Genomic DNA, 139,567 nt, shown 5'->3' on the forward strand with positions numbered 1-139,567 from the left:
ACAAACAGGTCTAAAGATCCCGGCGTTTAATAACAATCTAGATTGACAGCAATCATATATGCAACACAGCCACTTATCTGCACGACTAAAACTCATGCCACGGGAGTTCTGGAGAGGATCTCCTTTTTAAACCCTAGTAGCAAGAGTAACACTTTTAGAGTGAGAAAAGGCATTTTAGTGGCAAAGGTTCCCCTGAAATGTTATTTTTTTTTTTCCTAGTGTTACAAATGCTGATCAAAAAAAAAAAAAAAAAAATATATATATATATATATATATATATATATATATATATATATATATATATATATATATATATGCCGTCTCTGACTGCAAATGACATACATAGCTACCTCTGTAGTATCTGTAACTGCATGACAAAAAATATAGCAGTATGCACTTGAAAATACAGTTCATTACATAGGTTTTTTTTATATCATATGTACACAAAGAGCATTAAATTAAAATATGAGTGAAATGTGAGGATTTGCGGCACAAGCAACTAAACTATTGCATAAGGGGAGAGTAACTGCTTGATAAATGTCATCTTTTTATATCCCCGCTGCATTTTATAACTGAGCTGAGCACGTGCTTTATTAGCAAAGACTCTTTTAATATTAGTTATGCACAAACACATTTAACACACGTGCACTTGTGTTTGTCAAGACTCCCTTTACCATTGTATTGACAGTTGAGAAAGACTAGGAATGCCACCAAAATAAGACTGTGGTGTTTTGGAAAGGAAAAAACAAACAAAAAAAGACAAAGAGCCTCACAATCCATGCCTGCTACCGCATTTCCCAAAAAAATAAAAACAGCTACAGAAATCCCAGTAAATCCTGAAATCCCGTGATCCCTCGTGACTGCACAGAAAACGAGCCTGGTCACATGCAGGGGTCATAGATCGTCTCAGAGTAACAGTCTTAATTTGCTTTGGAAGCTCTAGCAAACACCCAAAATACAAAAATGGATCCAACACCTTATTGACTTCACATGTCCAAATAGACCTTAAGCAGAGCCAAAAGGAAGGTCAGCACCATTAGGTGATTTGCTTCGTGTGCACAAACACAATCAGAATGCAGATTTGCACTGGGTAAGAGGTGGTCTTTAAAGTGATTAGCTTTTAAGAAGGCAGGAATGTGTCATACAGTGAGGAAAGTCCAGTGTTCTCCACTCTGCTGCCTGGGAATGACTGGTGATCCCAAGTGGCTGGAAGTGCCTCACACAGTGAGAAGAGGAGCTTATACACAGCTAAACAGCAGTTCAACTGATTCAGGAAAAACAAAGAGATGTTTTTGTTTGTTTTGTATAGCAGGGCACACACGCGCACACGCGCGCGCACACACACACGCACGCACGCACACACACACACACACACACACACCTATTACTCCATGTTTTAAATTGTATTTAAATAACTCACGCTTGTTGGAAAAGACTTCCTTACTTTTGCCACTTCAGTCGCTAAGTTTAATACAATTTTTCACTGTGAGAGAAAATTTAATCTCAACTTCAAAAAAGTACACTTGTACCCACTCCCAATTTTACTGAATCCCATCCTCGATGTGGTTGCCTCTCCTAAGAGCATTTATAGCTGCAAGGCTGCCCTCTAGTGAAAAAAAAAAAAACTCAAAATGAAATACAAAGACTTGAGAGGCTGAAATGTGTGGCATGTGCATCAGGAGTTTACATCCTCTGCTGCACATTATTACAAGAGAACTTGAGTGAAAACGCATAAACTGCAAGAATTCCGGCACCTTATTAAGATTACCGAACACTTGAAACACTCTGCCCTCAGTAAAGCAGTAACTTGTCTCCCTTCCAAAAACAATACTAAGACTTATGGTCTGACTAAGAGAATCAAGCATTAAGAGGAAGCATCCGTCAGCTCTGTAGTGACAAATGGCAAAAGCATTTAAGTAGTTTTATACATGGCAAAGGTGCTTTAGTGTATGCTGTTAATATCAAAGGCAAACTTGTGTGGAAAATGAGCAAATGCATACAAAGTAGTCTGATATTAGAAAAAATAGGTTATGCTGGCCACTCAGAGATTTCAGCAAGGCTGGCTGGCTGTTGACGGAAGAGTGCTGGTGCTTTGTCCACACCCACTCACCCCCCCCCACACACACACTTTCAGAGCTACAAGTATGTGTCCTGCTCTGTGCTGCTAAGGCTTTGTGTAGATCGCTGAAGAGTAGATTCTTTGGCAGAGGGGAGGTCTGTAGGAGGCGTTTTCTGCTCTCCAACTGAGTCCGTTTCAGTCTGCGCCGCGGCCTCTGGCATCACACTGTTGCCTGGAGGCGGGGCAGGCAGTTCTGAGGATGACGATTGAGGGTCACTGGGAAGAGGGTAAGGATTGGGGATCTCCTCTGTGGGCTGGGATTTCTTCATGCTCTTCTTTTTCTTACTCTTCTTCTCCTCCTTGCCCTTCTGCAGCTGTGGGGTAGTCTGAGGCACTTCAAGTACAATGGTGGGGTTCTGCTGCAGGTCTTGGCGCCTGGGTGGCTCAGCCAGCATGATGATCCGAGCGCCGTGCATTCTCGGAGGTGGTTTGAAATTGAGCTCTCCGCGGTTCTTCTTCCAGCGCTTGAGCTGGATGTGATGCTCTCGTTCCACGTCTCGTGCCGTCACCGGCACCTCGAGAATCTGCAAAAGGAAAAATCAAGTCACCCGGTCACTGCTGTGCTCACATGTTCCTTCCATGACTGGCATTTGTACTGAGACTGAACTTTGTCTGCAAATGCCAAATGACCGCCACAAACAGTCAAGACGGCGCTACATATAACAGGGGGTATTGTTTGGGAAGACAGACCCTCACACAAAGCTCGATACAAGGAACCAGACACCAGGCAGCCAGCACTCTGGTCAATTTGTCTGTGTGTCACTTTAATTCACTCTCTCAGACTCGCTGGTGTTCTCTTGACTACTTGTAGGAACATTTATTGTTCCCTCTAACTCCTCCCTCACAATATGACACAATGCTGTTTACATCACTGCAGGATAATCAAAAGCGACTTATCAATAACAAAGTCAGGTCACATGTTTAGAAAACATTGATATCAGCAAAGTAAAATAAACTCTGTTTTTAAATCATGTTTTCCTTGATTCTTATCGTCTCATTAAAGTAAATAGGTAACTACGACTCACTGCTAGTGCAATACCTTCAGTTTTTGGAGACAGTTACCACATTCAACTCTAGGCCTGGATTACACTTCTACTAGCTGCAGATCAAAGATCAGAATCACTGCCAGGACACTGAGGACTTTGCTCATGGACATTCCAGCAGCCTTAAGGTCAAGCGATCTGGGAAAAACCCCTTACCTCTCGAACGAGGAAACCCTCCTGCATGTATCGAGGCTCTATCGCCCTGAGAAGCTCCATGGTCTCATACTGGCCTTGGCAGGCCTTAAGCTTCTCACGAGTTCCCAACATGCACTTGAGTAGCACCAAGCCCACGCGGAAAATTATTTTCACTCCTAAAAGCAGGAAGAAGGAGCCGATGAGTCAATTTCAGAGTAAAGCGGCTCTATGAGGCACCACTGCAGATACATACCATCGCAGAGGAACATGTCCCAGACGCGCAGCACTGATGCCCAGGGTAAGGTTCTGGAGAAGGCACACATAAACCATTCAGTCATGTAGAGGATGGGGTCGATCTTATGTTTCTCCAGATGCCGGAAGGCTAGAGGGGAGACGCGTCGCAGCAGGGCGAAGAGTATCTCTCCATCTAACTGTATAGCTTCCTGAAAGAGGGAGCGGTAGGACAGTCTAAACAAAAAAAACGTATTGTACTCTGCATTGTTGCTGCTGAAATGAGATATGCACATAGACGCTCATCTATTAAATTAAACCAGTCCTTATTATTACACATTGTTTTCCCATTATGCACGACTACCCAGATTTTGCACTTATGAAGAAACATTTAATTAGCAAACCTTCTTTCATAACATGGAATTCATAACTGCAACAGAAACCAAGAGGAGGCAATTATTACGCAAGAAAGTTTACTCATACAGCTTACTGAGAAAATAAGTCTGTAAACAGCCCACTGGTTTCATCAGAAAACCATAACCACAGTGCCACTGCGTCACACACACTGTGGGCAACAAAATACACATTCTAGTTTTGCTGAGCGAAAGGCTTACAAGTAGGTGTGCACAGCTCTGGTAGCAGTGAAGTTAACTGAGGCTATATTCTCTTTGCATTTCCAACACTGAGCCATGTCATCATGAATGCTTTCAAGTGTTTCACTCTCACCAGGCCGGGACTGTAGTAACCAGGAAGATACTTCTCACAGATCTGGACCAGCCCCCAGAAAGCATCCTGTAGAATCACACACACACACACACACACACACACACACACACACACACACACACACACACACACACACACACACACACACACACACACACACACACACACACACACACACACACACACACACACACACACACACACACACACACACACACACACACACACACACACACACACACACACACACAAAAAGGGTAGTTCTTTGTTATACTTAGAGAGGCATTCCAGGGGTCACAGAGAATCTGGAAAACATTAGAAATGTTCTCTTAAATACAAGATTTTCTATCCATTCTACCCTTATGAAGCACTCGGGCCCCCTTAGGACACTGGCCAAGTTGGTGTGTATAGTGCTATTGTGTCACACAGTGTGGTGTCGAACCAAAATCCTTTCCCAAGCAACTATCCACACTAAAAAGCCATCTTTGCAACACCCCGGACACTTATTTAGCTGGTTATTTTTGATGCTTTACCTAATTTACTTAATTGAAATGCTCACCAGGACATAAAAACTGCATGTATATAACCACAACACACATCTGATAAATCCACTTCAAAGTCTGCTCTTTCTCTTACGTCTTAAGTTCATACTTTAGGTTGTGACAATGCAGTGCCTTACACGTGGAGAATTTTCCTTCAGCACATTAATTGGTTGGTGCTTTTAATGACCACAAGACTTTCCTCAAACTGACAGAGTGTGTCTAAAATCACGCACGTAAATGTCTAACATGTGCCCGAAACAGCTGCGCTTTCAAAAATACCCGTGTAGGGGCGGACGGGCGTAAAAGTTGGAAACTGAATGTGAAATAAACCGCAATGGAGCAAAATATGGTGTGTGTGGTTGAAGGATGTGTTTATGTGGAATTCATGGTTCCATTAGGTGATACTCTGACATACATGCAGAGACTTAATCTGTGGAATGATAGGATTTTTCCAGCGATGCTATCCGCTTAGTTTTTTAGTTCAAAATTTCCAAACCCTTTTACAGTCACCTTGGCTGCTATCATAATCTCAAATTTGATGTATTATTTATACTATGGAGCAGCTCTGGAAATCATCTACAGATTACATCATCCGTACACTCAGTCTCTCTGCAGTTCAGCTCAAAAATACTTTCCCGAGGTCACAAACTAAAACTGAGCCTTACAAAATAAGAGAAACAGCACTATTTCTATTTTTAGTGTGGATTTTAGTTTTAAAGACCATAACAAGTCTTCAAGTGTTCAGATCATCCACACCAAGGGACACATTTACATGGTGAGCGATGGTGTGTGTGTGTGTGTGTGTGTATCAAAGGCAATTCGTACCTCAGCAGGCATGTGCATTAGCAGCACTGCAGCAATAGGAGCCTGGGCCTGGCAGTATCCCTCCTCTGGTCTGTAGAGAGTATAAGCCTTAAGAACACGGAACAGGTCCTGCTGCCTGCGCACACACACAAACATGCAACATTTTAGCATATTCAAACAAGATGCAGTAAACAACTCCCGTGTGGTACGTCACATTGTGGTAGACTGCTCACCCGTGTCCTCCCCGTGACACAAACATCTCGTGAAAAGGAAACTGTCGATGGAGGTCTTTCTCAATTACATCAACCCATTTGGGGTCTCCCGGCTGGCTATCCAGCTCCTGACAAAAAGAGCATGGGGGGCATGAGAGCGAGATCTCTTTGTGATACGGTATAAGCGATTACATTGTCTTTAAGTAGGAGGACTACAAACCCCTGATTCTTTTTTATAGGATTTAGTGATCTCAGCAATAAATTAAGTTAGTCATTCACTATAAAGGTCACCAAATTGTCTAACCACTGCATGAGCAGAGGCTAGTTTTAAACTTTAAAAGATTCAAGATCTGCATCATTCATTTGATGTTAGTATGCATTTTGAACACTTAAACTGAATAGAAAACAAAACAAAAAATAAATAACTAATAAAAACTGCAATTGCTCCAGTTCTTTGGTAAAAATATCTAGGTTCTCACTTAAATGAGTAATACTCGTGAATGACCACACTTTCAGTACCAATTTCAGATGAAATTTAAAAATGAAATGAGCTCAAAGTAGAGTTTAAGCAGAGCTGTGAGGAGGAAGTGAAAGAGGAAGCCGTCGAACCTGAAACTTTCCTTGGTTCTGCTCTCTCTTCACCTTCCCACCAGACAGGTAGAGCCATGCACGGCCTCTGAGGGCAGGAGGAATTCCTTTCTGGCACCGCAGCCTCACCTGAGTCACAGAAGGAAAGGGTTTTCCAAATAAAGCAATATACCAAAGGACCATGGGAGAATGTAGCTTGAGAAAAGCTAAGAGATGCAATCTGGTATGCAGATACAGCAAATGGTTTTCATCAGAGAGCTGCTACTGGTATTTGTTCCCTTTTTTGAATAAGTGTAGTTTTGTACTTAGAAACTAACAACTTACACTGCTGTTGCGTTGATGCGTTGACTTGCAGCACTGCATGCACTCTAAAAACTCTTACAACCCAGTGACTTGACTTCCTTCTTTTCAGCAATGAAAATGGCCAGTTACTACTTATCTAGATCACCAATGTTTTTGGCAGATGCAAGATCAGAATTTGATCAAAGACGAGCCAAAATTTGAGGATATTCTAACATCTTAGTCTCTTATTAGAGCTTCAGTTATATATGTAACATTAAAAACATGCCACGTGATTTATCTCTTTAGGATGCAGAAAACAAAACTTTATCTCCAAGGGGGCAATTACTTAAGGTGCATAGAAACATAAACAGAAGTCATACACACACTCTACCACCTGTGACTCGGGGAGTAGAGCGGGTCATCTTCTTATTGGAACGTCAGATACCGAACCCCAAAATGATCTAAAGGCCTCCAGCAGTGTGCGAGTGTGTGGAAAGGATAGGCATAGAAAAAAGCTTGTTGCTGCAACTGTAGGAAGAACATTATGACCTTCAAAAGGCCCAAAATGTACTAAAATGAATGCTGCAAAACATCACGTTGATAAAATTTGATCTCAACTTGTGCCACGTCTCCAAGTTGAGGCTTTGCAATCTTTCAGGATTGCAGGAATCGCAAACAGGTGTTGTCGCAACAGATTAGCTGACCTGACCTTCACATTTGACTCCTCTTAAGACTTTTGACTTGACTTGCATTACCCTTTCTGAGCACATTTGTTTGCTCTAAAGCAAAGCTGGCACACTTCCTCAAGGACAGTACAGTTCTTACTGTACAAATATTATCAATCATGGGGGCACAATAAAGGATTAGAAACCCTGACCTTTAATAGTACATACACAGTGAGAAAAGGAACACTTCTTGCTGCTAAATTAGCTGTTTCTGTCATGTACTGAGCCACTTTTTGTATTCCTTTTGAAACAGAATCATTTTATATGAAGCCAGTACAATCACACCCTGAATCTGAAACCGTCAATTTGTCATACGGTATATGGGGTGATACAGGGACGGGGTTGTGTCCTGGCTTGCTGCCGATTCATGGGTGTGAGGTTGCAGCTTTACGTCGATTCGCTGAGAGCATTTCACACAGAACCAGCTAGACGAGCGAAGCTGCAAAACAAAGTGTATACAAAGTCTGGTCCTTGTGCAATCATTTGAGCGTTACCATTTGCTTTGTTTGATCATGTGTAAGAGTACCTGTGACTGGGGGGAATGAAGAAAAAAAAAACCCTCCTAGAAACGACAATACAATTCAGCAAACAACCTTCAGAAACTCTTTTAAAGAAACTGATTTGGTGAACTTCACATGGCTAACAGCATGGGAGGCGTACAACCAAGCCACATGTTTTATGTAACTGATTTAACACCTGGTGCTGACCTTATTGAATCGCTTGATCATCCACTTGTCCCAGTGGCTCAGCATGTCCAGCCACTTCACCTCTCTTTGCCTGAGCACCGCTGTAGGTATATCCTGAGCTCTGGTTACACAACAGAAGGAAAAAAAATTAGAAAGCTCAAATCATTTTTGCACTTTTCACTTTAAATGGAAATGACAGCAAACGAGATATATCTTCTCTTAGCACAGAAATAATTAGACAGGTGACAAAAGTTTTTTCAATAAGGTAAGTCTGAAATAAGCCTCCAAATTGGCCTAAGCTCTAAAAAGAAAACAATCTCACAAAGACAGTTTATCGTTCTGCATCTCCCATCAGATCTGTGTGTGTGGCCATCACTCATTTGCAGTCAGCGAACTATAAAAGATACAAACTCAAGACTTATTTAATGTCAAAGCCTCTCTGATCTGAAAGAGCTGCAGTCAGGATAATTTAACAGTAAAATATTTACAGGCAAGGAGGGAGGGGGGGAGTCAAGGACTTTACATTATATTTTCAAGCAGAAAAAGAAAACGTAAGCAAGTATAACCTACATTATGAATGCGGTCTGATGCTTTACTATGGTATGTAATTATCTCATCGGCACAAGCCTGTAATTGTAGGGCTGAAACGTCTTCAAAGAGCTCTTCTTATTTAAGACAGACCTCTTCTGGTAACAAAGTGCAGCCTATGTGTTGTAGATCAGTGCAAGACTATACTGCAGCTTCAGCTCCCAGAGCCTTTAAACAATAAAGAGATACTTTTGTTGCCAAACAGTACAAGCTAAACACTGACTATCTATAGAGCTGAGCCAAAAGAGGCCCTCTGCTAAAGAGGCACCAAGAGCTGCGGCTCCAAGCCTGCCAAAACTCCACAAGACAGGAAACTCCCAGCCAGCCGGTGCTTGCCATAACTTTTACCCACTCCTTCCACTGTTTCACTGCTGTCATGTAGGCTTTAGACCCAGCACAAAAAGAAAAGCGAAATAGATTTCTTACAAAAGAACGAAAAGAAAAGAAACTGGTCTAAACTGTACTGCCAAAAGGCCAGAGATAAATTAAATCCAAGCATGACACAGACAGCCAGAAGTGCTCAGTCAGCACCCCCCGCCCCCCTACCACCGCAAAAAACTGTGTGACAGATTAAAAGAAAAACAGTTTAACATTACATGGCAGAAATAAGAAGATTAATAGGACTCATTCAATCTTCATCTACGCGTTTACTGCTTGTGTTGACTGTGGCAAACAGAAGGTAATTAAAAAACAAAGAAAGAAAGGAAAAAATAGAAACAACACGGTGCCACGCAGCTGGTTGGGAGCTCCGTTTGTCTGAGGCACATAACAACACCTGCACAATTTGTCATCACAACTAATGCACAACAGCAGGCTGCAAATTTACTACCTATTATTATCATCATCATTATGCATGGCAAAACAACACAGATGGCCTCAGAGTTAGAGGAAACTTACGTGTCCTCCGAGTACTTCTGCGCCCCACCAATAAATCCATATTTATCCGTCTGCCTTTCGCTGGCGAAGCCGTTGATCTCCGAGTCGGATCCCAAGGAGCTTTCGTCGTCAATGTGACTGCTGCTAAGAGTCCTGATGCTCCCCGTGTCCACAGATCGAAGGCCGTTTTCCATTTTGTCCATGGTAGCATAAGAAGAAGAAAAAAAAAATAGCCTTCTAGCCGGGACAGCTAACGTCAGCGAGCTTGTGGACAACCCAGAGTCAAATCTGCTCCTGTGCATATGCTGTCGAGTCAAACTGCACCGACGCCATGATTTCTGGGCGCGAGTTAAACTTTCCAACCGCTGTTTTGTCCGTAAATCTTTTCTAACGGTGCGTTCCAACCGCTGGGTCACATTAAACTGGTTATGCTTGAGTTAACTTGAATGGGTTTTCCCCCAGTTTTAACATTAGCCAGCTAACTCTGGGTTGCTAACGTACTAAAAGTTAGCCTTAACTGCTTGTGACAACAATCCCAAACTATTTCTACATTGACCCCACCTTCAACGAACCGCCGCTACATTATTGTCTAGTTTTACATAGTTAGCCGATTACTTACTAAACCACCTGGTTAACGAACTAGTACATTTTGTCCTCGGCTAGCTGCGGCTTGGTTTTGCCGTCCTGTCATCCCACCCGAGAATACTAGACAGATTTCTACCTCCCCTAGTATCCCAAGCCTACCGCCCTCGCCTGGGCTTTAACATCCTAATGTTATGTCTGCCTCTAGCGGCTGCAGAAGAAAGAGGAAGCGAATCCCATGTCTGCTCTTTTCTGTGGGCACATGTGACCTGTCCTAATCCATGTCATGTTGCTAGATTTGCAAACAAAGCAGCAACAAAAACCGACTTTTTAAAACTCCTTTATTTCAATTAATGAATCTCGTGGGCTCTACATGTTCTTACAAATTACCACTTAATGTGCATCACAGGGAAGAAAAAGACTGAAGCAAGTGTGAAATCATGACTGCTATCCAGAGTATTATTCTTTTAACCTTTAAAGAGGACATGTTGTTTGCACACAATTGTATGAAAAATGCCATATAATGCAAACAAAAAATTACAATTTTATGACACAACAAACAACAACAAAAAAAAGCAACAAAAAAATCATGTCTTCTTTCTGCAAGGATGGCTCACTTCTTTCTTCCACCTCTCTCCTTCAGTGCCAGGTGAATGATCGAACCGTTGCTCATGTTGTAGTAAGCCAGCGAGTTGGAATCCTTGATGAAAATACCCTGAAAAGCAACCAAACAAAAAAAAAAAAAAAAACCCCAACAACAACAAATTAATAAATCAGCCATTTATATTAATTAATGCAGATGAGATCAGACATTCCAACAAAGCCATGAGCAAATTTTTACCTCATACTGCAACTTCTGTTTTCCTGCCGGCATGCCTGTAGCTTCATGGATTTTGACTTTAATGACAGACACCTGCGGAGACATTACATTTGCACATCAATAAGAATGCGGTTTGTGAACCCACTTAACCGTAAAGAGAGAAAACAAACCAACATGTTGCATACCTGGTCTGTGACTGGGACAGTGAAATTCAGCACCTGGCCATTCAGCTTCCATTCACTCTTGTCCTGCATGTTAGGAACCTGTACTTTAACAGCCACTGGACCCTAGAGACAGGAAAAAGATTCAGACACAAAAACAGATGAAACTACATATCCATGTTCTACTAAGTAGGTTAGCTGTGTTTATTTTCAACTACCACAGCTGGAAACAAAGCCCTATATTACTACCATGTGCACAAAAACAACTGTTTTCTTTTTTGCATATCTGAGAATCTTTAAATGAATCTGATGGTCACACAAAGTCCCAATCCAGTCTACTGAACCATGAGAGTGATGTGGTAGCACTGGTAAATTATAAATGTAACGTAACACCTTTTCCACAATTTACTGATCCTACAAACCTTGTTTCTACGAAGGAACTCCTCCTCCGGAATCAGGTTATCCTCAGTCTTCATCTTCTTACTGACAGGCTCATCCTCATGAGGTGGGGGTGGGTGGACAGGTGGTGCTGGAGCAGCACTTGGTGGCTGTGGCACAGGTGGAGCAGGAACAAATGCTAGAGGAAGGGGAAAAAATAAGGTTATTTGAATTTAAATATAAAAATAAGGAAGGCTGTGTACAAAAGGTTTGGTTACCAAATTACTCCAAGACAAGTACTATTTTCCCTAACAATGGTCATCTAGTTATTTCTCATAAGCACTTTAACCTTCTAGAGTTGACGGATGCACAGGCATGTCCAGAACACATGATTGATATAAGATACTATAGCAACTATAGTATCTTACATCTATAGCTACAGTAGCTTACATGAGTCATGTGATTATGTGCAGACTTTAAACTATGTTCCAGTTTTTAAATTGTCTTGATAAGTATGGTTTTATTTGACCTACGATCAATAATTCATGGCATGCTTTTGCTTGAAAATGTGATATCCTAAGGAAAGTGCTTCCAAAAATAAAAAATTACAATTACAATGCAAAAAAAAAATAAAAATAAAAAACCAACATAAAATGACACCCTACTGGTGGAAAAATATAACATCAACCAATCAGAAAATTATATGGAACACGTGGCATTTGGTTGCTGAGGAGAAGTTGTGGGAGCAACGACAAAAGAAAGAACAGCGACACCATTAGCAAGATTTGAGAATCGCAAGCCTGTCTGGAGTGTAAAGGTAGTGTGTAGTCTAGTCGCCTTATTGTTGTGTGTGCTAAAACATTGAACCAACTGCTGAATGTCACAATGCTGGTTAAAAAAAAAAAAAAAAAAAAAAGGCCACCATAAGCAGAATGGTGGAAAACAGGAGAAATGACACACGCTGGAAGTGTCAGGCCTGTGATGTGCCCCTGTGTCCTGTGGGCAGGAACTTTAGTGGCAATTAGTTGTTCAAAAACAACGCCTGAGCCATTACCTGTATTTTATCTAACTCAAGAGCAAAATCAAAAGTAGTAAAAGACAGCCAACTATACCCTTGACCCTAGGGGGTTAACTTACGGGCTGGAACAACCATGGGAGGTGGTCTGGGAGCCATGATGTGAGGCGCAGAAGGTGGCATGGGAACCACGTTAATGCGGGGAGCAGGAATCATGGGCGGCATTGAGGTAATAACTTGTCCTGGTGCAAGACGCACCACAGGAGCCACAGGGGGTCTCGGAATTACAGGTACAGCAGACAAGAGAGTGGTGCGTACTGGTGGTGCCACCTGTTCAATAACCACATTACATGTTAAAAAGGTACATATGTACAACAAAAAGCATTCAAATGTATACAATTACAATTTTAACTTACAGAGGAGGGTGGGCGAGGCACCGCTGTGACAGGGGGACTAGGTTTAGGCAAACTGGGTGCAGAGGAGGGGATGGGTGGCTGGTGATGAATTTCACTTGGCTTGCTAGGACCAATTTTCTCTTTAGTGTCATCCTCTCCCACCAGTCCTTTGGCCTTGTGAATGGCTTCTATCTGCTCTTGCAGGGTGATGTTGGCCTGTGCTGCCTGCTGTGTACGAGCCATGCTTCCAGAGTGGCCATCCCAGGTAACCTGAAATGCAAAAGAATACAATTAGTATTATTATTATTACTACTATCGTTGTTATTGTTAAACACAGTTTTATAAAAACTGCAGTTACTCAGTGTTTTTACCTTCTCCTCTGGCTTTTGGATTTCTTCTTCTCCAATCTTTTTACCGATGGCCGTCTCTTCCACACCGAAGATATCAGTACGCCTCTCAGCCAGCTGTTTCAAGCTGCTCTCGATATCCAAACCAGGAGCATAAACTTCATCCTCAGTCTGTCTGTCTCTGATGCTGCGGTCTCTTTGCTCCAGCCAGCGTGGATCCAGCAGACCGATACGCATGTGCTCTTGCATCTTACTGGCCGGGATCTTCTCACCGGTAATGGGAGAGATGAGGTACTCGTCTGGAACTGCAACTGAGGGCTGAGGCTTGGATGCTGTTATGAAAAGGTAACATTAGTTAAAAAACAAAAACAAACACGTTGTACAAAGTAAAAACTTGCTCACATAACGAACAGTGTTACCTTTGGGGTCGTAGTCTTTGCGAATGATAACCTGATCTGGAGTTGGAGGCAGTGGAGGTGGCATGGGGGTGTCTGGTGGCAGTGGAGCCTTCATGCCATCATCATCATCATCAGATCCCTAAAGAAAGCAGCAGGGGATGAATCGATTTTGTTACAAGATCTTAAAGTTTTCTTCTTCTTTTTCTTTCTCCAAGCAGTGGGTTAGAAAAGATGTCATTTAATTAAAAGAAAAACATATAGTATCAAATCTATAACTGGTCAGACACGAACAGCTTACAATCCGCAGTAATTAATTACTCCATCCATTCTAACCTCATCCATGTCCTGCACTTGTGTGTCTTGATCAGGCTGTGAAGGCTGGCCTTCACCCCTATCCTCCCGCTCATCATCTTCACCCTCGCTCTCCACTTCCATCTCAACCTCCTCACTCTCTCCAAACTTCTCATAGCGCTCCTGGATCAGGATGCGAGCGCCGAGCTCCTCTGGTGTGGTAGGTGGTGGGAAGTGGCCTAAGGAAGTTGAGATGCCAATAAAGATTAAATGATTGTACCAATATTTAAAGGTGGGGGTTACTATTCAAAGATATAGTTACTGTGGTTATAATTACCTTGTTCATTAGGTTGGAAGTCCACCGTTTCGACCACTACAAAGTCATGCCAGTCGATTTGGGCATATGCTACTCGTTCCTTCTCCCTTTCCTCCTCCTCCTTCTTCCTCTCGCGCTCCTGGTACTTTGCCCATTCAACACGGTACCTTACCTGATGGTTGGACAACAGGACATATTACAAACATGGGAAAGAGCAAATGTAAACGGTTATTTTGAGAAGCAGTCACTGTTAAAACGGAATACCTGGTCCATAACCTCTTTTGGGTTCTCGGCTTCCTTCTTGAGTTTGGTCAGTAAGCCTTTGGGAGGGATCAGAATCTAAAGGATTAAAGGTAAGAATCAAGATAATGCTTAGAAAGTTTAGAATCACCACTTGAATAAATACACACCCAGAGAAGCCCAATCTGTTAAGTCACCTTAGTATACTGCTCCACCAGCTTGGTGAAGTAATTGAAAAGGCTGTGCTGTGGTCGCAAAAAGTCAAACTGGTAGTTCCTCTGTTCCTTCTGCATGAGCTGAGTGAGAAACTGGCGGCCATTGCGAGCAACAAACTGGGCAGTGAGCTTCACAACATCCAGGTCAAATGCTGAGATTGATGGAGGATCTGCAATGAACTCAAACTCGGGGGGAGGTTCTTTGGGGACCACTGTCTCCTGAATTACCTGTGACTGAACCTAAAGAAAAATGTAAAATATTAGTCAGGGTCAAAGACTACCAGTTTTATTTTGTAATTAAAAAAATAAAATAAAGTGCAAAGTGAAGTTCAATGACTTACTTTCTGAGGAAGCTGCTGGGACTGTTGCATAGCCTGCTGCATAACTTTGGGCACTGCTGCAGATGGCTCTTGAGCTTTCCCCTCCTTAAATTCATTGACTTTGTGGCGATAGTAGGCATGGTAGGGGTCATTCGGGTTGAGAAAGTTAAACTTTGGATTGTTGATCTCGTTCTGACGAATTCTTGCTTCAAATTCAGGCCCGTTCCTGTGAATTGGCAAGAATTAGTTATGCCATATACATGAAATCCGGTTACCTTTACATATTTAAAATGCTGCCACATATAAAATAACCAACCTTGCAACAAAGCTGGCTGTCTTGTCAACAATGTTTCGGACCTCGGGAGGTGGATAAATGATACCAACAATAGGTTTTGTGGCTGGGGTTTCTTCTGCTGTTGAATCATTCTGTTTCACAAAAGCACATTTGTTAGTTAGAATAAACCAAAGAAGGGTTAGATGGATAAATAAAAGAATAAGGTTCAAAAAAGAGAGTGGACCACTTAACATCCACCCGATTTTAAATCTTTTCCAACTACACCAAGTAATATTTCCCCTGCTCTACTACAATTTATAACACTCAAAGCATAGACAACATTTTGAAAAACTTTATATTTCGCTGTACTAGTCCACACAGGAGACTAATGAAATATACGGTAAAAACTACCAAGTGCTCTGATGAAAGTAGGTCGGTGAATTTTCTGCGTGAAAAAGTGTGGTTCTGTACAAAACACATTGATTCAAAGATCTGTTTTCAATTTAGCAAGTAACTTGCCGTTGTACTGAAGTGACAGCAAAGTCTCAGCTATTACCTTCAGGTTCAAACTGAGATTTTAGACGCTGTGTGTAGATTTACCATCAAAGGTAACTACGGGCTAGCAAGGTTTAATGCTGCGACCTCAAACGTTTAGCGAAAGAAAAAAAAGATAGACGCTACCTGTTCGCTAAATTCAAAAATCACAGAGACAGTTCAAAGTGTAGAAAGACAAAAATTAACCCAGTTCACAAGTTAGCCGAAAAAAAGCAAGCAGTATGTAGGCTGCACTGCTGGCATTAGCTAACTAGCAGCGGTACCCTTACCTTGTTGTTAGCCTCCGGCTGAACGATTTGAACAGGCCCAGGCGGCATGGCTGCGACTTATTGTAAAACTGGAAGTTACCTGCAAACACAAAACCAACAAGAAAAAAAATATGTATTTTAAACAATCCTTTTTAGCAAATGCTATGTCAACAATAAAGGCTACAGGAGCTAAAAGCTTAAAATTTACCGTGGTTAAACACACTTACTACGTCGCGCTTTCGTTGACCCAATGGAGATGAATTACTTCCGGAAATAACCCGCACAGCATTGTGGAACTTGGAGTACTTTTTTTGGATGTTGCCAAGGAGATGCGGTATCAACAGACTGCACAGTGTTTTTCAGAGCTGTGTCATTTATAAAATAGTTTGTCAGACATGAGTCAGTTGCTGGGTAGTCAGGACTGTATCGAAAGCCTCCGAAAAGACCTGGTTGACCTTCAGGGAGCGATTCTGGACGTGTTTTCTCGAACCGGACCGCTCCGCTTTTCTTCCTGGAAGTTCCCGGACAAGCACTCCTGTAATCTAGACATGGTAGCTCTGCTAGAGCAGTATGACTTTGTGGATGGGGAAGATGCGTTCAATCAGCACTCCCACATTGTTTTACTGGAGTTGGTGGTTGACAGGTAATACATAACAATGACAATTTTATTGTATAGCACATTTACATGAAAACTCAATGTGCCTAACACAGAAAATTAAGAAACATAAAAATGTTAGATGTTTTAATATTGTTATTTTTATTATATGCACAGTGAAAGAAAATCGCGGTTTACACTGTACAATGAAATTCTTATTTTGCCAGTTTCCCTGTTGTGCCCATGCCTTGTGGATGTTTGCAAACAGACCTGTACAAATTAGTGCAGTAGCAGATACTGATAGTACAGTAACAGCCAACAGTAGTGATGGTGTGGGAGAGGGGCAGTGCTGATTGTCTCATTCAGGAGTCCGATGGCCAACAGCTAGAAGCTATTTGAGAGAGTATTAGTGCTTGATTTCAGTCGCCTGTAGAATCTACCTGAGGGCAAAAGTGTGGAGAGGTGGTGGGTGTGTATTGTCTCTAAAAATGTTGTGAGCCCTTGTGACGAACCTGGTCGTGCAAATGCCGTGTAGTGATGTGAAGGCTGCTCCTGTGATGTACTGTGCAGTTTTTATCCCACGTTGGAGATCCTTCCTGTCAGTGCAGCTTCCAATACCACTCTGTAACTGAGGTGATGATGATGCTCTCAACTGTATGTTGAGTTGTAAAAAAAAAAATGCTGAGGATTTTAGTCGACATGCCAGACTTCCTCAGCCATCTTAGGAAGTACAGTCTTTACTGTGATTTCTTGAGAAACTTCTGGATGTTGTGAGATCTTCCCTAATGTGTGTCCCTTGGAATTTAAAGGTTTTCACCCTCTCTACCTGTCTCACGGATGTCTATTGTGTGTATGCTGCTTTATCCTCCTCTTCACATAAAAAAATCAAGAGTTGTCGGTCTTATCTGCACTTAGGAAGAGATTATTTTGCTGACACCAAGCCACCAGTCCTGCCATTTTGTTTTCTATATGCCATCAGTGATCAGCCTAATGATTGCGGTATCATCTGTGAACTTTATAATGCTGCTGTGGGATGAATAGACATGAACAAAATCATTGGTACCCTTCTGTTGAAGGAGGAAAAACTGACACTAATCACTGAAATAACTTGAAACTGACAAAAGAAATAATCAGCAAAAATTGACATTACATTACATAAACACATAATAAGCGTTACAAAATTTTCTTTCCCTCCCTCTCTGGCTGAACAAGACTGCTGCTTCTTGTGCAAAGCTCCAGTGCTTACATTGACCGACTGAGGGGCAGCCACAGGAGAGAACAAACGCCACAGAAAGGATGCCTGTCAGTTGGTCTGGTAGTCACAAACTACTGGAGTAATTTAGTTCAATTTGCCACCATAAAGGTAGGCAGACTGCTTCATTTTAGTGAAGACATAATTAAAAATAATGGCATAATGTTGCCAGTTAACTGATAGATCTCAGTGCTTTATGCTGTCTTTCCTTTTTTAGGAGACTGAACTCAGTAAAAGGCAGATGAAAAGAAACAGTGATGAGACAAACACTGCATCACCTGTCTCACCTCAAATGAGCTCAAGGACCGACTTTTGCAGGCGTTGCTTGTCTGCTTGGTCTTCAACGAGCACATTTGAAATTTCCCCACAGAATCTCGCATCCTCCAGTCCCACCCACAGCAGTCCATGCTCTCCCGTGGTTAGCAGTCAAAACAAAAGCTGCCAGACTGTCGAATCATCGCTCATTCCATGTGATGCGTGTCATCAAGTGCAAACTCTTTTGAGAAAGACAGGAGACGCTTTGGCAGACCTGCTTCAGAGCGAGGGCCTGCCCTCATCTCTGCAGCCTCTCTTAGCAGCTGTGGATGACTCTCTGGAGGTGGGACGCATGACAGCAGGCGATGTTTCCCAGTGGGCCAATGAACAGCGCAGGGACACGCGCAGGCTGGAAAAACACCTTCAAGATGTGCGCTGTACAGTGCAGCCTCTTAAAGACAGACTAGCAGCGGCAGAAGAGGAACAGAAAAGACTCAGGTCCCAGCTGGAAAGAGCACAAAAAGAGTTCAACCAAGAGAAAGAAAAGCTTCAAATAAATTCAGTCCAGCTTGAGTTTTCGCTGCAGAAAGCACAGAGAGTCAATAAAGAAACAGAGAAAAGGCTACATGAGGAGCAACAGCAACATAAGAGGGGTGAGTGAAATTGTTAATAAACATGATGAGAATTCACTGAGATCACTTTTAGTACTTTCACATTTTTGAACACAGACACTATGTCCTTGGAAGAGATGAATTTCAAACTAAAGGAGGAAATAGCATTGCAGCAAAATACCTTACAAGCACTTGGTAAGACATGCACCTAAGATTAATCTACAACCTTTCTTTCATTTTAAAAAAAGAAATAATGTTTTGCAGAGCAAAATAAATATTTATGCTGGCTAAGAAATTTGTTTTTGTGTTAGAACATGAAAAGAAAGGACTGCAGGAGAGTCTGAACACCTTACAAATAGAGGAAGAGGCCTGTTCTAAACTACAGCACAGGATCCAGCAGTTAGAGAGTCAGATCTCCGACACTCAGCTCCTTCTTGATAAGGAGAAAGCCAAGTACCAGAGTGCCTGCCGTCAGCAAGAGGTCAGCATCACAGCAAGCACCTGATTATTTGTTGTTTTCCACTGGGCACTGTGACAGACTCGCTTATGTGTGAGTCACACAGCAGTACTCAAATAGATTCATACAGGTGTTGTTTGGTTGTGTAATCCAGTCAGTGCAGGCAAAGCAGAAGTCTTTGTTAGAGAGAGTCGACGCTCTCGACGAAGAGTGTGAAGAGCTACAGAGGCAGCTGGGGGAGAGAGAGGAGAGGCAGATCGGCCTACAGAGTCAGCTGCAACAGATGTCAGAGGAGAAGGAAGAACTGCGAGCTCAGCTCACTCAACAGCAGGTAGATCAGAGCTCTAAAATGCACTTTACCCATAATAATACCCAAAGAAGACATGTTTTAATGTAGTAGTATATTCTGCTATATTTTTTCCCCATCAGGACCTGTGTTCGAAGCTCCAAAATGAGAAACAGACCCTACAAACACACACAGATGAGCTAAAAAACTTCGTGGATGAGTTGAAGGAATATGTGCAAGCTTTGAGAGAGAGGGAGAGGCTGTTGGTGGCTTTCCCAGAGCTCAGCCCACTGGCTCAACCACAGAGTAGGCCGTTATGAACTACCTACTAACATTACCTGCGTGTATGCAAATAGATGTGGCTTTGCACCTGTCAAGCACTAGTCGACTGCAGCTATTAATACTTTGGAAAGCACAGAGTGCTAGTTTGACAAACTTGGAATTATAAGATCACAAGAATGACCCTGTGCACTTACAGATGGAAGAGACAGTAAATCAGAAAAATCCGTGCACATTAAAGTATTACTCTTGTCTTCAATCTTGTCATTTTTTTCTTAGTTTCTTGGGGGTTTTTTGAGTATGATAATCATGTAGAGTTAATGACTATTTCTAATTTTATTCCATGTAAAAAGGTACAGGAAATGTGCTTCTGGATATGCAGCAGCAACTGCAAGCAAATAGCATTCGTATAAAGGTTTTGGAGCAGGAAAATTCCACCCTTCTTAGAAGTCTGGAGAAACTGGGAGAAAGAGCACAACATAATGCAAGCAGGGTAAGTCATTAGGTAGGATTCTTGTGATGCTGCATAAATAAAAAATGCATGAATAGACGTATATCATGGATGAATAAACAACTTCAAACAGGGTTTTGTGGTTGTTATTTGCTGAACATTATATATATGCATTTTTAACAGGAAGCCTCCACTCAGCAGACATGGACTGCTTCTCTGCCCAACACACCAACAGAAAAACATCCAGCGTAAGTATTCTGCTCTTTAGATTAGTCTGAGTAATACTGTGCATCCATTGTTGCCTTCTTCTTTACTCCACAGGCAGAGCAGTGATGCAGCAAGGCTGGGGTACGTTAACAGAGGAAAGGAAGCAGGAGGAGGAGAGAGAGGTGTGGAGTCAGAGGATCGTGTGTCCGCCTCCCCTCGTCCGTACAAATCCACCTTCAAACACTCCACCTGAACACAGCGTCCACTGCTGCTAAAAGCCACGCAAAAGTACACAGCCCTTCTCAGCTTTCTCACTCCCGGGCCTGGAATCAGAGGAAAAAATGAAACAGTGGAGGTGTGAGCAGAAGCTGCTTTTGCAAGCAATACACCTCTGTTGAGAATTACTGGCAAAAACTACAAGTGCCCAATTTTTTTTCTAAGTAAATGCTGTTTTTTTGAGTTTGTGTGATTACATATTGTCATTATGTACAGTTATAGCAGTTAATATTACAGTTAAGATGGATTGCTCCATAATAAACACATTATTAATAAAGACTGTTTTTTACCGCTGTTAAAATAGGGCAGTTATGGCCCCTGCATATTAGGTTTCATGAAATGTGATATGCTTTCTCAAACAAGCCTGGATGTATCTGAATGGGCAGCCTTCCCTGCGGATTGATCACATGGTTCTAAGTAAATAGGTAAAGTACCTTGAACGTCACGGAGACAGATGTCAGCGTCATTGTTTGTGTGCTAGCTGACAAGGATGAGGGAGTTTCCATGGAAACGCAAGTGCTTGCTGGTTTCGCTGAATCCCTTCTGACCTTCAGGTCAGTCCCTGCAGTGTAAATTTTCAGTAAAATTGAATTGAATAAACAATCGTGTTAGTATAAACACTGACCTTTTACCAGTTTTACCTGAATGGACACATGACCTGTCATTTCAATCACTTCACAGACAGCATGTGACCTGAAGGTTAATCCCTAATTGGCTTAATTATAGCTGTGTAATCAAGCATACAATTCAAGGTAATTTTAAGCACTTTCAACCAGTGCCATAGATGTCACTGAAAATCCTCTCTAATGCTATGCTTGACTAAACATTTCATTCGTATGAAGGAAGATATTTCATCATTTTAATGAGCAGTTTACCATGAATAAATATAAACTATTGTTTATTTAGCTAGTATATACATATGTAAAAAAAACAAAACAAAAACTTAAATGTACCTCTATGATCTAATGGAAAATTTGTGCTTCACCTCATTTAACCTCAGTGTACTGTTGGTGTGTAGCTGTGACTTTCTTGAATAAAGAATGAGTTTGTAGTTTTGAAAACAAACTAAATGTGAATTGTGTTCAATGTCACGATGCAGTCTGTCTTCATTATCAGGCTGGTGCCCACATGACTGCGGGAACTGAGCTCCCTACGGCTGAACAGCCAAAGATTATATCAACACGATGGCAATAAAGGAGCTGCTATTATTTATTGATGCTACTACGAACCCTGTTTATGCTGTATTGATCCCTCTGCAAAGGTTTAAACTTTCTTTCAATAAATCTCAGAAAATCAGTTTCAAATTATTTCCACAACAATTTTGGCAGCAATGGTGGAATTGCTCAAGTGATTTCTTCTCTGCTTTCATGTTGATTTAGGAAAACCTGCAGGTAGACTCAATGAGTCTGAAAGAGTGCTTACCTCAGAGCAAATTGTTGAAGAGATGAGTGCATGACAGCTGAGAGCAGACAGAGTCACTGCTGAAATCTCAATTGATAAAGAAACCAAAGTGGAGAGCGATTGAGACCAACATGAATTTCTGATTTTCAAGGACAATTTTCGTGTTGTGTTATATGTAGTGCCGACGTAGGACAGTTTTCCAATTTCATTGTACTATTGTACTATGTATGACTGTGCAATGACAATAAAGAGTTATCTTATCTTATCTTATCTTACATGGGTTATTTAATTTAAGGAATTTGAAATTTCTCTGTGTTTGGTAAGACGGTCCACCATTCAGGGAAAAGTTGGTAAACACATTTGGCTTGAGCTGATCGCCACAGGCAGACTCCGGTTATTGTTGGTTCCATAAGTGACGACTTCCTGGGGCTGAATTAACAATAGACATTGGCTGTCATTGAGAATCTAGCGATTGGGTCTCTGAGATTCAAAGTGAGCCTCCAGGAACTAATATGGGAAGCTCAAAGTCCAAAACAGAAAACTGGCTCAAGTTAAGTATAACCTAAAATAATCCAAATGTGCAATTTATGAAAAACAAACATGGTGAAATATTGCACCAATAAAATTTGTGGATACACTGCATTTCCAAAAACTCTGTATTTCAATCTAAGATAAAATAATCCAAAAAAAGTGGGAAGATGGTGAAAAGGAAGAAATGACTTAAAAGAAAAGTAGTATATGTCATTTAATGCAGATTGAGGAGATTATTTTATTTTGACAGGACCAAGCAAGAATCAGAGAGAGAAGGTGTTAACAAGCAGGGATGAAAAATTATATTAATTAAAGGTAAACCTTGACCTGGTGCTACCAATTAGTCACCAGTCAATGAACTTAGTGGTTAGTACAGTATATAAAAACTGTAAGATGCTTTCTAATGATTGAACAACACAAGATATTTACAATATGAAGACACTGATCTTTTATATGGATCTTTTAAACACGCATTTGTGTTGTCATCATGTTGTCCTGTCAACTTGTTAGGTTAAGATTTGACATTAAAACTAGTTGACTGCCATTATGTCTGGGAAAGATGGCTTGATTATAACACAAGTGAACAGAATGTTGCAGATGGTTAAATATGACGCAGATTTGCACACACACATTTGTCTTTCAAAAGCTGAACAAAACAATTGGCAAGATTTAGGGCCATGGCTAAAATGAGTGCACGAGTCCCTACATTAGGAAGCGATTCAATTCATTTGCACCTACTTTAGGATTTCCCTGTCCTGATAACCAATTCAGCCAGACAGTGGACAAAAAGGGTACATGTTTTGTTGCAGGAATGTGGAGAATGACAAAAACCAGCAGGTCTTCATCTACCTCCAAGCTTGTGAGGCATTCATTTACTAGCTGTTGTTGGTTCCGATATGACTTTGTATTATTGAAAAATGCCAAATGTCACAGTTAAAAGATACTACTGTTTTGAACCCAGCATCACTTCTCCCCACAGCAGCAGATGGTGAACCACATGATTTTATTGCAGCCATTTCTGGAATCTGTTAACCCAGACCTGACCCACAGGATGCACTCCTGGCAACTCTAATCTGAAGATCTTTGTGAGTAATTCGGCATCGCACAACCCAGACACCAATTAAAATCAAGTAGGCTATGCAGTGATCACAGAACATCTTAGTATTAGGCTTATTGTCATGTCACTATTCAGCTCAAGTTGCTTAGCTTGTAGCATTAAAGCAAGCAAGTGAAATCACTTAAAATGACTTAAGATCAGCCATCCTTTACACCATTTCTGCATAAACACATGGGGTGATACATGATTTTGGCATATTATGGAAACAATGGTTTCTGATTCAGAGAAATCCATCACATATCACAATTTTGTGGTTGTGATGTGGATGTCCTGTCTGCTTCCCCTCCCCTTCAACTGTTTGTGACAGATGGCTGCCTCTCCCTGAGTCTGGTTCTGCAGGAGGTTTCTTCCTGCCAAAAGGCAGCTTTGCTTTCCCACTGTTGCCAAGGGATTGTCTGGTGGGGTTTTGTATGTATTATAGTAAGGTTTTTACCTTACAATATAAATATCCATGAGGTGACTGTTGTGATTTAGCACAATATAAATAAAATTCAATTGAACTGAATGTTACTTTGACATTTATTCCCCACCGTAGCATAGTTAGAAACCATTTGTAGGCTTAGGTTCTTCCCAAAATTGTTTGTGTGTTCATTTTTCCTCCATTTCATGAACAATCATGTCAGTATTGCTTATATATGTAATTCTAGTTCTTATCTTGTGCTTTTGGCTGGACACAAGCATCCATTGGCATTAGTCATACCCCACTTGCCTGGTTCACCTCAGATCTCTCAGCGCACACTCAGTTCATTCAACCTAAATCTCACTCTTCAAGTTAATTTCCTGTTTCTGCTGGCGTGCCCCAGGGTTCGGTATTGGGGCCTCTTTTATTGATTATTTACATGCTTCCACTCTGTCACATATTTCGGAAATACAATATTAACTTTCACTGCTGCGCAGATGACACTCAACTGTATATTTCTTCCAAACCCAATTTCACCCTTCCACCCATCTCACTTTGTGACTGCCTCATGGAGGTTAAATCATGATTCTCCATCAATTTTCTCAAACTCAATAGTAATAAAACTGAAGATCCACTCATCAGCACAGCTTCCACTCTAACCAAATCCCACAAGTTTTCCATTAATATTGACAACTCTTCCACAAGTACCTTGACAGCACTTTGTCCTTTCAGTCTCTTATTAATCACATCACCCGGTCCACTTACTTCCACTTACGCAACATCAATCGTCTCCGTCCTTTCCTCACCCCACATGCTGCTGCTGTCCTTGTCCATGGCCTTGTCACTTCTCGAGTTGATTACTGGAATTCTCTTCTCTTTGGTGTCCCTAACAAATCTCTTCACAAACTCCAACTCCTCCAGAATTCTGCAGCCCGGATTATAACTCGCACACCATCCAGAGAGCACATCAACCCTGTTCTTCGACAGCTTCACTGGCTGCCTGTAGATTCTCTTTCTAAATATTGCTTCTCACTTTCAAATGTATCCATAACCTGGCCCCTCTCGTTCCCTTAGGTCTCCATCCGCCATTCACCTTATTGTTCCCTCTGCCTGTTTCACCACTATGGGGAACAGAGATTTCAGCCACTCTGCTTCCCGACTTTGGAATTCACATCCTCTTGATATCAGGAATACTGGCTCTCTTCTCTTATTCAAGTCAAAACTCAAAACCCTGAATAGATGTTTATGTTTAGACCATCTGTTGAAACTAGCCTACTCTTTTTTAACATTGACTCCAATTGTTGTCTAATACCTGTTATTTTATCCTTTTACTGTTTATCTTTTATGCTCTGTATTGTGACCTTGGGTTTTAGAAAGGCAGGCACAAATAAAATGTATTATTATGATTATTATAAACAACAAAAGGATGTGAATACTACATGGATGTGATTCTCTAAGAGACAGCGCCTGAAATCAAACTCTGCACAGTATTTTTTTTTGTAAATGCTGCTTCAAAACATTTATTTTTTAGTCTTTTGCATTTTACATAGACATTCACCACAACAGACTTGATAAGAAGAAGATTTGAGACTTGTGCAGAGAACAGAGTACAATACTACTCAGAAGTAAGAAAAGATTTGGACCATTTATAACTGTGCTTGCTGGCACAAAAAAGACAGAGAAAAGGGTGTGAGAACGTTCAGCTTAAAAAAGCACCACAGTATGAATATCTATTACCGGCTTGACATTAAAAGCAGAACTGTGACACAAAATTACAAGACAGTAGATTGCAAACTGTGCAAAGTTGTACAAAATTCTCTTGAACCTGACTCCTTTTTTAAAACTATGCCAAATGCCTAATAGTGTACATTCTTTCCTATGTTTGTGTTTTGGTTTAATAATTCAAAGCATGGTGTGCAGTATAACAGTTTCTCTCCATCAGACAAATAAATAACTGAACCATTCAGACTGAGTGTTTTCGCTTTGGACATCAGTACACATTGACTACAACATGTTTAAGGCCATTGGTTTCTTGTGTAACACATGCAAACATAAACTGAGAAGAATAAAATCAGAATAAACTTGTTTTTAATACACAGAGTAACATATGTGATTGAGAAATAAAAGCTCATTTAAATTCAGTTATTGACACAAGTGTAAACTGTGGGAATGCTATCCATCTGATATGAGCGCTCTCACAGATGCGCCTTTCCCTAATCTAGGTCAAGCTGCAGACTGGCGACAGGGACCGCAGTAAATCTGCTGGGATTATGGAGGCCCTCAGGGGAGCGGTGCAGATCCCAGTTTAACGTAACGACCAGTGACTGCAGTATTTGTGTGTGAAGACTCCCGTTTGATAGGTTTCCACTGATATTCATTTATCAACATTTTCCCAGCTTGTCTCAACAATCGCCGTGCTTTGTTACATAATCTCATGCTGACAGGGGGAGAAGTGAAAGGGGCTGCTGACTACAAGGTGGATGAGAAAAAGACTGAGAGTGCAAGATCGGTGACATGAAAGAAAGAAGTGGGTCATGGGATGAGATTTAGGAGATTTAACAGAACAACTGAAGTGTTCAACCACCTAATTACTGATTATAGACCAATAGAAGTACATGCAAAATTTATGAGTGACACACAAATATAACAGAGACAAGAATGGCTAAGCTAATGTGTAAAAGAAGAGTATAACTAGTAAAAATTGAAAAATAAATACATAGAGTATTACTTATATTATAGGATTAAATACTTTGTCCTAAAGAAAAATACTTGGGGAATATATATTACCAAATAGCAAAAGCCAGCTCTGGGGAGAAGAATCTCAATCTGATAAAGGAAAAAACTGAACTCTGTGCTTTTCTCTGTTCAAATTACAACAAACAGGAAACAATGCATTAACTGAATTAAATGATATTCCACTTCGTTAGCAAAAAGAGGAGATATTGGTTTTGCAGCTCCACAGCTGTGGTAACATTAAAAAAAAAAAAAAAACTTTCACTGTTTGTCACAAAGAAAGCACCATATATAACGTACAACCATGTGGAATCTGACAAACTGGCAAGGTTGCAAGAAAAGAGCTGGTCTTAGGGCATGTAACACAACTTTGATGCTTAATGTTTACAGGACAGTAATAAAGCTCTCTACTGTACATTTGAATATTACAAGATATACAAATAGGCTTCACAATAAGACAGAAGGAGTGCATCCCCCAGACTGTGGTGTGCATACATTTGCAGCGCAACGAGTATAGCCTGTCACGTGCTAAAGGGAGTGAGATGCAGATAGTACACTAGTTATAGTACAGCATATGACTGGGCGACAACACACCGGGCAGTTTTAATGATTACGACTGGTCACACATTATCTCTTTCTGTTGCACTCCTCGGCTGCTGAGGCAGCGGGGCCGTCGATGTGGTGCGCTGAGGTGTCCAGCTCACTATCGGGCTGAACGGACTGCACTGTCTCTACCAGGCTGCCGCTGGGTAGCACCACATAGCGTGCGGCCATGTCTTTGGGCTGCAGCTCCCGTATTCCCTCCTTGCTGTGCCAGATCCCGTAACCGAAATACACAAAAAGACCTGCGCGAGAGACAAGATGGAAAACTGGCTAGAGCAAGAATTTGACTCTACATAACAGCACACGGCTACAAAATGCTTCTTTTTTTGTGCGTGTGTTTGATGCAGAAGATGAAGGTGTATGTATGATGGAAATTTATTATTTAATCTACTTAAGTGTAGCTAATATATTAGAAGTGACGTTACAATTTTCAAATGAACTGATATTGTAGTTATCGTCCATCTTAGATGGCATTTTAAGACGAATACTACAGTCAGCATGCTAATGTACGCTCAAATGCAAAGCCTGCAGGTTGTTACATTCAATGTCGTCACATCAGTGACTGTATAAAAGATCTGAAAGTTTACTGTATAGCTGTATAAAAGTTTACAATCATTCGGTCACATAGAAGGGTTAGCATTGCTAACAATCGCTAATGAGCGGTTAACACCACACAGAGTTAAAGTTAATGCAACTATTATTAGTTTTGAGGGGCAGCTTTCACTTAGTTTTTAATGCACTTGCAACTTCTGAGTGTGAAAAATGAGGCCAGTTCAGAAATGTCAAGAACTGCAGTTTCTCAAATGGCCACTTGAGGCTAGCTCCAAAAGTAAGCCAATCTCCTTAGAGACCTATGATTAACAGCCAAAAAGATCGTGTTTACAGCCTGGGACAGTCTCTGTAGCTAAATCTTTCTTTTAGACAACTGCACAGGGTTGAATTTTTGTCTAACTTTGTATAACACGCAATGACACACAAATCAATTTATAAGTTTTGTGTAATGTGCTTTTTTTTTTTCTGGATTTCTGGTTGATATTCTTACCCTCTCCATTAAAATCAAAGCATAAAAATGGGATACTGTTTAAGTGATCAAACTTAGAAATTCTGCAGGGGTTCAAATAAGTATTTCCCCCACTGTAAGCAAAGGGAGCAGAATGGAAAGTTGATTTCTGCCAGTCTGCTTTTCCTCTGATGTAATAGTTCAAACAGTGAACCAGTATTGATCTACATAGCCTAATATTATTAATATTACTTTAGCAAAAGAGTACTTTTGAGTTAAATTTAAAAAAAAAAAAATCACACTCCATTATTACACTATGGGAGATAAGTATCCATTCCTTCCTCAAGGGAGTGAGAATTTAGCCAGAAGCCCTGTCAACAGTAATATTCCACAAGTGTGTATCTTGTTAACTTGCAACAGTGTGACAGGGAAGTTTAAACAGTTTAGTGGCCCAGAGAAGCCTTAAGCTAATACAGCTAATTACGCTTCCCAAGTGATTCCCACTGACAGACGGGACATTAAAAAGCTGTTTGACCAGTACCTACATCCGCAGAGGACTGATAATAAAAGGTTTTTCTGCTTTTTCTTTTATTACCAGCCTTTTATTGTAACACTTATGTAGGTTGCATTAAGTTCACGTGAAACAAAAGGCAGATGTTTTATGGTAGCGTATTCAAACTACTTCCTGAGATAACACAGACGGCCAGTGTTTGTGCGGATAGATAGTTGCATGAGCAGGCTGTGTAAAAGTAAATCTATCTGCCCATCAATTAAGTTGGGCAAAAATATATATTTTTGGAGGAATATACTGAAATCTTTTAGTGGCCCCAATATTTTCTGCATAAGTTCTGATTTCCTCTTACCTATGGCAATCCACACAGTGAATCGAATCCAGGTTAGAAGGCTGAGCTTCATCATGAGGAATACATTAAAGAGGATACTGGCACCTGGAGTCAATGGAACCAGAGGTACCTTTATAAAAATAAACATTCTGTCAGTCTCTAAGTAGTACAGTTTTTCCTTCTTTTTAATATAGACTTGAAAATGTCTGTAAAAGCTCACCTGGAATGTTTTGTTGTTTCTTTGTGGCTCATGGACCCATATAATAGCAAGGCTGAGAATGTAGGCTAAGCTAAAAATCACCAGAAGCATTGTGAAGCTCCACAACGGCAGCTGCAGCTGTTTCCTTCCAAATTCTAGCACAGCACAGAGGGACACCGAGCTCACTATCAAAGTCAGCACACAGAAGGCCACCACCTCACCCGGCTCACAGTCCCCCAGCAGCCTGTCCAGGTACGGCTCCCAGCACGCCTTCAGCTGCCCCACGCCACGCCTCTCTTTTTGCTTCTGCCTTTCTACCAACTGGAGTTTGTCTGAGAAGGACTCGTACTGCTTTGGCTCCTCGCTGTCCTCAGATATGGTCTGAGATTCCAAGGGGACAGGGGAAGGCTCGTTGTTGGGGTTGGGAGATGTAGAAGGCGTTCCCTTTGAGCTGGTTTTCTCAGGCTGGAAGCGCAGCACGATAACACTCGCTGCCACGAAGGTGTAAGCCAGGAGAGTCCCGATGGACAAGAACTGAACCAAGGCCTCCAGGTCAAAGCTGAGAGCCATGGTGGCCATGAGGATTCCAAACACCAGAATAGCATTAACAGGAACCTTGGTGATGGGATTGACTCTTGCAAAAATGGAGAAGAACAATCCGTCCTCTGCCATGGCATACACAATCCGAGGGAGGGAGAAGAGATTACAGAGCAGCACAGTGTTCATGGCTAGAAAGTGGAACAAAGAGGACACAAGTCAAAATATGGCACTGATAAATCAATACAGCTGATAAACATAATGCATTTAAATCAAACTCACCACATATGGAACCGACTGCCACAACAATTCCAGCCCAACTATAACCACGGCGGAAAAAGGCATCTGCCAGAGCCGAGTTGGGGTCCAGTGTATGCCAGGGTACCATCAGCGTAAGCACTGTGGAGACCAGGATGTAGGCTGTTGCTGCCAATCCAAGGGAGATAGCAGTGGCGATAGGGACAGCCTTCTGTGGATTCTTTGCCTCCTCACTTGAGGAAGCAATTACATCAAAGCCCACAAATGCATAGAAACATGTGGCCGAACCTGCCAGTATTCCCGACATGCCGTAAGGTGCAAAGCCCCCTTGCTCCTGGCTCCAATTGGCTGGCTCAGCCAGCACAAAGCCAAAGACCAGGATGAAAACAATAACCCCCATACTAACGGTGGAGAAGATGTGGTTGAGGTAAGAGGACACTTGGACGCCAAAGGAAATGAAAAATGAGGCAACCACCAGAATTCCTGCTGCGAGCAGGTCAGGGTAATGCGCGAGGAAGGGAACGTTCCACTGCATAATGTGCGTCTCTGTGAAATTCTGGATGGCGTGGTTAAAAATGGAGTCTAGATAGCCGCTCCAGGCACGAGCCACCGCAGCCCCACCGATCATGTTCTCCAGAATCACATTCCAGCCGATGAGAAAGGCCCACACCTCCCCCACAGAGACGTAAGTAAACATGTAGGCAGATCCCGTTTTGGGAATGCGCGCTCCGAACTCAGCATAGCAAAAGGCAGCCAATAAAGAAGCAATACCTGCGAAGACGAAAGATATGATGACAGCGGGCCCGGCTGTGTCTTTGGCCACCGTTCCTGTCAGAACATACAAGCCAGAGCCCACCATTCCCCCGACACCCATCAGCGTCAGGTCCAGGGTGGAGAGGCAGCGTTTGAGGGACGTGGCCATCATGTCATCTTCTAGTGTCTTGAGGCGGTTCAGTTTCTGACAAAGGCGCACCACTGGTGCACAGCCTCTCGGACAGGTTGCCATAGCTAAAGAGTTAGGCAGGCCAGCTGGGCAGGTTGGTGGTGCAGCAGTCACACTGGATCCATTACCTGCTTATGAAGAGGACCTGCAAGAAAGCAATTTGCATTTCGTGACTAAATATGTATTTTTCACAAAGCAGCTGATGCATACTATGTGTGCAATGCCACTTTGGACACAAAGTTCTCTTTCAAGCTGTACATTTAAAGAAATGATGTCCATGTCCATCTATAGAGATTTTTAAGGTCCTGCATTTACATTTGACAATATCTTCATTCATACAGCATAAATCATAACATATCTGAATATAGGTCCTACTCCCAATCACAGAAGGGTCATAGAGGCAATAACACAAGAACGATCGCGATACTGGACAAAAAAAAAGTCACATACATGAAGTCAAACTTCAGTTTCTTACGTTTTAATACACCCACAATTAATCACCCTATCCTCTACAATCTACAAAAACAAAAAGCTTTAGATCTCATACAAGCTGATAACCAGGATCACCAGCCAGTTTGTGATAGCTTTTTTTATGCCAAAATATCTTTAAATCTTTACCTTTTTATTTGCTTTCATGTTTTTCTACTTAAACCAAGAGTCAATAGTGAGTGGCACTGCCCTCTCAACACGGTGGGCCAGTCCACGTCATCTAAAAGGTATCACTGATGTGTAAAATTACAACATCAAACAGAGTTGGAAAAGAGAGCTAGAAAAAATACATATATATTACAGATTATTTTGATATATTTAGTCTTTATTTCAGTAATTCCAGATATTTCTCCTATCGCTCTGGGCGGTGCAACATCCGACTCCTGGCCTCGATCGGCATATGGCGACAACAGGATGCCTCCATTATAATTACGTAACGCTTTATTCCCCTCTACAAATAAGACCGCTGTGCTACAACGACAGCCGTTTACATTACACGTATAAAAGCGTGCTTGCCCACCATCAAATAACAGAAATAAGATCAGGCGGATTATTGAATGTGCGTCCTTTTAAATGCCAAATTAATAATTTATAACAAAATGGAAACGCAGGCAGAGAGAGGATCACACCAGTGCATCGCCCTGCCTCTCTCCTGGATGTGGACGAAATGCGGCGCTACATCACACTTTCCACAGATAGGTGTGAGTTTCTGATCTACGCTCCGTTTGCAATGATAAACGACTGCAATGCCATTTTAAAAAGTCAACGATTGCTTTACCGTCGCTGTTCAAGATGCGTCATCGGTGCTGCTGCGGGTCCTGAGCTGTAGCGAGTTACCGGCGTACATCGTCTGGTGATGGAGCAGAAGGTGCACAGACGAATAAAACTAACATGCACTGCCCTGACTGACTGCTTCTTAAAGGCGCAGCTCCAGCTGAAAGGGGTTCCCCGCTGGGCTCCACCCATTTTTTAATCCACAGGGTTCCCGGGGGGTGGGGGTCCCTATGGTTACATGACAGGTGAATATATGGCAAGTGAATTTACCATGTGCATGTATGTAGCCAGTAAAACACAACTGAAAAAGCTGAAAATTAAAATAAAACTCTATGATTAAGTGTCTGATCCATGAGAACTGAATGGGGGAACTGGAAATAAAGGGGAAAACTGGGGCTATAGTCCGTATTCTGGTATCTTTTTTCCCTTTTGAGCGCCTCTCAAAATGTGTGTACCATCATGGCAAATCATTGTCCTGAGACGCTTGCTGTGAGAGGAAGTACCAAAGTTGGTTTTGTATAATTTTGCAGGCATTTTTTGTTGTTGTTGCCTGTATACAGTTTGTCACCATGATCGCATACTGAGTGTGTAGTTAACATGAAGATGAAACCTTGATACAGCATCATAACATGATGGATAATAGTTGATGTTAGTTTTGTTTTTTGTCCTAAGGTCTAACAAAAAAACAATAATAAAAACAACGTAAGGCAATCATTAATTCTGCTAGGCTGCACTTTTATTTATTTAATGGATAACGTTATTCATGTATTCAGTTATGATAACCATGAATATTTTTCTCCAATAGTACAAAATAATTGAAACAAAAAGAACATCCACAAAAACACATGACAGTGTACGAACTATTACAGTAATGCTCAAATAAAGTAAAGTAAAGTAAAAAACACACCAAAAAAACAAAAACAGTCAGAACAGTCGAACTGACAACACTTCAAAGAGTGTTTCTATTTACGCATTTTAAATAAATATCATGAAAAAAAAACCCATCAAATAACTAATTTTCTCGCCAGAAAGCAATACGTTGTTCCTCAGAGTTACTTCTCTGTCCGCATAAATCAGCGAAACTTCTCCTTTAAGTGTTGAATTAATGCGTCTCGGGAGGCACTTGTGTCCCCATGTCAGGGCTGGTAAACCTGTTTAAATTATTAATAACAAAACCCCGTCTTAATTTGTTACAGGCTGTGATATTTAAGCTGTGACAGCCTGCTACCGCGTCACTGTGTCTTGCAACATCTCACTTCAATACTTCGAAAGCAGCTTTTTTCCACATGACACTGATGAAAAGAGCACTCAGAGCATGTGTCTGAAATTGCCGCTTCTTAGAAGACAGGAGTGTTGTATGTTCGCCGATCCCAGGGGCAGATCACGGTTACTGGATTGTGACCAATTTTTCTCAGTTTTGTTTGGCACAAATAGGTCGCTCTATCATCATCCTCATAGAAGTCCAGATTGAGACTCCTTCTGTTGAAGCTTAAGGATCAATTCAAGTAGGTTCATCTGCATTGTCAGCTCCTGAAAGACAGAGAGGTTGAAGAGCAGCTAGTGTTGGCCTTCTGCTCTGTCACAAAGTACTACTCTACCTGTATTTGAGGGCTCAGTATACATTTTAGTCATTAGCTAACTAACCTGAGGATTAGTGGTGACGTAAAACCCAGGGACTCCTGCTTTCTCCAGCGTGTTTTGCTGGTCTATCACTTTTTGATCCATTTCTGCTACGATCTTCTTATCCATCATTTTTTGTTCCTCTCGCACACGAACTTCCAGAGCCTGATACAACAACACAAAGCTGTAAACTAAAAGCATAGGGCAACACCATTCAGTAAACAGAGACGTTAGAATTTCAGTGCTTACCTCTAGCTCGGCTTGTTGGTTTGCCTTGAGCAGCACAAGGTTGTGAGACTTACATGACTGCAGGGCATCTTTGTGTTTTCGTGCAAGGTCTTGTTTGAGTGCTGCACACAAAAGAGAACCAGTTAATCAACAAATATCTGCAAAGACAACTAAGGCTTCCTTTCTCAAGAAGCAACTGTAATACCTGCTGCACCGGTGAATTTCAGGGGAAGTTAGTGACGTTAATCAACAAATACCAGACAACAGGAATGGCGGGCGTTCCAGTTTAAATGGTGTTCCTGTGAACTGGTGACAACTCTATATACATTTCCTTTTCTGTGTTCCTGATGTCGCTGTCTGCAGTTTTGTCATTGTGTAATAGCAGCATAGTTCTGCCAGTATGAGCCAAGGGTTGACATGAACAGTACCAAATCCACGTCACTATCTTCAGATGACGACCTGCTGATCCCTTAAAACTGAGACCTAAAATTGAGCTGCATCACAAGTGTAGTGGGCCTCATGGAAATAAGTTATTCCAATTTGTATCAACCAGCCTACACATTTTCACCTGATAGATGCTTTGTGTTTTCATAAATAACATAAGCCTCGCCTATGGCTATGGTTTGGTGCGTGTCATTCACTCCGTGCTGGACATCTGTAGCAAGAGTTCTTTACAAATACAACACTTATAGGATCATTTTTCTCAACCCTTTCTCATTTCTGTAGGGCTGGTATGTCTGAAACTGAAGCCTTGAGGCCTGTGTCGAATAAGGGGGTGTGTCCAAATGAAGCCCATGTCGAGGCCTGTACCACTCCTCAGAATATCACATGACCAAAGATAAACAAGGCTCCATTTCTCTGAAGTGACGCGAGTGTCTCATTATGTGATTCGAGCTGTTGAAAAAACGCAGGAATTTATTTTCTGCATGAACTGGATCTGGGGTGATTTTGAGGATCATCAAGAACTTGCAAGGACATTAGGGAGCCACCAAAAAGGCGACATCATATCTCCCAATAATAACATACATCTTAAATTAATCTCAGAGAGCATGGTCAGTTAGAGGCATTCTCTCTCTCTCTACACATACACACAGGACCTCATATAGGTATTTTGTATTGATACATCATTACATTTATGTATTGACTGTTATGTAGCTCACATGTATTATCAAAGCAGGGCTGCTGTACATTGAATGACCAGCAGATGTCAGCACTTGAACTGTTGAACAGGGCTTTGTGTCATCTGCCCTTTGGTGAAGCAACTAGCCTAAAAGATTCTACACAGGACTTCATCAAACCATCACTACATTTATGCTAGTTTGTATGCTCAGTTTGTGAGTTTACAGAGGCGCTGGCTTGCATGTGCTTAATGATTGGTGGAAGACCTCATTAATAGTGTGTTTGAATTTATCAAGTGGTAATGTGTAGAAAAATATCCATCCATCCATCCATCCATCGATGGGAGGCAGCAGCCTAAGCAGAGAAGCCCAGACCTCCCTCTCCCCGGCCACCTCCTACAGCTTGTCCAAAGGAACACACAAGTGTTCCCATGCCAGCTGAGAGATATAATCACTCCAGCATGTCCTGGGTCTGCACGGGGCCTCCTCCCGGTGGGACATGCCGGGAACACCTCACCCAGGAGGCCAAACCACATTAACTGGCTCTTTTCAATCTGAAGGAGTAGTGGCTCTAATCTGAGTTTGAACCCCTCTTTATCTTTGACTTTATGTTTAATATATACATTTTTTTAAATATACATATATTTTCTAAAATTAAGGTTAATAATCTCACAAATACTATTATTGGTTTTAAATGTTTTGTCATTTTTAACTTCTGTCATAGTTTTTCTGTACTATGAAGCGAGTTCAACATACCCAGGGTATCTTTCTGTTCTCTGGCTTCTCTTACCCTAACACTGGCAATCAAGATAATCAGTCGTGAAGCTGGTTATCAACTCACTAAGTTAATGCATTATTTGCTCTGTGCATTAACATGAAAGTTGGTGCCATCTGACTGATCACAGGAATTGATAAGTGTACTGGCAACAGAATGACTAATTTTAAAACTATGACAAGGTTAAACACACAATTCAGACTGAAAGCAACACAGCAGTATGAGGAAATGGACTGTAAAGTAATATAGGATTATAGGAGTAAACTGAAAAAGAGCTAGAAAAGAGCTGTCATATTAATGAAGTTTAGTCCATTTGAAGCCAAGAAAGAAAGCAGGCAAAAGTACACACTGTGTGAGTTAACAGAATTATCAATGTCACAACTCTGATAGATTATAATTAAGTTCTTCATTAAATTAATATTTAAAAGACATGGTCTAACAGAAATGAATAAATATAAAAACAGAATTTAGGCTTAGTCTGCATAAATTTGATATAAGCTCTCCAAGTACAAATTGGTGGTCTATTTTAGGATAACACATTAATGTTTATAGAATAACAATGTTGAAAAGATGTTTGCAACCAACAAAAAAAATAATAATAATCAAGGAATATAGTTGCATATAAAAATCTACATTTAGTGCTGATGCTGGGAAACACAAAGACTTCTTTGCACTGCTCCCTTTAGCATCCTTTCTGTCCCACCAAACACAAAGATTTAGACTCTATTAAAAAACTTTAGATCCCTTGCACTTCTGTGTGCACAAGGAGATCTGAGGGACCTCTCAGGAATGGTGACCCTATTTTCCAGAGAACTCATTGGTTAGTAGGGGATGATTACCATGGCGATTTACCCTGGTGAGAAGTGAAAAATCTTCATAGTACAGAAACCCCAGAGTTAATGCTTAAGTAACCTGAATAAGACAAAATCCTGCTTCATACTAATGCCTGTAGTATAAATAGATTGAATTGCTATAGCATTAGTTATGTGTCCTTTTTACAACAGTGTTGTATTTTATGGGTATTATAATCTTTATATAGATTTTTAATCACCATTTGATAACATCTCTGGACCACGCAGGAGTCATAGGAATCGTTTTCTGTGGAATGTGGTTGAAATGTTGTCAAACATCATCAGACAAGATGAAAACCAGCTAAGCTGGAACAGGGGACGTGTCCTGTGCGTTTCCTGTTCAGCAGTCCACAAACCTTGGTGTTCACAGTGCAGCTTCTGTCTCTGATTGTAGAGATTCTTCTCTGTCAGATGCTGTATATCCAGCAGGCCCTGCACAATCTCATATACCGTCCCGTCTATCAGGGCTAGAGCAAGGTCACTCAGCGTGTTGTAGGACAGGCGCTGCTGAAAGGAGCTAACCACGAAGGAAAAAGCAAAACAAGCTATAAATCATCTAGAGATCAGTTACACAGCTTTAAAAAGGTGCCTCTTCATATCACAGCAATATTCTAAACTAGGTGGAGGAAGTAACGATACCTCGGCAAGTCTTTGACCAGTGTTTGCAGTTCAGATAACAGGTAGTAATGTCTTTCTTGTTGTTGTGTAGAATCCCCCCCAGTGACACTGGGATAACCGTCCATCTCTTCATCTGGAAAGATGAGAGCAGCACGGACTCAGTTAGCTAACAGTAACAACATCGACAAATTTAACGCCTCTATATTTACATTTTTTCTAGAAGTAAATAATATAAGTTATTTACTGAAGGCTATTTTGTATCTAATGAGCTTCGTGTGTGCACAAAACCGTGCTAAACTTACTAAGTCACTTTTAGAAAACGAAACAGACGAGTTTGGAGCTGTTAAGACTTCTAACCAAGCTAACTAAGACCCCTATTGGCGACTTTCGAGATGCCTGTCTATAATTGCGCATGAAATAGTTAAATATGCACGCTAGGTGGCGCTTTGTATAAAAAAAAAAAAAAGACGCTTCTGAGAGGACCTTATAGGCTAATTATCAGATATGATAATACATTTCAGACCATGACAAATTAACACGACTGAGTACATAAATGCAATGATGTCAGTTAAAGACTATAAGCTATGTGCCATATGAAGATTATTTTTTAAATGCAATTCTTTCGATTACGTTTATTCACATTGAACACCTATTGTAAAATAAGAGCTTAAATCCCCAGCTGTGGTGCACACGCCGTGACCTGTGACGTTTAACCTCAGCTGGCTGGACGCGAGGCGCGCCTGTGTCGCGCGCTGCTTGGTGGGCAGTGCGCCGTCACGAGCTGAAGGTGTCATGAAACGAAGAAAACTCACTTGCGGAGGGGAAGAGCACTGTTTATAACAGCGCGTATGGGAGCACAGGAGAAACTGGATTAGTGGCTCACACGATTAAAATGGCCAAAAACACATCTCTTTATTTTCGAATTGTCGAGGGCAGGAACCTCCCGGCCAAAGACGTGTAAGTAATTTCTGAATGGCATGCGCTTCTGTGCTCAGGTCTTATCTACTAAAATATACACAGCCTCTGCATTGTTTCTTAGCTATTTGTCAAATCAGAAAAAAAATGTCATATAGCCATTTCTGGTGCGCTCTTTCCTGTAAATTAGCTAATTGAATTGGAGTAGAGATAGTCACATTGACCTGAGTATAATTAAAGACGAGGGAAGATTAAATTAAGCTTACCCCCAGGTAAACTGGCCATGCTTTGTCTCATTCTGTCATTTTTTTCTTTGTGTCGTTAAGCTCCGGAACCAGTGATCCCTACTGCATTGTAAAAGTTGACAATGAAGTTGTTGCCAGGTGAGTTCTCCCTGATTTTTATTAAGATGTGCACGATAAACGTAAAATAACGGTGTTTTATCCAGAGCTGCACCTGGATAATGTTCTTATCTATATGCTGCGATCTGAGTCATCACACTTCATATATTTACATTAGTTTCTGGCTGTGCTCCCGCTACTCTGCACATGTAAACCAGGGTGGAGTGCGTGTGATCAGTGCTGTGGTACCCACAGCGTGGTCCTTCCATCACAGAGAACCTGATACTGGTCTGGCCTTTAAAACACCCACAGGTAACCATGGAGAGGGTGCATCAATTATTGCAGTGAGCACCCGGTGTAAGCCAGGTGAATGCTGGGAGCTCGGAGCAGAATACACCAGTTCAGAGGTGGTTTCAGATTGGGTGAAGACGTGCACATTCATCCTCCAAGCTGTTCAGACAGAAGATGGTAGTTTTAGAAAGCAGCTGTAGTAAACTGCAGGATTGTTTGCTTTGCAAAGCAAATTTCTTTACAGAAACTGCTTTGCTGTGGACTTTCACAAGAACACGGGGTGAATTTAGTGGGTATTGTTCCATCTGGGGTGGTGAGGGAAAAACAGCACAATGATTCACTGAAGATGCTCACACTAATTATGTTGCACTTGTAGTGTTACTGGCCAACTGAGTCCTCTGAGTGTAATGTTCATAAATGATGCAGCTGCTAGATTTTGGTACACTAGAGAAAAGTTGGTGGTAATAATGAAGGGTTAGGCCATTTTGGCAGGATGATGTATGAATGGTTTTGATTCAAAAGTATTTCTCAAAAGCTAGCAATTTGCTTGTTTTTATTAAAAAATAAATCAAATGTTTCCCCAGCAATGCCTTTAAAAAAAGTAGATCAAAGGACATTTATTTCAAAGCACATCCTGCAAAATCTTGCCTAAATGCAAAATTACAAAAATCAGGATTCAAAAACATAACTAGTGATAAGAATAAACACACAAAATTATGAATCTGACCATTAAAAAAAAAACAAGCAGGATTTTTCAAGGCTTTATTGGATTGCATAGTGAAGAGTGGACAGGAAAGCAGGAAGATGAGCAGCAAAGGGCCTCAGGTCAGAGTCGAACTGTGGCTGCTGCACCCTGTGAGCTAAACTGGTGCACAGATCTGACCATTTTAAGTGTTTGTTTTGGCTTCAACAGAATCCTTAGATGACCTTTTTAAAATCCAGGAATCTTATAACTTGCTATCATTTTGAAACAGTTGGATTTCTAACCTTTTTTATCATACCTGACACTTTAACAACAACTGTACATGACTATGTTGAGAATAGTTTGAGCAGAGGGCGATTCTCCCATTTTAATATTTATATTTAGTGCATATCACAAAAATAACATCTATATAAATGGAAACAAAGAAAGAATCTTGCAAGTTTCTGTTTTTGTGCACATTAATGTGATAATGTGTATGCTCCAGGGCTGCTGATAGTAAGCAAGGTAAACTTCTCTTTTCAGGACGGCCACAGTGTGGAAGAACCTTAATCCTTTCTGGGGTGAAGAATACACGTTGCATCTCCCGATGGGGTTTCATTCGCTCTCTTTTCACGTTATGGATGAGGACACAATTGGGTAATGCCCGCAACCAAAGCACTTTCAAAACTATTCCATATTTACTCTTAACTGCTGGACCCTGGCCGTGTATTTGTAGTCCTCTGTGTTTGCTTAACTTGCCATGAGTTGATATATTTGTGTGGAAAACTCATGCAAAGCTTTTTAATGTTTTGGGAAAAAACTCTAAGCTTTGAATAAACAAACATTATCAGGCAGATGGTCGCCCAGATTGAGTGATTAAAGGTTGTTTTTTTTCTCCTCTTCACATGATGGCCAGCGCTAATCATTTCACTCAAAAACTTTGATCTGATTCTCAGTAGCTTCTGTCTCACAGTCTCTCTCTCTCTTTTGTATCCCTTTCTACAGGCACGATGATGTTATTGGAAAGATTACGCTGACCAAAGAAGCCATTGGAGCTCAAGCTAAAGGCATGGCTAAACATTCAGCACTAGTCTATAACTGGATGACTGCATGACCAGAGCTCAGAGGTTAAACACACAAAGAATCCTGTGATGGATTCAAAAGTCCAAGTGATTGAGGAGACATGCTTTTTTTTTTTAGGCTGGGAATGTTTCTTAGCTTCTCTCAAACCTTTAAATTCATTTATGCACATCAGTCACAATATTTAAGGGAAGCTTCCAGAAATTTGGGACAATATGTAAAAACTAAATAAAGCAGAGAATGCTGTGTTTGCTAATCATTTAAACCTGGGATTTAGTGGAACATCAGAAAATGACAACACGAATTTCTGAAACTGAAAATTGCTTCTAATGAAAATTACCTGAGTATTCACTGAAAAGTGTTGCACAGTTTTAAGAAACATTCCAGGATTAAAAGTAGCTCAGTTTTGGAATGAACTCTAGCACTTTTGGCCAGACATATGGGGCTGACAAATCGTGTGTCTTTGTGTCGTAGTGTTATTAGATTACTTGAAGAGTTTAACGGGGTATGTTTGCTGCATATTGATGATTCTCCTCCGAAGGCCACCTGGCATCGGCCTCAGTCCTGTGATTCATTGCCGCATTGTGGTACTGAGTCATTTTACTCCCTCACAGGATTTTTCTCACAGCCCAGCCTTGATATTGTACCTTTTCTTTCATTTTCTGAAAGACAAAAGTAGAATCTTAACAGCATCACATAGTGTGCATGCTGTCCAGGCAATCATCGACTGTGTGGTATTTTTGTTTAGTTTTTTATTTTTTACTGTTCCTGCCTTGTATTTGTACAAACTGTAGATGTTTTTGCACTAATTAGCTTTATTTGTGTACTTAATCAAACACAGAATAATGACCAGTTAGTTGTCAGAAAGAACAAAAATAAGCAGCTATATCTTCCTAAAGTTAAATAAAGGTCTTCAAACTGTTAGTTCGATCCTGAAAAATACTCATAATATTCAAAGTACATTAGTCCAGCAATTATTTGCCAGTTCATCAATGGATATTTTACAGCTAATTGGAAAATGAATATGATTTCTTTTCAATATGACTTTCAAAGTTCTAATCTCTCAGCTCCTCTCAGTGTTTAATGGTTTAGAGATTAATCTCTTTTTGTGCTTTACGGCCAGGGCTAGACTGCTGGCTAAATCTCACAAAGGTTGACCCTGATGAAGAAGTCCAAGGAGAGATCCATCTGGGTCTGGAGCTGCTTAAAGATACGGAGAAGATCAGTCTGCGGTGTCAAGTCATTGAAGCCAGGTAAAATGAAATCCTGCGCTGCCGAGAAAATGTCAGGAAGGCGATTTCACTTAAAAATGGCCACGGACAACAGTGGCTCGAACATTTCAGAAGCTGCCATGTGAGAGTGTGATAGAGCCATGGTATTATCACTTCAAACGTGGTCACGTTTGTGTAGCTGAGCTCCTTGTAGTTGAGCTCTGGCAGTATATCAGTGTTTTTTGAGCTGAACTCTTATCACCATCACCCCGCAGGCCTCCACACTCCCTTCTGAGTCACACCGCCACTGTCGCACCGCTCACTGCCCCATCTGTGTGTCCCAGGCTACAATCTTTCCTTCTCAGGCGGGGCACTAATGAGCTTGTCAATCAGGACTTGACACTGTGTTATTCAAACGTGCTCTGATGAATGTGAATTGAATTTGAAAGAATAAGGTCGAGTAAGAAGTAGAGATTCAGCTTTCTTTCCTCGCTAAAGCACACTAATTTAACTTGCAGAACAGATAATAAGAGTTAGTGGAGCATTTTGGCAGATTAATGATTTCTCTTGTCCTTTGGTGTGGTGATACCCGCAGAGACTTGGCTCCAAGAGACATTTCTGGAACCTCTGATCCCTTCACAAGAGTTATTTTCAACAACCATAGTGCAGAGACCTCGGTGAGCTCTGTCTGCATGCATGAGTGGGTTATGTGGGTTGCACTGAAGTCTGATTGATGGTTGCCTTACTGTTTGTCATTTAAAGGTTAAATGTTAAAGATTAGGCTGATCTTTTGATTTCTTTCCATTTCTTAATGCTGGATTTTTAGATAATCAAGAAGACCCGCTTTCCTCACTGGGGTGAGACGTTAGAGCTGGAGCTGGATCCAGAGGAGCTGCGTGAAGAAGAGGGGACTGTTACTGTACAGGTCTGGGACTGGGACATGGTGGGCAAGAATGACTTTCTGGGAAAGGTGAGGATCCCATATTGCTAATCATTTTTCATATGTATTAAAATTCAGGTCATGAGTAGCTTAAAAAAGGTTTTATAATTGAGTACAGTTTTCCTTGCTATAAAATTAAGGCTTTTACTTCTTCATGTCTGATATTGTGTGCTTGCTTTCTGTTTCTTTTCCACAGGTGGAAATCCCTTTTGCTTGTTTGCACAAGACACCTCAGTTAGAGGGCTGGTTTCGTTTAATGCCCTTGGGAAACAATGAGGTTGACGCTGGGTGAGGATTATGGGTGTGCTTGTTTGTACAATGTGGTGACTATCCATCTTTAGAGAGAGGCATTTCCTTTCGGAAACCATCAAGACTGAAATTGTCGTAGCAATCATCGCATCTTTTCTTAAATGTTCCCAAGAGAAGCCTTAATTTTCCTCCTGGCTCTCTTTCGAGCACTTAAATGCACAATCACAGATGTATAGCCAGCGCGTTGATGGCATCTGCACCCTGAGATAATTTTAGAGTGAGCGGAGGGCTGAGTGAACTGTAAAAGGGAATTTCTCAGGTTCATTAGGAAATGACTCACTCTCTTATAAGGGTTTTTACACTCCAGTCCACTGTTGATTTAGAGAGGACTGTGACCAAGCGGTGCGTCATTTTTCCCCAAACACGGTGAGCCTTGTGTTTAGAAAATGTCCTTGCCAGGGGCAGGATGATTTAGCGGTTGTTTTTACGAGTGTACTCTAAGCTTTATTTCTTATCTAAACTGCATCTTCCGATCAACCGCTGACTCCATTAAAAAAAAAAGAGTTTATGCAAATGTCTAACCAGACCCAGACATTATTTTGTTAGCTGATACTTTCCTTTGTTTTTAGTGGCAAGCTGGGAGCACTCCGTCTCAAGGTGCGTCTGGTGGAGGATCAGATCTTGCCATCCATGTACTATCAGCCTCTCATCGACCTTCTGGTTGAGTCGGTAATCTCCCCTACAGAGGTCAGCATGACAGCTCCTCTTCAATGCTGATATTCATTTGTTGACCACTCAGTCACTCGCCATGTCAAAGGACTGCTGTGTGCATTACTTCTTCAACTCCAGTGTTTTCCCTTCATCAGCAGTTAGACCTCATTTTCCTCATCTGTCCGGCTTCCCAGTTGCGCAAAAATTCTTGACCCGTGACCCGAGTTCTCTTCTTCTCAACAGGTGGAGGATAGCAGCGCTCTGACTATGCTGGAGGAGGTGACCACAGTTGAGAGCAGACAGGACGTGGCAATGACTCTGGTGAAAATCTACCTGGGACAAGGACTGGTGGTACCCTTCCTGGATTACCTTAACACCCGGGAGGTCAATCACACCAGTAAGACGAAGCGAAAAAGTGCAAACTTTAAACCGTTTTTAAAGGTTTTGATTTCATGTCCTCCATCTTGCTAAATTTACTCAGAATTTGTGTGTATTTGTGCTCTTAATTACATGTAATAACTGTGGCTGAACTTTGAATATACAGTGTAGGATCTAAGTTTATCTCTGTTAGTCAGTATTTATATTAGTCAGACTTTGGGACATGCCAGTTTGCTGTTATTGCTCCACTCTCCAGAGACCCTCTGAGGGCTGCTGCTGCTGAATTGACATTGAGGTCTCTGAACACTGCAGCTATGGTATGTGTGTGGGCAGTAAAAGCCTCCCAACACTATATTTACTACCCCAGTGCCAATTATTTACTCACCCAACAGTCTTCCCTTGGCTGTTCTCTGGTCTGGATTAGTCATGTTTTTGCCTCCGCACCATATCCCCATGATAATTCACACTGAGCTCTGGTCTTTGGTTTCTGTTGGTGTAGTTTCTGCTAATAAGCATAGTGCCTAAGTTTCCATAGCAACTCCACATGATCCAAATGGTAACTGCTTGATCAGGAATGCATCGTGTGAGCACCCAGACATTAAAGTTAGGCACACGGCACAAAGACGTACAGTACACCTGCTGGGCAGCATTGAAAAACCCGCCCTTCTCCATACATCCAAATAATTTACCTAGCAACCCAGTCCCGTTACTATGGATATTTTAGTGTCACCGCATGACTAACATGACATTGAGGCAAGGTCGGTCTGCCCTCACTTGTGACTCTGGACTATTTGTTCTTGATTGATAGACTTGCGCCAGACTAAATAGAAAGCATAGATACTTAAGAAATGTATAAATGAGCCCAGAGAAAAAGGTGAAATGAGGGTGGAGCAAACAAATGCTCCACAGGCTATATGAAAAGCTTCCACTCTGAGGAAGCAGTGTTTCAATCTTAGATTTTTTTTTCATCGAGTATAATTAAGTGCCTGATGAGGGCTACTGGATGCAGTAATGTGATCCTTTCCTCCCATTCCCACTGTCATACATCATATAAAAGGTGTTTTTAGGCATAGCAGTAGATAGATGACAGGAAAAGAGCAATAAATTGTTGTGGTGGATGTTGAGCTTCTTACCCTTTTTTAATTTTTTAATTGAAAACTGTTGCTTTGTTTCACTTGATTCAGATTAAGGAAAATCTTTTTATGCCCACTAATTTCACTCATATGTAAGATATTGTGCTAATACTATTTTTTTCTCCTTCTGCTCCAATAGCTGATCCTAACACCTTATTTCGATCAAACTCACTTGCCTCCAAAGCCATGGAACAGTTCATGAAGGTGAGCTAAGTTTTAAAAAGATTATTATTATTATCATTATAGTTACTGCAGTTTTTCGGTTCCCTGCTCTGAGGGAAAGCATGATGTGCCTGATATTTACTCTCTGAAATATGCAGATTTAGATAAAACAAGGCAAGCTGGCAAGTGTAAGAACAAAACGGCATGTGTAGCATGTGTAGCATGACAAATGCAAAGGTAACTTTAATGGGATGTATGGATGTGTATGTCGACATGACAGGCTGCTGGGTGGGGCAGGATCAATCCAAATTAAGTGCAACAGAAAGTGTGTCAATTTTCAAGATTTCTAGAAAAAGGAGTAAAAAAACACCGGTCATCCAAAAGAGGACAAGAAACAGACAGAGGCAAGGAGAGATGCAGGACAGGAGGTGGTTAGCTTGACAAGCTGACTGAGCCAATTTTGCTTAGGAAGTTTCCCAACTGAGTGCAGTGACCCAGAAGTGTCTAGATCCATAATAGGAAGTAGTCAGATTCTTTAAATGTTAAGGAAAGCTGCTTCAGTGCTTCCCTTATTACCTCCTTTAGCAAAAGATAGACTTTTACATTCCCTTGTGAAATGAAAAGACATAATGCTGCCCCTCAATTCAAATGATCAAAATACTGACACATCATGTGCTGCTAGGTTTTAATTTTTCATATATGTGATCACTTCACTGATACTCATTGTATGAAGCGCTTTGTAACCTAATTTTAGAAAAGTGCTCTTTAAATAAAGTTTTTAATATGTATTTAACTAATTGAAGTGAAGGCTTGCATTGCGTATGTCCTCATTTTTGGTCTTAGCATTTAGTGTTATTAATTCATCTAACATGAGAGGTGCTAAAAAGCCCAGTTAAAGGGTTAATTCTTCAGCAGGACGAGATGAGTGGCATTTCTTGATACAAACACTTCACTGTGTGCTGGAAAGCTGTTCTTGGTAATCAAGTGATATTTTTCACAAGGATATATACACCCTTAATATAAAATTGTCACATTGTCACCTTGTTACATTTTTAACTAGTCTTGTGCAAGTTAGATTCCCTGTGGACAACAATCCTGTTTTCCTTTTTGTGAATTCTTCTTAGCGTCTTTCCTTGACCCTCTGGATATTTCCTATCAAGGGAAAGTGTCATCAACAGATATAAGAGGGAATTTGTTGTCTGTTCGACCACAACCACAAGCTAAACACATACCAGGGACAACACCACATGAGAAAATAACCTTCAAAACAAAACAACCAACAACGGAAAGCGGGACATGGAAAACAAACAGATAAACTGAGGAAGCAGACAGGGAGGGACACACAAAAGACACATGGGAACAGATCAAGAAAAGCGAAACGCATAACAGTGACCTTAACAGATGTCTTCAACATATGATATTGTTTTGCTATCAGGCTGTTGGCATGCTGTATCTGCATGAGGTGTTGAAGCCCATCATCAACCGCATCTTTGATGAGAAAAAGTACATTGAACTTGACCCGTGTAAGATCGACCTGAACCGCACAAGGTAAATCGGACCTAAAACATATCTTGTTGGATCACAATTCCACAGTCATACTCGGACCTGATAATAAAGCAGGACTGCTACAAATGACAAGAGGGGATTTGTGGGTTGTACGCTCAGGCGTGCTGTTCGCAAATTATGTGTTAAAATGGAAAAGCTGCCACAGGAGACTGCCCACTTCCTTTACACTTCACCCCTGAGAGAAAGACATGAATGTGAGGAAATGAAAAAAAAGTAAAATGGGAATGGCTGTTGCTTGGCAACTGCCATGAGCCCCCTGAGATATCTATCTCTGACATGGAGGGAGATCCAGGATCTAACGTTCTCCATGTGTGCAGTAGCTCTAACCTACTATCTTATTTCGTCCCCTTAAATTATCTCAGTTTATGTGTTTAGATATTGTCAATATGGCAGTCATTGTTTGGATTCCTCTGTAGTCACATGGTCTCATATGTAACGAGATAATGAAGAACAGAAATGTTATCAGTCCTTTTATAAACTGTGTTACAGAGCAGATAAAAGCCTCTCTTGCATAGCTGCTGTTTGCATTGCGTTTACTCTGCAGATCTCAGGGATTCATTTGTTTACAGCATCTTTCTTTGTCTCTGAAGAAGGATTTCATTCAAGGGTGCAGTGTCAGAGGCAGAGGTGCGGGACAGCAGCGTGGAGCTGCTGCAGAGCTATTTGACCAGCATCATCGAATCAATCGTGAGCTCAGTCGATCAGTGTCCTCCTGTAATGAGAGTGGCCTTCAAACAGCTGCACAAGAGAGTGGAGGAGCAATTTACCGAGCCTGAGAATGAGGTTAGTGTGAAGCAAAACACACACAGAGGAAAGCGTGTCAGTGTATTTGTGGTTACTTTCACCCGCAGCTTATCCCGAGGCAGCCTGTCACCGTTCAGTGACTCGTCTTCATTTTTACAGGATGTGAAGTACCTGGCCATCAGTGGATTCTTCTTCCTGCGTTTTTTTGCTCCTGCAATCCTCACACCTAAGCTGTTTCAGCTGAGAGACCAGCATGCTGACACGCGTACAAGCAGAACACTGTTACTACTAGCCAAGGTATGATTCAGAACACAGACATGCACATAGACTCTGCTGTGAATAATTTATCCATGTTCAGACTTGTGCACCCCCCAAAACAAAACAAAAAATAAACAGTAAAGTGTTGGAAGCCTTGAGTGTGATGCAACAGGCCATCTGTGTGAGGAGATGGATTTTAATGTTGTGGATGTAAAACAAATAAAACATGGAGCAGGAATACGATGTAACACAAACACACAGTGTTTGTGTAATGTCAACAGAGAGAGAGCGCTGAGCCACTCCTTGCTTTTTTCACTTTGTTTGGTAATTATGTAACACTGTAGGTCTGTGTGCCTTATTTTAAGTTCTGCCAGAATCAGCAAAATAAGATTGATATTCCATCTCCAGTCATTTATATTTAGCACTATGTCTCTGCTCTGGTCTGAGACCTCACCATCCTTTCTTACGTTCACGTGGAAATTCTAAAGGCAGTGAGGGCAGCAGCAAGATGCCCTTAGGGAACAGAGCAGGGATCAGTGAGGACAGGATGACATGGAAGTAGCATCCTTAGCTTCAAATGAAGAAGCTGGGATGGAGTTGGTAGACTGAAGAATTTTGAAAAGAGTATGAGATTTGCCAGTAGGATGTACGGAAAGGGAAACAGCTGAGCTGATGTGAGCTGGAATTTAGATCAGCTGATCTGCTGGGATTGAGTCTGTTCTCCCAGAACTAAATCTGTATTCATTTTTATGACACTAATAAAAATGTTAATTATTTGAAAGGTGCTGATAATCTGCAGTAATGCCACTAGATCACCTGTTGTTAGCAACTCGTTTAAAATTCATAACTCACAGCAAATCTCAAAGAAGTTTTTTTCACCATCTATACAGAGTATGGCCATAAAACATCCCTCTCACATTTTGCTCCATTTTAACCATAAATAGATCAGATGAGCATGTCAGCAGGTTATAACTGAAATTTGAGTTGATGTTTCTCGATATCATCAAAAGCAGGGATCTTAGATCCAGATGTTAGAAGAACAGTAAAACCTCATTCCACTCCCACGTGTGGCTTCTGTGGTTGCTGTCCATGGTGCTGAAGAACTGTTGCCATGGGCCCTCTACAGAGACGGGGAACGGGCTATTTTTACCTCTGTGTGCTGCAACCAGTCTGTGGTTCAAAGCCAAGCATCAGAGAGGATGTAGAGGGGGACTTCCTCCTCGCCCTAGGCCAGGTGTGGGCTGGACAAAGGGCCTCGCAGCATGCTTGGCCCCAGGGACCCTTTTGATCTTCGACTTTTAGATATGCAGTCACTCCCTCACTTCTGTCATTTTCTGGAGATTTGATATGGTGAAGATGTGAGTTTGTAGTTGATATCGTGTCTCTGTGTTGCCAGGCACTACAAAGTGTTGGGAACTTGGGACTTCAGCTGGGCCACGGAAAAGAACAGTGGATGGCGCCTCTTCATCCCATCATCCTTCGCAGTGTGGCTTCTGTCAAGGACTTCCTGGACAAGTTAATTGACATAGATCATGACACTGGTAAGACTGTAACCACCAAACACATCACTACAACGTGTAATCAAAAGAAGCCAAGTCCAGAGGTCATGCTGTTGAGCTAATCAGCCACAGGCTACCTGCCAGTGTAGTAGCTCCCAGCTGATATAGGTGAAACAATACTGTAGCCCCGCAGTGAAATATTCATAACTAGCTGGAAGTCTGGAAAAGAGATGACATGGTTAATGAGCTGGCAGGGAGCTGAAGTGAGAAGCTGCCACACGGGTTACCCAACATGTCCTGGCTGTTGCCTTAATGTCATGTGTCAGTGAGGCTGTTGTTGTGAAACATCTTCCCCCTCTGACATATCGTGTTTCAACCTCCGTCTTCACATCACACCCACTTTTTTCTCCTAAAGGCCAGTTTGACATTTAATGCTCTCGAGGTGAATTTGTTGGACAGAAGCAGACGCTTGTTATTCCTCTTTGAAGCTCTATCCCTCATGGGGTGATGGAACAAGACTTAGGAGCCATGTGTAACAGAGTGCAGTGTAAAGCAATGAATGTATATAGTTTATTGACACAGCACCACCTTGTGTCTATCTGGGCGAATATGCAATTAGCTACAGATTATAAACAGTTTTCCCTTATGTCCGTCTTCTGCTTTCTCTGCGTAGCGTCTGAAGTGCCTCAGAGGGCTGTGTTCACGGCTTCAGTCACAGTCAAAGAGGGGTTTCTCCACAAACACAAAGCAGAAGGACCCCAACTGTTATCCCGCTTTGCATTTAAGAAACGCTACTTCTGGTTGACGAGTGAGACGCTGTCTTATGCCAAGACTCCCGACTGGCAGGTGGGTACTGTACCAGCAAAACTTTATAATCTACCAACATACTGCATATCATGTGAGTATTTATGTTACTGCTCATTTTGGCAACCAGCCACTCTGTCAAGTGTTGCTTTTTAATCATGTACGACTGCTGGATCAAATAATCAAAAACAATCAAAGTAATGATAAAAATACACGTACAATATGCCCATTTGTGCCCCATGAAGGGCATTCATCACCACGTGTCGCACAAACAGAAAACATTTTAGTCATCCGCTGCTTTGCTTTCATGCATTTGTGTTGATCTTCTCGTGAGAACATCATTACTGATATTACAATGTGGTGCCTAAACCCGTGATAATGATTTCCTCTCATTTTCTAACCAGAGACTGTCAGAGAGAGGGAGAGGGTTGATGGGAGCAGAACATCCTCGTCGCTAAATGCCTCTCTTTGAGCCAGTCTCTGCTTTGTGTGACTGGAATAAAGGCGAGGGTTAATTGAAGGCTATGGATATTCATACGAACATCGCAAATCAGACTGGAGACAATGTCCTGGCCCCTTTTCTCCATGTTGGAGCACTCCAGTCTCAGTGAGATGAGCTCCCATTGGAAGTGGCTGATTTACACTTTAAAGTAGCCTTTGCTGCCACGATGATCTCATCCTCACTTCCTCCTTGCACCGTACCGTTCCTCGTAGCTTAATGAGTGCAAAATATTTCAGGATGAGAAACCTCTTCATTAATTTGCTCAGTGATCAGATGTCACCTTTATTTCACTGAGTCCTTACTGTAGTATGCCTGAGGCAAGGCATGATACATCATTGCCATCATGTGCATACCTGTCGTAATTGGGGCTGTGGTTTGCAGGTGCGCTCTTCAATTCCTATTCAGTGTGTGTGCGCTGTGGAGAGGGTGGATGAAAATGCTTTTCAGCAGCAGAATGTAATGCAGGTCATCACCCAGGACAACGACGGACAGCTGCACACCATGTACATCCAGTGCAAGGTGGGTTTGTACACCACCCAGTTGCAAAGACAGTACATGAGTTTTTTAAGTTGGTCGCTTTTCTTTTTTTCTTTTTTTTTCTTTTTTACACAAAACCCTTGACAGTTTTCTATAGTCGCAGATTTTAATTTTTAACAAGTTTTTTATTAACTTTTCTAGGAAAAAGTAATTGAATATCTATATTGTTTTACTTGAATATCTATATTGTTTTACTTCTGTCACAATGATGTGCTTTATCCCTGTAGGTTTTTCAGCTGATTGCATTCAAATGGCAGATTTTTCTTTTTTCAGTTGGACATTAAACTTCATGGTTCACCGTATTTCAATTTTCCCAAACAGAATGTAAATGAGCTGAACCAGTGGCTGTCTGCGATCAGGAAAGTCAGCATCTACAATGAGCGCATGCTGCCCTCTTTTCACCCGGGGGTTCATCGCAGTGGCAAGTGGACCTGCTGCCTGCAGGCCGACCGAGCTGGTAATCCTGCTGTTATTACTTCCAGATGCACTGAGTTATGTCCAACACAATAACATTTGTAGGACACTTGCAACCTCCCCTTTGCTACTTTACTAAGGTTTGACTGGCTGTTTTTGATGCGCTCTCCAAATATATTGTATTTACTCACCACCTTGCATGTGGGATTAAACATTTTGCATTCTTTTCAGCACCGACACTTCAGGTTTGATTGTTACTAAGGCTGTTCCATTGACTATTATATACAAACTAGTAGAAACATCCATTAAAAGGATTAAATGGATCATCAGTAGGATATTTTACATTTAGTGGGGTGAAGTTCAGACTGTGTAGAGTGCCAGAGATGAATAAAAAGCGTGTATCAGTTGCAGGCTGCAGTAGAACCCACTCAGCTGTGACACTTGGTGACTGGAGTGACCCGCTGGATCCCGACGTGGAGACTCAGACGATATACAAGCAGCTTCTGCAGGGCAAAGACAAACTCAGGTTGGTGCCCGAGAATGTCCTCGGCCTGTATGCATTTCTTTTCCTGAACACTAGAGGTCTATGTTGCTATACAGTAAAGCACTGCCGTGCTGCTTCTTGACATTAGTATGAGTCAAGTGTTTAACTTTCACTGTGTGATCATGTGATATGATTCTGACTGATACTGCAGGAACAAATATCTGGAGATGCCGGATGATGATGAGACAGCGTCCAATAAAGAAAAGAAGACGAATGTGGACGTTCACCCAGGTGACGCTAAACTTTAACTTTTCTATCATGTTACATGTTCAAGTGCTTTTATTGTTGTATTATCATTATTATTATCCCCTTATATTCTATGTGGGTATGACTTTACTAGGAAGTAATTCTAGAGAAAAACCATCCTTTTATCTACAAATGTCTCTGTCACAGATGGTGCTGAATGCACCGTTCAGCAAATGAAGCCATGTCAGGGCATCGCTGCTCGGCTGCTGGTGGTGATAGAGGACCTGGAGCAGGCTCACGCTACCTTCCAGCGCAGAGAAAAGGAGGACGCCACCAGTGTTATTATGAATCCCTAGAGTTCACATGTGGACTGGGAGCCTTTAATGCATCAAGGCAGGTTAGGGGTGGGGAAGGGCAGCATCCTGTACCAACACAAGTGAGAACCAGCTAACCCACTCTCTTGATTGTCATGGAGAAAAAAGTGGCTGCGTGGTGCCACCTCTTCCAGCCTTTTAGTACATTTCCTCCTGGCTGTAAAGAGCAAGAGGGAATTCTGCCACTTTAATCTTTTTGATTCTCCGAGTGCCACCGACAAGAGCGCCGCGGGAAGATTATGATACTTGACAAAAAGGAGGTGGGGGGGAGGGGGGAGGGACTTTGAAGCATGATCTGACTTGATATTTTTTATGTAGATAATAAGCAATCTGTTGCATGGCCCACATCCACTTGTTGTGAAATGTGAAAAGAAGCTTTTATATTTTGAGATACTGTACAGGACCGGAGTCACACATTTTTATGCAAAAAGCTTGTTTTAGTGTAACCTACAGTACCTGAATGTAAGGTGTTTTGATATTGCTGTTATTATTATCAATGCTTTGTATTTTTATTGAGGCAAACTATCACCATGGCCGCAATGTAGCAGTGACAATAACATTATAAGTTATTCCACAGTATGACGCCGCCTGTAAAGTGAGCAAAATTCAGATTTTAATTGTTGCTTCAGTCCCTTTACACAAAACATCCGCTTTGGTTTGGTGCTACGGCCAGTAAATGTTGGGTTCTGATGTAATTCACATTTTTATAATGCCATTGCTAAGATGGGTAATATTTACCTGGTTATTATTGAATATCAATACATGGACACATTTTATTTGAAAAAAAGGGGAATTAACAATCATGAGACACTCCCATTTGCTAAGTTTACATTTTCTGAGATTTTTGTGCCACTGCATTGGGCTCATGTGTTTGAGATGCCAAATTTGCTTTTAGGAATTTTAAAGAAAAAATATACATGTGGGGAATTTTGATCATTTTTCATAGAGAAAGTAGTGTTCTGTGTCCATTTATTAAACAATATTCAGTTGAATAAAATCTGATCTGAGATCACTGAGATGACCTCAGCAGGCGTTCTTCTTACCCTCAAGCTTAACACTCTAAAACACATGGCAGACATTACATTCAGCATCCTGTATTGAGATGGTTATTACGAGTGTGTTGGTGTTTGCAGCTTTCCACATTTTTCTTTTATTAATTTGACACTCGAGTCATAGCGAGAGTAGGCATGAGTGGAACATTGTGTTCTCTTGAATGGGGACTCTTGTTATGAAAAAGAAAAGAAAGGAAAAAAAAAACCCAGCCTGTACCTTATTTTGCAAATTCATCATAATGGTTTGTTCCAAGTGGGTTGTTACTGTGAACACAATTGTATTATTCAATAAACTCCGCTGGAGAAATCAAAGGAGAAGGTGTCAAATTTGTGCCCAGAAAAAACGAGACTGACACTTTTTTTTTTCTTTACATTGATCCTCACTTGGTTTCCATAAAATGAGGGAATGGTACAAAAAATCTGCTTTGCTGGCTTATGTCTGTCCGTCTCCTGGTTAGCATTAAAGTGTAGGAGGATCTGACTTCAAGCAGACATTGATTCATTTTTGGTATTACAGGAAACCCCATCACATCTGATAGATGCCAGAGCAGGCTCCCAGTGTCATGGTTACCGCTCTACTCCTTTGTTCAAATTTAATCAACCCACCAGAACCACAGAATTCACAATCCAACAAGAATCTGAATGTAATGTTAAATTATACCACATAAAAAAAATATGCGTGCCAGCAGTGCACCTCCCGGTCTTATTTAAATGCTAATGAAAGCAGACCTACCTGCAATGATGCAGCAGTCTCCCTGCTCGCCCCCTCATTAAGCGTGAGAGGTGAGCGATGAGCGGAGACAGGCCAGTAGGGCTTATTTACAAATACTAGCAGGGGTCTGGCCCCCGAGCTGCTGGGTCAGTGACGGAAGGAAGAACGACAACCTGAAAGGGGGTGTGTCTCATCGCCTCAGTCCTGACATCTCAAGGCCTGCTTTAATATGCGCCCACCACAGCTCTTTACCACAGAAGCTGGAGGCAGAAAATTACCATAAAGTAAATTTACTACCAGTGAGAACTCTTCCTGCTGCACTCCAGAACAGCAGCCAGGCTCATTTATATCCATATAACGAGCTCCAAAGCACAGAGTTACCCAGGGAGAAGGAAACGGTGGTGTTAAATAGGAAGAAGACACACCACCACCGGGTGGGGTGGGGTGGGGTGGGGAGACAAGGAGAGCCGGTGTAACAAAAGCTCAAACACGCTACCCCTGTCAAGGGCACATTTATTTTTCCACAACAAAAGACACAAACATGCAACAAGGTCATCACAATTCAATAAAGACCAATAGATTAAGAAGCCCTTTATAGTTAAATCAATGTCTCTGTATATCTTGCTTTTAGTTTATCTCAGTTTGTCCCCGTGAACCATTTTAAATAACAATAGCAGACGCCGCCTAAGATTAAACAACAAAAACAGTGACTTGGAAAGGTCATTTAAAATGGGCACTTAAATTGAAAACCTTCAGATGTTTTACATGTCGTGGAAAGAGTGGGGAAAGCAGCAAAACGCTATCGTTTCCTCATTTGTGTAAATCAAAGCCAATACAGAGGGGGGAAAAAATAAAAGATAAAAAGGGAAAATCCCTAACTAATAGGAATAAGTTTCAGAACCACAGTGCTAAATCACCAGAAAACCAGGGTGGGGTTTCTAGAGAAGCTAACATGTTTTCATATGCAAAAAACAAGAAAAACTCTGCACTGTCAATACGCTTGCTCACTGTTTGGTTAACATGCACCTCTAGGAAACATTACTGCATCTTTAAAGGACATGAACCTAAGCTTTGTCTACGAGACTCCCACTTCCACACACATTCACACGGACGGATACAAACGTACAGCATAGCCACAGAAAAATGGTAAGGTATCATTTAGATAGAGAAGTACAGTTTGCAGTGGACACTACGAGAGTACAACTTCATATATACGTCATACGTTAGGACAAAGTGACTTCATCCCCGATCCCACCTCTAACCTCTAACGGAATAGCATGGGATGAAGAGCAATACAGCAAATGTTACGTAATAGTTCTTTTTAGAGACAATCATTGAAAAAAAAGACATCAAAAATATATGTTTTTTTTTTAATACATAGCATGTGAACATCCTTGGATTGCAACCTCTCTGTTTAGAAACGCAGAGGTAGGCGCCCCATAAAGAAAACATCCATTGTCATTTTGAACCAAAAACAATCAGCCTTCTTCTTGCTACACGTAAATCATGTATTAGGTTTTAAAAATAGTAAATTGCATAAAAACCACCTCCCTCTTGTTTAACCGGACAAATACCAAAACCTTGATTTATACGTCATTCCCACATAGATCTGTACACACCTGAAAAGTCTAAAGGGCCGGGCGTCGTTCACACTACAAGACCGACACGTGGAAAAGGAAAAAGCTGAAGAAGCGAACATTTGGATTTCTCTAGTGAACGAAATTTCACTTCACATGGAAAAGTTCCCTGATAGATCGGTAGCATTCTCTTTTGCTGTCCCATTGTATAAAGGGTGTCACAAATGTGCGAAGGAGAAAAGTTGACATAGGCCAAAAATGTGAATGTTTTAAGTGCCTGGGTCAAAAATCACTCAGAAATACTCTTAGTAGCTTGTTTACCATATACCATACCACAAACACAGAGCTGTGGCTAAAAGAGCCTGAAAACAAGTATACAGGTTTAAAGCATTTAAACAGATATTAATACTTAAATCTGCAACAGCTGACTTATTTGGTCTTAAGGACGGTGATTCACTCACGATTCATTTAGAGTCATGATCCTGTCCTCCTGATGAATGAAGAGTCCGAGCGCTTTAGCTGCTAAACGCTCCAGAGTGATCACAAGCGAGTTGTAGCATCTGCCATTCTTTGGGTTTTAAGAGCTTACTGTAGCTAAAAGCTACACAATGACAGCTTGTTTACACGGGAGCAGTTTTCAGCAGGCTGATTCACATGCATAATGAAACCTTGTTTTAAAGTAATCCAGCAGTTTCTGTTGGAATCCTGCTGTATGCACACAACCCAGTGGTATTTAGTTGCCTTAACCTTTTTTAAAAAAGTGATTACAGTGATTGTTGTGACCTATGCCTGTGATTTTGGCTTCTTGGATAGGTTTTAAATCTTTTGTTTGTTACTCCTGGGTGAAGAAGAGCTCTCTTTGAAAAAGGTTAACAACAGCTGCATTCAAGAAAATTCATGCCTGAGAAGCAAGAGCCAAAAATGTGTCCTTTTTGAAAAATGGAGAAGCTAGCTCACAGACAACACAGGCTCCACTACTCGTCTAGTGAAAGTGGAATTTAACAGAATAACAAAAGATATTAAAATATATTTATAAGTTTGGGATAAACAGCTCACACCAGTTTGTGTCTTTGGCGTTGCCACACTGCAGCAGGGATGTTGCCAGTTGAAATGGGCTGGTGGTGTATGTTATATGTAGATGAAACTTTGGATAGTTCATGGATGTATATGCAATTTTTGGTAATGTGGGGCAATGTTTATTAAGATTTTTCAAGAAAAAAATTTGAGTAGAAGTTTAATTGAGACTGAATTATGAAGCCAGTCAGTAATCTGTCTTAAATATACTGCTCAAAAAAAGTTAAAGGAACACTTTTCAGAGTACAGAATCAAGTCAGATAAACTTCTGGGATATTGATCTGATCAGTTATGCAGCAGCGGTCGTTATTGTTAACCACGTTTCACCTTTTTGGTGTCAATGAAATTAATAACAGCTGCACTAGAGGGGCAATAATGAGACAAAACAGCAATAGTTTTATAGATGGACATTTTTCCCACATCATCTTTTCTGACAGTTTATTTCACTACTTTTCCATTTGACTAGGTTACATTAACCTGCGGAGGTTGCACAGGTAGTCCAGCTCCTCTGGGATTGTGCATCAATATGTGCTACTGCCAGAAGGTTTGCTGTGTCTCCCATCACTGGCTCAAGAGTCCAGAAGTTACTCTAGGAGAGTCGGACATGGCCGTGGAAGGTCCTTAACCCATGAGCAGGACCCGTATCTGCTCCTTTGTGCAAGGAAGAACAGTTGAGCACTCCCAGAGCTGCAAAATGACCTCCAGCAGAGCACTGGTGTGCATGCCTCTCACCAAACAATCAGAAATCAGGTTGGCCTGATGGTAGACCATCCTCTACAAGAGCCTATGCTCACTGCCCAGCACTTTGGAGCCCAAATGGCATTTGCCATAGAATGCCAGAACTGGCAGGTCCATAGTGCCTGTAACACTGTTCAGCATCATCAGTTTGGTGTTGTGTCAGTGATGATCTGAGGAGGCACGGAGGGACGCACTGACTTCTACAGGCCAGGCAACGACACCCTGACTGCCATCAGGTATCAGCATGAAATCCCTTGGACCCCCTGTCAGACCCTACGCTGGTGCACTGGGTCCTGAGTACTATTTTTAATTTCCCTCAAATGATGTGGCATCCTTTCATTCCTAACACATTATGCAGTCCATATCCGTGTAGACATCCAGCTTAACTTTTTTGCCGTTGATATCTGATGTGTTTTCAGTTTTACTTTAATTTTTTTGAGCAGTGCATATTAAATTATATTTAATTTAAATATTAAATATCTTTCCTAATATCTATATGAGATCAAGTCATTTGTATGAAAAGCATTTTTAGAATTAATCCATGTATCTGGCTTAGACTGCAGTTACAAACCAAACAGCTGTGATTATTTTAATTGTAGATGTAAATGGAGTCCTGACAAACACACTGGGTATACATAAGCATGTGCAATTTCTCTTTACCAACACAGTGGCTGCGACTGAGGCATCACTGACATTTAAATGTATTTTTCCACATTGCTGTGCTTTGATGCGAGGGTTAGAAGTAGCACTTTTCCACTGATGTGGTGCTAGCGCTTGATGCAGAAAGCTTTTTCATGTTTCCCTCGTAATAAAATGGGACTGGTACTGGAGCCAAAAAGCAGGCACTGCCTCGGCACAACAAAATAGCTGTCAGTGGCAACGGGAGGCTCCACGGCAAGAAATTCACGGATGATTTGCAGATGTAGCCCGCAGATCCTGTCGGCTGTGATTTCCTCTTTTTCTGCCGCGCAACAGTATATAATGCCAAACTAGTTCTGAACTAGCACTGACATGGCACTGCAGGAGGGAGGGGAAGAATTTAAAGTGACGAAGGACACAGAACTCTCTGTATTCTTGTGTTTCTGACTCACACCTAACTAACTAAGAGAAACCTCACCCGCTTAAACAAACTCCTAAGAATATTTTGTGATTTGATCTTGAACCCAGGCTGTTTTCACCTTCAGCTTTAACAAAAAATGGCTGACAACATCCGTTCCCACGTTCTGGACAAGTGTAAAAAAAAAGGCCAACACGGGCCATCTTCATGCCACTAACGCTGCCCCACCAATAATAAAGACACATTTACTGTATTTATTTGTGTCCCACGGGGATCAACTACACAAGGTCTACATTAAGGTCATGACAGCAGAATACGCTAACACTACTTGCAATATAAGACGTCCATAACAAGTCATACATGTTCAGTCCCTGACATCCTGACAAATTTTTTTGCCAGATTTTATGTATTCATGTTCATGTGCCTGTGTACAGATATGTGGGACAATCTGTATATTTTCTATATAGAAGAGTATAAAAATAAATTAAACTTACACCATTGACTCAAATTGAGTTTAAATTTAAAGGTATATCACATCTGCAAATATATTTTATATATTCATATATATATAGTTAAAGCATCGCAAGCCAGTTTATAAACATCAACTTAAAAAAAGATTAAGTTGCAATTTAAGACATTTTTCGAAAAACCAAATGACTTAATCAACAAAAACGTTGCCTCAAAGTGCTATGGAAGACTATGATTAACCCCAAAATCAAGCCCGCTGCTGGGTGACCCCTTAATAAACCTGACACCAACGCTCCTGCTCATTAAAATTGATCAGACATATTTATGGAGAATTATGCAGCTCTGGGTTATAATTTATCGCAGAGTAAATAAACATCACAAGATCTCCACCGAGGACCTTTGAAAAGTCTTTAGCTCGTGGGCACGAAGTCTAAAGGGGGGTGGGGGGGGGCGTAGGAAAAAATAGTCCCCAGCCAACAACACACTCGACCAACATTTGCATGGTTTGTAGAACGAGTGCTCCACAGCTGAGGAGGAGGCGGAAAGCGGGGGTGAACAGATACATCGGGAAGCGCCCCAACGACTCCAAAGTGAGCTCACGAAGGCAACGAGATGCTGCTCGTTTCCGAGGCTCAGCTGCTCACTGTGCGGGCACTTGAGCCAAGTACAACGCCAACAAACGGCAAACAAGCTCACAAGAGACTGCAGGCGAGCAGAGGAGCTCCCCCGAAAATGGATCTCTAAGGGAAAGCTGTTGGTGTTTGAAAGACAGAGGAACGTCCATCTGTGTGTTCAGCTTCTCTCCTCAAGGACTTTAAGCCAGCTTATTAATGCCTCCTAGCACGCGATAGCACGCTCATCCCTTGTGTACGGTCAGCATGATGGATTGTGCCAGCGCCTGGGTTCGCTCCAACAGGAATAATAATAATGCAGCCTTTTTATTCACAGAGGTCATCGTCATCAGCGTGTCAACTAAACAAATGAGTTAAACCTTGGAGCGGAGCTTGTTTCGTCTTATTTTATGTCTCCTCTCACAGACTGTCCACAAGGTTAACCATACAACACACAATTGTTACCAAACACCAATAATCTTCTAAATCTTAAGCTCTCTGGAATCTACGTCATGCACTACAGAACATACTTCCATACGTAGAAAATAAAATACACTGACCTATCAGAAGTGGAAAATATCAGATTAACCGTAAATGACCTGCTTTTTCAAAAATGCACAACCAACTTTTGTAATGAATAAAAGTAAACTGTGGGGGAGGGAAATAGTTAATTTGGATTTCTTTGCAATTTTCTTAAATCTTCATAACACCAAGCAACAGCTGATCCGCTGACAGCTCACCCTGTCGCGTGTGTTTGCTCGACATTCATTATGCAGCGTTAGTCGGGGCCATGCATTCTGGAGTTCAGCGTTTTACAGATATGCCTGTGTACAGTTATTAGCCCCATGTCATTTTTCTTTGAGTGCCAAAGAACAGCATCAGTTTGACTCGAAAAAAGGGATAAATACCTTTCACCTCAAGGTCCCAACATTCAGACAAGAATCTCTTTGCCTCCTTTACACTTTGAGAGACTTTGCCAACGGACAAAACTTGCTCAAGGCATGGATCTAGAGACAGCAGGGGGGAGGGAGATTGCCTGGGTTACATAAACCAAAAACTTTGATCAGAACCAAGCCACCCTTTCTGCAGGATATTTTTGTTTGTGGGGAGTAAAGCGTTGTCGGCCGCATGTTGCCCGTCGTGCAGTGTCCCCGCTCTCTGGGAGATGGCGGGGCATGGGGGGGTTTTGTTTCAGTGTACCAGTTCTGCTGGTCATCAGTCCTTTAGATTGTCCTCGCCAATCCCCTGGGCCGACAGCTCTGCCAAGACGTTGTCCAAGTAGTTGGGGTCGGGGTAGCCGTGACCGGTCAGGTTAGAGCCAAATTCCGTCTTGTGATGAATCTCGTTCCACACCACGGTGTCCGATTCGCCCGTGGTGCTGGATGTGCCAATGGTGAAGATGAGGCGTCGGTCCCAGGCCATGATCAGCAGCTTCAGGACCTGATGAGACACAAACGAGAGGATGGTTTGTGACGGCGCTTCCACAAAAGGAAGCCCGCTCTTTCCTTCTGGGAGCCGCGTCGCAGCTTACCTTCCTGCCTTTCTCGTTGTCGGGGAGGTAGCAGTGTCGAGGGAACCCTCTGGCACTGAACTTCTTCCCAGGGTTGGGGTGCTCATTGGTCTGGTGAAAATGTCAAGAAGAAAAAACTAAAGTTACAACACCTTCACTTGCAATTATGACTTAATTGTGTGGGAAATGTCAACAGCACCCACAGGACAAGCTTTACTGCTCACATCACTTAAACGAGGCTTTTGTAAAATAATCAGCTGGGAAATATGTTACTTTCAATACGCAGTAATATGTTCAGTCTCTGTCAAAATAAAGTGCTTTGAAGCCACCAGTATGAAATAAAAATCTTATAGCTCATCTTAGCCAGAGTCTCGCCAATTCCCTCAACCTTATCAATAAAAATAAGTTACACAGTTACAGCAGCCTTGTTATAACAAACTACTCTTGTTTTTTGTCCCTTTTCCTATTTCCTTTTCCTTTTTTATGTTTACATTTTGGTAATATTCCCAGGCTTTGGTTGCTTTAACAACACATTTGTTTTTCCCAGTCTTTTGTGTGTTCTTTGTGCCTCTATTAAGCACACTTCTTGGACAGGTTATAAGGCCCCTTTTCACTGTAACACTAATATAATACCACCTAAAAATAAAGCTGCAAGAAGCTTTGATGGAATCAGGTAGTTCAGCAGGGCACAGTCGCCATGGCAACTTGATCAGATCATGCTAAAAGCTGGCTGTAAGCAATAAAAGGAAAAAAGTTCTGTGCTGCCCTCTCATGACTCATTTTTTGACAGTCTTTGGAAAGAAGTGCCGAGATGGTTAGAAAAAAAAAAAGAGGTGTGGCCAAAAGATGAAGAAACTTTTTAAATAAAATTAGATATAGCAGAAACTGATATCACGGGACTCTTTAAACTCAGCTCGTTTCAGTGACTCCAGAGGTATGCTATTTTCGAAAATCAGGCGTACGGTTCAAAAGTTACATCAGAGGTGATCCAGAGAGAGTCATTCCACTTTTGATTAATCCCAGCGCACCGAAAATAGCTGTAATTTCCCCAAAAGGGGGAGTGCAATGTGGCCTCCAATGAATGGGAGTGATTGATTTATGCCTGCATCTAGAAATAGAAATTATATTTTAGCTTTTGCAAGTAAAATATTGATTATATCATCACACTGAAATGAGACTAATATCCTGTTTTTTCTCACAATGAAGCCAATTTTAACCATAAATGTAGCTTCCTGCTAATGTGTGCTGCCTAAAAGTAAGCAGATCGATCCAAATACAGTATCGATACCAGTATCAGGTTGATACTAGCACGATGCGATCAATACGTGGTTCCTATCCTCTAAGTTTAGTATGTAGTCCACCGGATTGTTCATGGTTTTTTTGGAAATGACAAAAATGACCTCAGACGTGCATTATAAAACATGTCTGAACCTCTTTGTGTTGACTGTCATGTTTATTTTATGTATAGCCTATAGCAAATGTAGGCAACAGAAGCTGACCCAAAGAGTTTGTCTTTAAGGAGATCACACACGATGGCAGCTGAAATAAAATGTCATTGGGCTTCTTTCAACTTTCTTCCTGAAGTTGCTTTTATGTTCAGAGAGGCTGATCTTTAAATCTCATTTAGTTTTCTCCACATATACATCGGCAGTGTAATGTGGGCTTTTCAACCAGCAGATTGCATTCTTGGTTTTTACAAGAAAATCTGTTTGATTTTGAACTTCTTTCTAGTGTGGGATGCAGAAATGTGTCCTTTTGATCATAGCACTACTTGCTACTTGTGATGATCAAACACTGGGAAGAAGATCAATATTTAAAAATGTTATTGTTTTTCTCAAACTGCTCTGATGTTTACAAACATTAAGACATCTATTCATCAGCGAGTGCTGGGTTTATGGGAGGACAATCTCCCTCATCAGCACCTATTACTAAAAGGTAACTACAAAAAGTATTAGCATGGTGGACTGCAATCAGGCAGCTAGAAACTCTCTGATGCTCCTCTCTTTGTGCATGAAATCAAAATAGTTCATGCCACAAAGTGGCTTGCGGTGCAATTAAAATCCAAAATAAATCTAAAAACTGAACTCTGTTGGTTAGAGCGTTAGGTTCTCGACAATTTAGAACTTCCTCTGATGATGTCTGTAAACCACAGTGAGTCGGTGTCCTGTCTCCTTCCTCAACCCCGCCTCCCACTATAGCAGATGGCTGCCCCTCCCTAAGCCTGGTTCTGCTGGAGGTTACTTCCTCTTAAAAGGGAGGTTTTTTTTCCTACTGTCACCAAGCGCCGTGTGATTGTTGGGGTTTTCTCTGTATTACTGTAGGGTCTTTATCTTACAATATAAAGCACCTTGAGGCAACTGTTGTTGTGATTTGGTGCTATGTAAAATAAAACTGAACTGAATTGAAGTGAACACACCACCTACTTTGACCTATTAAAGATGTAAAAGTATAAAGCCCCATATTTCATCATACAGTTTTGGGTGCTGGCATAGACTGAAAAGGCAAAAGAAGATGCACAGCGTCACCACTTCCCTACTCCCCCAATTATTTTGCTATCGTCCACAGAGTACAGAGTGTAAACCTTACCATCTATGATGATCACGATGTCTAGAGTGCAGGCTGAACTGCAGGAGGGGAAAAAGACAGACCTACAGTAATGTCCCCTGGCAATAGTGTATTGTGTTGTTATGCTGATCTGAGTGGTCAGATGACCCCCAGTGCTATCCCTGGGGGCACTATGCCTTCTCCGCTGGTGGAAAAAGGTCAGCTTATTGACTCAATTTGAGCTCATCTCAGGAGTCAGAAGAAAATACCAGCCAAAATACCACCAGCTCAGACCCGGTGAAATCCAACTGCAAATCCCAGCTGTTTAATTTTCTTATTAATGTTAATCAGTTTGATGTATGAGCTGAAAGGCAAATCAACTAAGGGAAGGTGGACTTGTATGCCTATAACTATATGGACAAAAAACCCATACATGTTTTCACTCTATATATTTCGTATACAACATAAGCCTTTACCATGAGAGCGAATAGAAAAATTCTTAGTGTTCCTTTTTGGGTCATAACTCTTCAATACTTCTTTGTCTTTGCCCTGAATCACTGCTTAATTCCTAAAAATGCTGTTTCCTCAGGATCCCGACACCTCAGCTTCCTGCGTGAGTAACTCTCCATCCAACTTAAGCGGATAAGCGGTTGTAAAAGGTCACAGATTTAGAGGCAAGAGACAGCGGATCAGGGTAGAAAGGCAGGGTGGTGGATTAGGTGAAGTGAGACGGCTCTCACCTGGATCCCGGCAGGAATATCGTAGACAATGCGGATGGTCTTTGAGTCTGGGTAGCCTGGCAAGCAGTGTGGTATGACGTGGTACTCCATCTTCCCGGGGGGCTGCGTGCCTGTTTTCTCCCCATAGATGGTTTTGCACGTTGGGCACTGAAGACTGCCATCCTGCTTTGGAGAAAAATAATGACTTGACGTTAAGACGCAATAAAATTAAACCACTTTGTTTCCAAAACCCCCAAATTAAATGGATGATTTGCAATTTTTTTTCAGCCTAGAGACAATATATCAAATGTTGAGACTGAAAAATGCCTTTTATTTGTTTCTGTTCATTTTTAATTTGAGCTCTAAATAGAACGATCCCAAACAGCAGATAGACGATGTTAGGAACTAGCTGGTAAATATATTTGAATATTCAGCAGATAAAGAACCAGATATTTTTCTCAGGAGTTGTTAGTCTTTACCCCCAAGTAGTGCTGGGAAAAAATACACCACTGCAGTTCTTTCTGGAGCCACAGTAGTGTTCGTTACAGTAGTTACAGTAGTTATAATGTAGTATAGCAATATCACCTATCACAGCTTAAAGAAAAATCTAAATTCAAAGAGGGGAATTTTAGAAACTGGACAAATAAAAAGTAGAATCATCTGCATAGATTGATACAGTAAAATGTAAATAAGAAGTTTGTTGTTTTTGTTACTTTTGTAATTCACACTTTTATTTAAAGGGGAAAAATGGTGTGATCACATTACACCCATACTGGCCTCCTTAGACTGGCTTAAATTTTCATTTCAGAATCCAAATTAAATGTTTATTCCTTGCTTTTTAAGAGCCTCATGGTTTGTCGCGCTGTTACTTAACAGACCTTTGGAAACCCTAGACTCCTAGCTGAGCACTGATGTCTACAAACCAGCTGCTTTTGGATATTCCCAGATCAAGGATTTAAATTAGAGGTGATTGAGACTTTTCAGTGGTGGCTCCAAATTTTCTAAAGACCCATTTGTTCTTGCTTTCACGTCTAGTCGAGCAGAGTTCCCTGGCTTTATTATGCAAAAACAGACTTATTTACTTTGTTTTATTACATTTCTGCTGTGTATTTATTGTTCATTTAGTGATTCTTATGTATAATGTATATTTTGTACAAACTGTACAGCATTTTGGTGAACTGAGGTATTTTAAATGCACAATAGAAACTTTGATTTGACTTGACTTTTTTGTTCTGGAGCACCAACAGTGCAACATGGTGTCCTTTTGTTTGCAGTTGCAAGCAGTAAATCTGAATTTCCTGCAAGCAAACTTCAGTGTCCAAAGTGATTTTACAAAATACTGTGCTGTCAAGACTGATCAGATGAGGCTATATAAGCTTTCCATCTGTGAGCAGCAATATCGAGGGCCATCATCTGCCGGTGCCGTGCAACCCCGTCGAGCTGTAAGACATCGCGAGTTTAGAATTTGAGCCTAGCGTGACATCATAACAGCGTCTGGCTCGCAAGCTTTTACCCACCTTATTGCCATTGTTGTACATGGCCACCAGGCATAGCAGATGGTACATGTGCCCACACTTGCCAAGTTTGCCCACCAGCTCTGGCTTGATGCCTTTGTGCTGCAGGACGCCTTCATAGCCGGATGACATGACCAGCCTCTCCATGCAGATGGTACAGTCCTGGAATAGCCGGCCAAAATACTTGAGCTGCCATTTGACATGTACATGACTGTACTCATGAAGCAACTTAAATCCTGAATATGCGCAACGATGGGTTTTATTCTCACCTCATCTGGCACCACTTTAATCTTCTCAGTGTATCTTCGCACCACATCTTCTGGGTTTTTTCCTTTTAAAAATAAGTCACAAAAGTCATGAGAACAAGCCACAGGTAAGTGTGAGCAAAGAGAAAATTGACTATTCAAAAACAAGAGAATAACATCAGATCAGTCTCAGAGACTGCCCCATGTGCCTTTCTTTTTTTTTTTTTTTACCAATAAAAGAAAGTGTGCACGTGTAAACAGTACACATGTTAGTGATGTTCAAGAGGAGGTCACCTTGAAGCTGCCACATAACACTGGCAACCCCACACTCTCATAATCCCTGTGTGCAACCAGGCTGGTATGGCTGAGAGCACACCCACAGCTTACATCCCTAATACGCTTACAGGCAACCTTTTTCCCCCCTGAGCTTTTGTTTGTTCATTTGAGGGAGAGCCAGTGAACAGAGGCAGAGAGAGTAGTGAGACAAGGAGACAGCTTTTGTCCCCCCAAAATCCTCAGGTATAAAGGGTATGCAGGAGGTAGAAATGTGTGAAGAGAAGGAGAGGTGGAAACAGAAAAAGGAGGAGAAAGACAGAGAAAAAGTTAATAAATTAATTAAGAATAATTTTACTCTGTTGTTATTTGACAGCTTCATTCGCTTCTCTGATTGTTCTGGGTGGAGAAAGCAGAGCAATAGAAATCAAATCAGACATACACATAGGTTGCATATTTGTCCGCTGCCTCAAGTAACATTTGAAAGGTCAGTAATTTCTAATTGCTACAGCAGAAGATTTTATTTTACTTTATTAGTAAAGGTAGTTTTGGTGTTTTTTTGGTATTAGTCTGCATCATTTGTTGAGGCTAAAATAAATATATGGTCATGAATTTGCGATTTTTAAAGTTTTCGCACAACTTGGCTTGATAGTAATACATTCATATAAAGGATACCTTCTAATAGCATTTTAAATTCTAGTTTAAGGCCAAGTGTACTTTCAAAACTAATTAACTCTATATTTAGTGCTAGCTAGCTATTGCCAGTCTAGCTATATTAGCTGTGTTAGCATTTAGCTCAGCTCTAGGCCTTACTTAAAGGTATTCTCACATAGCTGTTAGCATAGACTCTTGTTTTTTTGTTTTAAACGCTTGATTTTGGTGAATTTATCAGTGGTTAGCTTGCCAAGGTAAACCTAAGGACCACCACAAAAAACAGCCGTAACAACGAACCTAATGGGACACTTAAATCACCATCTTTCAACTGAACAAGGAGATTTTAAAGACGCTAACAAATGCAAATTGCTTAAAGCTAAAGAAGCAGGAAAGAGAAAAAGGTCGTTATCTGGTGACGTTATAAACACAGCGGATGAAGTGAGTACCTGACATTTGTTGCACTTGTTTTTGTAAAGTTTAATAATTTCTTTTATAATGAAAATTACACTATGCATTGAGGAATGCTTTTGTTTGCGCATGCTGTTCTTAGAAACAAAATCAATATCAGTAAAACCGATACCGGCAGGTCACAGTTGGAGAAAACTGGAAAATTGGAAGGATATTCAAACTGGTGTATCTCTAAACAAAATCTTTGTGTACAGTGATGAGATGCTTGAAGGACTGACTAAGAGGACAAGTGCAGTGCAAGGATAGAAATCCAACAGTCTGACTGTTCAATTAATACAAAAACTCCCCGGGGATGTCTGTGTTTTCCACTTCTTGCATCGACCAGCACTTACTCAAGTCCAGAGCTCTCCAACTATACACCAGATGCCCTTTTGAACCGGCTCAGTGTAACCGTGCCTTATTAATTAGTTTCATTGTGGCTTCATGTATCAATCTGAATGTAGTGTTACATCTATGAAGTTGTCATTTTACTGTATACATATATGAGCTTTTTGAAAGGTACAGGAATGCTTTTCAAACTGACTATTAGCAAACTTGGGTGAAATCTGAGACACTGCTGACCTTATGGAACAATTATGGATCCCTCAACAGTTTATTTGGTGGTTTATTTTGCAGTTAAAACACTCAGAAGGCTGAAACATGTCGCAAAGTTTGGCAGAACAAAGATGGTCTGTCAGTGGTTGGTAGATTTCTCTCATCTGTGCGTTTCTCATTTCTTCACTTATTATAAAACTACAAACTACAGTGCTGTTGTTCTGAATTCATTCTGTTGTTCGGTCCCGCCGTCTCACCTCTTCTTAGGTGCTTTTTCTTGGTTTTGCGGCGCATGCCGTTGATTCCTGGCACAGGTTTCATATCGCTCTTGTTGATGGGGGGTGGGTGCAGTATAGGTTTTGGTGCTCGAGTCAGGCAAACGGGCAGACCTGCAGCGCACATCAGGATACCTGTCATACCTGACGCATGGGTAGAGCACGCACACAGAGAAATAAACAAACATTACTCATCTCAGCAAAAACTATCATTTATAGCTGATTGCTAAACAGATGCTGCACAGCAGATTTGGTCTCACCTGCTAAGGCTGGGTGCACTGGTCCAGAACCAGTCAAGTTTTTAACTGGGAGTGCAGGAACCCTGCAAGAGAAAAGAAATGAAAAGTGAAGCAAAGTAGGCATAAAAACAGTAATAGAGTGTTGTTACATTCCCTTACTCAATGGTCTCTACAAAAAGAATTGCTCACATCACACAGATAGATGCTTCTTGCCATGCGAGTCCATTTAATACACAGCTTATAATCTGTAAATGACCCTGCGACTGCTAAAATGGACAGTAAACGGTCCCATTTATGTACAACTGCTTGTTATGCCACAGCTGAAAATCCTGAAAGCAGCAGACAGTTCTGCTCTGCGTGGTATGAAAAACACTCAAGTTAAAATGTCAAATGTGCTTCACCACAAAGACGGAGACAACTGCAGTAGGATGAGACAGCTCGACTTGTGCAAAGCGCTGCCGCAGAGTCTGATTCAGGATGACATTTGGAGAGGTTGGAGTTCATGACAAACACAGACGACAAAGACAGTTGACTTGCTCACTCTTCAAGATCTACGAAGCAGAGCGGGCAAAAACAGGGGCATTAATATGAGCGCGCAATTTTCATATTTCCCTGAGCGAAGCAGGGCAGGGGAACAAGTCTCCTTTCCCTGGATTAAAAGTATGATGCCATCAAAATAAGAGTTATTAAAGCTGAGATTACACTGCCCTTTAAAAAACACCTAATAAATAAAATCACACTAAATGTGATGGTGTACTCAAGTGTACTCTTAGTGCTGATCCCAAGCCCGGGTAAATGGAAAGATTTTCATTGGGAGTGACGAGGATAGACAGGATTAAAAGTTGGGTCAAGCGATTTGCGGGCAAAGGTAAAGAGGCAAGGCTGAGGTGGTTCGGACATGTACAGACGAGCGATGGTGGATGTATTGGACAAAGGACTTATGGAGCTGCCATATTCCAGGCAGAAAAGAGGAAGATCTCAGGGGAGGTTCATGGAAGTAGTGAAAGAAGACATGCAGAGGGTTGGTGTTATAGAAGAGGATACTGGGGATGAAACAGAGGCAGATGATCCACTATGGCGACTCCTAAAGGGAGCAGCCTGTAAATTTCAGTAAATTTGAAAGCCATGGACAGCAGACAGATATAAAAAAACAAACCTAAGCCAGTGTGAGACAATGTGATGAAAACAAGCACTTTACTTTTAAATGGATAGTTTTAAACCACACATTTTTATTCCTGTTAACAGCTTAGACTCCAAACAGGTGGTAAAGCGGACTAAAAAATTGTAATTATAACCATTTAAATTCCTCTTAAATTGCAAAAATCACACTAGGACACTTGGTTAGGCCTTCATACATATTATTTTACAAAGAAACAGCCGTTGTTCATTTTTAGATTTATTGTTTTAATATTATTAGAGTTGATGGTAAGAATGACATTAGAAGAAGAAACCACGAAGACTAGGTCACAATATGAACCGATGTGAGGATATTTTGAGAATGGTGGCTCCAAGGGAAAATCATATATCATGTCTCCATTGAGACCTCCAGAAATTAATATCAGTAATGGGATTCTGGAATAAAATGAAGCTTGTATTTCACCACTTAGGAAATAAAAAAAAATATAGGTCTGTACTTCGATGCCCTTTGGCATCAAGTGAAGATAGAGACAAAGTGTTTATATAGAAGAAATCATCTAGAGTAGAAAAAACTGTTTAACAGGAAACAAACAAACTTAGTTTGTGTGACAAGAGCTTGTGCAGACTGATGGACAACCATTACAGAAACATGTTGGCAATTACCAATACTGTTAACTTAGGCCAGCTGTGGCATCAGTCTTACACTGTGTTCTGCTCTAATAAATTTCTCAAGCACTGCATATTTAGAGCAAAGCCAGGGTCTCTCTCTTTTTAAGAAGGTAACCTTAGACACCTTAGACATACAGCTCACTGTGGCGGTGCGGTGTAGTTAATGGCTCGGCTCTTGGACGTAGAGGTGGGGCAGGTCGGCTCAGGGAGGTACGCCGGTGGAAATAGTGGCACACCTGGCCTGGATTCGGTGCGGGCAGACTGCAGCACAGAGTCTTCACGCTCCGAAGCCGCACAGTTGTCGGAGGAGTGATTGGTAAAGAACTGTGTGCACTAACTACCTTCAACCCTGTGGTTACTGTGGCAAACCTGCTACACCTATAAACCAAACCCATGTTTCCAATAACGTGTAGATAAAGGTAGCCATCGTCTCCGGATGTTCAATGGTAGAGTTCTCAGGTTATTGACTACAAAGACGTACACACACATTCACACACACTCCCGCGCACGTCTCTTTGGCCTTTGTATGAAGGGAGTGAAGTCTCAGACCTTGTAGCTCCAGGCACTGCACAAATCCGCATCAACACAGCGCTTTGATATTAGTGAGGGACTCGGTTCTTACACCAGGGGAAGCCGCTCAATAAGCTGAGCGCAATAACAAAGGGACACGAGGTCTGACTGAAGCCGATGTGTCCCACTGCATTTCTGGGAAGGACTCAAATACGCTGCGTCTCACACCAGCGGGCCAGAAGCCAGGATCAGCTTGCTTTTGTTCTGAAGTGTAACAAAAAAATACAGCGATGTGCAGCTCTGATAAATGCCTTATGTCAGAAAGTCAAATTCAGAGGGGGGGGGGGGGGGGACGTCAGATTTGATTTTTGTCCAAAAAAAGACACCAGTGAGTGATTTCTCACCTTCAGCCACAGAGGAAGAATTAATAGACGAACTCACCTCCTGCAGTCTGCGCTTGTAACAAAAACTAACCAGTCAATGCTTCACAGCACACAGCCGCCCTTCACTCAATGAAAGCACCAGTTTGAGTCAAGAGGTTGGCGGTCTATTTTTCTGTGTCTGGAAAAAAAAATGTGTAAGAAAGTGTAAAAGCTTATATAAAAACCCCCCAAAAAACCAAAAGAAGAACAAAATTAAAAAGTAATCTAACAAACAAGAAAGATAAATACATTCACTGCCGCCCAGTGGGAGAATCCTTCATTTGCTCAAATCAAAGCACAATGTGGACAAGATGCCTCCCTTTATGAGTGCATGTTTAATTTAAGCAGTTCACAGAGAGTCCTGTGATCAAACAAATCATTTTCATGAGAAGAAGAAAGGGGGACAACACAACACAAGAGCCCTTAACACCATCTCATTGCGGACAAACTAAAAGCACACACACAGCAGTGGATCTGTACTGGAACAAGACATTAGTTAGTTTCATCTGTACTGCATATAGATTCTAGAGAAGATCTCACAATAAGATTGAAACTCTGTGGTCCGATAAATATGTTGATAAAACAGCCGAAACACGAAACACACAAACATTAGATGCTATTGATAATTCTTATCTGACAATTCTCTCTCTGATTTGCGCCTTAAACCACATGTCGCTAATGCGCTAAAAATCTCTAACACGGAATAACTTTCGATGTTGATTATTTCATCAAGAAACGCCAACATTCATGTTAAAATCCCCGAGTTGTCCTCACCAAAACAGCCACTTTAGGGTTAAAACAATCAATGATCCTCAACAATGGGCTCTGTTGGCTTGTGCTCAGACCTTGAGAGCAATTATAACTCATTGTCAGCGTAAACAAGCGCGGACCTTTTCCACATTCAGCAAACTACACTGAACCTTGTCACCTCTACATTGCTTTTACGCTGACAACTCCAATTCTTTTCATCCTCCTGACTTGTGTTCACTTCTTTGCTCCCTTCTCTCCATGAAGTAAAAATGACCTGAGCCTATCTACGTCTTAGACAGTGTGTCCGAGTGGCATTTCTTATAACTAAGGCTGTAATTTCTAACCCAAAACCAATGTAATTTAGCAATAAACCCACCTCCCACAAGCTCATCCATCAACACCACAGTAATAAAGGCCCCTTGCAGATCATGGGCATGAGGGTCACTATTCCTCCTCTATCTCCTGCTCAGAGTAATACTTCTTCTCTGGAGGGAATCTCCCAGCTGCCTTGAGGACTTAATCAGATGTGATTCCCAAAATAAAGAGACCACATTAAGCCTCGCTGAGGAAGTGCTGACGGAGGACTAATATCTCCTCATCTGTTTATTATGCGCTATAAAGACAGAGTCGAATGGAGAGAACTCCACGAGTGCTTAATTGCATATTGATGTGTATCGCAGGAGAGAGAGGCTTGCCCCCACTACAGTGTGGGTGGGAAATACACGTCACCACGCACCTTAAATGCCCTGAAAATAAGAAATGATGGCACAGACGATTTCCAAAATTCTGGCTCGTGATTTTTCCATTTATTTTAATAATAATTTTCATCATGAGGGGAGTGCCAGAGCAGGAGAAGCAGAGCAACACACTGAGGGATAATGATCTCAGGCCTCCAGTCAAAACTCAGGCTGGCTCCTTAACACGAGCAGCTCGTAAACACAGCCAATAGCAGCGAGCGAACGCACCCAATTAAAAAGCTCTTTCTTTCAGCTCATGAAGACAAGTCCCTGTTTTTTTTTGCCTTTCATCTTTCACCTGTCAGAGAATTGAAAGCAATACTATAAAGCAGCTCTAACTAAAGACCTGCAGCGCAGGGCTTAACCTGGTCGGGTGGAGAGAAAGTGCACAAGAGGAAGTGGTTTGACTGACATCGGAGGCCTAAAAAACACAAAGCAAAAAAAAAAAATCCCCAGCGGCCGTGTGAAATTCTTTCTCTGTTCATTCCGCTACAAATGATATCTGTTGATCTTTTAAACAGGCAGACGATTCGTCGTTAACATTTCTCGTATCTATGCGTAAACACATAACAACAAGAAAAATCTCATAGCGAGAACCTGCTGTGGTTCCCGTATCGACGTGTCGATGGTGAGTTTGGTTTAAGGGTGAAATACTCGAGAACAATTAGATATACGCAACATGGTGCTGCACATAAATGATGCAAGACTATTGACTCAAAGGGATCAACATGAACAGCTATTTTACCAGAAAATATTTAATGAATTCATAAATATCATGAAATATCTATAAAGATGATGCAAGCTAGGTTCAGTATTATTTAATGAAATGAATATAAAAAAGTCAGTTAATTTCTCCCAGTTACATCACTGTGAACTGAATATCTTTTGGGCATCAGTTAAAAAAAACCCCCCAAAACAAACAATTCAACTAGTGAGCAAAGAAAATAATCTAATAATAATATTTAATAAAATAATACACAGCTGCAGTGTTGCTTCCAGCTCATGCAACAGTGTGATAAGAAGAAACAAAAAACTATGGCAGTCTGCATCTGTCGCTGAGCTGCACAGGTGGCGATATGTGGGCTGCTCTCTAATAAGATAAACTGATGTGTTGACACAAGCCAGCAGATGGTGCCACTTGTGATGTTTTCACACGTAACACAGATGCATTAACACCCCCCCTCCCCTCCCCCGCTTCGACAACCACAACCTGTATCCTTTTCAGAAGATACAAAGATCGATATCTGGCCTTTTATCATCAATGGACTTGGGAACAAATGCGTAGTCTCGAAAACCAGCGTGCAGCTTTCCTTGCTGGTGGCTTTAAGTACACCTTGCCTGATTCATCCATAGCGGCTACCCCGTTTGCATACAGAAAACAGCGAAATAAAGTCGTGTGAACGAGCCACAATGTGCCAAATACCTTCCGTGCACCCAGCAGTTATATTAGAGCGTGGGCGTGTGAAAAAAAACACAGATCTGATGTTTTACATTCTGTGTGGGTTACTCTGTTATCTGTCTGTAGCAGGCTTGTGGGAATATGCGAGGGAGTTCACATTTCAGTTTGTGTCTGCGCTTGCAAGCTCTCATGTCCTGCTGTGTGTATGTTAACCACACTCATCCTGTGCGTCGAGCCACTCGCCTGGGAACTGACGCGCTCCGCCTTTTACCCCCTCGGTCTCTTCCTCTCCCTTACTCTAGCTCTCACTGTCTTGTACGAAACTCATTGTGCTGTGAGGTAAAGAAGAAGAAGAAAAGAAGATGAAGTCACATTTCGCCCACAGCTCTGAACACCTGAGCTGTCACTGAATTCTTGAAATGCAGAATGAAGCATCACCGATGCACAAACAAAGTCATGGCCTGCTGTGGTGAGAGTGGGGGGGGGGGGGGTGTGACACTGAATTAGGCCACAAAGTGTAAGCGTGTGTGTCCGGGTGAAGGACGGTGTTATTCAAACATGCAGTAAGTGTGTCTCTCCCCATGAGCGGTGAGAACAAAATGGAATCAAATTAGATCAGGAGAGGGTTTATTTTAGCAAAAGAAAGCAGGATGGGGAGCACTGAAGTATCGGTTACAACGCTAGCACACTTCTATTCCTTGGTTCCATTCTCTGAATCGCTCTGAGGTCAGAGCGCTCTGCCGAAGCTCCCGTTTTTCCTTGATCCATTATTCATGCTTCCCCAGTGGAGCTCTGTCTCCGTGGCAAATAGGTTTCCACAGCTACGCCGGAGCACACACGTTCACACACATGCAGATAATGATGCAGATAAACACATGTTCAGTTCCACATACAGTGTCAAACTGTCTTTTCACATCCCGTGACAGAACAACCACAGCGAAGTGTGAGAGCAACAAATTACTTCAAAGCAGAAGCAACAGAGTGATCCAACGGAGGCTGCAGCATTTCACGCCTATCGGGGGCCGACATAAGCTTGTTATGGAGCAGTAACCATGGCGGGCACACATACGGAAGAAAAGGCTTCCTCCTCGGCCAACTCGGGCCAGAGAAGAATCAGCTGGACTTTTATTCTGCAGATTCATTGATCGGCACGTTAACAACAGTAGTCATAAATCAGCAGAGAGAGGGAGAGAAAGACAGAAAATACAGCACGGATTCAGGGTGACGCTTTTGTGTAGCAGACATGAAAACTGGCTCTTGGCTTTTAATATCCACCCATTGCCTCTGTGGAACTGTAAATTCAACTGAATCTGAGCATTATGCCTGCGTTGTATCGAGTGAAAGACCACTGCCGACTCCAGAAAATCTGCGCTAGGAAAAGAGGCCAATGCCTTTGTGTGCATTTGCCTCTTGTGTACAATAAAAAAATTTTACCCTGCTGGGATGGTTCCTCTGGCAGTCCCCACGGAAATGCGCTGGGTGCCCGGACGGTTCAGATTGTTCTGTCCGTTGATGGTGAGAGCGTGGTGGCCATGGGCAGATGAAAGAGATGGCATCACGGGGGAACAGGGGAAGTTGGCAGCGGACAGTGGCAACTGCACCTGTTCAGCTTTAGCTTGTCCACCTCCCAGGCTAATGTTATTGTTGTTTGTGCCGGTGGAGCTGGATGTTGGAGACCAAAACGAAGTCCCGGCGAAGGTGTTGCTCTGCCGCACTACGGTATGGGTCCCTGCGGCGCCTGCGTTGCCCGCCGTCCCCCCGTGGAGTTTACGTCTCTGGGAGGCCAGGATGGCATTAGAGGCAGCTCTTGTACTGTTAACCAGGATGCACTGCTGGCAGGAGCAGGGCTGGCCGGAGCTGGCGCCCACAGGCCAGGACTGGGACTTGGGGATGGAGCCCATGATGAGCGGGTAGGCCAGGTCCATGCGTCTCCGCAGGCGTCTCTTTCTCTGGCTCTGCCTGTTGGTCTGAGACATGCTGTTGAAGTCGATGAGGTAGCAGAAGCCCAGAGAGGTCAGGTCCAGCCAGGGATGCTGCTTCTCGTAGGCGTTCTGGATGGTCACGCAGATCTCCATGTCGTACGGCGTCCACGAGCCATTATCGTTCTCCCACTCCCACACCACACCTTTCCCTGGGGCAGATGACGGGTCATAGAAGTTCCTCTGCACTGGTCTCATGGTGCCTAAGAGGAATCAACAGAGAAGAGAAGTAACGTGAGGATGGCTTTGTATTCAGAAAGCTTATAACATGTTTCACCCCAGTAAAATTAGCATGTAGAAAACAAATGGGGGGACGGGGGGGGGACGACATATTAAAAACAAGTCCTCAAAAATCCCATATCCCATAATGCATCACATTGTCCATAATATTCAATTCAGATTTCTTTGCAAGACCTCTTACACCAAAGCCAACACCTCCAGTTTGAAAGGCAAGGAGCCCAGAAACGGAAAAACCTGATGACATCATAAGGATCATTAATGCATAATCACTTCTCTAATGACGTCTGTGCCTCTGAATGGAGATTTCGAAAGTTTGCATAAGTAACCTTATGTATCACCACGGTTACTTATCATGAGTCATGCTCACAGGCTTCACCACGCATAATGAGAAGAGTGTTGGAGTGCCCCTTTAATGTATTTCAATTATTGATCTCACCATAGGCGGAAAATGAGATGGTGCTAATTTAATGAGAAAAAATAATAGATAATAGAACATGGGTTTGCCTTTCACAGTTTGGTGATGTATGCTCGCTTGTGTGCCGCTATAATTAACAGTTAATGAGTAAATGAATAACTGTTTGGATGATAAATAGACAGAAACTGCTGGTGACATTAGCCTGAGGAGATCCGCAGCTTTTCTGTGTAAAGCTCATCAAGTGAGCTAACAAGTGTCGAGACGCCAACTTGACCAACTGAAGGAGATGAGGTATAAGAGTTCACCTTCTGCCTGAAGGAATAACAAACTGGGGTGCACACATAGTCCAATCACTCAACCTCTGAAGCTCCTGCTGTGTCGTAAACTGCATGCACGGCCTTTTAAGAACACAGACATCGTACCCACTGCTGTGTCCGTCTGAACGGTAAGGGGGGGGGGCATAAAGCCAGGAGCTTTGTACTTCTGTCCGTCTGCTGATGGCCACTCAGCTCCCACCTCCATTATAACACAATTACTGTAGTCACATGGGAAATTAGGACACCTTAGCTTATCCATCTCCCCGCCGCACGTCAACACGGGTATCCAGGCACTCCAGCCGAAAGCGTCATCCCCTCCTTCCCCCTCCTAATTTAACGGGTAAATGCACACTCCCAAACCAGGGAGGATCAGGGTGATAATGGAGGGAAGGGAGTGTGTGCCGAGGATGAATGGGGGTGGGAATGAGTAGAGGGTTGGTGGGCAGCAGTAAACCCTCACCCGGGAGCTTGATGCTGGCTCCGGAGAATAAAATGCATCAGCAGAATCAGCAAGTCTGACCTTGAGTCGTTGCTGCATACTGCTAAAGGACTGGGCTCGACAGCTAATTTTATTTGGAGCGTCTTTAGACACACACACACACACACACACACACACACACACACACACACACACACACACACACACACACACATTTACAGATGACTGCTCAATGAGCCAGCTGCCTGTGTCTCTCACGTCTTCAGTCAGTCAGCCGTGCACAACTTTCTCAGCCAGTCACATCCATGCCTGCTCACAGCTTGCCAACTTGCTTTCTTATATAGCACTATGCAAAAGGGTAGAAACTCTCGTTTCTTTAAATTTTGCTTCCAGTGAGCCAGAGTTTCTTGTAATTAAAAAACAAGGTCTTGAGCAATAGTTCTCCAGGGTTTCTAAAGGTCTTTCTGCTTTTTCACCCACTTTTAGTCCAGTCGACTGGACAATTTCATAGCTCAGTCCTTGAACATTGACCTATGAGATATGCTAGCATAAAAAAGCACCTGACTCAAGGGATGAGCCATTGGTGTTTCTACATATAACATCTTCAGGCACTGTGCTACAGCAGCCTGTTGCAAAAACACATCACGTTTTCCTATTATTTTTAGCTGAATCTCAAAATAGCAAGTTGACAGGCATGATATAGAATAACAGCAAACATACCATGTAATAGCATAATATATCATAATATTACTCTTGCACCAATGTGATTTACAAAGAGTTACTAGCAAAAAAAACATTGTATTTCTCAGCATGTGTGCAGCAAGTCCTTAACAATGGGAGAAAACCAGAGAAGTGGAGTGACAAAGAAGAAGTGCCAGGCCTAAAAAAACCCACTACAGTAGATGAACAGTATCTGAAAATCATCTCTTTAAGAAACAGGAAAAATTCCAGCAAAGACCTAACACGAGACTCGCAGAGATGCATCTGGACCTTTAGCTGATCCTTACACTGGTCACTGAAACCTAATCAGAAAAGGTCTGAGTGGAAGGGTGAGGTATGCCAAATTACACAAGAAGTGGTTTTACCACAATACTGAATTTCCATGTATGTTTGCATGTTTCACATTGTGTTCTCTATTGGCTCAAGACTTTTTCACTGCACAATTTCCATTGAGATAATAAAAATGAAATATATAACACAGATTTCAGTGTATTTCAAAAATACAACACGCACATTAACAAAGCACTCATTCCTAAATTTAATAATTTTCCCTATACACAAATCAGGGGAAAGCTCTGAGCCCCTCATCACTGTGGCAACTGCGGGATGCATTATCTTCATGGCCCGATCGATGGCGGCACAGCTCCAAACAGTCTTGACCAGCGTTAAAGTGTAAACTGTAAATATTTAATCATGTGGAGATGTTTCATTCCCAGTCTCAACTTCAGGGAGGAACCAAAGATGAACATTATCTCTTTCTGTAATCCTGTTAGGTATTTGTGAGCACTGTGATGGTGCACCATGCATGAAACGAGCTCAACTTGAAAGACTTTCTTCAAACAGTTCAGTGGGTTTTAAAGGATGAGCGTTTGGCAGTCAGGTTTCTTGAGTGTAATTGAATGAGGTCAGGACCGAGCATTGCTCAGCATTTACAGTCAGATAGCTGCAGAGTTCAGGACTCTCATTCTTCACCATCACACTGGAGTCGAGTGTAAAGTTGTCCAGTAACTAACACAAAGGGTTGTTTGACAAAGCTTCTAAGGTGTGTATGTAGGTTAAGAGGGTGTGGGGGATGGGGTCCTAGCCCCTAGATGTGGTTTGCTGAGAAACAGTTTCAGAATGTAACTTCTCCTTAAAACCACACATTGACATATTTGCAATTATGTTTGCACACCCATTAAACACGCACTTCTAGTCAGATGAAAAGCCAAATTAGCATTTTGTGCTAACTCCTATGTTTATCCCAGCTAACTGTTTAGCTCTGAGTGATTGCAATGTCTGGGGAAATAGTATAATGTGATGAGTATCTACCAAGGTCTTTTTAATTAACTAAAACTGGAACTAGTAAAAACTAGACCTTTAAAAAAATAACTGAAATTACTGAAATGAGTTTTGGTAAAAAGTTTGGTAAACTTTTAGCACATTTTTCCTGATGAGCTTTTGACTGACATGTTTACTTAGACTTTTTGATGTCTACAGGACTTCTTTCGAAAAGTTCTGTGGTTTTTTGTGTTACTGTAAATCTTGCCCCATCACATGCTGGAAGACTAAAATTAACTCGAACTAATAAAAACTAAAGCAAAAGTTTTTCAAGCAATAACGGTAAAGTGACGCAAGCGAAACCCCCGGGAAACAAACCGAAACTAAACTAAATTAAAAGCAAAAAGTCAAAACAAAATAAAAATAAGATATCTCTTGAAATGTGTAACATCACCACTTGCTGCTTCATTTCAAAAATTAACAGTAATTTATTAAGTACACACCATTGTTTCGAATGTTAATGAAGGCCAGAGCAAAAAAAAAAATACCCAAGATAAATAATTTAATAAATCTGACTTTAAATAAACTTTAAATATTTGCATTCTTGTGTAGAGAAACTATGAAGCACACCGAAAAAAACAACAACACTGTGGTCTGGGAGCCTCCTGTAGGAAGTTTTATTCAAAACATACACCCTGAATCTCTTCTCCGAGCCTCATGTTGGGCTGTAATTCTCTGCTGTGTATCCTACCTTCCTCTGTAAAAACCCAGGACCGAGTTGTTGACGTTCTCCCCATGACCGTTCTTGCTCTTCCTAACAGGAAACAAAGCGAGAGTGGCTGCTTCCTGTCTGAACCTGTGCGCCTTTGGCAGCCATCTTTCCTGCCTTCCCTTCTCATCTCTCTTATCTCATCTCCCACATTGTCCTCTAGCTGTCCTTTCCCCAACACCAGCATGGTTTGCTCTTGGGCAAGCTGGAGCTGTGTGATGTATTGCCACATCGGGCCTCACTGTGGGACTCTAGCCCTACTGTCACACGGGGCCAGGAGGGTTCAGGGTGAGCTTCGTTGCCCTATCACATCATGGCTGTGGGGAAACTTCCCTCTGTCTGTTCATCACATGACGCCATGCCAGTCTCCATCCTTAATAGCTTTGTTTTTCTCTGGAAGTGAAGGAAGCCCAGTCTGAATCACTGTTTTATATGGAAGGACATGCATCATTAAACTCTAACATCCTTGGCTGCCCTCAGAGGCTTACAGCACAGAGACACAGCAGATTAGCAAAATGATGCTTTGTAAAACATGCCAAAGGTTTATCTCTGAAGAAGACAACGACAGCTCGCATATCACAGCAGGCAACCAGCTCCAAACACACTGCTAAAACTAAGCTTCTGAGAAGATGAACTTATGTCTAAGGCTTGAAGAGATGCAATCACCTTTTATTTAACCAGCAAAACAGCTCCTTTAAACACAATAGACATAAACAACTACAACATCTTAAAAATCTATTGTTATATTGATCTGCAGTTTAAACTTTAATAATATATCGGCTCTGGAATTTTTTTATTTCAGACTGGGATCACTTGTTTTGTAGTCTGTAATCAGGTTCAGATTAAAACATAGAAAAAAATGTAACTTTCTCATTTTAAAAGAGGTGAGAAAATTGTGATTGAGATCGTAGTATAATGTCCTATGAGATTCAGGCTATGAATGGAGATTCACAGGTTCACCAACTCCTGAGCCTCAAAGAGCCAGACCGAAACAAATCCATGCAACTGCTAGCCCAGCAACCAATGGGCTCAGCCAATCGATGACAGGTGATAAAGTCACCCAATAACCCAACCATATCATACACCCCAAATCCCCAATTCAAAGACAATTAATCATTTCTGCTTGACTTTCATAAGCAAAGCTTCTTTTTTTAGGTTTAGATACAAAAACTGTTTGGTTGGGTTGAGAAGGACACGGTCAGGTTACAAACAACATTACAACATTAACTCTTTAGTTTTAAAAACGATGCTAAAGCTGAGACCAAGGCGTCCCACCCAAGCGGCCGTATGTGACAAGTTAAGATTCAGACGCCTCTGTAAATATCAAAGCAGAAAACAATTTTGTTATACTAAAAACATGGCCACCGGTATACGCTCTTATTCTGTCTTTATCCTCTACTTATAATGTAACACACAACAAGCAAGAGGAAAAAAAGGCTATGAAAAATTGTGGCTTTTACCCTGAGGGACCAAAGTCATTTACACCTCATTACAGTTCATCGAGGGAGTAAAACTACTTCCTTCCGCGCAGAGAGCCTCTAAATCTGTCACTCAGGTTATGACACGCTAACTACTCTGCGGCGTGGTCAACAAAACTGTGGTCACAACAGCCTAAAGAAAACTGTCAGTTCCTTATGATCTCTTGTCTTGCCACGGGTAACACCTGCATGGCTGCTGCAAAATACACAGGATTTAATCTTTGCTGTCACACTAAGGAAAGGTTTTGCTGTCGCTGAAGCTGTCTCTGGGGTCTTAAAGGAGAAAGGGCAGGAGGAAGGGTTTGCTCGTATGTGAACCTTCATACAACTGCTTTCCCTGACAAAAGCACCGACGGAGTCAGCACCTCATCTCCTCTCTCATCTCATCCGCTGCTGACGCCAGCTTTCCCTCGCTTTCCACCGTCTCTCCTGGATCTGTTTCAGCAATGCCTCGCTGAGCCATTCTTCACATTTTCCACTCTGTCACTCACTGGACCCCGTCCCGCTCTCACTCAACGCTCAACTCTTGGAGCGAGAACAAAAATCTGTGTCATTGAATTAGGGCGCGCATCACCTTGTAGTTAATGCTCTTCTTTGCGCTGCTGCTTTGGGAAGAAAGGCAGAAGAGAAGCGCCAGGATCAGGCACGATAATATGGCCTTATAATTGACAAACCTCTTCAATTTCCCTGGGGCTGCGTTGAACCTATTAGTGCGGCGGTTTTCAATTTAACTACAGAAGGATGGGGGCCAGTAACAGGTCCAGCATCATATGCCTTGACGGTATCTGAGAAGCACAGCTACCTATTCTCTGTTAGAAACCAGGCAGCCCTCTGCCATAAAAGAGAGTTCAGTTACAAAACGTATTTTAATGTAACCAATATTGCATTAAGTTGATCTTGCGCTTTCACAGTGAAGAAAACCACATTTTTGGGTCAGCTGTGGCTCAGGAGGTAGAAGAGGTAATCTACCTGTCTAAAAGATCCCTGGCTGCTCCAGTCTGCATGTGAAAGTATCCTTGGGCAAGATCATGAACCCGGAGTTGCTCCCGATGCATTCATCAATGTGTGAATGTTAGATCGAAAGCACTTAGGCTGGGAAAAAAGTGCCTTTGTGAAAGGTCGAATGAGGCTGTTGTATAAAGTGCTTTAAGTGCTCGAGCAGAGTAGAAAAGCACTATATAACAACCAGTTAATTTACCATTCCCCAGTTAACTAATTAACCTTCACTTTACAAACTTTCCAAAATAGTGAAAATGTGCTTTTTTTATGCTGCGAGCCAATGCTGACAATAACCGTCCATATTTAGTGGCTATTTAACAGACCATACAGTATATGCACTATTTTTGTTTGATTTGCTGTGAATGCATTAAATGACAAAACTTTTTTTTGTACAGGAATGCACCAACTTCCAACAATTTCAATGCGGCGTGACCAGAGCCAAACTCTGCCGTATTATCACCTCTGTTAAGAGCTGCATCTTCAGCTACACCTGCGCAGTTTTCAGCAGTTTTCCAAGTGTGTAAAGTCAAGTGTGTGCTCATCACTTTTTCGACATTCACAAGGTTGCACACGGTGAATTTTGTGTGACAGGTTGAGACTTTTAATGTAGACTTCTACTATAATGTCCCAAGGCATCAGAGGGAGAAGATTCAGCGGAAATGAGGGGAAATGTGGTGCAATCGGTTGTTTTTTTGTTCGTGCTGACACAATCCCTGTTCACCGGATTTGCCTCCCTGTGATTCTGGCCCACTTCCAGAAAATGAAGTCGAAGGATCCTTGTTTTGACACACTGGAGGAGATACATTGCTGAGGTGCAAACACAAAGACAGGGCTTCTGCAATTCCTCTTCTTTTGCAATTCATTTTTATTTATAAAACACAAATCACAATCATTATCAAGACCCTACAATAATACAGGGAAAACCGCAACAATCAGACAACCCCCTATAAGCAAGCACTTGGCAACAGTAGGAAGGAAAAACTCCCTTTTAACAGGAAGAAACCTTCAGAACCGGGCTCAGCGAGGGGCAGCTATCTGGTGTGACTGGTTGGGGGTGAGGGGAGCAAGACAGGATAAAAGACACACTGTTGAAGAGAGCAAGAGATCAATAACAGCTCTGAAGCAAGAAGATGATACCGAACGGATGAACTGTGATGTTTACAGGCACATCGAGGTAACTTTTGATCAGGCCAAGTGTAACATCGTTAATGAACTGCAACTTAGAAATCAGCCATATTGAAGAAGTAAACACATGATTAAAGTCGGACAAAATATAAGGTGCGCTTACTGTGACATCATCTTGACTGCACCTTCTTCCAAACTTCAGCTACACAAAAGCATATCTTTCAGGGCATGGTTTGCCACAAATGAATATTTACCACAAGTTCATTTCATTTTACAGTTGAACAATTCAACAGCACAACCGCAACCAACGTAGCATCTAGGCACAGGCTCTTCAATTACCAGCACACGGCCTTCAAAATACCGTCCATATGAACAGTGAACACATGATGAATATGCAAATAAATCCTACAGTATGGGGAAAATAAAATAATTGAAGCGCGTTTGATGTTTTCTAATAAACCCCAGAGCACAGCTAGGGAAAAAAACCCAGGACTTTCATCTCTCAAAAAAGGGCCTTCGCAAACAATAAACCCACGCTGGCTATTAGTGACGATCAAGAGACAGAAAATCGTGGTTTAAAAAAAATGCACCGTGGAGAGATCTATCTCAAAAAGGATCAGTGGCTACAACATAAATACGAGAAGAAGTGAACTTTTCATTTATATGCATGCACTGCTGTGAGAAAAGCTCTCCCTTTCAAAAGCTGTTGTCATACCTGTACATAAAAGCCTCAAAATCTGTAAAAGCATTATCTGCTCATTAACGAATATCCCGAGATCAGAGAGCATAATAATGAGCCTGGCAGTCTGGCATTAAGCTGCTTTAACAGCATTATATGTTTCAGTATCACAGTTCCCCTGCTCCTCTCTCACAAAATCACACATTAAAGTTAATATTCTAGAGTGAGATGACACTTTATTTTCCCCCAGAATGCAGTTTTATATATATATTAAAAGAAATAAGTAATAGCAGTGAATAGTTACTAGGATATCCATAAAGCAATATTGCCTAATTTTTTTCTTCGGGCATACATGATGGACGAACAAAAATGGAAGAGCAACTGCTGGTTGAAAGGTGGTGGTGGAGAAAAAAAAGGAAGAGTAAAGGTGATTGAACAGGAGAAAAGAAAGAGGGGAGACACAGGGGAGAAAGGCAAAGATGGAGTGAAGGTGTGAGGAGAGAGAAAATGGGGAGATGGAAAAGGCCCAGAGAAAAGGCCAGAAAGAAATGCTACGTGAGTGTATTAGGAGAGAAGGAGCAGATATGTGATGAGTGGAAGTTTTCTGCCAACGAAACAATAAAAAAAGAGGATGTCTCACTTCTGCCCGAGCTCAGAAAGTGAACACTGCAGTAAAACCGGCCCAACTAATACAGTTTTGCTGCCAGCAAGACAAAGTGGTGAAGAAAAGTGGTGTAACTCCCACTGCAACCCTACACATCCTCAGCCCCTTCAACACTCCAAACTCTCCCACACCTTGGCCCGGGGAGCTGGCCAGTTACCGTGTGCTTGTGCAGAGCTTGCACTTACTGAGGTAACAAAAAGAGACAGAGAGGGGCAAAAAAAGAGAAAATCTTCAGAAAATTAAGTTACAGTCCTGTCCACCTGCCAGCTCCTGTAGTGCTGCAATAGACCCTGAAACAACCTTCATAGATGTCGTGACGGTTCTCGGATGAAGAGCTTTGAATCTGCTGCTCTCTGACTCATTTTGTTTGTGTACATGCATGTTTTTGTGTGACCACCAGAAGACCCTGAACTAGGTGAGTGTGTTTGAATGCACAATGGCTTCTGCTTCACACCACTTCAGCCTCATCACGTCCAGCAGGAGCCTCGTTAGCGTGTCAGCGCCGTGCTGTCACATCACTAGGGCAAGCGAGTAGGAGGCACAGCCTCAGGCACCGTCATAAGACACACAAACAGACAGGCACACACTAACATGCAAGCTTGGCTTCACACAACATAGCTCCACACCGCCAGGGTTACAGTGAAACAGGTTTCTTGTTAGCGGAGGAGAGGCACTTTCACACATGGGAAACAAAATCCTGCTATGCTAACTTTTCCAGTTAACTTATAGGCTGACAAAACTGAAAACAACTTTTGACAACATTCCCTTTTGAGTTATGTGATCAACAACATTTTCTGGGATTTTTCTAGGTGGTACCAATCAGTTGGTGCTAAACTAACAAGCTAATCAGTTCCAGCTTGCTGTGGGAATCTACTGTGGCTTTAAGGGCACAATTGCATTTTACAGTAATGACGGGTATTATGAAGCCATGGAGTTAAGATGTCTATGGGGGAAAGCCATGTGGACATGACATCTGCCTTGCCCATAATTACTGGGGACTGACTTTTTTAGCTACTGCATACAGTACCACATACTGGCTTTCCTGCAAAAAGAAAAAATCAGCCTTTTCAAGTGTATAATTGTAAAGATCAAATGGTTTTATGTAATAAAAACAAACTTCCAAGCTCCCCCCCTTTTTATATTTTCTGTTATATTTGTGGCATAAAATGAGTCACTTACGTTTTTCTTTTACAAATATATTTGAATTTGAAGAGTGAAGGAACTGAGATGATGTCTTTGTGCACCTATCCCATTGTATGTGATTCACAGAGTACTGTGCAAAGGTCTTGAGACAACCTTCAAATTTCTTTTTATTTTGCTACATACAAAATAAGTGCAGAGATTTATTCAAATGTGCAAACATACATGGAAATATGAGGCAAAACACAGTTTGTACAATTCTAATGAGCTTAAAGGTCAGACCACTTTTATTTTCCAACACAGCCTGAACTCTCCTAGGCAAGCTTTCTAGATAGTTCCCCAGGCTTCTTGAAGGACACTCAAAGCTTCTTTGGATGTTGGCTGCCTTGCTTTTACTGCATTGGCACTGTGTTTGGGATCATTGGAAGTCCAGATGGTATTGTGCATGTTGGGTCAAAATCTGACCGTACATTTCCGTGTTTATAGTTTTACCCTGTTTCTCATCCTTAAGAATGGCTTCTTGACAGCCACCCTTCCACTGAGATCATTTCTGATGAGAAAGAGCGAATAGTTGATGGATCAGCTGAAAGGTTAATGTATCCTTTAGGTCAGGGGTAGGGAACATTAGTCCTCGAGAGCCGGTGTCCTGCAGGTTTTAGATCTCACCCTGGGTCACCACACCTGAATCAAATGATTAGTTCATTACCAAGCCTCTGGAGAACTTCAAGACATGTTGAGGAGCTAATTTAGCCATTTAAAGCAGCTGTGTTGGTTCAAGGACACATCTAAAACCTGCAGGACAACGGCTCTCGAGGCCTGGAGTTCCTACCCCTGCTGTAGGTCCTGTGACAGTCTTTGCTGAATTGTGTTTTTTCTTAAGGACATGGCTTTCAGACACTTTTCATCTGCTATAGATCATTTTTAACCCTGCCACTTTTTCTTTTGTCCTCCACTTGTCCTACTACCTCAGATGTTTTAAAATCAGTAGGTCATCTGGAATCACCTTGGTGTAAAAATATAGTGGTAACAATTTCATGCAGGCAATTTCATAACACTCTTGCATAACACTTCTTGTATGACAAATGTTTAAATGCTCAAATGTTTAACAGGTCACTTTTAAATGTGGTGGTACAGTAGATTTCACTACACTAAGAAAGCAAACTAATATTTTAGCCTGCCTATTTTTCCACGTATTAGCGATATTTGAACCACCTCTAAATGCAATTTGGTATACCTTTTATTGATATACCATAAAAGGTGTCAGGGTAGAACAATCGTACTGGACTGCATTGCAGGTATACCTGCTGACAATACTGTCAGTGGCATTAATATCTTGATATATGTGTGAGTGATTCCAAACATATGGCCAAGCTCTTACAGCTCATCATACATTGTTGACATGCTCTGTTCAGCAGGGAGAAAGTGATATACACAAGTGCAATTCCCACACCACATGGTGCAGTATTCAGCCGTGACGACACAATATTTCACGTCAGGCGTCACACCGCTACAACAGACTGTACATCAGTGAAATCAGTGAAACCCATTTACATGCTCAGCAGAAAGCTGACTGACGGCCAGCCCAAATCGGAGCCGACTTTGAGGAACAGCTCGCGCGGTTCACTGTCTGAACTTAAGAAAATAATTCCAGCAACGAATCACAGGGGAAGATCGCCTCCTCATCCCTTATTGTCTGGTCCGAGTCACACGTCTGATTCACTTTTTTTATCCACACTCGCACGTTTCATGGATACCCAGGATCCATTATTGCACAAAAAAATATGAAGTGGAAGATAAGTGGCGATGGAGGAAGGCGCTAGATGGAAAAAAATTGCACAGAATATTACATTTGACAAATAAAAGAAGTCTGACTCACTGAGATGAACAGTATGCAGTAAATTAGTTTGCTGAGATGGGCTTTTATAACCCACTTCATGGCTGTCAGACACGGTCAGGTCTTATCAGAGGAAACGCCTGGCTACATTAAAGCAAGCTGTCACTGTGCCAGACTACAGTGCTCAGCTTTGATCAGCAGTAAACTGGACATGGTGTGAGAGAGGTCAGCGTATATCAGACCACCCGGTGGGGTGATGAACATTTTATCTACTGTACCCCGTGACAGATTTACCAAAAACAACTTCACCTTAAGTATGTTCTACTTTCCCGACGAGTTATTAGGCCCAGACCTTTTCCCAGCTGAATCACAAGTGTAATCACATTTCTGCTGTGTTCATAACTCAAATTTAATGAAGAGACATTCATCTTTTGTCCAGTCATAATCGCTCATTTTAAAAGCTCACTTATTTGCACTGCAGCGTTCACTTTTCGATTATTGAGTCTATTAAGAGGAACCAATTCATGCTTGTTAAGGGCAGATGTCAGGGCTGAATGTAATCGGGGTCACGTCCTTGTTGCAAAGTTGCTGTTGGTTTGCTAAAAGCTTTTATTGAGCTCAAAGCCTGACCACAGATTCGACAGACCTCATCAAAGCCTACAGACGTGACACAGTGGCACGCTAACTTTTGAGGGTCAAAGTATTTTGAGAAACCCATTATACAAACCCACTTTTCAGTAAACCAACGGTAAGGTAACATTAAAGAATCTGCAAATGAAAACTATAAATATGAATATGAATGATGGTGTTATGTGAAGGTGTGGTTTGGAAGCGCCTGTATCACAATGAAAGGTCATTTTCAGTTCAAGAACACAACTTTATGCTATCGAAGTTCTAACAGCTCATTACGCCAGACCTCGGAGATCCCTTAATTATTACTGTTAGATTCAATTCGGTCCATATTGACTTGACAGCATCACGCAGTCGCTGCAGATTTGGCGGCTATAAATCTTCCTTTCTACCACATCCCAAAGGTGCTCTGTTGGATTGAGATCTGGTGACTGTGGAGGTAATTTAATTACAGGGAACTCATTATGTTCAATGAACATGATAATTTGAGCTTTGTGACATGGCGTGTTATCCTGCTGGAAGCAGTCATCAGAAGATGGGTACACTGTAGTCGTAAAGGATGAACATGGTCAGCAGCAGAAAACTCAGGTAGGCTTTGGTATTTAAACAATGCTCAGTTTGTACTAAGGGCCATAAAGTGTGCCAAGAAAAGATCCCCCACACCATTTCACCACCACCAGCAGCCTGGACTCTTGATATATTGCAGGATGGATTGAGGATTTCATGTTATTTACACCAAACTCCGACCCTACCATCTGGATGTTGCAGCAGAAATTGAGAACAAACAGACGAGACAGTGTTTTTTCCAGTATTTTGTTCCTCAGTGTCCTGTTCTTTGTCTATCCGATTCAACCACACCATGTTCAAAGTCACATAAATCATCTTTCTTCCCCATTCTGATGCTCAGTTTGACCTTATGCAGGTCATCTTGGCCATGTCTACATGCCTTAATACACTGAGTTGTTGCCATGTGATCGGCAGATAAGACATTTGAGTTAATGAGCTGTTTCAGTCTAGTATCACAAATGATCACGGCATTGAATGACGTATGTACAGAGACTCAAACTAAAAGGCTGCCCGCATAATCATGTCCCAGTGTTTCTGTTACCAACCCAAATGTGAGTTTAATACCAGAATCAGAACTACCTTATTAGACTTTTTTTGTATTCTTTTGTCTTAATTCATTTCTCACTTACAGTACTATATGTGAAACTTGTCCAGGGCTTTCATTTCTCACATACTGGGCACAAGGGCTGACTTTCAGGCAACACTTTCTCACCTTTTCAAAAGCTGACAGTAGAGTCGCAATATTTTGTGACACTGCAGGATCCCTCTGACTGTCAGTCTTCTACATCAAGCCTCTTAAATGACAACAAGCTGAAGTTTGCGACAAAACAAAGAGGCGAGAGAAAGCGCTGAGGGCTCGCCACAGACTCATATAAACCTCGAAAACTCACGGGGGAAAAAAGTACAGCCTCTGTGAATTCTACGTAGAATTATTCAGTAGCTTAGAAGCAATAACAATGAAACGAAATAATTGTATTCTGTATGCATTTATCATTTATCCTTCACAGTGTTGTGCAAAATTCAGATCCACTCTTCTTTGCAGCTTTGCTTCAGTTCATTGAGGTTTGCAGACGTTTGTTTATGCACAGCTCTCTTGTGGTCATACTACAGCATTTTAGTTGGGTTGAGGTCTGAACTTTGAGCCAGATTTGTTGGTGTGATTGTGATCGTTGTCCTGTTGCATGACCTAATTTTGGCCAAGCTTTAGTATTTGGACAGTTGGCATCACATTTGATTCTACAACACTCTGGTATAAAAATTAGTTCATGGTAGACTTAATGACTGTAAGCCGTCAATTTCCGACGATTAGGCTGACAAGCCTAATCATCACACCTCTACCACCGTGTTTGACAGATGGTATGAAGTGTTTGCGCTGATATCCTGTGTTAGGTTTTTGCTGAATGTGGTGTTGTTTCAATTTCAGCAAGGTTGGCAAGATCCCCAACACGACTGACTAACATCCAGCCTCAAACCATGACAGAGTCTCCACCGTGTTTACCTGATGAAGGCTGTAACTCTCCCCTGACCTCGTCAGTACAAATTGATGACAGTTTTAACCAAAAGTTTTTGGTCACCACTCACTCTTTAGCCATTTTCATCCTTAAGAGTCGTTTCCTGACAGCCACCTTTCCACTGACACCAGATGAGGCTTCAGTGAACAGTAGATGGATCAACAGTAGATGCATTTATCTGGTCCTGTTTTAAGACTGCTGGATTTTCAGATACTGCTCATCTGACGTAGATAGTTTTTTTTAGGCCTGTTACTTCTGCTTTTACACTCCACTTCACCAGTTCCTTCAACTTTTTTAAAGGCATACTGCACAGCATGCTGAGTTTTGCCAAGTTTGGTGCAAAATACTATTTTATGTTTGTCAACCTATTTTAGGTTGACAAACCTAAACACAAATTATGTGTTTTGGGTGTTTTTTGGGGGTAAGCTGCTAAGAATAATGTTACACAATAATTAACATCCTTCTTATTTTATCAGGAAAACTCCCAGCACTCCATCGTTCATGTTCATATCAGGGTCAATTGTTTAGTTATATGTAATATAGTTTTATATGGGAAGGAACACTTTTAGTCTTTATCTTCCAGATAACGCCACTCTTTTTATCTGTGAATCAATAATATGTCAAAATATATGAAAAGTAACAGTGATAACAAAAAACTAAAGATGTTGCGGTTGTGTTCATTACTGACCAGTATGTCTCTCTCTAACTGAAATGCATCCAACAAAACACGAAGGAGGCAACTGCTGTTTCAGCTTGATAAAAACTGACCCCGAGGCAACACTTTTATACACAGTTTGCAAACCTGTATCGACAGTGAAACGACATTATTATCACTATCATTACTTCTTGAGTTACGATGTTTGATAACAGCCAGAAAAGGATTATCTGCCGCTGTGACGCAAACCTTAGACCTTCAGGATATGAAATGTCATCATTTCACCATTTCATTCTTTAAGAAGTTTGTGTCATACTTTGTCACACTTCACCTATCAGTTCTTGAGTTATGGCCAAACAAGGCCTTTGTCAAATCATGGTGACCCTTTGACGACCAAAATTAAAATCAGCTCATCAGTCCAAGGACATTTGTGTGGAATTAGAAGAAATTCCCTCATTCCTGAAATATTGTGTTCGAGAGTATAGCACAGACAAGCTGACAACATAACTCCTCCACACCGTGGCGGTTGCTGGCACGAGGCATAAAAATTGATGGTGTGAGCAGCTCCTCTGAATAGCACAAGCAGAGTTTGGCTGCCAGGAAAACCTGGCAAATATTCCTCATATCACAGGCTACTGCAGGATGCTCCTCATGCTGGACAGTCACAGGACTTGGACTCTTACCAACAGCCATGATTTAGAAGTACTAACAGGTGACACGCAGACAGGAGGAGCGAAAAGTGAGAATGCTTCGCATTGACATTAGGCAGAGCCTGCCGGGCAGCCAAATACCAAAATAAGTGATGTTTCTGTGTAATGCATATGAAAAGTAAGCTTGAGTTTATCCCATGCCTTGTTAAGGAAATGCATCCTTTGTGTTCATGAGTTTAAACAGTTATGAGGGCAGCATAGAAGAGGACTCATAAAGAAAAACAAAACAACCGACCATTTATTTTATTAGTTACGACCGGCCGTCAAGCTGCAGTTAGAACTGGACCACGCAGTTTATTATTGTACACCTGGCAGCAGGGCTATAGCTGTCCAATTCATGGCTGGCATTTTTTAAAATCTTACAGCATGTAAGCTAGTTTTTCTTTTTAGTTAAACTGTAACAGCCTTGGCCTTCACGTTGTTACCAGTGTGCGACAAATAAGTCAAAAAGTGTTGGTGAACAACCGCAATCATCCCTTCACAGATCCCTTAAATGTATTTCAGATGCTAGCATTTGAGAATTTTCACTTCCACTGCAAGCTAGCAGTTCTGTGATATGCTGTTTATTAACACACAATATACTTAAAGTAGTCTGATGTTCAGATTACTTTGGGAAGATGTTTTCCATCCATTGCAGTGGCTCGGTGTGAAACGATGACACCTGGCTTATCACTAAGATGCTGTTTTCAGTGTTAGCGGTTTGTCGTGCCTCCACACTGCTAAAGCAGAGTCTTTCTTTTTTTGTAAAGCGAGTGAAAAAGCTAAGGCCGAGGCAGAAAGTCCCACACTGGCTTTGTGTATTCACTGAGTCTGATCAAGGGAGCTCTGAGTTTGGCTCGCCGCAACCGCTGGCAGCCCGAGTTGCGTCACTGCAGCTCTGATCTCAGTCAAAAGATGTTTTCAGTAAATGTTAGACCATACGGTGTAGATCAAAGACACCCAATTGGTTACAGCAGGAACACTCTGTCCCTTTTCAACGTGACAGCTAGCTAGCACTTGGCAGATTCCCTGTGTTATGAAGCCGCACGGAAATTCTTCAACACAACAAACAGAACAAGACTCACTTTATTTATCCTATTTTGGAGCAGCTCTATCTGCAACAGACTGGAATGAGTTATTTATCTAGGAAATAAAAGCACCCAAGATGAGAGTGATGATACCTAAAGACATTGCTTCGACATGCTAGAACAAGATAAGATATCGGCCCATAAATGGCTTGTTTAATCAAATAATGCTGTGATCATGCATAAGTCTTTATTAGCAGTTGCAGCAGCAGACAGACGGGCTGAAACAGACAACAGTTACTGATCTGACTGACCTCCTAGAGCGGGCTGATAAGCAACCAGTGCAGAGAGTGGCTTTAAAACCGCTTCCTTGATGAAAAAGTAAGATATCTGCTTTAGAAGTTCATGCGCTGGATTAGAAGGAGATGTGGAGATGCACTTTAGCTATCAACGCCAGTGGTTTCCAGGGGATGCACAGCCTGCTCGTCACTATAATGCAATGAGGATAAAGAATCATGTGTACCGTTTCAAAGGTAACCGCCAGTCAAACTAAACAAACAACTTTTCACTCTGGTACCTTGTGGCAGACGCCTGCCTCTTTAAACAAAGCATGTTGTCAGATAACTGATAAAAAACACGAGCAGATGACTTCGTAATTAAAAACAGGCACGCTTTGATGGGAGACGTCGCAGCATGGACGCCGAGGTGTTTGAGCGCATGTGAGAGTGAAGGAGCAGGGAAATACGCGCGGTGTTATTATCCTTCCCTCCGCTCTGTCACTTTCCATCAGGAAAACGTTCCACCTCTCCCTCTGTTCCTCTTCTCTCCTCACCTCTGCGTGCCCCCCCCCCTCCGTCTCCTTTCCTGCCGACACGCATGTGGATTTCACCAAGCTCGGTGCACTGGAGAACCTGAGCACAGGGTCTACAAATAGGCTGAACATCATTTTGAAGTTGCTATAAACATCCACTCTAAGTTTCATATACATTCACACCCATTTATGTATGATTCATCTCTTGCAAGTCGAAATACACCCAGTATGAAGATGTAGTAGTATCTTCTCACGCAGTGTGTCAGCTCTTCTTCAGGTAACTCTGTCTGCCTTGTTTCTATTTCTACCTGCTTCTTCTTCACATTTCGATACCAAATGTGCATTCTAGAGTCGCTGGGCTCTCTGCTTATCTTCTTTCTTCTGACGCAAGTGGGATTTCACAGTCAGAGCTGATGCATACAGTACCTGACCTTTACCACGTACATCGCAGGGATCCTTTTTACAGCTTCCTCCCACAGACCACCAGAACAGTTCCCACACACACTTACTACTTACTAAACGACAATAAAGAAGAAAAAGAAAAAAAAAAGAAAACAACATACAAAGGCGCCACCCTCTTTTCTGGTGTACAGCATAACAAGTGCTCGAGCACATTCACAGGTAGCATCCAAACCACAACTACTGCTGTTTGTCAGCTCAACACATAACAGAAGATGAGAGCTTTTGACTTGTGACACTTTCAACCATAATTAGTCAGAGAGAGCATTTAGCCGGGGGAATTAGGGCAGAGAAGAAGAGGTTCTCACGCCTGTGAAACAAAAACAAACAAAGAGCTGCTCCATCAACACAGCAGCCAACAGCTGCTGATAGGGGTTATCTCTGCAGTCACACATGGGCCAGCTCACAACGGTGAGCGCAGAGTAACCGTAATCCGCAACTGCACACACACATGTGGCACGTATGCAGAAATGATCTGCACGCTGCTCTCTGTTGCAGTTCAAATTGATTTATTGTATTTATGTATTTTCTCAACTTTGTGAGAAAATATCAACATCAGGACCTATTAAAGCAAGGGTGTCAAACATAAGGCTCGCGGGCCCAACAGAGACTTCAATCTGGCGCCACTCGATAGCTTTGGAAAATGTAAATGTAGGTATTTCAACTGTATTTCCCCAGGTTTTACAGCTTTTCTTATTGATGAAGACCTTCCCCCATGCAACAGATAAACAATTAAATAACAGAAACCTTCTTGTTTTTTCACTACTATAGAAATATCTGTTTTTTACAGTGTTTTTATCATTACATATATATAATTACATGCCAAAGCTTCATCTAGTCCATCAACCTTACATTGTTTTCATATTTTTAATAAAAACAATGTATATAATTACAGATAAGTTCAACAATTACTTACGTCAGATCAGTGATCACAAAACTAACACACAGGAAACTTATTATAAACCAGCCTTTATCGCCCCTTTGAATATAAAACAGAACAGAATACAACACACAAACGGGGAACATAAAAACCCCTTTTCCTTTTCCTTTCATTCACATACATCAGTCTTTGTGTTTGTGGACCATAAATGGACCCCATATGTATTTGAACTTGCCCTCCCTGAAGTAATTTCTTCTTTTCCAGCAGTACATTGATAGCATTTGTTTTGCCAATTGTTTTCTTCTTGTAATTTGCAGACTGAGGTCTATTAGTGTCCTTTCATTCCTACTATATTTATATGTTTCTGAATATAAACCAAGAAGGCAAGACTTGGGATCCGGATAAACTGGTTTCATTTCCCATTACAGTCAGTACATCTTGAAAATTTTTTTATTTCCATAAAAATCCAGAATGCATCCAAACATAAAAACAGAATCTGCTCTTCCAGGTAGCTGCTGACTGACTACCCTGTACCAGACAAACTGAGATAGGGGAGTGGCTTCTCTTAAATATTTATGAACACCATAACAAATTTTTATCATATATTTAACCACTGGATTTTTGCTATGTATTCGTAGCATTGTGTCTGAATATAAGGATGTGGAAAAAGGTTCCGATCTTGAGTTTCTACCCAATCTGGGTGATCGCTTCCAGAGAAATCGATCATGGTGGACCTCAGCTGTGGAGCCCAAGAATACAAAATAACAACATAACATGTCTTACCTCATTTACTGAAGGGTAGATGTAACAAAGACAAATAGCCTAAACCTCCGTTATTGCGTATAAATGACACACTTTTTCATCCTCAGGAGAAAATCCACATTTTGTGGTAAAATGTTCATTTTTTAAAGTATTGATTCTGTCAGTTGTAAATAACATTAATGATATCTGTTGATTTATTTAGCAATTTCTTTCATAAGTGGCACACAGTTAGCATCAACAATATCCTCTAAGCTAGATACAATCAGAGCTCGAAACTTGCTAACGCTGGATTTTAACTTCATTTTGTTATCATTACATTTGCTGTTACATTACACTTATTTCTTGCTGTATAGCATGAAGCAAGTTCAGTTCACTTTCACTGTGTTAATGCTGCTGTATTTAACATCTGAACAAACATCCTGAAAAGTAAAGCTGACCAGACGTGCAGAAGTCCAGCCACGGTCATGGCGGCGCACTGTTAGCTAACCCTTAACACTCTTCCACGCCACACAAACGCCGGAATCCATATCGCTCATTCACAACAATCAGAGTCTAAATTCAACCGAACAATCTTCAATACAAATCACATCAATATTAGATTGACGATGTGAAGTGAAACATTTACATTGTCATTGTTCTTTGCGCTCAGCGGAGAAGAACTGATTTAAGTGACTGCCTCTTTATGGTGTTGCAGAATTTGTGATGCATACTTAATAAGTGTGAATGTTTGCTGCTAAATGAGATTGAGAGTAGTCTAACTTCATTAAAAAATGTAAAAAACACTGTAGTATATTTTATGATTGTACATTTGCTTGGTGTCAACATTTGTCTCGTTAAAGGAGATATGCAGTAAAACCAAAACACTGACCAACAGCGATGACTTCAACAGAGCACAAATGATGAAGATGAGGGTTTCTGGGTTGTGTCGCCTACATATGATCTTGAAAAATAGAAAAAGTAAAAGTGCTTAAAATCCAAGCAGTAGCTGCAGTGTGAAATCCATCAGACAGGCCACAAGTGTTGGTATATGATGGAAATGCCAGATAAGCCTGTGTATTTTGCTGTGGGGGTGGCTGTAGTGAAAGGGGATCAGTCCACAGCAGTGTTTAGAGGTTTAAATGCCCCTCTGGGGAGGAAAACGGATCGATCCTTCTTGGCCGAGAGTCAATTCTCCCCCTGCCTTCAGCTGGATATCTATTCACACTATGCTTATATGAGCCTCTAAGGCTTCTCTTATACTATATCCATAAAGCAGTGCTAGTCGGGATTTCACCACAGACTGGTGTTTTTCACCAGTAACTCTGCTGTTTGCTTGCAACTGTACTGAGATGAAATCTGTGCCCTGTATGTTTTTGAGTGCCAATTAAATGCAGATGTTCTAAGGCTACTCCCTCCATAACCGGGCCCTGCCGCGTCGTTTGCGGTGGCTGTGTTTTCTTGTCATGGCTTTCTGATTAGAGGGAGTCATGGAGATAAAACATAGCTGCTGTCTCATTAGTTTGAGTAACTCGGCCTGGCTACCACCCACAGGAGATCCTCCCAAACCCATGGGGAGCGAAGGGCAGCCCTGCACAGCCTGCAGGGATGGGACCCAAACACCATAACAGGCAGAAGGCACCAATCACACAAGCAACAATTACTCACATGCAAAAACACAAGCATTTATTCAGAAACACACACAGTGGATATCAATCATACTTAACCTTCTTTACAACTCTTGGCAAAAAAGGAAACAGCCTCAGAGGGCAAGCTCACTGGCTCTGCGACAAAACGGGGTTTCCCCACAGGGACACTCCATAAGCCTGCAACAAAGCAAGTGGCTGAGGGTGACCTGCTGAGCTACAGCAAACATCCGATGTGAAACAAATGCATCACACTCAATGTTATAGCAAAACAAGCTCGCCGAGATCCCTCCACGCAAGCGGTGACATCGCAACAGCCTGGAAGCTAGGCCTCATGGGAGTTCAGATCGATGACGACGAAGGACAGAGGTGTGCCCGTGTGGAGGGACAGCAAAAGAGAGCACAGAGGAGGACAAAGAGGAGGAGCACCGAGCATCCAGACCTACTGTCCATCAGCCTCTGCCGTGACAGGTTTATCCCAGCCGAGGGGGAAGGTAACACGGCGAACAGCACAGTGAGGAGCGATAAACGTCAGGCCTAGCCCCCGTGTCGTGGTAATGGCTGACAAATGACTCAGTGGTTCATCTCACAGACACATGTGCAGCTCTGTGTTTTATCAGAGGGGGGAACGTCAACGAGAACGGCAGAAAACCAGGCAGGCAGCTGCTTGTACTACAACCCACCTGACAGCCATTCACAAATGGAGTTGTCCTCATAGTCAGCACAGTAGACCAGAGCATGTCGGAAAGGTAGAAAAATACTGACATACCAAGTTTTACTGACTATAAGATACATTAAGCTAATATTAATATTCTTTTAGATACCCCAATCTACTTGCTGGTTTTTAAGCACTTTTTTTTGTTACTATTTATTTTAAAAGGGGAAAGCAGACCACAGACCACTGTGACCACTGCCACATTTCTCTGCATTTATAGCCTGAAGTACACCCATCTGTTGAAAGACACTTACACAGTTATTACTTAATGCATTTGCAAATTGGTCTGACCTTTTAGGAATCTGAGCTCTGTTCAATTCTATCTGTATTCCTCACGGCGCTGCAGCTATTTATTAACGCTGATGAATCATGCACACTGATGACAAGCGACACGGTGCAGACCCGTGGACAGCGAAGTTACCTTCTGTACATCCTGCGAGTCTCCCTGCACCTCGTGATGCTCTCGTGTTACATAACACTTTCAAATACAGCAAGTCGAGCCTCTAACTTAAGAGAGTGGAAGCTCTCGTTGTCAGACTTTTTTTTTTAATGAGTTTCAGAGCATCCTAACAAAGCTGTCACAATAAATGGCTAATAGAGTTGTAATCAACCACAGCTGATTGTGAAGAATAATAATTCAGAAAGCTGCGATTTCTCCAAGGCTGCTCTTAACAGATGCCTACAACCCCCCTCCTCATCTTTGCTTCACACACACACACTGGAACAAGCAGGACGGGAATCCTCACAAAGAGAGAGTTTTGATTGTTGGTGGAGAATTACAAAAAAGCATCTGGGCTTACGTTAAAAGGTAGCAGTCATCTGAGAGAATTACTGCGAGCCAAACAAAGGCTGTGGCGGCTTGGGTTTTACTCTAAAGTGACACGTAGTTACAGGAAAGGGGGGGTGTTTCGGCATTTACTGTTAGCACGTTATGGCCAGAGGCGATCGATCCCTCAGTCGAGATAATGGTGGCCTCATGCTGTCTCACAGAGCTCGCATTAAATGCAAAATTGAGGACAAAGTTTTTGATTGCACGCGCCGTCGTTCAAACATGGGTATCGATTGTCTAATAAACTGTGAAACCAGATTGTTCCATTTTCTGTATGTAGGTGTGAAAAGTTGCAGAAACTGAAGTCATGTAGCAGCACGATAAGAAATGACTTAGATCCTAACAACATACTGTAACTCGCTGAATTACAAACTGTTTCACACATGAATAACAAGACAGAGTGAGGTTTACACTGAGCTGCATCTCATTTGTCTGATGGATGCACAACTGCTAAAGCATGGTGACCTTTGGCAAGGTCATGGCATCCCAACAGCTGCATGAAGGCATTTCTGGCTCAATATGTAACTGCTACACTTTAATCGGCTCTATGCTTCACGTTCATCTTGTGGCAGTGCCTCTTGGCTCTACCTGTGGCTCATATACACGAGCCTCAAAACAATCAGGGCTCTCATTTATTCCCTTGGAATGACTGTGGAGTTTGTGTACCAAGCGCATTAAAGCTGGTTTGGCCCAGATTGGATAATATGACATCATCTGCTATGAGGACATCCAAAAATACCTGATTAATTATCAGTAACGTATACAGTACATTGGGTCCATTGTTATGGTTAAATTTGTGTTATCTGTGCTTTCCTTGGCACCGGCATCTGTGCACACTCTTACCTGTGTCTTGTCGAAACTGGTGCATGGACTGCAGGTCGATGATGTAAGGAGAGAGCTGAGCATCCACCTGCCCTAGAACTACACTTCCCCGGGCATCCCCCTTCAGCACGTTTTCTATATGGTGGCAAACTGCTGCGGTGTAGGGCCTCCAGCGTCCATGTTCGTTCAGCCATTCCCAGACCACCACCCTGGCGAGGTTCTGAGGGGGGTACCCCAGCCCATTTACGGACACCAGCAACCCGGATCCCGGACGAGCCATCTCCTCTGTGGTGTCTGCGCCTCGGCTGCTGGCTACGTCCTGTGCTAGAGCACCACTGCGACCCTGTCAGTCAGCTGACAAAGAGGGGTTTTTTCATCATTGCCAAACGGAAAAAAGCTTGAATCAGCGATTAGCGTGGCAGCCCCCAGTTATCTCATGCTGCTTTCAAGCAAACAGCTCCGCTGGAGTCATCGTCTACAGGTACTTTCTGACTTCTCTGTCTTTGATCATCCAAAAAGCAGCCTCCGTCCTCCTGTGTCTTGTCGCGTTTGAAGTGGCAGATGTTGATGCTGATGATGCTGATGATGTGATTTGCAGCTTTAGCAATCTCAGTCCTCCACAGCCAACCACAGCAGATCTGCAGCAGGTAGACAGGAGATACTCTCTAAACAGAAGACAAGGTGCAGAGGCACACTGGCAAACACAAGCTGTGATTTATCCTCTGAGTAAGCAGTCAGGCATTGTTTAAGAGGACCTGACACAAATCTAACCTGCTCCGTGCTGTAGCACGATAACCGGCCTGTGCCTCTTGGCAATTCGTTTTGTTTACTTAAAATGTAGTGAGGAAATTTGTCTGGGGATTTTTGTTGTTGTTGTTTTGTTGGCAACAAAATAATTCTAATCAAGTGAGTGTTTCAGGAGCAGAGCACAAAAGGCCAGATGCTACTATAATTACAGCAGACAGAATATCACTCAGACATTTTTTTATTTTTTTGCATAAGAAGCTGTTCAGATGCAGTCAGTGCCATACACTGCCTCTGTTGATTCAATTCTCAGTCTGTCTTAAGCCTCATATTGAATTTTCATTTATGGCATAAAAAAACACGCTTGAATTAATAGCGGCGATACAGACCTGTAGGCTGCAGCTGTGGTGCCACACATCTGTCAGGTACAGGCTGCATTTTCACTGGATCCGGACGAAAATCAGATTATCAAAGGTGGAAGAGGAAGAAAGAAAAGAGAAAAAAAAAAGCCCGAGGTGAAGCGCACCTTTTCACATCTGTGATTTCTACGTTTCCTTATCGCTAAACACCCCAAATATTCCCCGAACCCACCTCCAGTAATCCGGTGTTTATTACAGAAAATCGACACGTCGCGGTATTCCCGTGAATCCGGCACGGTCTCCACCAGCTTGTTGGTCCGCTGTGTAAAGTCAACGCATGCCCCAGTTGCACGGTTTTTCAGTGCAGAGCGAAGCCGCCGCTGCGCTGCTGTGCGCGCTCCTTTCCCCGTGACGCCAAGCAGACAAACATCCACGCAGTACACGCACGATCCCCGCCTAACCCCAAATAATCATCACAACAACAATAAATGTCCAGGCACACCTGTATGAAGCGCCCATATATATATTTAAAGAAAAATCAGTCAAAGTGTCAATAAAAAGGAAAAAAGATTTATACAACTTCCGGTCCCCAATTTCAAAATAAAACCCCTGCTTGAAACAAGATTACAGTGAAGAGAGGGAAGCAGACCAGGTAATGTGGAAACAACAAAGCAATATATTGAGACGCTATCGTAAAATTGCTTATTAGTTTTTAAATTTATTTATATTTCATAAAACATACAGATCCAGCAATAGCATCTGGCAATAGCAGGTCATACAAGACTGCACAGGAAAGTCCCATGAACCTTTGTTTCAGGGTCAGCCAGTAAAGATTCGACACGAATCTACTAATAATTCAGAACAAGCTAGCGGCTCAGTCATACAACAAGAATTGATTTAAAAATGAATAACAAATCGGTGGCTGTCTGGTGATTGCATTTAATTTTTCGCAGTCTGTGATGGATTGCAACTTGTGCAACTCATGACTAAATGATTGCCCAGAGTTTAAGGGTGTTGCACACTCATGACCACTTTGGATCTCAAGACAATCTTTCTGCAAATATTCGCAGTCTGACTGGTTTTGACTGCAAACACTCTCAGAGATCGATGAAGGTTTGTAAATAATAATTTATAAATGCAGACAGATGTTGCCATCAATCTCAATGAGTCTTTGCACGACTCAACTCACCTCCAGTTGTATTCTTCCTATAGAGCAGGAAGGCTGCTGAGCTCAAACGTAACAGTTAAATGTGAATTTGCTGTCTGTGTAGACAGCAAATTTCAACAATTTATCAGTTATCAGAAACAGATTGCATGTCATTGACAACTTCACCTCTTTCAATCACACACTGACTCCGTCTCATGGCAACATCAATGGCAGACAAACATTTCTGGTAACAAAGTTTAAGCAAAATTTATGAAAAATCAGCAGAGTTATACTAAATTGATTTATTTAATTATATATTTCCATTTTTAATTGTGCATTTTTTTCAATACTTGGTGAAACTAGATAACAATGGTAGAAAAACAAACTAACCCAAAATGACTCATTTACATGCGCAATCTCTGAGCTTGTTACATAACAACAGAAATATAGACACAGATACACAAAAGCACTAGGCTATTTAAAAATGCAAGTAAGAGTCAAACCCATTGACTTGTTGAGAACAGAGAGGCTAGTTATTTAAATAAATAGCGTATAGAAAGTTCTATGGCTAATTAATATTAATCATGTTGTCCATGATATCGCCATTGAGCCGCTTCAAAGCTTGTTAAGTGGAGCAGCAGCAGCATCTGCTGCCAAACTACTATTACTGCAATGGGAAGATTAAACAAAGATGTCAGAACACTTCTCAAAATAAATAATATAAAGATAATAGTTCTGCCTTTCTGTCTTTTATAACAAATTGTAATTTGTTTTTAAAGAGGCCAGTCCGTGACCAGTAGTGTTCCTCTGTGTGTTTTTCTATCCAGTATGCTTTTACTACATTGGCAGTGTGTGTGGGATCTTTGGCATACTGAAAAATGAAGTTCCAGTCAGATGTTTTCTGGATGGTATTACAGTAGTGGATCGAAGTCTGAATTAAATCATTTCAATCAATTCTGACAAGATCTCCAACACCCCTGGCTGAAATGCAGCCCTAAGCAGATAACTACAGACACTCACTGTTGTACCTCTCTCTCTCTCTCGACCTCCTCTGAACATGTTGATGATGATTTGAACCAAAGATTTCAAATTTGGATTCCTCACTCCATGAGACCTATTGCCACTGATTTTCAGTTCTTGTGTAATTTGGCATACTTTAGCCTTTCCCTTCCTTAAGAGTGGCCTCTTGATAGCCACTCTTCCCCTTTTCATAGATTCAAAGGATAATGTAGTTCTCTGTCAGGATGCTAATAGCAAAAAGATACACATTAAATTCGGTTCTTTACCAAGTCGTCAGTTATGTGTAGACACAAAACTGGTTCATCTCATTAATTAGGTGCATTTTAATGTTTGAATGATTCATGGTTCTGTGTTAAGCGGCTTAAACAACCAAAAAAAGATTCTTCGGAAAAATTTCTGTTTCAGTCAAGACTTTTCAGGTACCAGACTTGAAAAAAAAATTACAAGAAAATCTGGCTTCTTGGAAGCGAAATACAAAGACAAGACCTTTGCACAGTACTGTGCATTTAATGGTTCTTCCTGTATGGAGGGGGAGTCGGTGTGTGTGTAAAAGCGGCTGCTGCAGCACTGCCACCTCGTGGATTTTGCAAAAATAGCACCCAAACATTGAGGAGAATCAGACGCACTACCGCTGACACTATTAGTGTCGATGGTTCACTATAACGTCCACCTTAGTGAAAACTCTAATGTTCATTTTTTTAATGAACAGTTTTCCGATCAAATTCATGATGATGTTTTGTTGCTTTTACTAATCCATCCCTCCCACATTAACACTCAGAAAAGCATCTTTCTGTAAAAGAAAATCTTTAATGGTGAGTAAAATACATCGAAATATCATCAAATCAAGCAACTCCATATTTTACTGTATCCAAATATCCAAACATACAACTGCTGCTCGTTCTTTTTCAGTCAAAAGGGAATCATCTGATGAAAACATTGCTTCTATACAAATATACAAAAGGATATACAAGATCACAGTCTTTCGGATAACTGAAGAATGTTATTAGAGTCTACATAATTCAAGGACGTGACCATGGGAGATAAAATAATTGCCTTGACTCAATGATATAATATAAATCATTAGCAAACGGAGAACAAACAGGACATTTTTATTGGCGTAGGATTTATCAGAGTCAAACAACTTGTTGGCTGCAGTCCATCAACTCAAGTAGGAGTGTTGCTGGACAGTGCTGGCCTCAGAGAACAACATAGATGAAGAGAGCCATGATGGCAGCGCTGATCAGCCCAGAGATCGGAACAGTAACAAACCAGGCTATGAAGATATTCCTGAACAAACGCCAGTCGACTGACTTCCGGGAACGTAACCATCCCACGGCCACCACGGATCCCACCTGTGTGCACATAATTTAAGAGCTCATCGGGTCATGCGCCACTGTGTACGTTACTTGTGCAGAAAACTTAGCTTATTTCTAACGTATGCGTCTATTTGTAGTAAAGACAGTCCCTTTAGTTTCATTACCTTGCAGTGGGTTGTGCTGACAGGAAGGCCAATATTGGATGCCACCACAACTGTGATTGCTGAGGCCAGCTCGATGCTGAATCCACTAGAAGAGAAGGAAGAGTCAGTATGCTTCGACTTTAACACAAATAAGGATTTTATTTGTCGGCCGCATACCTCGAGGGTGTAATAGGGGTGAGATCTTTGCCCATGGTCTGGATCACCCTCCGACCCCACACCCAGAGTCCAATGCAGATGCCGGCTCCACCGTAAAGAAGCAGCCAGATAGGTGTCGGTGCACTTGACAAGACGGAGCCACTCTCATACAGAAGCCAGAGAGCCACCAGTGGGCCAATAGCATTGCTAATGCGAAAAAAAAAGTTTCTGTAAGCCATCTGAATAAACCAACGTACATGAATTCTTCAGAAAAAACAAACATCCTTGCCTACCTGACATCATTCCCTCCATGAGCAAAAGAGCCAAAGCAGGCAGTGAGTATCTGCAGGAACTGGAAAAGCGAGGAAACGGCAGGCTGGTCGACTTCCAGCTCATCCTCTTCCAGGTCCGTGCCAGCGAGGTCCGTGCCAGCTTCTTGGGCCACATTCTCGTCCAGAGCTGCACTCCTGTTGGACACTGCTGAGCTGTAGCTGCTGTAACTGTCCACTCTCGGTCTCCTCTGCAGCCCACCGTCCCCGTCTTTGTACCTGACATCTCCTTGAATTCCGTAAATAGCCATGGTGTAGGAGGTGTAGCTGTTGTTCCTCCGGATGGGCCGCTCTTCTGTGTCGCTGTCACCAATGCATTCGCCAACCTTGGCCATGTGGAGCTTGTGCAGCAGGTCCTTGTAAAGGCCAGAGTCTTTGTGGATTGTGTGGGACCGACCACTGTGAGGATCAGTGATCACCATGGGGCCTACGGTCCCATTCAGACCTATGAAAATAAACAGTTAAATGTAATTCAGCTGTTGGAGTTTCTTCTGGTTATACTCTATTTAGAGTGCAGATTCAAGTCATTACCATTGGCGATGTCCAGGTCTTTGGTTTCTGCATCTATGCTGTCTAAATCCGTCTCCTCTGAGCCTCCCAGTTTAAAAGCCACCTTCTGACTGTCTGCTGGAGGGCTCTGTGGTCGGGGTGCATGGGATACTGGGGACTGCTGCGGTTGCACGGGTTTGCTGGAGTCCCTCTCCATGAGCGGAGCTGCACAGGGAGCAGCAGCTGTTTGTGCTGGATGAAAGAAGCACTCAGATTTTTAATGCAAGAGAAAGCGGTGATCCCAGTGCAGAAGTAAAACCAGTGCATCAGTCTTTACATCGTGTTAATGTTGCAGCTTGTAATTGAAGGACTAACTTCATGTTTGTAAAATTTGATTTATAGCTCATTTATGGTATCTATTATTTTCCATTTTTATGTTTAATGTTTTATTTTAAACACAATGTTGGAGTCACATTCCTGACTTTTGTTTTGTTCTGATGATCTTGACAATATTCTATTCTATTCTATTCTCTGTCTAATTTTATGTCAGAGGTATCTGAAGTTAAGTTGACCAATCAGCAGGTTGGATCCACAGCTCATACAGTCACATGTGTCAAAGTATCTTTGGGCAAGATACTGAACCCAGAGTGAGTGTGTGTGAATATTGGATAAAAATGCTTAGGTGTAGATAAAAGCACTGTTTGAGTGTGTGTGCGTGTGAGTGTATGAGACTTGTGGTAGAAATCACACTGAGTGCTCAAATTGAGTAGAAAGGCACTATTTAAGCACCAGTCTGTCCACACACTACTGGGGATCAATAACGTCTTAACTTAATAGTTCATTTTAATTCAGACTGAATTTACTGATGTTGTGCCAAAGACTTTAAATATTCCCCACCACAATGTAGCAGTGTAGAATTTTAATAGATAAGTCGCATTTTTTTATCAGCATATTTACAAAAGTATAGCCTGAAAGTCTAAAGTCAGATTTACTCACCTTGGATTTTCTTCTTGAGGCGGGGACAGACGACAAACCAAACGAACAAGGCTGTGACGGCAGCGCAGCCCAGAGAAATGCACAGCGTACCCCACCACGGCACTCTGTCAAACCCCAGCACTGTGCACAAAAGACAGGGCACGAGAGAGAACACGGTCTCAGATAAGGTGAAACAGACACGTAACGCACAACTTTGATTTTCTGTTAGAAAGATGGCCACGTCTTAAAAGCGCAACCCTCACGCTTTCGCATAAACCAAAAGGTCAAGATCACATTTTGTAGGTTGCGGTCACGTGACGGTCACGTTTGCTAAGAAATTATGCAAAATTATTCAACGGCCTCTTCCAGCACTTCAGCTCGTTCTTACACAGAAGAGTATCAGCGAGAGTGCATGCTCCTTCAATCAGATAGTGTGAAAGAGACCGGCCTTGCAGCCCAGAGATAAACAAACAAACTGCTGTTAAAGAAACTTAATTTCACTTTCCTGCTAATGATGGCAGTGCATAGATAAACAGGTGGAAAGAATTTAGTGAGGCAACATTTAATAACTTAGCTTACCTGTTTTTCCTCACAGACAACAGCGGCTTAACAACAATTAAAAGGTCGCACGATTAAAGCCACAGCTGCATGGGTGTGTCCTGTCTCCAGCATGCACGTGAAGCCAAACTTGCTTCGAACTCTACTGACCGGACAGACGGCTAAGACGTCTAATATACTATACTGTATTACGCTGCAATTTTGCATAGCAGGAGCTACGATGTGTTAATTTCCATGACCCACACACAGACACACACGCACACAGGCCTGCAGCCTTCAGTGAAGGGCCCAGGCCAGCTGACTCCTTGATTAGTTCAAGCCTGCAAACAGAACAAAAAGGAATGGAAATTTTCCATTTATTAGCGGAATCTGTTGTAGAGCCACTTTGATTATTTTTCCTGTTGTGTTTGCTCGCTTTAACTTTTGATCTTTGCAGTTTTTTTATATACAACATTCCACATCTTCAAGAAAACGCTTCTTTGAGAGCGACTGGTTTTTCCTTTCTTTCTTTTTTTTAATGAAACTGCTTCCTCTTTATTTGTCACCTACTTTGAGTCCCAACTCTCCCGTGTGACACTTCTCCACCTCATCCCGGGATTTCAACCGCTGTGGCAGTAGTGTGGCGTGTTAAGCAACAATCAAACAAAAAACCAGTGCAGTCTGAGGACGCGATACTCACATGGTGCTCCTGTAAACATGATAGAGAATAGGTTGATGCCCATCGTGATGGCGTAGAAGATAGGAAGGGCTCGCAGGCCGTTGGGTACAGGATTAGTCTGTGAAAAATACAGACTGTCTCTGTTATATGTTTAAAGTAGCAACATGTACTCAAAAATGATCAGAAACAAGCTGTTCTCTGTTCAGCTGTTGGTGCCTCTACGTTTATATTTTAACTCTTTGAGAGACCTGACTGCTCAGCTGAAACCCTCCAAACTACAGAAGGTATGAGTGCTCGTTATTTTAATGGACCTGATTAAGTATTCCCAGTGAATAAGCTTTACCTTATTCAGAATGAATTTGCGGACAAAATAGAAGAGAATTGCTGACATGATGCCTGACAGCACGGGGGACAGGAACCAGGAGGCCACTGTGGACAAGCAGAGCATATTTTCAATGCATTAGGAATAAATTTGCTTTTAATTCGACTTGCATTTCAGATTTAACGGATATTTCTATCTATCGAGCGTGGGGTAGGGGTAAAAACAACAACACGTATTCACCAATGCGCAGAAGTTCCATCCATTTCACCCCTTGGTGACCTCTGGCTACCATGGAAAACCCAATTGTTGCTCCAACAATACAGTGGGTTCCAGAAATGGGGAGCTTCAGGAACGACGCTGCCAGCTGCCACACAGCAGAGCCTGGAGAACAAAGGCACAATCGCGATCGCTGAAAACACACCAGGCCGAACATCTTCAGCACACACGTGCTCCGATCGTTCAAGTCATCACTGTCTGTGCACTCACCACACATAGCACTTATCGATCCCGCCATCAAGACGTGTTCCGAGCCATTGTACATCCGGACGTCAATGATCCCCTTCCGGATGGTCTCGCTTACTTTGGCCCCCAGCAGGACCGAGCCCACGGTCTCAAAGATGGTGGCCAAGATGCAAGCCTGCCGCAAAGTGACCACACCAGAGCCCACCGCTGTACCGAATGAGTTGGCCACATCATTGGCCCCCACAGAGAAAGCCAGGATGAAGGCAATAATGAAGCCTAGCACCAGCAGCCACAGGTAGCCCGACATGTCAGACTGAGAGGCCAGAGCCACGGTGGTGGCAGCAGCCAGGGTCGCTAATGTAGTTGTATCCATCGCTTCTCACAATATAACTAAGTTTTTGTCACAATCACTCTTATTCCAAGCCACTTTTTTTTCTCTTTCCCCCCTGCGGTTTAACAGTAACTTATGAGGTAATATGTTTTTATAAATAAATTACTACCACAATAAAAAATAGAAGAGCCCTTTAGTTCAGATCTAAAAGTTCCAAAGGGAAGGAGATTTAAATTAATTGCTAGCTAGGTATGCAGGGTTTCTCTGTAGGCTTCATTGTGAAATGAGAAGGTATACAGATGGGGGAGAAATCCATTGTGACGGGCAGCCTCTGATGATGCACACTGCAATAAAACAAAAACAGACACAGAAATGCGCAAGTTAGTGGCGGAAACTCCTCATTTTCAATCCTTGGAAAGGCTAAGATGAGTTACATATTAACAAGCCCAAACTCCAGTACGTGACACAACCAAACAGTACACACCACTTTGCCTGGTATCCATGATTTACTGGCTAATGGTAGAAAAAAGGAAGTGTTTCTTGTTATCAGCAGTATATTAACACTTCATACACTTCACACTAAAGTTGGACATGACACTACCGCTACTACATGACATTTCCACACAGTGTTTTGTTGGAGCAATTCATTAAATCATGATTAGGATGAAAGCAGCAGGTAAGTATGGCAAAAATGGAAAATGCACAGCTGTGCAGTTTTACTGAGCATTCAGTGTTAATCAGCATTTTCATAGAGAGGAAATGGCGCTGCAGTAAAACAAGCAGCTGATTTAGTTTTCTTTAAGCTTTGGCGAGTAAAGTGTGTTTAATAGGCGGTTAAGAGAGTAAATCCACGCGTGTGGCACTGTGGGGGACTTACATAATTACAGCAGCCTTTCAAATCCCACTTGCACAAACAAATCCCACCTAAAACTTCAGAAAGAGGTTTGAGAGACTGGGAGTAACTGGGCTGGTTTGTTAGTACTCACTCAGGCCTATAGAAAATAGCGGGATGTTAATCTGCCTTGCTGCTCTTACGTAATTCAAAAGGAGTGAGAGGGGGGGAAAGACGGGGAGCATGAGTAGAGATTAAAGGTAGGTGTCACTTACATGTGTAAGCAAAGGTGTCCGCTGTGTTGTCCCCTGCGCTCGCTGGGCTTCTCTGTCAGGTGATCGGCCTTCCTTGGCAGGTGTTATGCAAAGTGAGAGGATGTCAGAGGAGGTGCCAGTCCAGCGGCCTGCAGTGTTTGAGGCTCCCTTTGGAGGTTGGTTTATATATTGCGCCTCAAGTGAGAACCCGCCTTTCCAGAGCAGTCATGGGACACTCGCTGCTGCACTCGGGCTAATGTTTATCGAGCTTGTTGATGGGGGGAAAAAAGTAATTATAGTTGTCTGCTGATTATATTGCTTAACTTTATCCCCCAAATTATATTTATCCAAGCGCCGAGGAAAGACAAATGTCTGTTGTGTTGCCGAAATAGCCCATCTTTCAGTCTAATTCAAAAAGAAAAGTAAGTGAAATATTTCTGGTGACAGTTTGTTTATGGTGGTTAAGCTTCTACTGTTTGGATGTAAACAGTGCGGTGTTCCCCGATTATTACTCATTTTCTAAGAACGGGGACATTAAAACTTTAAAATGACTGGGTAGGATATTACAAACGGGACTTTGGTGCCACCTGCTGGTCGAATTTAGCAAGTTACACCCACCAAGGTTAAAGAGGCCTCTGGAAACTTTGTTCTGAACTGTGTAGTTTACTTCCAAATCTCTGGTAACGTCTCTCTTTAAAAAATAGAAACAAAAAAGTAGTAAACTCGCTGTAGGAAAGTGTAGACTCTATAGCTCACTAAGCTATAGTGTAGCTAATGTGAAGCAGGAGCCACAAACAGTGCTGATCATCAATCGGTTACTCATCCATGAAGAGTTCATTTACTGAGAAACTCCAGGAGAGTGTCAGGCTGTCAGCAGAACACAGTCTTTTTCCGAAATGGTACAGTACCTCCAAATCTGCTGATCAGTTCCTCTTCATCACTTATTTATTCAGTGCTGGTGGGATTTAATTTGTGACATGTTCACACAAGTGCCGGGCTTTGTGGAATATTTTGACCTTCCCAACGGATGCAGGAAGTTCAAATTACCTAAAAAGGACTGTCAGGAAATGGAGGGATGGTGGAAAACTAAGCATATATATGTGCAAGGAAAGACATTCCTAATAATAATTATATACAGTTATGGTCAGAAGTTTACTTCCACTCACAATGGGCACGAATTTCATGGAAATGTTTGGCCTTAATAATGTCTTTGAACTTTTCTTTCTCCAGCATGGAATGATTGTACATCTTTAATGAATTTAAAAAACAAGAACTGGGTGCACGAGTTTGAATTTATTTTGTATTTACTCAAATATATACAGTTAAGCCCATAATTATTCATACCCCTGCCGAATTTTGACTTAAAGTTACTTTTGTTCAACAAGCAAGTTCTTTTTTGAGCAGAAATGACACAGGTGTCTCCCCAAAGATAATAAGACGATGTACAAGAGGCATCATTGTGGAAAAAATATTTCTCAGGTTTTATTTATATTTTAGCAAAAGTATCATGTCCAGAATTATTCATACCCTTCTCAATAATCAATAGAAAAAAGCCTTTATTGGCTATTACAGCAATCAAACGCTTCCTATAATTGCAGACCAGCTTTTGCTTGTCTCCACAGGCATTTTGCCCATTCATCTTTAGCAATGAGCTCCAAATCTTTCAGGTTGGAGGGTCTTCTTGCCATCACCCTGATCTTTAGCTCCCTCCACAGATTCTCAATTGGATTGAAGTCAGGACTCTGGCTAGGCCACTGCAAAACGTTAATGTTGTTGTCTGCTAACCATTTCTTCACCACGTTTGCTGTATGTTTTGGGTCATTGTCGTGCTAAAATGTCCACGGGTTCCCAAGGCCAAGTTTTTCTGCAGACTGCCTGATGTTGTTGTTGAGAATCTTCATGTATTGCTCTTTTTCATGGTGCTGTTTACTGTGATTAGGTTCCATGGTCCATTGGCTAAAAACACCCCCAAAGCATTAGGTTCCCACCACCATGTTTGACAGTGGGGATGGTGTTCTTTGGGTTGAAGGCTTCTCCATTTTTATGCCAAATGAAGGCAACATCATTGTGACCAAATAATTCAATTTTTGTTTCATCTGACCATAACACTGAAGACCAGAAATCTTCTTCTTTGTCCAGATGAGCATTTGCAAAGGCCAAATGAGCTTTGCATGCCTTAGAAGTGCCTGGAGAAGTGGCGTTTTCCTTGGTCTGCATCCGTGGAACCCAACAGTGTCCGTTGGACTGTCTGCCTTGAGACATTGCCACCAGCAGAGCCCAGATTCACCAGAATGGCCTTGGTGGTGATCCTTGGATTCTTTTTTTTCACCTCTCTCACTATCCTCCTGGCCAGCACAGGTTTCACTTTTGGCTTCCGACAACATCCTCTGAGATTTTCCACAGTGCGGAACATCTTGTATTTTTTAATAATACTTTGCACTGTAGCCACTAGAACTTGAAAACATTTGGATATTGCCTTGTAGCCCATTCCTCACTTGTGAGCAGCCACAATGCGCAGCTGCAGGTCCTCACTGAGTTCCTTTGTCTTAGCCATGAATGTCCACAGACCACCTGCAGAGAGCTGCTGTTTTTCACCTGTTGAGTTGATCAAAACAGCTATTCCCAATTAATCAGGGTAATTAGGATGCTTTAGAACAGCTTTGACTATTTGGAATGGTATGGAACTTTGGATTTTCCCAGAGACTGTGACAGTTTGTAAAGGGTATGAATAATTCTGGACATGATACTTTTTGCTCAAATGTAAATAAAAGCTGAGAAATATTTTTTTCCACAATGATGCGTCTTGTACATCATCTTATTGTCTTTTGTGAGACGCCTGTGTCATTTCCAGTCACAAAATAACTTGCTAGTTGAATAAAAGTAACTTTAAGTCAAAATTTGCCAGGGGTATGAATAATTATGGGCTTAACTGTACATACGTTCACTTAACTCTTTTAATAAGTGATGCTGAAGGTTGTAGATTGTCTTTTAACTCAACAGGACCAAGGCTTATTAACTTCTCATCAGTGACCGTGATTGACGTCAACTGGTAGCTTCTCTTTGCTAGCATAAATTATTTGATTGACAGCACTCATTGGATTGACCAGTCCTCAGAACAATGGTATAGTCCAAGGAGCTCAGTGAAGCTCTAAGGAGAATTGCAGATTTACACAAGTTGGGAAGCTCTCTGGGAGTTATTTCTAAACAACCGCTGATTCACGGATCATCAGTTCAAACAACTGAACGGGAGAACAAGTTATTCGGGCGTGTCAACGCTTTGCCAAAGTCAGGAAGAAGCCCCAAACTGTCACCCTCAGGTGAGAGGAAATTGGTTAGAATGTTCAGGAACCACCAAGGCTCAAGCCTACCATGAACTGGTTTTACATGGACCAACAAATACCAAGAAAGAAGCCAATGCTCCAAAACTGGCATTTTTAAGCTCGACTGAAATCTGCAGCTGCCCACATGGACAAGCCAAATGTCTTCAGGAGAACGTTTTATGGTCAGATGAGACGAAGATTGAGCTATCTGTCCACCCTGATGAAAGGTACGTTTGGAGGAGTAAAGGTGAGGCCTTCAAACCTAAGAACACTGTACCAACTATATAGTGGTCGTGGCATCATGCTCTGGGGCTGTTTTGCTGCCACTGGTACTAGTACATTGCACAAAGTGGGTGGGATGATGATGAAGCAGGACTACCTCCCAATTCCTCTACTTCTTTGCACACATGCTAGATGGTTGGACACAGATCAACAAGACAATGATCCCAAACACACATCAAAACTGGTTTTCGGCTGGATAAAACAGGCTAAGTTTAAGCTTCTGGAATGGCCTTCCCAAGCCCCGACCTCAAGACTGTGCTTAAAGGTGCCAGGAAACCAGCAAGTTTAAACGAACACTACCAGTTCTGCCGAGAAGGGTTGTCAAATATCCAACCAGAATCATGCCAGAAGATTGTCGATGGCTACCACAAGCATCTGGTCGAGGTGCATGTGTGTATATACTGTGTATGTATATGTTCGAGCCTGTATCCATTTGAGCATTTGTAAACTGAACACAGCTCTATATATGTGTTTTTAGTATTTTACACTATTATATTTTACCCACACTAGCCTAAACACTTCCACACCCCTACAGTCATCACACATTACCAAAAGCAAAAAAAAAAAAAATCAGATTGAGAAACACAGCAGCTTTAATCGGCTACAGTCACAGATGAATATCTGTTATCCACCCACAACATAGATGATTCATTTTTCTGTGACTGTTTCTGTGGCTACTTTACATGTAAATGATGCCCATGTGGTGTTCGTCTACATTATTCCTTTAATATCAGACGCACTACATAACAAGAGCATTTGCAAGGTTTTCCAATCATATTTACTTGCTATATCCCTTCACTAACACACCACTGATTGTGCCTTTTATGTGTTATATTTAACATTTGTTTAATGTTTATTCATTTCTTTTATTCATTAAATTTTGATGTTCACAGAGGTTTATTGTCTAACAGAATATTAAAGATTAGATCGCACATAATGCGCCGTATAAACAGCAATTCCAGAAAAACTGGGGATGAGCACAGAGCTGCGTTAAAGGGCTTCTTTCTTATCATATTCACTTGCAGCCGCGAACGATGCTGCCAGTCAGGGATTGCGAGCGTAAATCCAAATGATCTGTATTTAAACAATTATCCGAGATAACTATCTTTTTTGTCATTTAAATACATAGCTCGAAGACGAACTCTGAAAAATGAACCGAGCACAAAGCCGCAGCACAGAGATGCAATCTTTCCAGGCAATCATCTTCTCATCAGATTAGTACTTAGAATTGAAACTGTTTAGAAAAAGACTCTCAATTTGTTGACAGAGACCTAACTTTTGACAAACCAGAGAAATTAAGGAACTTTCCCAGAAAGGTTAGTCAATCTCCTGTATAGTGAGGCATACTTAATTACTATTGCCATGAGTTAAATGGTGTTTTCTGTCATGTTTGAGGTATTTAGGATTGTAATTACCAGCCCCTGTTGCCTCACACAACAATGTGCATTTTGTTTTGCAGCAGCATGAGAAGCCCTTCTCTTGACATTCTCATGGCAGGTTGATCTATATAATTTATATCTGTGAGCCACTTTCAGCTTAGCTGTGCTGAACTGCGGTGGTTGATAGATGAGACATGTTAATATTTTACCCTGGTTAAACAGAGTGTATGTGTAATCCAAAGTATGACTTTATCTGGTGCAATAATATTAACTAATGTGGCCGACTCACAGATTCATTTAGCAGTGAATATCACACCCAGTTTTTTTTCTTTTAGACAGATTACTTCCTCCTACCGTGTAAAACATTCAATGAAAAGTAAACACTCACTCACGCTGCATTGTCAGAGCATATGAGAGCACATGTGAAGTGGATTATTAATGAAGAGGGATGTTCAGTCGCCTCCTAGTGATAAACTGGGCAAAGCATTATCCTCTTCCTTAAGTTTCTTAAGGTCCCCCCATCAAAAGGTTTAACACCAGAGCTCTGCTTTTGCTTATTTGACTCGTCCATAATGCAACAAGAGACCATTTGTCATTGACAAAGTCGGCCGTATATGGGTAACCCGAGGGCCTCTAGGTGGCATTCCTGTCCATGTTCAGGTTACGCGGGCTGATGAGTGGAAATACCAGTTTGTGTCTTAAGGAAGAAAATTAATAATCAGCAGTTTGGTCACTGTTTGCTGCTGTATGCATGCACTCCCTCCACAGTCTGTTAGGTGCAAACTTCACGTCATCGTTTGGTGGATTTCAGGTTTTTGCGCAGATCTTTAAACTAAAGCCACATAAGCGAGTAAAGCCAACGTTTAATACTTAGCTTTAGTTGCTTTAAAGTAGGAGGATTTTCAGTTTGCTCTTTCAACTTACCCCTGATTTAAAGCTTTCTCCCCTATGTGTTCAGCTTTTCATGACAGTTGGGTTAATCCCCACTTCTTTTCAGCTAGTTCAACGCTGTAATTTTTTGTTGTTGTTATGTTTCCTTTTACATTTAAAATTAGGCAAGATAGGACATGCAAATCAGTAACTGAAGAGTGTGGCTGGTTCTCATGCTCAGGCCTATGTTAGCCCAACCCTTTCTTCCACTCTTCCCTCCCTCCTATCCCTTGCCAAACAGGATCTGTAGGATCTTACACAGTCATTTTCTCAGGAGACAGGAATGTCAAAGCACAAGCTTTGTGCCTGCTGGAACTTGCTCCCTACATTCTCTAGAACTTACAGGAAAAAGTACAGAATGAGTTGCCCGTACATCCATTTAATTTCCACTCCTGTGTGTGTGGCATCAACCCCTAGTGTAAAACGCAGTGCCGGATGTGTTCTAGACACACATTGACTCACTACTGAAATGAGGTTGTCTGGTATGCCACCCTGCCCTATCTTAACAAGGTGTCCTTGGATTCACGTCACTTTAGTTTGAAAGGAGATTTGTTTCATTTTACAACATTTTCATTTCAACGTCCCATTTTCTGGAGACATTTGTTGTCCAGACCATTCACACTCAGGGAACAAACACACAAAAATGATTTATGAGATATGAATTTTAGGTCTTTTTAATTGTCTGGTTTGTGTACAGTTTAAAAGCACATTTTACAGCAGATAGGCTAGTCACTTAGACTGTAAGGCACCCAGGGGTATCGATTATAAATATAATACAGTGAAACTGGCATTCAGAGAAATGACACATTTACAAAAAGAAATGTAAAGGATTTTTTTCCCCAATCATCCCACATCACCATCTACATTATCTCAGCTTTTCAAATGCTATCAAGCAAGCGGAGGATAGAAATGTAACAAAACATGTCGATGTCCCAAATAATGCTACATTTGTTTGTGTTGCTGTATTAAGCTTGTAGAGGCGGAGATCCAAATTGACAGCACTCCTGCATCTGTAAGCTCGCTCTGTCAACTCCTGCACTGGCATTTGCAGCCAGACAGACAGCAGAGCCGTCGCAGAGTGGCAGTGAAATGTTAAAAGTCTCAAAGAGTCCAGTTTCCACCAGGATCAGATGCTGTTTCTACTTTAATTGACAGACCAGTGGCTGGGCGTTAGCACTGAGCTGCTTGTGGACTCTTTGCGGCACAGATTTGGGCTGTGGCTGTAGGTGGGGGAGTGAGTGACACTTGGACTGCTGGGCGGTGTGGAAGAACAGGAGGAAGACTTGGATTTAATCTGTAGCCACTTGTCTCCCAAAGCCTTGGCAAAGTGGTCGTCGACGGACACGCTGATGGAGAGCTGCCGGGACTGAGCTTTCTGGTAGTGAACACCCAAGCTCCTCTGGAAATGCTCCTCGAGGACGTTATCATAGTTGTCTTTGGGAACCACTGCAATATAGAAGATGAATGGCAAACCTTTACATACACACCTAAGTGAGTCAGTAAAATTGCGTGATATGGCTGCGCTATGATGCACGTGTGATGACTAGGGAGTGACCTTCTGGGTAAATGAGCTCATTCCAAGTGAGTGTGAGACTGACCTGATGAGTGGCCCACGGATCTTGAAGAGGGGTTTCGTAACGAGGAGGCGCAAGTGATCACAGAGGGACGTATCTGGGGAAAGAAAAAAGAAATGGGTCAGTAATTAGACTCAAAGTAATTAGACTTGAAGCACAGGTTGTAACCCTGTTTTTAAGCTTTCGTTTCATTCCATAAACTTTGTGTTTTTGTTTTGACTTTGGCTAAACCTGACTGTGCACTCGCTCTTCAACTGCAACAGTTTAAATTGAAAACAACACGATCTGAAAACCGATTAAACTGGTTGGGTTTGCGCGTGAAAGTCAGCTCCCTCCCAGTGTGATGGCATAAACAGGTCAGGGAGAAAGCTGTCTGTTTGGTCTTGTTGATGGCATTCCTCCCTCCATTACTCACATTTTCTTCCCGAATCCGGCTGGATTGCATAGCTCAGGCAAGCTTAGGCTTGCAGACACACTTAGAAGCAGAATGCTTGTGCAGCTGGATTCACTGACTACAGATAATGGACCCCTGTGGTTGGTGGCCTGAAGCTATGCTGAGGCTATACAGTAGGGTAATCAGTATGGCCACAAGTTATGACCCCTCCTAAATACCCTGTGTTCTAGACAGGCTTTGCTGAATTACCTGGATTTGACTGGAAGAGGTGCCTTTATTCTTTTCCTCTGCGCTTTCAGTTTCTTTTCTGGGTTTCTTGATGAGGGCAAGGGGTTCATCCATGACTGGTGTGTAGTACACATGGGTGGGCAGAGGGCTGGTGGGGCTGGGTGTTGGACTCAGGGTTTGTGTTGGACTCTGCTGGCTGCTGATCGCTGCTGGGGCTGCTCTCTGGGCCAGCCTGCTTCGGCTCATCGCTCGCTCTCGTCTGAAAAGATTATTTGAAAGAGTTTCAGACCCTCGTTGCTGACAGAATTTGCATTTAATAAGTTGAATCTATAAAAAGAAAATCTTCCTAGGAAAGTTAAACAGCTCAACCAACCTTTCCTCCAAAGTCAGACCTCTCTCGTGGCTGCGCTTGCGTTTGATTGGATACACCGTTTGGGTTCGAGCCCGGTCGTGTGTCATATGTCTGTATCTGTCTTCGCTTCTGAGATGAGGCTGACCTGCAAAACAAAATTAAAATGCCGGATTAGAAGAAGCACGCAGACTTTCAAAGAAACACGAGCCCATCAGAGGTGACTGCAGTCCCTTTGCCAACGCCGATCCTACGTCAGATCACTGACCGTATATTGTGACGCTTGTGATCGTATCTAACTGGCAATGATGTGAAGCAGTGATGACTAACTGCTTGTTTTGATCCATGACATCAACTTGCACGACTGCTTTTCGTGGGAAAGCGTTTTTTTTTTTTTGTCACCGTTAATCGTAAACTCCGTTAAGCTGTAGAACTCGATTTACCTGATCAGTGAGGGTTACAACACTTCACAGCTGATTCAATGCTAACGGTAAATGTTGTTTTTCTACATATTGGCATTCAGCCCAGTCACACGCGAAAGAGCCCCAACAGCTTTTTTTTCCCCCTGTTTGGATGGAGTGCAAAAACATCAAACTGCTCTCCGTGTCTGAGGACCCCGATTTGGGCGTTAACCATTTGTGAAAAGGCCATCAAGGCGAAACACGTACACATCCTGGATCTTTGCAATTACACAAGTCGAAACACATCGACAGGCAGCTGCTGATGTCAGTGGCTTGTTCAATCAGAGGAGTTTAAAGCATGTCTACAGTGCAGAATAGACGCACTAAACGGGCTGGATGTCTCGGTCTTTTGCAGGTTTATCACCCATCAAATGTCAACCAAAGCCACACGGGGGGGCGTATGTTTGGGCAAATCAGCCTGCAGTCACATCCCCAGGCTGATGTGTAATGCATGCAGCCAAAACACAAGCACTGTTTGAAAATTGAATGGCAGCACAATTGCACTGTATGTTCAGTTAACACTTGGAAATCCACACTGACGGGATGGCAGCAGTGCTAAACTGTATTCAAATCAGCCACTGGATGTATTTAAAGAAACAATAGTCTGTGGTACCACACTGAATTGAGACAGTCTGTTTATATCGGTTTTGCATTCCTAGAGAAAAACAAAACAGCCTTCACGCCCACACTGCTCACTCCAGTTCACATTTCCTAACATCTAAACTCTCCAATAGCACATGTGAGCTATTCCTTCACACAGAGTGCCTTTGTGGAGGGGGGTAGGTATAACCACACCTATGCTGATTTTCTAATGCCTCGGGCATGGTTATTTCTTCCTTATTAGCAGAGGGAAAATGCTTCCTGACCTTTTGGTTCACTGCATTTAAATCTGATTTTATTGTTACCCAACAGAAACGCATGGTTTAGAAAATCTCAGTTAAAGCCTCAGGTGAGTATTTACGGAGGAGTCCCATATTCTGTATGTAAGATTCAGTGTATTAAATATATTAACCGAAAAAGCCAAACGTGGTATAGCAGCACATACACTTGATTGTTTACTTATCGCTGTCATTTGATTGTCACCGTATCTGATTCTTTCTGCCTGACTTCACCTAAATATCACAGACAGACTAAATGCCACTTAATTAAGACAGATGTTGTATGTAGTTCATATCATATTGAGAAATACATATTAAATACACATACAAATAAGTAAATGATATGGCACAACCACAGCAGAGATTTAATTCCACAGATCCAAGTATCCACTGTCATCAAGAAACATGAGGAAATCTTTAAAAAGGCGCAAACCGAGCTTACCTTCTAAAATGTAGACCTTGAAGCCACTGCTCATCCGAGTTATGTATTGGAAGTTAGCCACAGCCATTGCTCCTTATCTTTGTGTTGCTGAGCCCAAATACAGAGGAACACCTTGACTGCTGGACTTTACAGGACACAAAGAGCCTCAGTTATAGACTGTATTAGAAAGGTAATGAGACGCTGGGTCTGAGCGCCGTCAGGTAAAGTATCAGGTGAGCGCGGACAGACCTGTGACTCATTTCCTGCCTTTCCATTGGCTGCTGCCCGGGCCAATGAAAAGCCCCGGTTCACTCATTATTATTACTGTACAGTAGGGAATGTACCTGCAGTTAGGCCCATCGCTAAAGTAGAAAAAAGGCGCTAAATGTCACAGTATACTAGACTTTACTCTGATTAGAGAACTGTTTGCTTTACTCAACACTTTCTCTTATAGAAGAAGTTCCAACCTGAAAAAAAACAAAAACAAAAAAAACCCCGTCATCAATTATTTTCTTTCAGTTCCTTGTAGAGTGTGCCTGCGGGTTTCCCCATACATGGAATCAACACCTGTCCCCCTCCCACCTCCCTCCTAATCTGCAATCTCACCAAACTGCATTTTTCCGAGTGCTTAGCCCACCGGAGCTCCAGTCATTCTTCTGACCTGCCCATACACGCATGCAGCTGTACTCTGAGCCTGCCTCACCAGTAATCCGAGGGCTTTTGTTGATGGCCAGACAAAGACTCCCTAAGTACTGAAAATGCTGCTGCTGCCATGAGAAAAAAAAAAATCTTCTGAGAGTGTAATGCGAGTCTGACGACATGTAGAAGGCCTCGGAGGCAGCTCACTTAGATACGTGACATTAGTTCTAATGAAAAGGGGGGAAAATCCTTATTAAGGTCATTGTTTTAAGGTGTATCTGTAAAAATTATTGAGAAATACTATTTTGTGCTGTCTGGACTTTGCTGATATACAAGTAGGAGATTTCTACTTGTGAGTTTTACCCTAACAGGTTGGTGAATTTTGTTTAACGTGATAAAAAGCTACTCTTTTAGAAGTCCCACTGTTCATACGTGCATGGAAAATATTAGGTTTAATTTAAGCTCAACAGTGCCCCCTTATGTCGTACAAAGCAATAGCACTGTCAGGGGTAGGAAAATAACTTGTGGGGGGAAAATGCAGTTTAACGTTTTAAAAATGAAATGAATGTGGTTATAAATCTGTAAGTGGCCAGGCAAGTTGTAGAAGTTCTAGTTTTGCGGTGACTGTCCACATATAAATCTGTGCATCGCTGGCAGTCAGGGGATTTTGGCTTGCTGTACCAACAAAAACTTGCTCTACAATTTCAGTACAGCCACAAAGAATCTGGGCTTAGTTTTATACTTAACAGAAATTAAATACTGTTACTAGTTTTGATTCTATAAAGATGATAAAGGGCTCCACACTCTTAATCAGCTGATAACACATAGTCACTGGGGTAACGTAATGCTTACACATCAGAAACGGGAATTGCTCAAGAGGATCTTCTAGGAAGTACACTACTGTGTAAAAGTCTTGAGTCACCCCTCATTTCTTTATATTTTGCTAGGGAAACAAGATTTATTGCTATATGTAAACATACAGTATAAAGAACAAAAACACATTTTGTACATTTCTAACCCTCTGGGTTTGTTCAAAATGACTAACCTTTCAGCTTGTTCGTGGCCAAAAGCTGGCCACCAACAGATTAGGTCTGTAATTTTTATTATTTTTCTGGGTTTTTTGCCATTTTTTCTGCATGACGTTTTTAACTAACATCAGTTCTTTCCATAAATATAAAATAGTTATTACTTTTTACATTTTTAACCCTTTAAACACCAGTTTTTTTGCACACTGCACCAGTTGGAAGACAACCTCAAAACTCACAATTTCATATATCTGCAGTGCTACTCAAATTTCTTATATTATAAATAGTAGAGTCTGGGACATGTAATTGATTCACATCAACATTCATTATTATGCATTGTTATTTTTGTGCAGGGAGAGCAAAAACTCCCTCTCAGCTTGTTCGTGGCCAAAAATGGCCACCCCTTGTTTACGTTTACAAAATGCTATAAAAGTAATATATATTCATTTTTCCCCCACTTTTATTGACTTGATTTTTTAAATTGGCATCAGGGCTGTTCATGAAAATCTAAATTTCATTAAAATTCAGAATTTTAACCCTTTAAATACCAGTTAGATCATATAATCCTAAGAACTCATAAATGGAGAAAATCATAAAATCCCAATTTTTTTCCAAATAATACATGCAACCTAATTTATTTTCTAACCATCATGGCAGCTACATGCATCTCAATAATTAATAATATCAATTATTTTTATGCAACATTTTTTTTTGTGCAGTGACAGAAAAACAGAAAAACTCCCTCTCAGCTTGTTCGTGGTCAAAAATGACCACCTCATGTTTATGTTCACAAAATGCTATAAAATTAATATATATTAAAACATTTTTCTACTTAGACCAACTTGATTTTTTAAATGAAAACCAGTCCTAGTCATGAAAACCAAAATATAATTCAAATTCAGAAATTATACTCTTTGAATACCAGTCAGATTACATATTACTACTATGTTTTTTGGAGGAAAATAGCGATAAAGTTCCAATTTTTTCAGCATTTGAATGATGAAACCTAATATTTTTTAAAATCATCATTGCAGGTCAGTGCCAGTAACCAAAATAATAATTATTAATATTAATATTTTGTATTATTCCCGTGAGTAATGACCATCAAAAAAGAAAGTCCCACTTTGTTAGTTATGCCAAAAATGGCCTTTTATTGCTTGTTTGTACAAAATACATGCTCTTTCTGTGTCTGTGTGTGTGTGTGTGTGTGTGTCTGTCTGTGTCTGTGTGTGTATATGTGTGTGCGCTCAGGGACAGCAGGACATGCAAACCACAGCAGAGTGATCTATGCAGACACCCTTTCCACAGCTGGAGCAAATGGTTGCCGTTCTTCTTCTGTTGTTACACAGTTCACACCTTTTCCTCATTTTGCTGATGGGCTGTGGGTCATACTCTGATTCAGACTGCTGTATCTCAGCAACAATAGCAGCAGCGGCTGTTGAGCGTGGGGCACAAGGCCGTCTTGCATTTGCTGGAGTCACCAGCCTGTGGCCCAGCTCCTCCAGGAACACCCTTCATTGGTAGGTCTTGGTGGACTCCCACTCAGGATGCACTGCTTTCCACAGGACAAAGGCGTTGTATGCTGAGACATCCAGAAGATTGTAGAAGAGAGCCAGTGGCCAGCGACTGGTTTTCCTCTGACAACTGTAGGTGCCAACAACCTTGTCTAGGTTATCCACCCCACCTTTGCACCTATTGTAGTCAAGGATTGCCGCTGGCTTCTTCTTTTCCCCATCACTGACTGCTGGTTCCCTATGCTTCGTGCTCAAAAGAAGCACATTCTTCCCTCGCTTGGGCATGTAGGAGACTGCCATGGTTGTTTTGGTGAAGGCAAAGAGAGATGAAAGAATCTTCCTCTGTCGCAGCTGAACAAGCTGGGGAGGGAGCTCTGGTTTGTTTCTCCTGATTGTGCCAACCAGAGCTAGTTTTCTTCTGAGGAGCTCCTCTGCCAAGCTGAATGAAGTAAAGAAGTTGTCACATGTGACAGTGTGTCCTTGGAGCCCCTCTGTCAGTTGTAGCACAACTCTCATTCCCTGATTAACTTCCCGGGAACTGCCAGGTGATTTTCCTGTGTAAATCTCCATCTTCCAGGCATAGGAGGTTGCCACATCACAGGTCACCCAGATTTTAATGCCATATTTTGTAGGCTTGTTGGGCATATACTGTCGAAATCCACACCGACCTTTGAATGCAACCAGCTGCTCATCGACACACACATCAACTCCTGGATTGAACAACAGGGGGAGACGAGCAACCCACTTTTCCCACAGGATGCGAAATGCAGCAAGCTTATCGTTTCTGAAACGTCCTGGGAGGGTGAGCTTGTCATCAAAGCGGATGTTAGCACTGATCTGGGAATAGCGATAGTGGGGCATTGTAGCACGAAATATTGCCCGTCCGGTCTTGTCAGCCCACAAACCATGCGTTGCTTCATGCCTTGAGGGGTAGATGCCAGCTAGAATCAAAATTCCAATGTAGGCTCTCATCTCCACTTCATCCACATCCCTCCAATCCTCACACTTTCGCCTCCCATGCAGGTTTGTGTGGGTGCACAGCAGCTGAATGATCTCTTCTGTCACAAACAGGTCAAATGCAGACCTCAGGGTGCTAATGCGGGCAACTGCATACAGGGTGGGCCCTGGAGTGATACCAGTGGGTACTGGATTGTAGTGCAGGGTCTCCTCAGCAGTGGGAAACCACTTAATTTTCCCAGAACGAGACATCCACTCAGCCACCGGCTCCTCGGCCTCTGCCACTTCTCCTACCTTCTCTGCCATCAGCCTCGACTGCTGTCTCTGTATCATCCTCATTTGCTGAAGAAGAGGAATCAGGCACTGGATGGTAATCCTCATCACTGGTAGTGATGCTGTCATTCTCTGAGGAGACTGAAGAAGATGCCTCTTCTTCAGATGCAGAGGATTTCTCGTCATCTTCGCTTTCTGAGCGCATTACATAGTCAAGTGCTTGAAGCAGTGAATATGACCGTCTTGCCATCTTGCCAGAGCAAAAATGATCTTGCAGCTGTTGGGGTTATTTATAGCTTTACCAATGACTGCCCCTGTATAAACCCCAGGACAGAATTACAAACAGTGCCAGTTTGTTGTTGTTTATGCTACAGCTGCAGCTTTGAACTTTGCAAAGTGTCCTGTGAGTTCTTTCTCTTTTTTTTGTTGGGAGAGTAGATATTTGGGTGTGCATTTTTTTAATGAAAAGAACAAAGCTAGAGGTGCTTTCATCATGAACATCAAAGCCAAAATTCCCCAGGATGCTCAAAGCTCAATAGCCTGCATCAAGAGACATTCACATTAACTTGGATGTATGGCAAGATAATTTATTTTTCTCTCTTGCAAATGTATAGTTGTGCTGCAATTTCACACTGGCACTTTCTTTCATGCACAAACACAAACCTTTATCTAACATCTTAACCCTTGTATGGTGTTCGGGTCTGTGAGACCCATGCCATTTAGAGGCCGTTGCCCCTTTAGGCAGTATATACCATCAAAACCTGCAAAATATGGTATAAGGATATGTACACTTGATTAGAACTGATTTTATTTTTTTTATAACATTTTATTGACAAACAACGAGAAGCACATTAATTCATAAATGTGATCGAACAAAGGTAAAAGGAAAAAATTAACCATGTTTGCTGTTCACATGGCTCGTAATTGGGATAAAGTAAACATCTGTTGAGTAATTTAACATAAAATTGTTTGATAGTGTTAATTGGAAAGTCAAAACTCTAGCGGGTCCACCAGACCCATGAACACTGGCTGAGTAACAAAAATACGAACACCATACAAGGGTTAAAGATCAAACCTGAATCAAAATTGTGTCATCCAAAGCTCTTCTTTGGATGTTTCTGCCTTTTGTTCTAATCTCTGTAGAGATGATCTCACACTCCTTCAATAATGTTGTCCAATTCATGACTGATGTGTTTTTCTATTCAAGTATGAATTTACTGTGCAGTGTGCTGGAGATCAGTGTCATGCTGACAAATGAAGCTGCTGCCAATCAGATAATTTCCAGATGGTGGATCCAGATCTAAATTTTCCTTCTTGTTCATATTTTCCTAAATTTTGACAAGATCTTTAACACTTCTGGCTGAAATGCAGCTTCAGACCACGACAGAGCCTCCACTGTGTTTTACAAATGGCTGTAGATACTTGCTTTACCTCTCTCCTGACCTCCTCTGAACATGTTGATGATGATTTGAACCAAACCTAAATTTTCTAAGTAAGACCTGTTGATTTTCAGTCCAGTTCTTGTGTAGTTTGGTGTACCGCAGCCTCCGCCCCCCCGTTTCCCTTCCTTAAGAACAACTTTTTGACAGCCACCCTTAAGCAGAGCGCATTTCTGATGAGGCTTCAGCAAACAGCAGAACGATCAACTGAAGTTCCAGATGTATGTCTCGGGACCTGCACCAGTTCTTTGCTGGGTTTTAAAGGAAGACTACTTAAAGCCATGACCTTTAAATGCCCATCTGCTGCAGATAGTAGTTTAGGCCTGTGACTTCTTTTTGTCCCCTGTTTGTTCAGTTTCCATCAGATTTTTTTAAGAGCACACAGCATACCATGTTCTCTCTTTTGGCATAAACACATTTGCAGAGAAAAACATAAAGGTAGGGCATTCATTAAGTTAGAAAGTAGCCTCATCACTTTGGGTAAAAGTTCAAATAATTATTTTCTGTTAGCCTAGCCAAACTTGCAATACTAATCTATGTTTTAATTCAGTGAGGAGACTCCACTCCACTGGTACCAGCTTGGTGACTACAAGCAAGAAAACACCAGAGGAAAACACCAATAAATAAATGACGCCGTCAATAACTATCATAAACCCCCTTCTATGATTGTATTCTTTAACCTTGACAGTGTCAAAGTCATCCAGGTGCAAATATATCCCGTTATTTAAGTAATGAAGAGGACCTTCGCTGCAACAGTGTCAGCAATACTACTTTTAGAGAGATCATTTGCAGCACGTGGGATGGCTATAATACTGTGGAAAGCTCACTAATTAACAATAATCAATACCTTGGGATTTATCCATGATAAAGTAGCTGTGTGATACACACCTCAGAGCACAAAGAGCATTCCCCTTTCTGAGCATTCCCCTTTCTGAATAATCGAAAGTGTGTACTGATGGTTACCTGACAGATGCATTGCCTGGGCATGCCTTCATGGTGGGCAGGATAATGACAGAAAAAAGGGGCACAGAAAAAAGAAAGCAAGCTAGAGAGCGATTGCTTCTCTGGTTTGTGAACTAAAGTAATCGAGCTACTTTCTGTGAAATAACACAAATTCTAATGTAATAAAACTAAAAACCATCCACTGAAAAATAAATGTAAACTACTGATACATTAATTGGCAGTTCACTATTCCCAACTCTGAAGAGCGGAGCTAAATAGCGGTATTTTTGAATCATTTTACTAGCAAGCAATAGGCTATTTATTATCTCTAAAAGGCATTAATGATTTAGATAAGAAATGCACCCGGCTCTAGGCCTCTATCCGTGTCTCTGTAGTTTCCGCCATACGGTTCAGTTTCCATAGAGCAACCCATGGCTCCCAGGGGGGTGGGCTCCGAGTATCACTAACAGACGGCGCATCCCTCACTGTCTGTATTGACTCAGTTGAAAATCAAAAGTAACACCCTGTTTCAGCAGGCCTGACAACCCAGCAGTGGGTGTGCCACTGCTGCTTTATTGGAGCCAGCAGGATGCCCGAATGAAATCAACACCCAGAAGTATTGCAGCCAACAGCAGGATCATGTCCAACAGCGAGCGACGCCCCTGCTGCTCCGCTCTCATCAGCACCACCCTGATACCCCCATCATGGAGCTTGTCAAGTTACAAGAATACTGACGAGAACAATGCCGGAAGTTCAACAACGCTAATAAGACTCAACAAAACAACAGCTCGCGACTTATGCGGTTTTAGCAGTGGCTGTTATTTTTACTTCTTTAGTTTAACTATATCCAAACTCTGACGTCAATAAAAATGAGCCCTAGATATGCACAGATTTTTCTTTCTTTCTTTCCCCCCAAAGAGCCACCGGAAGTGTGGATATCACCCTGCTGCAACTTGACGACCGCGCAGCTCCTCTCTCCCTCAGGATGACTGAGAGTGACGCAGGGCAGACGGAAAAAACTGGGGCTTGAGAAGAAGGACGGCGGTGATGCAGGAAGGGTTGTAGCTTCATTTATTTCGAGCCTGATGCCTGACTTGCCTGCACAGAGGATATGAGAGTCACCCGTATGCGAGCTTTTCTGTGACAGACAGGAGGTAATAACGAAGAATCATCAAGTCATCCTCGGGGCAGACCAGTTTGGACACACTCCCAGGTAGGCTTCATCATGCCCGGTTGTGGCTGTTACTACAGGCTGCTGAAGTGCTAGGTGGCTTTCTGGAACATGTTAAAAAATGTCAATAAATTTATATTTTTATTTGTGTCAGTCCTTACACGGAGACTGATAATTGGCTTGCACAATTTGCTAAGGTGAAGGAGGGCTGATTTCTTCTTGCATCTTTGCAAATTCTTTAAGCTACACCGTCACGACTCATCGCCACTGTTATGATCAGATAGTCGAGCTTCTCCTTCTATATTAACACGGAACCTGTTTTCTCTGTAGGTAACATCGGGTCCTGTTCCTGCACATGGGAAAGTAGCCTAGTCATTCATTTCCCCACTGAACACCGAGTTGTAAGTCGCATTCAGTGTATTTGCCCCCCCCATCCTCCTCCTTCGTCATTTCAACAACTATCCACCATGAACTACCTGCGTCGACGACTCTCGGACAGCAATTTCATGTCCAACCTACCCAATGGCTACATGACCGACCTCCAACGCCCCGATCCGCCGCAGCAGAGCCCCGCAGTGTCGCCCGGGCCGGCAGAGAGGCGCCAGTCCACCAGTCAGCAGCAGCCGCAGCAACAGCAGCAGTCTGGAGGTGGAGGTGGAGGCTTCTTCTCATCCATTTCCAACGCCGTCAAACAGACCACAGCTGCTGCGGCTGCGACCTTATCGGAGGCAGCGGACCGGGCAGGTGTCTCCAGCAGCGCTAAGATCCTCCTGGTCATCGACGACCAGCAGACCGACTGGTAAGAGCAGTGCGCATTGGCAGCGCGCTGCCTCGTCTAGACAGCAAAAGTGTGCCAGACCGTGGGTTGCGGTGGCCTAACCGCTAGAAGGTCATATGATTCATCCGGTGTTGAGAGGTATCCTTACATCACGTGAAACCACCGGTGGGATGTTTTGTGCCAAAACTGTGCCATGGCAAAGGCGCAACAGACCGTAGGCAGAGAAGCCATTTTCATTTGACGGTCAGCTTGTTTTTTCTTCTTGTGATCGATTCGTGTTGCATTCTGCTGATAATCTGAAATTACGCAAGTGCACTATGCGTTCATGGCCGCCATGAATATGATGGTTACCTATTTGTCAAACGAAGCGACTGTAAGTGCACAAGAAAAACGATTTAGGCAGACAGTCGAGCTTCTTCTCCGCGCGCATTATGCAATAGTGATAACAAACTAAGAAATTAGCCATTATCGAAGCAGGATTGATATTCACAATAAACGGAAGCTGGTCTGTCCTGATGCAACACCAGTAGTTTTATTTATATATGCATATTCATATATATATCTTATCTCAATTTCAAAATATGCCAAAATACTGGCAAATTTTAAATATAGAAAGGCAAAAATTTAAAATCACATCCACATATCCATTTTTTTGATGCAATCATTTAACTTTTTGTTTTAAAATCAGGGTGAAGGTCTTCAGAGGAAGAAAGGTCCATGGGGAATTTGACATCAAGGTCGAACAGGTAAGTTTTACTTTAGTTCCCTGTTAGTGTTCATGGTTGCAACATTCTAGGAAATGCAGAATAAAGGCAAATTGACTAGTTAAAAGAAATTGGCACTGTGGTTCCCTGTCCTCTGACTTGATATCTGATGACTAGAAACATATTTTTTCTGCTGTTAAACAGTCATCCTGGGTGTGATGCAGACTTGTAGATAGTCTAGCCCAATAACACACCAATAATCCATTTGTGAGGAGAAATGTGCAGCCTTATATTTATTACTACAGTTTCACTCAGTGGTCTTTCAGGATGTAATCCAATGAGCAGCATTTTAAGAGAAGAGAAGCCCATAAACATTTTAAAATCATCTTTGCCTAAGGCATTTTCTTCTCCTCCTATTTTAGTCTCTCTACCTCATTCTGGACTGACATTTCTTTCTCATGTGGCCTCAAAACAGGAAGGACGCATTTCACACAGAGCCTGATATTCTTTAATTGTGTCTTGTTCTGCTTGACCAACGGCTCCAATCATCATCGCTGTGATTTCTGAAGTGTTTATTAGGGTTTGACCTTGATACTGTCCTTTCAGGCAGAGTTCTCTGAGATCAACCTGGTGGCCAACGCCACAGGTACCTACAATGTGAATATTGATGCGATTAGGAGCGGCCATAGAGTTACAAAGTAAGTTCTCTGCAAAATGTTTCTTTTTTAGAAAAAAAATTGCAGCGCTGGTAAAACTACGAGTTTCTGCTGAAACGTTCACTGTGCCCCAGATGCAATAAATCATCAAACTGATTTGTTGTTTTTGTAGTGCTGTTAAATATTTTGCTCATGTCCCCCGAACCAGATCCTTTAAGCCAGACTTTGTGCTGATCAGACAGCATGCGTTCAGCATGGACAAGAATGGAGACCATCGTAACATAGTGATTGGATTGCAGTACGCTGGACTGCCAAGTGTGAACTCTTTGCACTCGGTCTACAATTTCTGCGACAAACCGTGGGTGGTGAGTAGGATTTAATTAAGGCATTCATTTAAAGCCAGCACACACTTAGTTGAGTGACATAGACATACTACGCAGCAGCATCTTTCTGTACGTTTCAGTTTGCTCAGATGTCTAGGCTTCACAAGCAGCTGGGCTCAGAGGAGTTCCCACTGATTGAGCAGGTTTACTATCCAAACCACAGGGAAATGGTGAGTTTTTGCCCTATGTCCTTCATCTCTTCCTTTTCATTAGTTTTCATGGCTACTCTCTTCAAACAACAAGGACCTAGACCCAAACACACACACACAACCTCTGCACGGGTCACATGTCAGGGGTGTAATTCACCTCCATGTCAATCTTATGTAGCAGCTGAGAGCACTCACATTTTCTAAGCATCGACTTTTTTTTTTTTTTCGTAACTGGTAGATGGTGAGTGTTTGATTTCTTGAGTGCCAAGTCAGTGTTGCTACAGTTAAACTGAGACGGGTTGGTGCAGAGCAGTTTAATCCATCCCTGTTGTCACAGCCTGACAGTACTGGGTTGGCTTTCAGGCCATCAGTACCAATCATAATATCTGCCCCGATCAGAACTTATTTAATAATTGGTGTTTTAATCACTGGAGCACTACGAGGAAGTTCATTTATAAGAAATCTGAGCATGTTTCAATGTTCTTTTTACAGATTACCTCCCCTCGATTTCCTGTAGTGGTAAAGATGGGCCATGCTCACTCAGGGATGGGAAAGGTAAATCCAGAGTTCTTAAGTATTTTCTCAGGTCCACATGAACACGCTGATGTCACTATATTCATATTTTCACTCTTGCTGCTTTAGGTGAAAGTGGACAATCAGTATGATTTTCAAGATATTGCTAGTGTTGTGGCACTGACCAAGACCTACGCCACATCTGAGCCATTTATTGATGCAAAGTATGATGTGCGCATTCAGAAGATTGGCAACAATTACAAGGCTTACATGTGAGTGAAACCTCCTCTCAGGTTCATGCATGAAAATAGAAACAGTGAAAATGTTTAGAATGTAGAGTTAAGTCTTTATTTTAATTAACAGGCGAACATCAATTTCTGGCAACTGGAAAACCAATACTGGTTCATCTATGCTTGAGCAGGTGGCCATGTCAGACAAGTAAGAGCGCCGAGTTGAAAATGAAATAAAACTGTAAATCAAATCGTATCTCAATGCACTATAATAGGTCTGATTAATGTGTCACTGCAGGTACAGAATGTGGGTGGATTCTTGTTCCGATATCTTTGGTGGGTTGGACATCTGTGCTGTGGAGGCTCTACATGGTAAAGATGGCAAGGACTACATCATAGAGGTACTACATGACAATGATATCAACGTTTTCTATGATCTTAAGGGGAGTCCACTAATTATATCAAGTGTGGTCTCTTAAGGTTGATGACTGTTCGATGCCACTGATTGGGGACCAGCAGGACGAGGATCGCGTTCATATTGCAGAACTAGTGGTTTCCAAAATGAACCAGACTGTTCCACGTACTTCAAGCTCTTCCACAGTCCGTACAGGACAGCCAGCACAGGTACTCAAACAACAGACATGCTTTCCTTGCTCCAGCACACCCTAACTTTTCCTTATCGTCCACACTTTTAGTAGTAAAACACTGTAAGTACAGTTAGATCCATAAATATTAGGACAGAAACAATTTTTTTGTAATTTTGGTACCACAATGAATTTTAAATTAAACACCTCAGATGCAGTTGAAGTGCAGACTTTCAGCTTTAATTCGGCAGGTTGAACAAAAAGATTGCATAAAAAAATTGCACACCTAAGGCAACACACTGCCTCTGATGTGTTTTACGGATGATGTGGTGTACTTTAGATCATGAGCCGTTTCACGCCTTCGCCATACTTTTCCTTGTCATCATTCAGGTAGAGATTGAGCTTGGTTTCATCTGTCCAAAGAATGTTTTTTACAAAACTGAAAACTGGAAGGCTTTTTTTGATGTCTTTTTACCAAAGTCCAGTCTAGCCTTACTGTTCTTGAGGCTTATAAGTGGCTTGCACCTTGCAGAGAATGCTAACCCTCTTTTTTGCAGCCTAAGGACGGCTTGTTTCACCTGCATGGAAAGCCCCTTTGAGCGCATGTTGTCTGTTCACAGTAAAATCTTCCAAATGCAAGGAACACACCTCAAATGAACTCCTAAACCCTTCATCCAATCTGAATGTGAATACCCTGAAATAAAAGCTGAGAGTCTAATAATCATAATAATGCATTGCATTTATATAGCGCTTTTCTAGGCACCCAAAGCGCTTTACAATTCCATTATTCATTCACTCTCACATTCACACACTGGTGGAGGCAAGCTACAGTTGTAGTCACAGCTGTCCTGGGGCAGACTGACAGAAGCGAGGCTGCCATATCACGCCATCGGTCCTTCTGGCCAACACCAGTAGGCGGTAGGTGAAGTGTCTTGCCTAGGGACACAACGACCAGGACAGAGAGAGCAGGGGGATCGAACCGGCAACCTTCCGGTTACAGATGAGCTTCCCAATCCCCTGAGCCACAGTCGCCCCGAGTCTACACATTATGTCCATGTCCATTATATAACTATAACTGGAATATGTTTCAGTAAAAAGGTAAAAAAACAAAACGTGTGACAGTGTTCAAATATATATGGACCTAACTGTATATTAGTGGGCATAAAAATATGAAAGAAACAATTAAAACAAGGCTCAATGAGCTTCAAGTCAGGAGGATCTGCATTATATTTTCTTTAATCTTTTTTAAAAACACATGTTGTGTTTCTAAGAAAAGTAGTGGGCCAAGCATGGATCCCTGGGGTACTCCAAATCTGAGATGGTCACATCAGAGAGACAATCAAATAACAACTTTAAACAGACCACATTGTAATTTACTTTGCCTGACTTGAATGGCGTGGGAGGATTCAGATTAGGGTTAAGAGGAGTTTCTGGTTATGAGGTAAGTTAGAACGTAGATTTCCGTCAGACTTCTAAATGAGGCTTAAAATGTTATGAATGTTGTAATTGAGAGATTTGCTAGATCATGCTGTGGCAGAATTTTTTCTGAAAATATTTATTCATTATCATTTTCTATGATTAGCCATCTGATGAATGTCATTTTTGCTTTGTATTGATTTTTTCCCCTTGTTAACTTGTAGAAAGCAGTTTCTCCTCAGCCAGTCTCACAACCGAGAGTCCCACAGTCTCAACAGCGTCCTTCACCACAGGGTAAGAACTGAACTTTTAGGGTCTTGAAAAAATATTTCAGAATTTGAATGTGATTTGTCTCCTTCATTTGTTTATCTCCGATAGGTGGTCCTCAGCAAAGCCCCCCATCTCAGCAGCGTCCACAACCTCAAGGCCAACCTCCTGTACAGACCCAACAATCTGCTGCCAGCCCTGCCACTGGTGACCCCAGTAACCAGACTAAGGCAAGCCAAGGGCCTGCGACTCAAGGTCAGAGACCTACGTCTGGTCAGGGCTCTCCTCAGCGAAGCCAAGGAGGATCCCCTCAAGCTCAGAGGCAGCAGTCTGTATCACAGCAGAAACCCTCTGCAGGCCAAAAACCCTCTGCAGGCCAAAAACCTCCTGGTGGTCCACCACAGCAGCAGAGGCCTGCCATGCCCCCTAGACAGCAGTCACAGGGAGGGACACAGCAACAGAGGGCTCCCGGCCAACAAGGACGCCCTGGAGCACCCACCACCCAGCAGCCACGTCCTGCCGCTCAGGGCCAGGGGGGCCAGGGGGGCCCAGGAGGACGACCCCCTCTGCAACAGAAGCCTCAGCCTCCACAGAAGCCTAGTCAGGACAGCCCGGCTATGGGCGGCTCTCCACAACTAAAGTAAGTAGCTGTGAATGATAAATGGGATCAATTTCACCTCATCCTTCAAGCAGAAGATCCCTTCTTATTGCCTGCACTGTGACATGCATGCCACATGGGAAATCTATTTAATGACAAATGAGCCACCTGAATGTGCATGGTTTATTGATTCGTACACTTTTCAATCCTTCAGCAGCACTTTCACGTAACATAAAATTTCAAAGTCTGTGCAGAGCGCCTGATACATTAAAACAACAAGCAGAATCCGTAATTAATCTACATATTGTGATATTTAAAGATCGCTTTAATTTAAATAAACTTTTTAACCTTGTTTACATATGTAGATTGTTGTGAAACTTAGGAAACTAATGCCATCGACTGGCAGTGAGGTTACACATGGTCATCAGATATTTGAACATTATTAAACATAAGTCATTGTGTGATAGCATACTTAAGTTAAAAGCACAGCTTGTCTATTTCAGCTCAGTGTGAGAGCCTGCTGCTGTTGAGTGTCTCTCCTCTGCTCTCTGTTTCACCGTGAGTTTAAGTCTCCTCTGCTCCTTCTTTACTCTGTGTGTGTCTTAGTTAAACAGACATACATGGAGTGGAGCAGGCACATGCCGAGTGGAGGAAAGGAGAGACAAGTGGAGATAATATTACTAGACTTAATGACGTACCTCCAAGTGCAATAAAACCTCTAGGGTTTCCAAGACAAGACCATCAGGTCTAAGTTAATCCCACTGTATCATGGAGTTTTTGAATATCCATCTATCCATTTTCTTCCACTTATCGCCGGGCGGTTTGGGGGAAGCCCTCCTTCTTCCCAGCTACCTCCTTCAGATTATCTTGTGGAATACTGAGGCGTGCCCCCGGGGCCTCCTCCCTGTAGGGCATACCCAGAACTCGTCACCCAGGAGACACCCAGGAGACACCCAGGAGGCATCAGTGTCACATGCCCAACCCACCTCAGTTGGCTCCTTTCGGTGGAATAGTTGCAGCTCCCCTCTGAGATGCTCTTGAACAGCGAAACTCTTCACTGTGTTGCTAAGGGAGAGGCCAGTTACCCTTTGGAAAAGGCTCATTTTGCCCCTTGTATCCTGCATCTCATTCTTTTGATTACTACCCAAAACTTGTGACGATGGGTAAGCGAAGGGACATAGATCGACTGGTAAATTGACAGCTTCGCAGTGGAGCGCAGTGTCTGAATCACCGCAGATGCTGCAAGGGCCTCAGGGTGAAACTTTACATCTTTTAATTAAAAAAAAACTGGACACATGTAATCACGTATTGCCGTTTTGCCGTCAGGTGTTCAGACAATATTTATTTACTTATAGAGTAAGCAAAATCATTCACGCCTTAATTTAACCAGGTTAGCCATGATTCGGTGGTCTCTGCCTGCTTTAGCTTCTTTACTTCTTGCTTCTGCTGAAAGTAGGAAGTGCACTCTGCAGTGTGTCACTCTTTCCTCTTATGAGCAGCACAGTGAGCCTCCACAGCAGTACTGACAGCTGTACCTGTGCAGCTGCAATGTTCCATCAGTGCCACATGGGACGCCTTATATCAGGTTGACGGTGCTGCATGAACAGAATGTAACCTAAATAATTCACAAAATTGGGAATACATAATCCTGATTTTGGATTTAATATTTGAGCTTCTTTATGCTCTCTTGACAATGAGACCTAAACCCTCTTATTGTCAGTCGCATACAAAAACATGCATCACTTTGCTTTCCAGAAAAGTCATTCAATATCCATATCGTTTTCAAAACTAACTTGAAATGATAAGGTAATACTGAATGACCCGAGGAAAGGAACGCGCTTTATCATTGTTTACTGAGCCTTTTCTCTCATTTCTTTCCCTCTCTCTGTCTTGCCTTGCGCCAGTCTTTTCATTCCATGGGTTTGCTGCATGACTTTAATAGCCTCTTCCTCTCCTCTATTGCCATTTTCCTCTCTCTATAGCAAGTCCCAGTCTCTTACCAATACCTTCAACATTCCAGAAACCCCAGCGCCACGAGCCAGCCTTAGCCAGGGCGAAGTGAAGGCCGAAACCATACGCAATCTACGCAAATCTTTTGCCAGTCTCTTCTCAGACTGAGACGGCATAAGCCCCTCTTCCCTCTCCTCCTGAAAGAAAAAGAGACAGGCAAACTGAAGGACAGACCCCTTCTTCCCCCTCCGAACAAGGACCAACCGGATGCCGTCTTTAATTCATGTACACTGAGCCTGATGTGAAAATGTACACACTTGATAGCCACTGCCTACATGGTTTAACTCTTTTAAAATGAACAAAAAGTAGAATACAGTTAGGCACTGATGTCTTAAACATTCCCTGCCTTGCCTCGAGCTTAAGTAATCATACTCAAAACTGTTTGTACTCCACACTGAAGCCTGTATATGCATGAATACGAAACAAAACAATATTGCTCTCACTTGTTTGTTTGTGCTGTAAATTCATCGTGGCCGTTATGTTCAAGTAACTTGAGGCGCTGTATGAAAGTTATTGGGGAAGGGAAGATAGCCAGATATTTTATTTTAAATAAAAAAGCAGCACCTAGTTTTATTATCTCCTCTTGTCTAAAAATAGTATATTTGTGTCATAGTGAAAACAGTGAAAATGTAGCTAACACCTAATTTTGAATAAAGAGCTGTCAAACTGACTTAAAGCCACAAAATAATCTGCAAGTATCCCCAGTAAAAACTAAGCTACACCACTATTTCACACTTCTACTCCTTGCAAAATTAAAAACAACATCCTCCCTGCTTTCCTGATTCCCTAATTATTTTTGTATGGCGCCCAAATGACTACAGCTGCACAAAAAGGATGTCCAGTGTTTGCAAATGCTAGATCTGTTCAAGCTGTAGATCGCTCATGGTGATGTCTTAGCTGCATGTCAACAGGAGGCAATGGTTGCATTTCCCAACCCCTGACTTTGGCGCTTGTAACTGTGTCGTCACACGTAGTTAAATTAGCTAGTATTAGAGTAGTTGGTGTCGTGAGTATGTCGTGGCTCCCGATTTTCTTCGCCTTTTTTTGTTGTTTTTGTTGCAGAAGAATAAAAGCCCAGCAGCTCTCTAACTTGAAAGCATGCCTTACACAGACAAGAGCGTCAAATCAAATGGAGCTGTCTCAGGGATGTCCAGTTGATTGTGACACTTGTGTGTGGGTGAGGGTCTTCCATTGCAGTCTTATAGTGGTTGTTTACAAAAAAAAAGAAGGAAAAGCATGCATTTTAATGAGCTAGAATGTTTTATTATTTCAAACACATTTGCACACAGAGTATATCTTGCAAAATTATACTTGAATACAATGGTTTTCAGGTTTATTCATCTGCCACTTGACAAAGCAGGGTTCTTGCTTTGGGGTGCTGCCGTGTCTGTAAGAGGCGTGGTACAGTGGGATCCAGCGTAGACAGGGTTGGCGACTGTTCAGGTACAGTTAGTGAAAAATATCGTTACTTACAGTTTATTTCCTCGATTTTCAAAGCAATGTGACGAAAAAAAAACTGCTAACCAGCTACTGAGTTTAGTGGATGTACAATAGGTTTTACGTAGGAGGTCTTAGCAGTAGGTCAGCGTAAGATGCACTCCAAAGCACACTCAGCCAAGGAATGTTACGTTTGTGAAATTTATTTGTACCACGTAGAAAGGTAAAACGGTGAAAAGTTTTAGGAATGCCAACTGCACGATGCTTCTCTGCAGTTGATTTCACAATTCTGCCACGCATCTTTTGCAC

The 139,567-nt window shown here is 42.0% G+C and overlaps 10 protein-coding genes and 1 pseudogene across 21 annotated transcripts in view; 3 read left to right on the forward strand and 8 right to left on the reverse strand.

Moving 5' to 3' along the window:
• Positions 1-1,440: 1,440 nt before the first annotated feature.
• On the reverse strand, positions 1,441-10,334 carry LOC116323630 (TBC1 domain family member 10A). Its single transcript, XM_031744006.2, has 9 exons — positions 9,579-10,334; positions 8,115-8,214; positions 6,422-6,529; positions 5,834-5,940; positions 5,622-5,736; positions 4,255-4,320; positions 3,551-3,740; positions 3,319-3,473; positions 1,441-2,643 (listed from the first exon to the last, which is right to left on the reverse strand). The coding sequence occupies exons 1-9, from the start codon at positions 9,857-9,859 to the stop codon at positions 2,137-2,139; spliced, it is 1,629 nt and encodes a 542-aa protein (XP_031599866.1). The 5' UTR covers positions 9,860-10,334; the 3' UTR covers positions 1,441-2,136.
• A 129-nt stretch (positions 10,335-10,463) lies between these two features.
• Positions 10,464-16,423, reverse strand: sf3a1 (splicing factor 3a, subunit 1). 2 transcript variants are annotated; one of them, XM_031743985.2, is made up of 16 exons: positions 16,340-16,423; positions 16,134-16,212; positions 15,352-15,461; positions 15,057-15,261; positions 14,698-14,955; positions 14,525-14,599; positions 14,282-14,432; positions 13,987-14,183; positions 13,675-13,792; positions 13,280-13,587; positions 12,930-13,178; positions 12,636-12,843; positions 11,543-11,697; positions 11,145-11,246; positions 10,981-11,052; positions 10,464-10,854 (listed from the first exon to the last, which is right to left on the reverse strand). In XM_031743985.2, exons 2-16 carry the CDS (start codon positions 16,179-16,181, stop codon positions 10,753-10,755), a joined length of 2,358 nt encoding a protein of 785 aa, XP_031599845.1. In that variant the 5' UTR covers positions 16,182-16,212; positions 16,340-16,423; the 3' UTR covers positions 10,464-10,752. The 2 variants fall into 2 exon arrangements, with proteins under 2 accessions (XP_031599845.1, XP_031599854.1); XM_031743994.2 differs by having other exon boundaries at positions 16,321-16,399.
• ccdc157 (coiled-coil domain containing 157) lies at positions 16,369-22,077 on the forward strand. Of its 2 annotated transcripts, XM_039621189.1 has the most exons (10): positions 16,370-16,755; positions 17,920-18,070; positions 18,177-18,867; positions 18,943-19,020; positions 19,137-19,306; positions 19,437-19,613; positions 19,712-19,874; positions 20,201-20,340; positions 20,482-20,546; positions 20,620-22,077. In XM_039621189.1, exons 1-10 carry the CDS (start codon positions 16,508-16,510, stop codon positions 20,756-20,758), a joined length of 2,022 nt encoding a protein of 673 aa, XP_039477123.1. In that variant the 5' UTR covers positions 16,370-16,507; the 3' UTR covers positions 20,759-22,077. The 2 variants fall into 2 exon arrangements, with proteins under 2 accessions (XP_039477124.1, XP_039477123.1); XM_039621190.1 differs by lacking the exon at positions 18,943-19,020 and having other exon boundaries at positions 16,369-16,755.
• A 3,664-nt stretch (positions 22,078-25,741) lies between these two features.
• Positions 25,742-33,314, reverse strand: slc7a4 (solute carrier family 7 member 4). The gene is made up of 5 exons (XM_031743961.2): positions 32,613-33,314; positions 30,427-31,490; positions 29,629-30,335; positions 29,430-29,538; positions 25,742-27,808 (listed from the first exon to the last, which is right to left on the reverse strand). Exons 2-5 carry the CDS (start codon positions 31,406-31,408, stop codon positions 27,591-27,593), a joined length of 2,016 nt encoding a protein of 671 aa, XP_031599821.1. The 5' UTR covers positions 31,409-31,490; positions 32,613-33,314; the 3' UTR covers positions 25,742-27,590.
• On the forward strand, positions 29,448-54,709 carry LOC116323570 (rasGAP-activating-like protein 1). 4 transcript variants are annotated; one of them, XM_039620720.1, is made up of 21 exons: positions 29,448-29,534; positions 39,060-39,116; positions 40,591-40,704; positions 41,053-41,114; positions 42,251-42,380; positions 42,934-43,015; positions 43,165-43,308; positions 43,475-43,566; positions 44,157-44,274; positions 44,482-44,635; positions 45,889-45,953; positions 47,347-47,459; positions 48,068-48,260; positions 48,381-48,518; positions 49,876-50,020; positions 50,652-50,824; positions 51,666-51,803; positions 52,143-52,278; positions 52,641-52,761; positions 52,931-53,010; positions 53,173-54,709. In XM_039620720.1, the coding sequence occupies exons 3-21, from the start codon at positions 40,655-40,657 to the stop codon at positions 53,319-53,321; spliced, it is 2,283 nt and encodes a 760-aa protein (XP_039476654.1). In that variant the 5' UTR covers positions 29,448-29,534; positions 39,060-39,116; positions 40,591-40,654; the 3' UTR covers positions 53,322-54,709. The 4 variants fall into 4 exon arrangements, with proteins under 4 accessions (XP_039476654.1, XP_031599787.1, XP_039476653.1 ...); XM_031743927.2 differs by lacking the exon at positions 29,448-29,534 and adding an exon at positions 38,335-38,775; XM_039620719.1 differs by lacking the exon at positions 29,448-29,534 and adding an exon at positions 38,335-38,775 and having other exon boundaries at positions 48,071-48,260.
• dgcr6 (DiGeorge syndrome critical region gene 6) lies at positions 33,323-45,086 on the reverse strand. Of its 2 annotated transcripts, none has more exons than XM_031743943.2 (6): positions 45,002-45,086; positions 37,840-37,951; positions 37,557-37,717; positions 34,478-34,578; positions 34,253-34,393; positions 33,323-34,138 (listed from the first exon to the last, which is right to left on the reverse strand). In XM_031743943.2, exons 1-6 carry the CDS (start codon positions 45,069-45,071, stop codon positions 34,061-34,063), a joined length of 663 nt encoding a protein of 220 aa, XP_031599803.2. In that variant the 5' UTR covers positions 45,072-45,086; the 3' UTR covers positions 33,323-34,060. The 2 variants fall into 2 exon arrangements, with proteins under 2 accessions (XP_031599803.2, XP_031599810.1); XM_031743950.2 differs by lacking the exon at positions 45,002-45,086 and adding an exon at positions 38,121-38,219.
• An 877-nt stretch (positions 54,710-55,586) lies between the features above and the next one.
• On the reverse strand, positions 55,587-103,108 carry dtx1 (deltex 1, E3 ubiquitin ligase). 4 transcript variants are annotated; one of them, XM_039620789.1, is made up of 11 exons: positions 102,598-103,108; positions 102,396-102,449; positions 101,284-101,900; positions 76,662-77,409; positions 69,625-69,686; positions 69,347-69,508; positions 67,185-67,246; positions 66,919-67,077; positions 65,423-65,587; positions 62,160-62,249; positions 55,587-62,068 (listed from the first exon to the last, which is right to left on the reverse strand). In XM_039620789.1, the coding sequence occupies exons 3-11, from the start codon at positions 101,540-101,542 to the stop codon at positions 61,844-61,846; spliced, it is 1,932 nt and encodes a 643-aa protein (XP_039476723.1). In that variant the 5' UTR covers positions 101,543-101,900; positions 102,396-102,449; positions 102,598-103,108; the 3' UTR covers positions 55,587-61,843. The 4 variants fall into 4 exon arrangements, with proteins under 4 accessions (XP_039476723.1, XP_031599771.1, XP_039476725.1 ...); XM_031743911.2 differs by having other exon boundaries at positions 65,423-65,584; positions 102,598-103,106; XM_039620791.1 differs by lacking the exons at positions 101,284-101,900; positions 102,396-102,449; positions 102,598-103,108 and adding exons at positions 94,677-94,851; positions 94,940-95,513.
• Positions 103,109-105,319: 2,211 nt separating this feature from the next.
• slc20a1a (solute carrier family 20 member 1a) lies at positions 105,320-111,530 on the reverse strand. 2 transcript variants are annotated; one of them, XM_031743899.2, is made up of 11 exons: positions 111,379-111,530; positions 109,965-110,615; positions 109,719-109,859; positions 109,500-109,585; positions 109,178-109,274; positions 107,962-108,081; positions 107,008-107,217; positions 106,441-106,921; positions 106,169-106,354; positions 106,013-106,097; positions 105,320-105,884 (listed from the first exon to the last, which is right to left on the reverse strand). In XM_031743899.2, exons 2-11 carry the CDS (start codon positions 110,311-110,313, stop codon positions 105,729-105,731), a joined length of 1,911 nt encoding a protein of 636 aa, XP_031599759.1. In that variant the 5' UTR covers positions 110,314-110,615; positions 111,379-111,530; the 3' UTR covers positions 105,320-105,728. The 2 variants fall into 2 exon arrangements, with proteins under 2 accessions (XP_031599759.1, XP_039476550.1); XM_039620616.1 differs by lacking the exon at positions 111,379-111,530 and adding an exon at positions 111,149-111,298.
• syn1 (synapsin I) overlaps positions 111,395-139,567 on the forward strand; it is a 29,362-nt gene continuing 1,189 nt past the window's right edge. Inside the window, exons 1-15 of the mRNA XM_031743868.2 lie at positions 111,395-111,533; positions 129,281-129,575; positions 129,864-130,332; positions 131,000-131,057; positions 131,622-131,713; positions 131,880-132,036; positions 132,135-132,224; positions 132,696-132,758; positions 132,846-132,988; positions 133,080-133,154; positions 133,245-133,347; positions 133,427-133,570; positions 135,171-135,240; positions 135,325-135,853; positions 137,794-139,567. The exon at positions 137,794-139,567 is cut by the window's right edge and continues 1,189 nt beyond it. Of these exons, the coding sequence (XP_031599728.1) occupies positions 130,001-130,332; positions 131,000-131,057; positions 131,622-131,713; positions 131,880-132,036; positions 132,135-132,224; positions 132,696-132,758; positions 132,846-132,988; positions 133,080-133,154; positions 133,245-133,347; positions 133,427-133,570; positions 135,171-135,240; positions 135,325-135,853; positions 137,794-137,929 (1,992 nt within the window). The 5' untranslated portion in view covers positions 111,395-111,533; positions 129,281-129,575; positions 129,864-130,000 and the 3' untranslated portion in view covers positions 137,930-139,567. The remainder of the gene's footprint in view (positions 111,534-129,280; positions 129,576-129,863; positions 130,333-130,999; positions 131,058-131,621; positions 131,714-131,879; positions 132,037-132,134; positions 132,225-132,695; positions 132,759-132,845; positions 132,989-133,079; positions 133,155-133,244; positions 133,348-133,426; positions 133,571-135,170; positions 135,241-135,324; positions 135,854-137,793) is intronic.
• vgll4l (vestigial like 4 like) lies at positions 117,925-121,787 on the reverse strand. Of its 2 annotated transcripts, none has more exons than XM_031743888.2 (5): positions 121,595-121,787; positions 119,838-119,961; positions 119,486-119,723; positions 118,867-118,939; positions 117,925-118,714 (listed from the first exon to the last, which is right to left on the reverse strand). In XM_031743888.2, the coding sequence occupies exons 1-5, from the start codon at positions 121,659-121,661 to the stop codon at positions 118,413-118,415; spliced, it is 804 nt and encodes a 267-aa protein (XP_031599748.1). In that variant the 5' UTR covers positions 121,662-121,787; the 3' UTR covers positions 117,925-118,412. The 2 variants fall into 2 exon arrangements, with proteins under 2 accessions (XP_031599748.1, XP_039476551.1); XM_039620617.1 differs by lacking the exon at positions 121,595-121,787 and adding an exon at positions 120,257-120,417.
• Positions 124,485-126,190, reverse strand: LOC116324251 (annotated as a pseudogene).

The sequence above is a fragment of the Oreochromis aureus genome, linkage group 12, assembly GCF_013358895.1.
Source record: "Oreochromis aureus strain Israel breed Guangdong linkage group 12, ZZ_aureus, whole genome shotgun sequence".
NCBI lineage: Eukaryota > Metazoa > Chordata > Actinopteri > Cichliformes > Cichlidae > Oreochromis > Oreochromis aureus.

Excerpts from the sequence above, each read along its gene's own strand:
- dtx1 (XM_039620789.1), bottom strand. The coding sequence starts at position 101,542 with ATGGCTCGTCCGGGATCCGGGTTGCTGGTGTCCGTAAATGGGCTGGGG. Across the intron at positions 77,410-101,283 it reads CCAGTTTCGACAAGACACAG|GCACCATGAGACCAGTGCAG; the intron begins GTAAGAGTGTGC and ends GATTCCTCTTAG. Across the intron at positions 62,069-62,159 it reads ACAACGAGAAAGGCAGGAAG|GTCCTGAAGCTGCTGATCAT; the intron begins GTAAGCTGCGAC and ends GTGTCTCATCAG.
- slc7a4 (XM_031743961.2), bottom strand. The coding sequence starts at position 31,408 with ATGGCAACCTGTCCGAGAGGCTGTGCACCAGTGGTGCGCCTTTGTCAG. Across the intron at positions 29,539-29,628 it reads GAAACAACAAAACATTCCAG|GTACCTCTGGTTCCATTGAC; the intron begins GTGAGCTTTTAC and ends ATTTTTATAAAG. Across the intron at positions 27,809-29,429 it reads CACTGTGTGGATTGCCATAG|GTCTTTTTGTGTATTTCGGT; the intron begins GTAAGAGGAAAT and ends TCTCTCGCGCAG.
- ccdc157 (XM_039621189.1), top strand. The coding sequence starts at position 16,508 with ATGAGTCAGTTGCTGGGTAGTCAGGACTGTATCGAAAGCCTCCGAAAA. Across the intron at positions 19,614-19,711 it reads CTCAGCTCACTCAACAGCAG|GACCTGTGTTCGAAGCTCCA; the intron begins GTAGATCAGAGC and ends TTTCCCCATCAG. Across the intron at positions 19,875-20,200 it reads CCCACTGGCTCAACCACAGA|GTACAGGAAATGTGCTTCTG; the intron begins GTAGGCCGTTAT and ends CCATGTAAAAAG.
- LOC116323630 (XM_031744006.2), bottom strand. The coding sequence starts at position 9,859 with ATGCACAGGAGCAGATTTGACTCTGGGTTGTCCACAAGCTCGCTGACG. Across the intron at positions 8,215-9,578 it reads CAGAAGTACTCGGAGGACAC|AGCTCAGGATATACCTACAG; the intron begins GTAAGTTTCCTC and ends TTGTGTAACCAG. Across the intron at positions 3,741-4,254 it reads GTTACTACAGTCCCGGCCTG|GAAGCTATACAGTTAGATGG; the intron begins GTGAGAGTGAAA and ends TCCCTCTTTCAG.
- vgll4l (XM_031743888.2), bottom strand. The coding sequence starts at position 121,661 with ATGGCTGTGGCTAACTTCCAATACATAACTCGGATGAGCAGTGGCTTC. Across the intron at positions 119,962-121,594 it reads CAAGGTCTACATTTTAGAAG|GTCAGCCTCATCTCAGAAGC; the intron begins GTAAGCTCGGTT and ends TTTGTTTTGCAG. Across the intron at positions 118,715-118,866 it reads ATCCGTGGGCCACTCATCAG|TGGTTCCCAAAGACAACTAT; the intron begins GTCAGTCTCACA and ends TCTATATTGCAG.
- dgcr6 (XM_031743943.2), bottom strand. The coding sequence starts at position 45,071 with ATGGGGATATGGTGCGGAGGCAAAAACATGACTAATCCAGACCAGAGA. Across the intron at positions 34,394-34,477 it reads ACCAACAAGCCGAGCTAGAG|GCTCTGGAAGTTCGTGTGCG; the intron begins GTAAGCACTGAA and ends TTGTTGTATCAG. Across the intron at positions 34,139-34,252 it reads ACGTCACCACTAATCCTCAG|GAGCTGACAATGCAGATGAA; the intron begins GTTAGTTAGCTA and ends TCTGTCTTTCAG.
- LOC116323570 (XM_031743927.2), top strand. The coding sequence starts at position 38,711 with ATGGCCAAAAACACATCTCTTTATTTTCGAATTGTCGAGGGCAGGAAC. Across the intron at positions 43,567-44,156 it reads AACAATGAGGTTGACGCTGG|TGGCAAGCTGGGAGCACTCC; the intron begins GTGAGGATTATG and ends CTTTGTTTTTAG. Across the intron at positions 48,519-49,875 it reads CACTGTTACTACTAGCCAAG|GCACTACAAAGTGTTGGGAA; the intron begins GTATGATTCAGA and ends CTGTGTTGCCAG.
- slc20a1a (XM_031743899.2), bottom strand. The coding sequence starts at position 110,313 with ATGGATACAACTACATTAGCGACCCTGGCTGCTGCCACCACCGTGGCT. Across the intron at positions 109,860-109,964 it reads ATCGATAAGTGCTATGTGTG|GCTCTGCTGTGTGGCAGCTG; the intron begins GTGAGTGCACAG and ends TTTGTTCTCCAG. Across the intron at positions 106,922-107,007 it reads AGACCTGGACATCGCCAATG|GTCTGAATGGGACCGTAGGC; the intron begins GTAATGACTTGA and ends TTATTTTCATAG.
- sf3a1 (XM_031743985.2), bottom strand. The coding sequence starts at position 16,181 with ATGCCGCCTGGGCCTGTTCAAATCGTTCAGCCGGAGGCTAACAACAAG. Across the intron at positions 15,462-16,133 it reads AGCCGGAGGCTAACAACAAG|AATGATTCAACAGCAGAAGA; the intron begins GTAAGGGTACCG and ends TTTGTGAAACAG. Across the intron at positions 11,247-11,542 it reads AGTTCCTTCGTAGAAACAAG|GGTCCAGTGGCTGTTAAAGT; the intron begins GTTTGTAGGATC and ends TCCTGTCTCTAG.